This window comes from Calonectris borealis, chromosome 1, assembly GCF_964195595.1.
Source record: "Calonectris borealis chromosome 1, bCalBor7.hap1.2, whole genome shotgun sequence".
In the NCBI taxonomy this organism is placed as follows: domain Eukaryota; kingdom Metazoa; phylum Chordata; class Aves; order Procellariiformes; family Procellariidae; genus Calonectris; species Calonectris borealis.
In genome coordinates, this window is record NC_134312.1 from 146,698,643 (window position 1) to 146,842,821 (window position 144,179).

The following is a 144,179-nucleotide window of genomic DNA, read 5'->3' on the forward strand; positions in this document are numbered from 1 at the left end:
TCGGGCTCAATGAACCAGAATTTTTTCCGTTCAGTTCTACTCACAGATGAGTTCCCCAAAGGCGGGAAAGTCACCCTTTCACTCTCCTGCTGTTGAGGTTTTTTCTTCCTTTTCTTTTCAAATTTTGTTGTTAACAGCCCATTTACACCATTTTGTAGTAAGCCTGGCCATTCTGAGTCAGCGCTAGGCAGGAGACAATCAATCGGCGCTGGCCTAGACCTGCAGCAGACTGAAAGTGGCACTTGCCTTCCCAGAAAGAGAGCGAGTCTGCAACCACCTCTTTTCTCTGCGTACCTGGCACCCGAGCTGAACGGGAGTCTGCCTTGCATAGTCACAAAATCCAAAGGCGAATCTGACCGTAGTGACTAGCCAGCAAACAAACCATGTGGTAATATTGGTTTGCACAACTTTCTCTTCAAGCAGTCCTGCCTAATGACCAAATAGCAGAAGAGCCCCAATTTTCCTTTGTTAATTCTCCAGTGAAGGCATAGCTCCCCTCAGACAACTGCTTGTAAAAACTCATTCAAGGAGCTCTAATTAGCCTTTTTGGGAGAAGTTTTTAAGAAACTTAGATATAGAAAAATGTAAGCATGATGGGTCATTAAATATCTCTTAATTTGAAGAGACACCCAGTTTGGCATTCAGGAACTATATCCTGAGACAGTATTTTCTTTTAGAGAGATGTGAAACAGGTTTTGACTCCATGTGTACAGGAAATCCTACAGCAGCTTCTATAAGAGCAGAATCATTGCCAAGTGCTTGGTGTTAAAAATTACCAGATTAAAAAAATCTCACAGAATTGCTTTAAGAATCACTTTTTTTTTCAAAACATAAACTTATGTCTTTTTATATTCTCCTATTTATTTTCTGCTTCTGGGATTCCCAGAACTTTCAAGCTTTTTCCAACCACGGTTTCTTGCCTTAGCAAGCAAAGATTGTTGCAAGATCCCGTTATACAAGGATATGCAGTTTTAAGAACAGCAACAAATATTGTGAGACTCATCATAAAATAGCAAGAGTCGGCAGCACCGCAGTAAAGATACTAACTTTTGTGTCCTCCCAAACTACAGTTTCTATAAATAGCATCTGTCTGCTTTTACTCCTTCTGCAGTTAATTACATCAATTTTCCTGCATTTCCTCTTCTGCAGTGTCCCTGTGAATTGGTATGTTAGCTGATGGTCTGACGCAATGCTTATGGGTGTTCCCCAGTAAAGACCTTAGACATTAAGCCGCTGTAAAAAAAAAAGTATTGCTGCAAGTGGGGCGGTTAAGTGGGTAAGGAGCTGTCTCTGCTTTCCCACTGCAGAAAGGGGCAACTTGCAGGTGTGCCAGGCACAGCTGAGTGGCCATAGGATCATGACATGGCTGGGGTTTCTCCTGCACGCATGTCCTGTTGCGCATGCCCCGTCTGGTTCAACCTTGTCTTTCACAGTGGAGAACTGGTTGTTCAGTACTCTGGACTTGCTTGGGCAAGACATTAAGGGGTAAATTCACCTCACCCAGCTTTGGATACCTACCAGGGAGACACCTTCCTCTGCGCTAGTCACTTCCGACTTCTACAGTCAGTGGAAGGTGGTAAGTGCTTTTGAGCATGGGCTTCACCTGACCTGTTTACCTACTGACACACTTTAGGATGTTCTTGGTGCCCTAGAAGTGCTGGTCTCTCTCCACCAACTGTGATGACGCTTCTTCAGTTATTTGAGATCATTAAAGGAAAGTTCCAGATTTGAAAGCTCTAAATGCTGATCAATATGGTTAGTCCTTACAACTCAAATATTACTGGTCATTAAGTATCTGCAGAGTGGTATCTTCCACAAATATCATGCCTAGAAGCTAACTACAGCTACTTGAATGCTTTATTTCTTTACTTTCCAGCCTCTGCTATACCTTGACTAGTTTCTTATCTAGTTTATTATACAGTAGTACAGATTTCCAAATCCTTTGTCACCAGTCCCTGCAGCTCCACAGGCGCCAGCTGGCTCATTTGCCAGGAACGTGCATGCAGACAGGGTCATAAAGCAGACATGCTTGTTCAGGTGGTGGAGGAAAGGACATGGCACCCCTCTGCTTTACAGGCAGGCCTCTTTCCACACCAGACTATGATCAAAGGTACGTATTCCACAGTACTGTAGCCTCCTCTCCACTCCAGCGGTCCTTGTGCCAGACACAGCCTGTTTGTGAATCACACAGGAGGCTGAAGACCTGGGTTGGGCACATGGTGCGGTGGAGCAGGAGATCCTGCAACACGTAGCTGCAGGATGCGAGATGCAGGTGCCCTCAGGACACGGTAGATGGGAAAAACATTCAGTTTCACTGAAATGTGAGGGACTTGCTAGGTCCCGGTAACATTGCTCTCACTTCCGAAGGGCAGAAGCTGTTCTTCAATAATGTCTTACCATTGCATGGAAAAGGCCTCGCAGGGCTGCTCAGGCTCTGCACAAGATCCACTTCCCTTAATGCTGCAACACTGACCATCCCTCTTCGTCTTTCACATGGCTTCCGCTGACCTTGGGACCCAAATTTCCCCTCTCTGGCTGTTGAGAAACTAAGGAATGGGATTTGGAGGCTGCTTGTTGCACATATGCATATATGCCTCTCTGCGTGCATGCGCGTTTCTGTGCATATCTATGCATCTCCTGCAGGATGGAAGGAAATGGGGAATGATGCCATTTTGGCTGTTGTCTCTCCTCATGCAATTCTGGCATTTTTAGCAGGCTGTTCACACTGAAAGCCTCTTGCCTTCTTTCTGCTAGTTCAAAACATGTATGCCTGTCCCCTTTACGGAGAACCAGATGGGATATGTCTCATCTGCAAAGGGCAGAACAGATTTTGTCTGATGTGTGGGACCATGTCTTTACAGCTATTTTTATAGCTCTCAAAGTCCTAGATTCTGACAGAGGGCTCTGGGTGGTTCCATAATATTAAGCATATTAATATTAAAATAGGTCTTTTGGAACAAAGGTGATTCTTTATAAGAATCCGGAGTAATTTGATAGATGTTTCTGGCAATATCCAACATGAGAAATCTTTATTTTAGGATTATATAAATATTACAAAAGTGGCCTAGTAAATTAGACAATGTGTTAAAACTAGATTTGCTTCACCTTCTGATGATAGGAAGAAGTTAATTGTTAAAACAGAATAATGATAACTCCAAGCATTCAAAAACCATGACAAGTCAAATCATGAGTTTTTATATCAGTAATATATTTGGGATCCTTTCCCCTTGCCTATGGGGTCTTCATCTTTAGGGTTCAGGTGGATGCCATTTTCAAACTGTTTCATGCAACCATCAGGCCAAAGGCATTTTTTGGTTGATGTTACAATTCTTACATACCCACAAAATCCCAAACCATAGAAAATACTTCAAATATAATCAGAGTTGATGACCCTGAGAAGAGGAAAAAAATGGATATCTCATCTCTAAGCAACCAGCCTGCTCACATAATAAGAATTCGATAATGATTTCAAGCTGTAGGGTGTGTGGCATCTAAAAGGCCAAGTTAATACAGTATCTTGGGCCAGACAATCCCATAGTTCCTTCTAGCCTTAAAAGCAGTGTCATACCTGAAGACTCAGCTTTTAATGGCCTAAACTATCAAAGATGAGCTCATTAGGCATATTATCAGCATAACTGATGCTTAGAACCTCTCTCTTTTTCAACTTTAGTCCTTGATCTGAAGAAAATCTGTACAGCTGAAAAAGAGTCAGGCATTGGGAAAGGCTCTCTCTGGGGAGAGCTTGAAATTCAAGAGATATTGGGCATTAGAGGCAAGATTCAGGTTAATAGCAGGAGAAATCAGAGAGCAGATACCCAGCAAAATGCAGAGAGGTTTGGCCAGTGAGATGGAGGACGGTCAGAAGCAGCTATGTGGCAGTGAAGAAAGAGCTCTGCACAGGAAGAGACATCTATGGATGGTAGGGGTTGCTCAATCAGAGCACAGAGTAATCCTCAGATGTTCGCCAGTTTCAGTGCTTTGCTCCAAGGACCCTGAAAAATAGCAAAGGACCCACATTTTAGTTTAGTAAATCTAGTCCTTGGCTCATGGCTCCTCAGGCTTTTCCAGTTAGCTCACATTTCTCAAGGGTGATACCTTGTAAGGACCACGCGCCATCTGGACTGATTGAAAGCCAAATTCCTTCTGTCCCCTTTCCTCCAGAAGACCCCATAAAAAGGAGATGTGGGTGTACCCCAATTAACAAAAACAACATACTTGTCATTTTGCAACCCAAAAACTGGGGCCAGACTTGTGCATGTGTATTTTGTACAGGTTGAAGGTTGAATTTGCAGCCTGCCTCTTATTTGCAACCTCACATACTTGGACCGTGTGGGCAGGGAGAGCTCAAATATGAGTTCAGATACAAACATTTACGTTTTCTCAAACCTTATGCACACAGTTTTACTTAGAAAAGGAAAGGAGAGACTAGATTCTTGGGAGTGTCTACATTGCCAGAGTCTTTGGCTAGCAAAGCCTGGCAAACACTGTATTTTAAAGGGGTTTTAAAATAAGACTAACTCTTGTTTTTATTTACCATGGATTACATGTCCTCAGGTTTTAATATAAATATCCAGGACTTTAGACTCCTCATGTGACTGAGAGGTTGTTATAGTCAATGGAAAAATCTTCACTGCCTAGTGATATTCTAGCTTGCCTATAACAATAACAAAAAAGCAGTTTACTAGCAACAAAGAGAGTCACAGTCAATGATATGAGAACAAGAGTTTTTAGCTCTTGACCAGTGGGGTGTTGCATATTTCTACTCCTTTTTTATAGAGAAGCTTTGCAAGGGTGGCCCTTGACTGGCGTACTCAAATACAAAGGCTTTAAAATGTTTCGAAATTAAGGGTTTAGCAAATAAACACAGGAGTCTTCAGAGGTTCCCACCCAATTGTTTGTTATCTTTCTGCTGCCGTGTCTATTTGTAAAACTCAGCTGTGTGAGATGGGGATTACATAAGAACTTTCAGCTTCTGTTTAGTATCTTTCAACTAAATTTCTTTCCTGTTGCTCCTTTATTTGTGGAAGAAAGCTTGTTAATGTGAACCCTGAGCGCTCCAAAACAGAATGCAAGTAAAACAGGTTTTAAAATATAGCCCACTGACTTATAGACCATTTCTGATAGTTGTGGGGTTCTAACTGACAATTTTGGGATATCTAGTGTCGAGGATTCAGCCGATATCACTAAGTCTAAGCACAATTCATCACAGGTTAGGTTCTCCAAACTTGCCAATACACAGATGTTTTCCCTAAATGAGTAGCTTAATGGATATGTCAGCATTTGTCTTTTCTTACCTTGACTGGAGCACTGTGATTGAAAGTTTAATGTTACTACATATCTAAGCTAGAGGGGTATCCAGAGAAAAGATGAAGCCTGAATGGTGCTTGAGCTCCCAGGGGCCGGGGTGAGCCAGAGCCCCACAGAACCGTGTGTCACAGAGGCCGGCAGGCAAGCGGCCAAAAGGTCCAGCTTTTTCGAGAATCCGCAGCTAGCAGCAAGGAGCCCTCGGGTGGGTGAAGCTTGGTTTCTGGGAACATCGCAGAGTGATGCTGTGAACTCCTTATCCCATTTCAGCATTTCTGAAGAACAGGAAAAGGATTTTTGTTCATTCCAGCTTACCTGTGAAGTTAACCCCACATGTAAGCAAGTTACGCTGATTCACCAAGGCAAAAAAGGCACACAAAAAATTAAAATTGGGAGGTTTTTTATTTTGTCTCCTTTTTCTGTATGGGATAAGTACTTTTTCTCTTATCGACAACGGAACAGGCTTAGGGAAGAAACCGAGACCAATTCTCCTTTTTCCCTTGCACAAAATAAAACCTTGTTGTTTCCATATTCCAAGAGCTGGGAAATCCAGGATATCCCTGCTAGGTTTGCAGTATCATCGGAATAGTTGACAGGAGGATTGGTAAAGGGTTTGTGGCTTCACATAGTACCACTATCAGGCCATGTGCTGAATTAGCACTCACCTTGTGCCTCAGGGCCTGAAAGGGGTTCAAAATTATCTACACACATTTAAAAGCAACTACAAACACATTGCAAATGGGGGAAGGGAGGATGAAGGTATAGCAGCGTGTTATAACTACAGGCTGTGAGATTCATAAGTAATGGCTTTCACTTCTTGGTTTTCAGGGATTTTGTCAGGGCAGCATCTGAACTGTGGGACCCAGGTACCCACCCCAGAAGATGCCCCAGTTCTGTCCTGACTTCATATCAAGACTAGTCGTGTATACTTCAGGCCTATTTTCCATGATAACAACAAACCCGCTGACAAGTATTAGGGGCTTGCTATTGTACTTGATATCAACCCACCTTGGGATATCACAGGATCAGGACCAAGGGTCATCCCACAAAATGCATCTGCCCTACAGTTTAGACGCAGCCTGGAGTGACCTGTGGCAGCCTTTTACACTGCCTGAGGAATCCCATATTCAAAGGATGTGCCGTTAAATCCCAATCTAAAGTGATGCTGCAAAGTCTCATGTCACGTCCAGTAGCAATAATCTTAATTATTCTCATATTATTTGTTCTTTAAACACCTGCATACATTTATTTGCTTGTGAACTTAGACTATGTCTTTCGATCTGGATTATTCTCTCTTTCGCATTTTAAGTCCATCTGTCATGCCCTCCATCTTTGCCCACAACAACATCTTTCTCCAGAAAAGTGTGGAGCGCAAACCTCAGCACAAGAGGTAGCAATTTCTTTCCCTCACTGGAAAGACCTACCAGGGAATAGAAAAATCCCCATAAAACCCAACACACGTTACAGCACACCGCCGCCTGGACGTGCGGGGCTGGCGGTGCCTAACGCTTTCCATCAGAAACCTTATTTTTGGTTGCCACCTTTGGGGTCGTCGCAAGTGCCGCGTCTGCCACCGACTGAACTGGCGGCCCAGACAGAAGCGGGGAGTCAGGAGACGTCGTGCTGCATCGCCCCTGCTAAGTGCAGAGACGGGAATAATCGTGGCACACGGTTTCAGTCAGAAAGTGGAGTATTTTGAAATGAGTCAGCTGATAAGAACTCCCGCCGGCCGCTGCTCAGGGACCTTGGATACAGGCCGGTGCAGGGCTGCGAACGCTTCAGCGGAAATTTTTTCTTTCTACACGCAAACCTCCTCCTCCTCCCCCACCACGTAACGGAAAGTCAAAAACAGCCCTTAAAATGTCACCCGCAGGTCTGTGACCTGGGGCGGGGGGCCGGTGCCCGGGGGTGCCGGCTGCCCTGCGGGGGAAGCGGGGCGGCGGCGCGGCCGTTGGGGCAGGCTGCGCGCGGAAGCGCCGCTCTCCGTCTCCCGCCCGCGGCCCCCGCCGCCCCCCCACCCCCCGCCCCGCCGGCCCTGCCCGCGGACCCGCGCCCCGCCAGCGGCCGCGCCATGGCGTACTGGACGGCGGCCGCCGCATCCCCCGCGCCCTGGGCCGTCCCGGGGCCCGGCCCGCCAAGCGGGACGGGGCGAGGCCCGCGGGAGGAGGGCTCGGCTCGTCGCCTGCCCACGTCCCCTCCCCGGTCGAGGAGGAGGAGGAGAAAGCGAGCGAGGTCCCGGCAGAGCGGTTAGGAGGGGGTTTGAGAGAGCCCTCCTCCCCCCCCGGAGGGGAAGAGGAAAGGAGAGCCGTGGCGGGCGGCGGAGGATGATAACTTAGGGCCGTGCCTGGCGGTGGGAGCTGCCCGCGCTGCCCGGGCAAGGGCGGCTGGGAGGGCGGCAGCGATGTCCCAGGGCACGGCAGGAGGAGAGGGAGCGCCCCAGGTGCTGCCGGAGGGGAAGGAGAGGCAGAGGAAGAGGAGGCGGAGGAAGAAGAAGGAGAGCAAGACGCGGCTGGTGCGCTCCAACTTGCTGTTACCTGAGGCCGAGGCGGACAAGTCCAAGAGGACAGTCCTGGCCAGCAACCGCCTCAAGACCACCAAGTACACGGCGCTCTCCTTCCTGCCCAAGAACCTCTTCGAGCAGTTCCACCGCCTGGCCAACGTCTACTTTGTGTTCATCGCACTCCTCAACTTCGTGCCGGCCGTCAACGCCTTCCAGCCGGAGCTGGCCCTGGCCCCCGTCCTCTTCATCTTGGCGGTCACTGCCATCAAGGACCTGTGGGAGGATTACAGCCGCTACCGCTCCGACAAGGAGATCAACCACATGGAGTGCCTGGTGTACAGCAGGTGAGGCGGGGTGGGCGCTGGGGACCGGGAGCGCCGTGGTGGCAACCGGCGGTGGAGCCCTGCCGGGCACGGGGGCTTGGGCGAGCGGCGGTGTGGGAGCAGGGCAGCGAGCAGGTCTGTTGCGGAGAGCTTTCGTTTCCACTCCAAGCGCGAAGAAACTCCCAGTTGCCCCTGGAGCTGGTGTCTCCCATCTCTTTACTCAGAACTGTGGGAGTTCCTTCAAGTGAAAGCAAATCCGCTCTGATCGGTGGGGTCCTGCAGTAAATCACTGATTTATGAGTAAGCAACATTTTTTATAGGTCTGCACATATGCTCTGGGCATGTTAGCATTTTATGCTTTAAAGGAGGGACGGTGCACGGCAAAGTGAATGTAAGCGTCGCAAGCGGTGTTTGATTTGCAAGCCTTTATGCGAACACTTCCCAGTGTGAGCGGTCAGTTACACCAGTGTATAGTTTCAGGCATTAATTTGGTTTTAGCAGTATGAGACCTCACTCGACTAATCTGCTATTAAATCTTCACTGAGCGAAGGAAGGATGGAGGCCTGAGGCTTCTGCATTTGAGTTAGGTCTGTGAGGTTTCATGACATGCGAATTAGCGAGCCTGAGCTATGTTTGCCTTTCTAAAGAATGAGGCAGTCTTTCCATTGAACATTTACTTTTAAGCAAATGCTTTTTATTTATTGTCTCAAGTGTCATCATTCCCTGTGACTTCACTATTTCCCAAAGCTCATGGATGGAGCGTTAGGTCATTTATCTCCTTCAGATTTTTTTTTTTTTAAAAATGATCTGGGCTATACATTTAGACCACAGCCTTGGTATCCGTAAATCAAACTGAAATGACTTTTGCAGCAACATTTATGTGCTCAGAATCCAGCTTTACAGAATTTTTGTTTTGCTCTTCTGTCAGTGCCAGATAATCTCATAGCTAAGGCTAAGGTTTTCTGGGGACTGAGAGAAGAACATATTTTCCAAGAGAGCAGGTTTTAGTTCTCTTTCCGATGCTTCTAAGTCTAACAGAAACGAAACACGTGCCAAGAAGCTTACGCTCTGATTCCACAGGCTGTCTGGGAGGGGTCCTCTGGGCTGACGTAAGCACCGAGGCAGAGAGCAACTCTCCTATTGCAAGAAAGGCATGTGGAAAAAAAAAAACGCTAAAAAGAACTCAGAATAGGCTGCATTTTCAACATGAGCAGACTCAGCTTGTTATTTCACAAACTCATATCGCACAAGAAATCTCACCCTGGGATATTCCCCCACCAGTAGATATGCATGTATGGGAACACAAGTAAAATGGCCTTATTTCTGTAAACTAAACAGAAAATAACCTAGACAAATCACACATGTAGGCATTGCTAACCTAAGGCTGTGCCTAGTGCCTTGCTTGCCTGTAGTTGTCCTTAACTCTAAACACTTCTGATGTTGAGGGAGATGGGTGGCAGGAGGGCTAGTAAGGGACTATTCTTGCAGTTAAATAAAATAGTGCTAATAAGGATGGTTAATCTAGCCTTCACCAAATAAAATTAGTTTAGAAATAAGCTCTCATGTCTCTTACGTTGAAAAGAAAGAAGTACCTGTTGCAGAAGCTGTTCAAAATATTAACGAATACTGGTACTGGAATAGTAATTCTGGAATATTTCTCCCCCCTGCAATTTTCCATATCCCTCTCTGCTACTGAAAAAGTAGACATGACTATGAGAAAAGGTGTACCTTTGGTGTTAATATCGCTCGTGCTCTTTTGGGAGTCCCAGCAAAGTGCACTGCCCTTTGTACTGCTTATGCTGTGCCAGAGTAAAAGTCAGAATTGTTCCTTTTACTGCAGAGTTTGGATTACTGTTGAGTGACACTTACACAGATTAATTTGGGAGTAGTTTGCCTTTGGATTTGAATCAAAGGCGCATGTCGACCTAATCCCTCTGGGGCAGCGAACATGGAAGTTTAGGAACTCCATCACCTATTCAGGCACAGCTTTCTGGCTGGGAGCAGAGCTGAACGATGCATCCTTACAGCTCTCTGCAGAAGCCTGGTCCTTGGTAGCAGCTCACCTATTTCCACCTTCCAGCAGTCCCTAGGAAAAGCTCCCCTCCCCCAGTTAAAAAAGAAAAACAAAACAGGAGGTTAAAATAATTTGCTTATATGTTTTTAATCTGCCCAATTTTCTTCCTTTTTAGCCTTTTTTAAACTTTACCAAGTCACCTTTTTGAACATCCCCCAGCCCCATTGAGGCAGATAGGACTACAAACTTACTATTTTTGGAGATTAAAAACTAAGATTCTCACTAACTCTAGTGACAGGGAACCAAGACTGAGATTTGTATCAAGGTCATGAAAGTTGCTGGGCGTGAGTTCAGAAAAGCTGTTTTCTCAGAAAGGTGTCATGCTAGGAGGAACACAAGCGATTGGACATGAATTTTATTTAGTTTCCTGAGACTCTTTGTTTCTGGAAAAATGTTGAAGTATAAATGTCACATAAGGAAGTAATAAATGACAGCTTTTCTCCCCACATCTGTTTTATGCTTATCACTTTATCAGTTTTACCACCTTTTGACCAAACCAGACTCTCTCTCTCTCTCCCCCCCCCCCCCGGCTCTGCCACTTCCTTGTGGTGTCGTGGAGGCAGACTTTGATGCAAATGCTGTCCTCGATAGAGACGCTTCTGTACATAGCGCAGGTTAATGAACATAGCTGCAGTCATGTGCTCCCCTAGGGTTGCCAGAGGGCAGCAACTCTTCTCTTGCTGGTCACTACTTCGTAGCTCTGGAAGAGGCCTTCTGCGAGACAGGATGTATCCGAGTACCAGGGCGGTCCTCTGCACCGTGATGGGCTCCCTTTCCTGCCAGCCTCCCACACAGCTGCAAGAGAGCGACCTCAAACATGGACTACAACGTTCAAACACAGACTACAGCAAATGACAGCGAATTACAACAATCAGCAACTTGAGACAGGGACTTTTGCTTCACAGTAGCAGAGGAAAGCCCTTTATCTCATGTTATATGTTTAGTGACCAAGTAAAGATTCAAGTCGGATCTTGTGTGTCCTGTCATATATCCTCCATGTGCTGCTTTCCTGGCTGCTGACGTACCCATCCCCTGTTCGATACGAGCAGCAATGATGCAACATCTACAGGACAGAGAGAAAGCAGGGCTAGGCAGAGCCTACTGCTACTCAGGCCAACTCCTCAGGAGGAGGTTCAACAGCATGCGGTGTCTACTGCGAGGTCCTCTGGAACAGCCTACATAGGCAGATCATGTCAGTAATCTGATGTGGGGGAAAATACTGTTCTCCTGCTATGCAGGTTGCTTGACAACTGGTGCGCAGACTAGGCCTTTTTCCTCCTGCCTGCCCAGTGGTGTGGACTCAGATGACCCATTCTCATACAGCCACTGCTGAATCAATGACTCAGTGGCTCATAGTTGGCAACACTTACCAGACGATAGAACAGCAAAGGATGATGCAACTTAAAGTAAAAAGCTGAAGGGAGGTGCAGCTTGTTTTTGCAGAAAGAAGACAGCTTTCGTTTAGAAATTCTGGATGTTTTGGAGAGTCCCTCAAAAGATACTGCTTTCTAGAGTCAGATGGTGGAAAGGGAAAAGACCTGATTCTTTGAATAAATTGAAAGAAGCTGTTGAGTTTGAATTGGCAGCATATGTCGAGGAATGAAACACGCTGGAGAATTGCAGACTTGTGTTGCTCTGTAATGGAGTTTGCAGGTCCGCCTGTAAGAGCAGTCCCTGTAAGAGGGAAGGTTTCTTAGCAAAGAGAAGTTGATAGGGCCTCTCTCTGGCGGCCTTTAAGGGTACCTTTCCTGTTTGGCAATACAGAGTAACTTAGGCACTTACTGTAGGAAGACAGTTTCACAAGTCACCTGGAATTTAGATTCGGTGAAGGTGCTTAAGTTAGGAATGTTGGATCATAGCCAAAACTCTTTCTTAGTCGGTTTAAATGGAGGAAAGTTACAAAGGCATTAGAGCCCAGCCTGCAGAAAATTGTTTGTGTGTATAACCTTTGCAAACCTGTGATCATCTTAGTCTCCTCTCTTTGTCCCTCTTCCTCATTTCTATTACCCAGAGATGGAGGCTGAAGACTGGAGATTACAAATTCGCAATCTTAACAGTGAAATCTTGTTTTGCTAGTTACTTTTCTGCATTATTATCTTGGACTTGGAGGATGGAAGGGTGATTTTTTCCTTGCAGTTACTGTCCTCCAGCTCTGGCTGGAGTTGTGGATCACACATGTAAATGCTTCCTCCAAATAATTCCAGGATGCACACATTGCTGCTGCTGTTAAATATTTGATAGAACTAAATTTGTCACTGGAGCAGAAGTGTTAAAACTCTTCTAAGCAGGGGCTTTGTTTTCGGTGTGCCGTTACAAAGTATGGTATACATTTACATGCTATGTAAATAGAAGATGAATAGTGATAACTACAATCACAACAAATAATGGCACTCGTCCAGCAGGGAATTACATTTTGTTACTGACTCAGTGCTGTGTTGGTGAAATAATCTCTGCTAACAATTTTTCTAGGAGCCTTATGTTCAAAACCAAAGGGCTTTGCTTTTTAAATCTACTCTCTAACTCTTGCTGTGTCCATTGAAGAATATTGCTAAAGAGTATAATGGTCTCTGCATACTGATCAGAGAGTGATAACTGCTTCTTCTGTCAACCTGTGACTTAGAAAATCCATGACAAATTGGAATTTACGACCGGAATTTGTCTCCCCTGAGGTGTGGAAAATGTTTAATGGGGCACTCGGGCAGCTATCAAAGCAGGCTGTTTTACATTAAATGTTAATTTCTTTCTGCAAAACTCGAGAGGAGGAGAGAAGAGAGTTTGATGTGGGCAATGTGTTCCATACGATTTCCAAAATATGCTCCTTTCTTCCTCCCCTCTGTCAACCCGCTCATGAAAGCAATTCCAGTCCTGGAGAAAAAAGATACAACAGTTACCAAATCCTCACAAGGGCACAGCAGATCCCACTCATGGCCTCTAAAATAGCCACATGATGACTTGCCCCGCAACCACTTCACTTCTTAGGTGCCTTATTTTGCTGGCAACACCACTCTCTGGGGAGTTGGGTTGTGATTATCTCCCACTACTACCCGAATAGACCAGAGTAGCTCCTTGTCCCAAAACATGCTGGCAGGGTAAGACATTTCTCACCAGAAGGAATAAGCTTGTCTTATCCCTTCCAGAACACAAATGTCACTAGATGTGATTCAAAAGGAAACTACCTGGGATTACTCAGTTTCCTTTGGTGCACAGAAAGCTGAAAGCAGACAGTAGCAGTCTGAATCTGTTAGCGAGGTCAGTTTTCCTTCCTTGAGTTTCAGAGAGGTGCGGCTCTGTTCATGTTACTGTGTCTTTGTCCTTCACTTCAGTTTGGGCCAGGCTGACAGTGAGTAAACTCACTGGGAGATGTAGTAGAAGCTCTTCTGTTGGACTGATAGGGAGCAATTTCATTCAGTAATAGAGTTTATCCTAGTAGCAAGGGATGTCTGTGCTAATCTTCTGAGACGTAGCCAGCTGCAATGCACAGGAGAACCCATCTGTCTGTCCAAATATATGTATGCAGTTTATTTGCTATTCAGTGTAGGGCAAATTTTCTAAGGGCCTGAGCTTCACTACTGGAAAAGAAAAATGCTTGCCTCTTATTACTAAGCTCTTTCATTTGTATAGGATGTCATGAGAGCAGTTGTAGGCTGTTTCACATGCCTCTGGCTTACTGCCAAAGACGATACCGTTAATCTCCACTGAAAGACCCAGTGACGTCCCCAAATTAATTTTTGCAGATACATGCTGCGCTCTGAAGAGACACTAGCTTATGCTAAGCAGACCACAGCCCAGAAGTATAGGTGGCCACCTTGTGCGCAGATCTACTTGCTCTCATGTGTCGGTATTATCTTGAGACCATGATTATTGCTTGAGGTGGCCAAAAGATGAATAACAGATCTACTTGATTCTGTCAAACTACATTTCCAAAGAAACTATACAAAAGGAAAGAATAGTATGTATTGTTCAGCTCTTCCTGATACTGTGATTCCAGATTCCGCCTTCCTCATGTCATCTAGTCAGCAGAATTGAAAACCAGAATTGAAAACCCTGACAACCATGCTATAGATCAATGTTTTATGGAACTGCTCATTAGCTAGCATGGCATAACTTAGCCAGGGCATTCCTCCTGCTAGCAGACCAGTCCTCCAGAAGTACTTACTAAAGTAGTGCTCTCAAGTTCTGCCTGGGAGGCCTTAATTTTATTATGGGAGTGTTGGAGGACTTCAGGGAATGAAGAAGACTTAAACGGCTTCTTGTGGTTTTCTCTCCTTCTTCTGAATAATGTTGGCTGGTAAGGAAGATGAAAATAGAGAAAGAAGGAGGGTCCCTGCCACTGGGCAGGACTTACTCAGATGCCTCATACAGGCTTGCGCAACCCTTAGAGGGGCTGCCTACCTTGACGCAGCAGCAGGAGAAGTCCGAGTGCCAAATCTCCCCTTGCCAGGTAATCCAGCATGCTGCTCATTTGCAGGGTAGTTGCTCTGCCCAAGAGCAGTCTAAGAAGTGCCTCTCCTCTCCCCCTGCAACATTAGGCCTTTTGGGTATGTAACAGTAAGGGCAATGCAGCTGGCAAGCCAAATGCATGGCTTCAGGGCTATGCCCAATTTGCAGGATTTATGCTGCAGGCTTGGTTTTAGCAACCACATATACCGAGAGCAATTAAGTTCATGAAAAGCAGAACAATTTGTTTCACTTCACATAGTTGGGGAGGCGAACCAGTTTCCATGGCTTACCTTCAGCCTCAGTGTTTTCACTTGGTAGTTGGCACTAACGCAACTATGTTAGTGGCCAGTCATGTTTGTACCCGGAAGAGATCCACCGCAGAAACACGATCCGAACCCTGCTGCTACCCTGCAGCAATACACTCTGCTTGACCTTGTCTCACCAGGATGTGGAAGCAAGACAGTGGGAGTCTCCGTGCACTGGGCCAGGGAGAGTGCATTTCAGTGAATGGCATAATCATAAAGTGAGGAGCTGACTCGATGCTAAAAGCCAGGACACTGAACTCTTACTGATAACTTTGCGTAGGTATGGGCAGTAGCTTCCTCTGATGTATGTCAAGCACATGCAAAATGCAGCCACAACGCAAATGCTGTGGAAGGCGCTAGCTTATAGCTTTTCCTAGATAGGTGCTTGTGGTGGTGTGGAGGGGAGAGGAGGTGGAAAGGGCATGACAGTGACATCCTATCCGAGGAGCTTGAGCGGCCCTAGTATTGAGCTCAACTGAGGAAATGTACATACACCGATATATCTTCGATTCTGAAAGATTTGATAAAGCAAGCCTCAGATTTAGTTTGAGGAAGATGACCTGCATGTTTCTGAATGAGTTGGTTTAATCTTTGCTGCGTGTCCAGGAAGAGGGAATGTGAGGGCTTCAAACTAAGAGCTTACAGTGCCTGCAAGATGTGAGCTGAGAGGAACAACTGTCTCTCTTCTACTATTTCTAGGATATAGCTACACAGCCTGTCCATAGAAAGCTGCTAGCCACCCAGCTAATAGGGTGTTCTGTCCTGTGGACTGCTGAGGATATCTAACCCTTATGAGCTGGCAACCAACCACCTAGTTCTTTGTTCCAACAGGAGCGATGTTTTATTCTGTTTTGAGGCTGTTGCAGGTGAAGATCTCTGCCATGGTCAGCCTACATCCTTAAGGCCATGTTGGTCAAAGGACAGTCTTGAACTGTCAAGGCACGTGTTTCCAGGGGCAAGGCATGCATTTTAGGGGTCAGAAACATCTGCCATCTCCTCTGCTATTTTATTACAATTTTACTGTTGTCTGATCACAATTTCTCTAGAGTGACAAATAGGCCAGTCTCTCCAGTGCAGCGGCCAAAATTTGCATCATGCCCAGTCATTTCATAAACCCAGACTCTGCTGGAGATTTGTTATAATAGGCATGGAGGTCACTTGTTTTGTTTTTATGTTCTGGTTGCCTGGAAATACTGACCTACTTCAAGGAAGAGTTTAAATGTTTGACTGACAACTGCACTCCAGTTCTTACATATCTGTGCTGCTATTATATTAACACTGAGGGTGTGAACACTATTGCAGAATATTTGGTATTTCTGTAGTTTCAATGGAGGTTTTAGTTTTGACCTTTTGAAGAGAAAGTCCATTATGAAGTGACAGCTTCGTAACCATAGCTCTTTTATCTTTGTATGTTATCTTTGCTTGCTAGGCTTTTTCTAGGTTGCACAGCCATATACCTATATGCTTGCCCCTTGTCTGCTTACCTTCCTGCCTTCCAATAACAACTTGAATATGCCTATGGCTATGTTTTGGCTATGTTAGCTGATTTTTTTTGTTCACTAGCAAGTTGTTGGGCAAGCTGTTGTGAAATCTCCCAAAATACTGAGGTCGACACACGAAGTGAGCATGTTCAGGATCTCTTAAAATTCAGACATGGAGTAAGATGCCTCAGAAGAGATGCCAGTGGACAAACTTTAGCAGGCAGATTCAGCAGCCACACCCTTAAAGATGCAAGAAGTTCATTAAGTGCATTAGAAAGATGTAATCTATTTTGGGCAAAAGTAGATTATAAGAAATCAAATCTAATCCACTGAAGTCTGATCTTGCAGTTGTAGCGCATTGCTTTTGTGTGAGCCCACACTTACATTTGGGGGTTCAGATGCGTTCTATATTTTCTTTTTCTCCCTTTTTAGAATTCCGATGTTCTCATTGTCAGCTTCCCCTTGCTATACTTCCCTCTGCCGTACACCTGCAAAGCTGTGAAGCAAAAGCTTGATCTTTTACAGTTTACCAGAATAAAGACATATATTGTTTTTATCTGCACACTTGAAAGCATTTTGATCTTCCTTCCTTCACTATCATATGTTCATATTTTATCAGAGATGCTTGGATAGCGGTGCTTGTCTCCTGATAGACAGGCTGATTTGCATCTTAACTCTTCTGCATATGCCATTAGTTGTCTTTTCTATAAACAGTAGTGAGCTACTGATTGTAGCTGGCTGGCAGGAAACCCTCTCAAGTGCTAATTAGGTTCTCTCTGACCTGACAAGGGTATTTCCTGAAGGAGTTTGTCAAGTTCTTTCTGGGAGATGAGGTGAGATTTATTTCATGTTGCTTTTAGCTAAGAAGTATGTGTCCAGTCTGACCAAGTCATCTACACTTGTGCAACAATCAGTGGAGAGCATTGAACAGTTCGGGGGGGAGGGGGAAATCCTTGCAGTTTATTTGAGACATTTACCTTAGGTTAGTTTGAATCAGGAGATCCTTACCTCTCTCCAGTGATGGTACAGGTGAAGCTGAACGAGACGACTTGCTTATACAGCTAAGTTCAGGTAAGATGAATCCTGTTAGTAAACTCAGAGTGGATAGATTTTAATTCCTGTTAATGCTCTGTACAATTTTTGGACTGTAGAAGAGTAGCCTGTCCTGCTCAATATATTTAATGATTTATTTAAGAACTATGCTTTGAGAATCACAGGTGCAAGTATGTTCACCTGTCAGGTGAAAGGGACAACCCAGTAACCACTGTTTCATCTCCTGCCACATTCTGCCTTCAGCATTAATCATTAACATATTGTTCATACTTGTGAAATATATTTATATCATTTATCTCAGTGCTGAGAAACAATGTAAGAGATGATTTGTTATCAATAAATAATTTTCCTCTTTGAATAACTGATTACATTTGCATTTCTGTGGAGTTTTTCTGGCTGCCCACATGATGTGAGGAATCTTGGTATTTGGGGATGTTATTTGCTCTTTAACCTCAGATGCAGCTTTTGAGGAGGAGTGTTGAAACATACAGTAGGAGGTTCCTAATTCTGCTTTCTTCTGTTTGACTGGATGTACCTAAATATTAGGTCAACTAAAACCACTTTGCAAGCTGTGTCTCTTAAAATGCAGAGGGCAGTTGTGTGCTTGACATAATCACAAGAGTGAAAGTGGGGCTTCACTGTCAGGTGTCTCACAAATATCACATACGGCTATTGGGCTTATGTTTTATGTACAGTGGGATCAAATGTTAAAACCTGCAAGGGATATTGCTAGGTGATCAGGGATTGAATCAGAGGGATCAATGGTGAAATTATTCTGCTAGTTTTGAGTATCACTGATTTACCCTTGGTTGCCAATTTCTATGCTGGAATTTTAGTGCCTGTCCGATGGGAGCATAGGCACATGCAGACATACCACGTAGCCATCTAGAGGTGCAGCACCATAAGATGTTATGCCACTGTTTGCTATCTTGAAAGTCCTAGGTTCTGTTCATCTGATTGCAGCATTTGACACTCTGCTCTTCCCGATTGTTCAGGCTTAAATGTACTGTCTCCTATCGGGTTTTTCTTCCATGTCTCTCATTTATTTTCAGTGCAGTTCCCTGTGTCTGTCTGCTTTTTGTGACGGGATCATGGTTGTGTGTGGGAGCTCCTGTTTCTGTCAAATCCTGTGGGAGCTTTCCAAAATGCAAGTTCAACAGAAAAGCTGTACCACAGCTGAGCCAACTATCAGTCTGCTGGTGCTGATGTTTAATCTACCGCACCCATTTTCCAGGAGTCCAATTCAAAGTCCGTAACAGCCCTTGTCATGGACTGAACAGTCCATGATATACCCTCAATTTGAGGAGTACCACAGTGGACTCTATTTTTTAAGTCCTACCATGTTATATAAATAAACTTGACTTATTAGCAGTGAAATAGCTTTTCTTCCTGGAGTGGGACATCTGCCAGCTCATGCCAGAAAAATGTGTGTAAGACCTGTAAGATCCATCAGCATAGGATCCCCAGCCTGACAGCGTGTCACTATACGTAGACCTAACAAAGCTAGCACTGAAGTGTAGTCTAGGATGAAAAGTCAGCAACCAGTGGATTTTGTGTATTTGCCAAGTGTTTGGTTGTTGTGTTTTTTATTTTGGTTTTTTTGTTTGTTTGTTTTTTCTTTGAGTTAATAAGCCAGGTAGAAATTATCATTTATTACCCCAGTTTCAAAACTGGTAAAGAATCATTACCAATCTCACTAAAGATAAAACTCATGAGAAAACTTAAGTCCAAAACATTTATTCCTTTTTCAGACGGAAGTACTGAAGAAGAATATAGCATGATAAAGACAGAAATAGTGTCTTTTAAGCACATACAGTGTCTTTACCTTTTAAAGCCTTTGTTCAGCATTTTAGTGTAAGATTTCTCTAAAATTCCCCATGGTTATTCTAAATTCAATCCTCCTTGGAATGCAGGGAGCAGAAGAGAAGGAGGAGAGTTCCTGAGTTTATTTTCAATGGCATGTGGTTTGGCTTGGAGGATTTTTATATTGCTAATTTGGTCCTTGCATATTAATTCATGTTCTTCCTCTTGTGCTCCTAAATTGGAAACTTTCCATTTTACATCTGGCAATGTTGTCCTCAGTTGTTTAACCTTTATGCTTTATCACTAGAAATAGCTGTTTTGTGCAGTGAATCCAGCCTCTTAGTCATAATAACATTCCCTTCAGCTGTCCTATCTGGCAAGTTCTAGAAAGGTTTTGGGGTTTGTTTTTTTGTTTTGTTTTTTAACCACGATCCACATTTACAGAAAGCATGCCTGAGTTGGTGGTGCTGCACCCTACCAAAAAGTTTTAAGTGAGAAAAATACGATACGTGTTCTTTACTTTTACCACTGGAAGAAAGTTTAGAAACACAACCACATCTACAGAAGTGGTTAAGACCAATGGTGCATTGCCCCAGCTAGTGGAGCAGTATTCAAACTACATGCAGGCCCAATTGCTGATCATTTGGGAGCAGAGTTCTTACTTTTCCAGTTACTGAATATACATCCAGATGTCCCAACACTTCTGTGGGATGTCTCCTCATCCATGTCTAACTCTTTTCTGACCTGCTTTTGTAGCTCATTAGTTCCGGTTACATTCCACAGCGGTTCGTTCCACAGAGGTCATACACAATTGGAAAATACTGTCTGCAAAGGAAGGGTCCCCAGTCAGTGTTCCCAGTAACTTTTATTACTGTGCTACACACCTGTACATATTTAGTGGGAGCGCTAAGGTGGTACGCAGTACACAGTGGGAAACTTTAGAAAGCTTAGTCTATTCATCTTTTTGCCCAAGTATAACTCAAATAAGAAGCAAAGCCCAGAAAAAGAGATTTTTTTTTTTAAGTGTGACTTCCTACGCAGTTGGTTACATGAATGCCAGTCCTTAAAACTCTCAGCTCTAAAAAGTCTGTTTATACGGCACACATTCAGCATGCAGCAGGGCTGTCCCAACTGGTATATCGAAACATCTTCAGAGCACCATGCAGAGGTGCTTGCTGCTCTGGAAGCAATATGGACCATTACTGCTGTGCTGTCTCTTAGCAGGGCTTGTCGGCTCAAACACGGCCAAATTCACATGGCTAACAGTTTTCTGTTTGTGGATGGGGCACAGCTGGTGGGAGGTTGGGACACTGCACCCTGCTCTAATTTATTGTTCCTAGACTCAAATAAGCCAGTAAGGATGTTCAGTAAATGCAGATACACTTAATTTTGGGGGGTTATTTCAGTTTAACTGTGACCATTACTGGCAGTTAATGCAGCGGTGTTCCCTGAGCAATTTTGGATAAGGAAGTAAATTGTAAAAAATAGAACCCTGTCAAAACACCTTTGTTTTTTTAAAAGATATGTATATAATAGGTGTGATTTACCACATCAGCACAGATCAAATTACCAGAAGACTCATGATTCAGTGTTGAAAAGCAAATTAAACAAGCTGGATTTAGTCTTAAGATATTCAAGTGAAGCAGATGTAAACAAGTGCTACTGCAAGTTGTTATCCTTCTACCGTATTTCTGCCATCTGAAGCCATTTTACTGAGAACTTAAATGAAGCGAAAAAGCTGCTTTTTGATTCTTAGGAGGGGAGCACAACATTCTTAGGAGTTTTCCAAAGCTTCAAAAAAATAACCTATCAGTCCCACAGCAGCGTAGGCGGTTCGTGTTCCAGAGTAATGTTTACCCTGCTTGAAGTCAGCAGAACTCTCTTTGTGGCATGAGTTTTCCCCAGGCTTTCTAAAGTAAGACCCTTTTTGCAAATCAGACCTCCTGTTGGTCAATCTGACGCCCTCTTTATGATGTACGGGATCACCTCCCATGGCAAACTTCACTGGCTTTCATACTTGATGTCTGTCTGCATCTGTCCCTGTCGTACGGGCAGCCCCTGGTGATTTGTGTAAGGAACTCAAAGGCACATTTAGGCCATCCAGCAAGGAGGTCTGTGTGGGCACTGCGGCAGGCTGGTGTGTCGATTCGGGCAGAGCCCAACGCAGCATTATTCAGATTAGTGTCTCCACGCTCCTCGGCAAGGCTTGTTAGCTAGTCTGCGTGAGGCACATAATGCTTCGTTATAGTCGTACTGCTTTGAGAGGAAAGCTGCCTGTACAGCAGTTGGTTCAAATGTCTCCAACTTGAGTTTCAAGATTATTTTGCACCTCAGAGGACTCTCTGAGCCTGGTTTACATACACGTTCTAATCAAGAAGAAATATTGAGGTTAAAATGTTAACAGCTGTAGATCACACCATCAAATGTTCAGTCCTTGGACTGGGCAAGTATTAAAAAGGTGATTGGGAGCTTAATAAGTCTTAAAACGTATATGAGTGGAGCCATAGCTGTTTCTCTGTAAGGAAGCGGAGGGCATTTTGCAAACATCAGTCGGTTTGCTTTACAACAGCAAGGGTGTACAAGGAGAAAATGGCCAGAGTGACAGTTTTGCTGTCTTGTCAAGAGAAGGTGTGACTTCACACTTAGCAAGTTAGCATTTTGTATGCTGGGACAGCTGTCTGTTTTGCATAGCTGTGCTGTACATCAAGAAGCCTCTGAATAATAGGCAGTGAACAGCCACCGAATGGGTAGCCGTTACAAAAGCAGAGGTAGGTCTTTTTCCGCAGGCCTCCAGAGAATCCAGCAACTGATGGCCAAAATAACCATAGTGTTTGCATGGTACTGAAAGCAGGCAATGCACAATAGCCACGAACGTGGAAATCCACTCTTTTCACCATGACCTGGGATTATGCTTTGGCCAGCTCAAACTTTTGGTCCTGATTTTATGTTTCCAGGGGAGGTGTTTTACTTCTGAAGTTGTGCGTTGAACTCTCCTGGCACAGAGAGGGCTGACGGTTGACAAAGAGATCAGGCTGCAAGGGTGGTACAGGTGGTTCTTAATTCAGCCTGCTAGGGGAGGGAAGAACAGAGACAGACTTCATAGGTCAGTAGCACTGGCTCTGTCTCCTGTTTCAAGTTATTAAAATAACACTTCAGTGGTTTTTTAAAAGGCGTTTTCCTAAATGCTCTCTAATGCCCATAATAATTTGAGATGCTGGGAAGTAAATATTTTTCTTCTACCAGTGTGTTTTGTTTTTTTTTCCCACTTGGCAAGCACTGGTATTTGGGGGTTTTGTGTTTTGTTTTGGTTATTCTTCTATAATATTTAGGATGAAGTAGAATTTAGCCTTGCTACCAACACCTTGCAGATATACACACAAAATACTTGAACTTGCCAAAACAAGTTATTTTTTGCATCAGCATTCTTGAGTTTATTTTCTGCTTGCGTGTTTTCAGAAAAAGAGTGCTTCTTACCAGCTGCTGTGGACAAAATATTGTGTCTGCAAGATCAACGAACTGATGGCTTTTTAGTTAGCAGTGTAGAGGTCAGCTATGGGAGAGACAATTGGAGAAAAATAGGCAAAATTTGATTATCAGAAGGCCGCTTAAGATGAGACCAATGTTAAGATAAATTTAAAAATAGGGCAAAAGGCGAATGTGGTTCTGACCTCTAATGCCAGAAAAATGAACTGTGAGTGCTTATAACTGGGCCTTGAAATGAGCTCTGGGAGGAGACTGGGGCTCTGTGATAGTTTTGATTTACATCCAGTCCTTGATTTCTTTTTTTGATGGACAGTTTTCTATATCATGACAGACTAATTTTGCTTCACAAGCACATGAACTCTCCCTCCAGCAAGATGGGAACACCACCTGTAAGAGAAAATCAGCAGCCCCAAGGCAAGCTATATCCTCCCCAAGTCAGGGCTTTAAGGACGTGGGTGAATGAAGATGTGCTTACCCTATCCTGCCTGTTCATCCAGAGCGCTGTTAAATACCCCATCTATGCTAGAGTTGTGTTCCCTCCTCCCCCCTTTTTTCTTTTTTTCTTTGGTCTAGTGTCTTGTTGAAATGCTGAAAGGCCTTCAAGCATTTTGGGAAAGCCGACGGCGTTGAATCTTAAACACACTTATGGAGAGTCAGCAGATCCCCACTGGGGTCTTCAGTGGGGTTTTGAGCAAGTTACATAACCCTTTCTGTGCGTCAAAGTCACAGTCCACAAAATGGGAACAGCATGATTTATCTCACAGGGTTCTTGAGGTTTGAACTGGGACTTTTAAAAGAGATCTTTGTTGTGATTTGCTTCCCTTTAAAAGTGAATGGGAGTTCAATGTCTCGATTTTCTCATTTCAGGGATTTTCAAAGCAGCTATCTTATGTGGAAAAGCTTGATTTTTTATTTTTTTCCTTGGATTTTTGGGTTATTAGTGACCTGATTTCAAAATCTCTTTAAATGGAGCAACAAGTAAGTTATGGAAAAACTACAGTCCCAGTCATAAAGAAGTCTCTATCTACCATCCGTAAGGACCTGATTAGTCCCCACACTAGTGTGGTAAATGGATTATAATTACTCTACTTCTCCCACAATTCTCAGAGAAACTCTGAAATAAAGATTTTAAAGGGGCATTGTCAAGCACCCCAGAAAAAAGGTGGGCATTTAGTTAAGACAAAGCAAAATGTCTGGAGGTGCCATGTGCGGAAATAACCACTTTCAGAAATGCCTCTTTACTGAAAAAATGTTACTGCACAATAACAGTTGCCAGCTGGTAGTGGTGGAAGAATTTAGAAGGAAAGGAACAAAGCAGAATAAAAATGTATGTACAATAACAAATTATGGGCAGAAAGACAGAATATTCCAAGTTCTCTATCCTGTTCCTTAGCTACAAATAATCCTGTGAAATATGTGTTCCAAAGGTCAAATAAAAAAAAAGACTTAAAAGCAAAAAAGGGTAATACTGAAACTGTCTCTAGAGGTTTATTCTGAAAATATTTCAGAAGGTGAGAAACTTTTCTCGTTCAACAGTCTCGAGACTGTAGGTAATGAGGAGTTCTGAAAACACCTAGACATTAGGATCACTTATGTCATCAGACTAAAACGGGGGTGTGTGTTTTTGGAAAACTTGTTTGGAGGAAGTGCTGATAAGCGAGGGAAACATTAAGCCCAATTCTGTGTTCACTGACCTTCCCTAGGACTGGACTATACAATGGTTTTAAACTCAGAGATTTAGATTGCACATTAAGAAGCAGTTTTTTTGTGATGAGGGTGGTGAGACACTGGAACAAGTTGCCCAGAGAAGTTGTGGATGCCCCATCATTGGAAGTGTTCAAGGTCAGGTTGGACGGGGCTTTGAGCAACCTGATCTAGTGAAAAATGTCCCTGCCCATGGCAGGGGGATTAGACTAGGTGATCTTTAAAGAACCCTTCTAGCCTAAACCATTCGGTGATTCTATGCAGCAGAATAAAGGACTTCCACATGAATACTTGATCAGAGGGAAAGCTGGGATTCCCAGAAAGGGTGAGAGTAAGGCATTAATACCCTCTGTATCCACCAGCCAAGCTTTTCAGTAGCATTGACATCTCTACAGAATGGTATCCTCCACAAAAATGGGGAAATGTCTGAAAATGTCACATACTTCTAAGAGTCTGCCCATTGCCCATGCTGTTTTCTGTACCTCTATAATATTTAGGCCATTTTGAGCAATACAAATGATCTGCTTTATGTAGAAGGGAGAGAGAGATTGCTAAACAGCTGATAGAGATGTATTGTTTTGTGAAGAAATACAGAAATGGAAAATTTACATACAGCGTGATTTTCTCTAGATTCCTTTGGTCGTAGTGGCACATCTTTTTGCCTCTTTCCAAGCCTTCAGTTTTCTCCTGTTTTGTTCTTCACGTGGTGGGGCGGGGGGCGGGGCGGAGGGGGAAGGAGGGCAAGTTTATAGATAAGATGGGAAAAGAAGGAGCAGTTTTATGTTTCAGAACAGAATATGCATGTTATTCACTGACCCAGAAAAATGAGCCACATGTACAATATTTAAACTTCAAAAATGAAGGACATCTTTCCTAACAGGCCTGTAGAAGAGCTTTGGACTATAGCAATTCACGCATAGGAGTGAATGCTGGGACTCAGCAGTGTTGGAGTCTGTTCCCTTCCCCAGCTCTGACAGTCTGCCTGTGTACTCTTGGACATTTTCTCCTGAAATGCACCCAGCAGTAGTTTTCCACCTGCATCTACAAATCCCAGGAGATGCGGGAGGCATTACGCGTAGGTTCTGTGGAAGGTAAAAACAAGCTTATTGTCAGTAGGCTTAAAATGCTGGATTTGTACTTCACTAGAAAAATGCTTGCATGTAAAAAATAAGGCAAACCTCAAAAACTTCTGCTGTCACTTATGCAAAGTAAAATGGTAAATTTTCTGATGTCTAGTGTTTGGCACTGAAGCCTGCTTCAAACTGCAAAGACTATGAGACAGTCTGCTTATTTGAACCTATCCAGTTCAGCTATTTTGATCCATCCCAGCTGAGTTGTTGCCCCAGCACCTTTTTGCGCAATTTTGGGACATTACAAATATAACAAGTGAACAAAATCTAATTTAGTGCACTCTTCTAAAAAAAAAAAAGTACTCAATCATTCTGTTATCACACTTACTGCTGTCACCAGTGATTGTTTATTTCCAGACCGTGCGATGATGAACAAAAGAGGTTTTTGATGTTTCTTCAGGGTGAGAAGCTGTAAGTTTATTTTATAAATGCAACCTGAGCAGACTTGTAGGAAGGGCTGAAGTGCATGTTTTCTTTAAGGAGGGCTCTCAAATAGAGAGATCCTTACTCAACAGGTAAGGATGATAAGTAAAGCCTCTTTCCTCCAAAGAGTACTTAATTGCTTTCTCTTGGGGGAAAAAAAAAGACACCAAACAAACAAACAGAAAATGGAAGCGTTCCAACTATCTGTAAAAGTTTTGTTTTCACACTGTATTTCAATCTCATTACAGCTTTTGAGGAGTAACAGTGATAGGCAGCCATTCCTCAGATGGGAAGTGATTACGGTGTGAACTGCTGTAGAAAAGCTGTATTTCCAGTAATAACACGGCAGGTGTTTTGAAACAAAGCTGCTCTAACCTTTCCGATTGTAGAGGCATCCCAGTAATTCTAAGAATCACAATCTACAAATGCCTAATTTCACTATTGCATTCCTAATTAAGAGGGAAAAAAAGGTGTGAGGAAACTGTATTTTGAAAGACATTCTTCTACAAATTAGCAGTATCCTATTTCTGATCTATCACTAGAAATAAGGTCATTCACATGTAGTTTAGGACCTCCATGCCTGGGCATGGTGTTGCTAGCGTTGATGGGCACTCCAGGTACAAAAACTTACGCTTTCATCAAAGCCAAAAAAAATTTAAAGGCATTGCACCGTGGAAAATAGATTACAGTTAGTGATACCAAGATAATTGTCTGATAATTATGTGGTTTTCATGGCACCGGACGCAACTTCTTTAAAAGATTTCTCCATCAAGTTGCTGTTCGATGCACAAAATCTTAAAGATTTCATCTGAATGCAAACCCACCACATCCCTTTTGAAATCGGCCTGATGCTACAATGAAAAATTCGCACATCATTTTCCATCTGAACTTTGTTTAGACTTAGTTCTTAGCCAGTGAATCTTGTTCTTTCCTTGCCTGATCACCTCTCTCAGAAAGCCTTGCCCCAAGTAGCTGTTACCAAATTTTCATCAGGTCACTTCTCATCGTTCTCTTTCTTAATTAATTAAATTGACCCATGATATAGAAACCCAGTATTATCCGTGTCATTCACGGTATACCGCAAGCTCAAGATTAGGTTAGATTTTCCTCCTACATAGTTGTACATTGTCTATACAGTTTACCAAGCCAATTTCTTCATTTAAATGTTAATTCATTCTTGACAACTCAGAAGAATCTAGGGTCTTCTACATGGACTAAATAGCAGAAGTCCCATTATTTCTAATGGATGCAAAATTAGTTTCCTCTTTTTGCATGGTAAAAATGTAAGAATCAGAAGTAACATGGACAGTTAGAGTAAATAAAATTAATCTATTTGGCTTATTTTCAGACCATAGATTATGTGTTGCTTTATTACTTTAGCACAGTACTGTGTTTTTCACTACTCGCTAAGGACTATATTTTGCCTTTAGTTTTCATGCAAAACAGCTCTTAATATAGTGGGAAATTTGCAGTGTTAAACATTGTGCAAGGTATTCTGAGCACAGTGAAGAATCAAAACCCATTCCCACCCATTCTAGCATAGGAGCGTAGGGGTTAATTCAGAGCCTTTTGCTTGTTAGAAATCTGAACGCACCAGAGACCTGTTCCAAAGCACACAGAAATCACTGCAAAAAACCTCAGTGACTTCAATGAGTTTGGGATAAAGCACTGGGACTTTCCTGAAAGGAAAAAAAATGGCAAATATTTCTAATTGTAAGTAATTTTAAAGCAGACTGCTTTGTTCTCCAAAATCACTTTTAGGGAGCTGCTAGAGACCAAAAACATGTATAATTTGATTAGTTTGATGTCTAGGATATTTTTTTTTCCTGCTTACTCTTTTTAGCTGATGGAAAAAAAAAAGGTATTTTCTTACAAGCTTACCCCAGATTGATCACAGATAAATTAAAGAGCTTTGATGTGGCCAGCAAAGCATACTTACTGATCTAATAACAAATACAAGTGTTCTTGGAAAAAAACTCTCGGGCGTATACTGAAATTTCGTGTTTGTTTTTCTCCCCTTTTTTGAATAATAAAAAAAAGAAACCCTTTTTTTTTTTTTAGGAACGTTTCCTCAAGCTGATTGTTCTGCTTCAGCTAAGCACACACTCTGTGGCAGAAAGGATAAACAAGTACAGCTTTGTACTTGGTCCAGCACAAGAGACCCTACATTCAAAACTCTCATCGTAAAAACTGCTGAGAACTTAACCTGAGTTACATTGCTGTTGCTTGGCTTTTGTTACGTGTGAGACTTACTGATACCAGGCCTATTTGCTCTTACAGTTGCCAACATTAGAGATCAGAAAATTCTCGTTTGCCTAAAATTCAAGGGTAAAAGATCAAATTTCCATTCCTCTGGTTGTTGTTAGCCTTTCTACTTTGGAGAGGGAGGCTGTGAATTACAGCAATGCCTGATGATAAGCTCCTATGTGCTCTTTTAGCTGACCGTATGTTGTGCGTTTTCAAATATCGCTGGTGCTCAGCATTTTGAAAATAAGGACACTTGCTGAGGCACTGGAAAGACATAGGTGTCAATGCCTTACTGAGCTGAGCGGGGACAGAAAGTTGCCTGCCAGTAGAAGCACAGGGCTGCATAGGGTTCGCTATAATGTCAGGGTCTTCATTTTCAGAAACTATGTTACTGCATGGCTGAGGTGGAACTGGCTCATGATGCCCCTGTCCCTGCTACCTGGCGAATAGCCTCCTTCGTGAGTGCATCACACTCTGCCTTAAAGTGCCTGCGCTGCTTGTCCACACTACTGCTATGAGTCACATTCTTTCCAGCCTTAGTTTTTCATGGACAGTTTTATACCTAGTTGGTCTTGTCCAAGGATTTCCCTCGTGGTTAAATAGCCATTCTGCTCCTCTCATGTTTGCTCTCATGGAAGCAATCAAGCCACTCTCCGGGCTTTGTTTTGTACGCTGAGAAAACCAAGCAGAGGTAAGTGACAAGGAATTTTTCTTCGATTTACCTTTAGATCATTTTAAAAGCTCAAAATGAAATCAAAAGCTTTTTGGTGGACACAGTATGATCTTTTTTTCCCACAATTTGATCACTGAAAACCTTGAAACTGTTCTTCATTCTGGATGAAACACTTCTAAATTTTAAAATCATTAGGGAACAACAGTTTGAAACAAAAATTGGTTTACACCAGAAAAACATCAAACTTCTGAAAATGGCAATCTGTCTGCCATCAAGCATCTTTAAGGTTCACCATTTGCTGTGGAATAGCCCTCTCTTTAATTTTTCCTCCTAAGTTAATCCCTGTTGCCCTTCTCTAATAGTTTGACACCTGTTCTCTGGGCTCTGTCCTGAGCCCAGGTGACAATGCTATATACAGCAGGGCCTTGTGACCTGGAAATAATGCTTTTCTCCCTGTCTTTGACACACCAGCCTTTTGGAGCCCTGGGCTTTGGAAGGATAAGGCCTCTCTAATATTCAGTTTCTAATAAATCTTCAGTTGTTTTTGAAAATGCAAACTCCTGCCTTCCAGTGGTTAAGTTCCATTTGGAGATTCTTGTTTTTAGTTTGTTCCAGTGGTTATTTTTGTTGGGGAAATAACTTACCTTAAAATGTGTGCTGTGCCTAGCTGCTGAGTTAACAGAGGCTGGTTCTATTGAAAACTAGAGGCCCAAGGGGTTTTTTTGTTCTTTTGGTGTTTCTTTTTTTTAATCCCCTGAAGCTATCTAGTAGATTTATGTCATGGCTGACTCCAGAACTCCTAATGAAAACCAGAACAGAACAAAGTTGTTGGGAGACACATAAACCTAATATTAGTTTGGAAGGAGTAAATATTTATCCAGGGAGAAGGAGATGACTTATTTAAAGACTGACCTAATTTAATATTTAGGAAAACCACCTTTCGGTATCCACCCTGCAGCCAAGAATTGTCCTTCTTTTTCCTAGGGAATATTATAGTTTAAGAAGTGAACCACACAACCCAGAATATACTGGCAGGGGCAGTCTCCCAGAATGGAACTACTCATTAAACTCATTTATCCTCCTTACAGACCATTCTGAAGGTATTGCAGTGCATTAGGGACAAAGCTGGATCGCTGAAAGGTCATGGCTCTAAGAGACAGTAGCTGTAGTGGGAGGCACTCCAGTGAGGTTTGGGTCTGTACTAGCAGTTTCACAGGACGCTCGTCCATGACAGACATCTTCACTCAGCAGTTCTGTTTAATACCTCATTTTTAAGCTACATGCCAAGTAACCCCCCCAGAAAAATAAGTCTTGGAGAGTGTGAAGGGGTCAGGGAAGTTGTTTTTGTTTTCCTCATTTCATACTCAATTAAGGTAAAATACTGGATGAGGCAGGGGATCAGCAACATGGTAGAGTTTCTTATTTGAGGTTGATTGATTTTTAAAATTTTTTTTTAATCTTGTGCAGACTAGTAACAGTAAGGAACATTTCGTATTTGCTGATAGTGATAGAAGTGTCAGATAGTTTGTGGTCCTAGCTTAGTGGGCAGCGGACAGGCCACCGCAATTATTGGCAACTGTGATGCTTTCTCAGCTGAGAGGGCTTGAACAGGCTTGGAGAAAGAACAGCTTTTCTCCAGCAGAAACATCCTCTCCGACATAGAGCAGGGAACAGCAGTGTGGTTACACATCGTGTTCTAGTTGCAGCTGAGTCGTGCAGATGTGGTTACCCCCAGGACCCTCTTCCACCCTCTCAGTGGCTCAGCTTAACTGCTTTTAAGGTCACTTCCTAGCTCAGTTCAGTCAAAATGATCCAGATGAGCTCCAGCACTTCTAATAGTGGGATTCTTTTTTTTTTTTTTAAACTGACCTGACTTAGGAAGCAGCCACACTAGCAGTTGTGCCAGCAATTGGAGTGATCAGTCACCTCGTACAGGAAGGCAGTGGTGAGCAGTCTGCAGTGAGCTGCAGAGGGTAACCATTCAACTTGGCCCAGCAGTACTCAGAACAGGTGAAGCCATTGCAGTATCTTCCTAGAGCAGCACAGGGAAAACATGAAATACCACTGCCTCTGCTGTGCTAGTGCTCGGGATGAGCCATGGGGCTACCCAGCCTTTCCTCAAGTGTGAATAAAATACAAGTTTCTATCAACGTGTGGATGTTGTGCTGCTTGGGCACAACAGTAGTCCTGGTCTAATAGACCAGGACTAATAGTGTGTTTGCTGCCCACCATGTAAAACACCTGATGGACTTTCATTTTTTTCCTCTGTCTGTGCCCCTTTATACCACCCTAAATATGCTTTCCCTCTTTTACGTAACAGCTCTCAGTATTTGTAAGGTTATCACATCTCTGCAGATGATTTGAATGCACTGTACAGCATACTTAGTTATTTTTTTATTTCCTCATAAAGACCTTTCCATGTTTGTGTTCTCTGAACTCTACCCAGATTCTCATCCCTTTCATTCCACTGTCGAGGTCCCTGGCAATATTTCAAATTGCAGGGCGGTAAGAGGAGTAGAAATCCCTGCTAGATGATGGGATCATCTCTGTGTTTAGCTACAAATTGTGCTGACCTTGAACTGTTGTGTTTCAAGATAGCATTGCCATCCACACCCTCATCTAGCGTGACCGGGACTCATGTGCTTCAGTGTGTTCTCACGTCCTAATCTCTGTGTCATCTAGACCTGTGACTTGACCAGAGGATATCACAGCCCTCTTCCACCCATGCTCTACAAACCCATGCTTATGTGTTTTATTTAGTAGCTCACTTCATTTCTTCTTCATACACGTAATTTCCAGAGGGTGTCCAGGAGAGGAGTTCCTCAGTGCTGCTTACAGTGATAAGAAGTCTTATACTTAACCTGAGTATTTTGCATCTTTCCACAAGCACTGAATTAGGAATCTCTCTTTGAAATGAGCAGCTGTCTTAAAAACTGACTGAATACAGCCTAGTGCTAATAAAACTATCAGTTTAATGTAAGATGGCTATGCCTGTGTAATAAAGCAGATAGGAGATAACTTACCTCAGTAGGTCCTGTACTCGATGTATTTGATGTGTCTAGTTTACCATAGTGCGTACTACTGCCTACAGATCATCAGCTTTGATGGTGACTAAAACTGGAGTTAATCAAGCACTCCTCTGTGACTCTCTCTCGCTACTCCATATGCTGTCGTTTATTATTAACCTATGTCAACAGGCCTTCCAGTAATTTATAAGCCATATTACACTGCTCTTTACACCTGATAACTATTAAAAGTAACATTTCCAGAAAGCTTTTGTGAAATACTATATTGATGACTAGCACTTACAGTCAGACTTTTACGTACTTTCTTTTCTTCTTGTACTTTTAAGCTTTTGGAAATGCAATCACATTTAGAATTACGTCCTTGTAGGTGTTTTTCTGCAGCTGCTTATTGCCAGAGAGGCCAGCCAAAAAGCTGCAGTTGTCATCAGTGGGAATTTTGACACGTAACTCTTTGAGAGGTCTGTGATTCTTTTGTCATTGTTATTCATTCTGGCACTTAATGTATTTCTTCACATATTATACTGTCACCATAAAAATATGATTGCAAGTTTTGAAACTCATAGTACCTAATTTTTTTTTAAAGTTAAAAAAAAAAAGAGGATTTTGAGTATATCTGTATAATCCCATTACACTGGTGACAAAATCCAGACTCATGTCTCTCATCATCATGTCACTTCAATTAAGAAGCCACCATAATAATCCACATCTTTCCATAAATTCCAGAGTTTCTCATAGACTGCAACAGAATTTTTTTTTTACTTAAAAATTGGCTAAATAGTGTCAAATAATAATCAGTACAATACAATCAGTACAATCTCATTTACAGAGAGTTATTCCTCCATACATAGACATATACTGTGACCTTTGTAAGTGATCTACATTAGGCATAGAGCTGAATGAGGCACATTAGCAGTTAAAATAGTCACGGTCCCCAGACAGTTAATATCTTTTCTCATTTTTCCACTAAGCTATTTTAGAAAAATATAAAAAATATAAAAGCATATGAAGAAAGGAGTGCATGTCTTTGTATAAAAAGGAGCTATAGGTTTTTACTATAAAGGAATCGGAGAATTCACCTCCATAGATTGTAGACATTATTATTGGACTTTAACTGTGGCTAATTTCTTAGATTTGCTCAAAGTAATTGATTAACCTCAGAGAAACACCTTTTTGTATTTTCTGATCTATATGCAATAGATTATGTTAGACCAGGAATAATAGATTTAGTGATACTTAAAGATGGTATTCCATCTTCTATTGAAATATGGACATTCTGTCCATCCTGAGGCCTTCAGACAAGTTTCCATTGAAAGCAAAACGACAGCAACATCATGAAAATGTCACAGCTTTTTTGAGATAGGGAGGCCTGACACTTGGGGAGAATATGCAAACCAACTACCTACTTCTGCAGATTTCTGAAAATTGAGATTACATGATTTTAAAATATTTTATTTCAGTGTTTTATGATCTGGCAACTTTGATTGTTTTCTGCTATTTCATACTTTTTTCCTTTTAGAAAGCAAGGAGCTATCTTTGTTCATTTTCTCTGGATTTCAAATGATGATAGTGTTGACCTCATGCCAAACACAACTTGCCTTGGTTTAGGCTGGCCGGTCAGTTCTACCCAGCAGTCTGTCACTAGTTTGACACTTAGCATTTGTGTAAATTTGTAGCTGGTAGATGCTGGAATTTGGCTAAGGCGCTCTCAGTTTCAGTGCCTTGCTGGACAGATTCACAGTCTGTGGTAAACCTAGGATTGCCTGACTCCCACACCCATATTTAAAACCTTTCATTTTGAAGCTGTACTGTGCATGCTAGCTCAAATAAATAATCACTTGATAGAAGCACGTTTTGAAATCTAATCTGGGCTTCCATGGCTTGAAATGTCTTGTAATGTTTTGCTGGGGAAATGCTGAGTCCAGCCTGAGCCCCGAGCACCTGAGTCCAGCTAAATACTGGATAACTTTAGTGATAGCTGTCAGCAGATAGAGCTCTGCTGAGCTCAGCGTTGAAGTTTAAGGTCGTTAAACTGACTGCAGAATACTCAGTCCACTGCAAGATTAAATCATTTGAGGCTTTCTGACTCAAAGATAACTATCAGTATGTGCATGTGAAAAGATTAAATATTTTCACTGAAAATTGGGATCCTGCTGGATTCCTGCTTTCTCATCTGCTGCCGTGCTTCACTTACCTCTCTGTTAAGGAGACGCAAAGACTACTGTATCTGAAGTTGACCAGCTAGAATGATATAGTCTGCTCTTTAGTTTTCAATTGCTGGATTTCTTTGCATAAAATTCACTCTAAGAAGAAATAGGAAGAGTCTATTGATAAGCCATACTAATCAAAAAATCCCAATCTATAGATTATATCATTTTACCTTTATCCTTCAGGAGGACTTTTCAGTCTCACCATCTTCAGATTCCAGATTGATTAAAAAAAAAAAAAGGTTCAAATGAATTCTAAATCAAAGCAGTTGATTACAGTTTCTGTAATGTTTCCCAAATGAACTGATGTAGAAGCAAAGTGTGACTGATAACAAAGTGTAATAATATGTATTGTACATATCGTACATGCAAAAATATTACTGATTCCTTTAGTTTTATATGTCATTAAATGTGCAGAACTCAAGATGCTTTACCAAGTGAACTAAGGCTGGCTGTGAAAGCCACAAATAAGGAAATTTGTTTTCCCTCCCTAGGTTTCTTGGGAGAAACTGAACAAGTCTCGCTGCTCAGAGGTGGATCTTTGCAACACTGACAATAAAATACAACATTTTGCTGTAGCCTCTCTCTGAAAACTAGTATGCCCCACGTACGAAACTGAACGTGAATAGTCCATAGAGATTTTCTTTAATGTCTCTTGTCTGCTTTGCTAAAAGTCACTCCAAGAGTGCAGCCCTCAACATATACTCAGCATGTGAATTTATTTCGCAGTCTACATCTCCAAAGACCGTTCTGGTCCACAAACTAGTAGGATCTCAAAACTAATGTGGCAGATCCAGAAGACAGAGATGCACAGTACTGCCCTGTTTTGCAGTCTTAGCAATAAAGCTTAGGAGTCCTCAGCAAAAGTAGAGTCACAAAAGCAGCAACCTTTTATTACCAGCCAGCCTTAGTTTCTCCCCATTTTCAAATTGCTGACTGAATTTTTCCAAAACCAGAACTGCTCGCTTGCTTGAGTTAATTTCCCTTAACAGCCCTTGCTCTGTGTTTTCAAATGGCCATTAGTTCCCTTTCTCTGCTTTTAATCTTCTTTACAGGCTTTCCTCCATGTATACCTCACACTTTCCTCTTCTGTATGTATGTATCTCATGTACTTTTTCTCATCTATCTGTCCCCATCCAGCAGACTCTTCCGCTGTCTGTCTTTTCATGGCTGTCTGAGACATATGTGTAAAATGAGGGTTCTCCTAGAAGGGTGTAAACCCAGCCTGGAAGGGATCTGCTTACTGATATAAAGATGGTAAGAAAGGAGAGAAATTTTTCATATTCCTTGTCAAAAATGAATTTATAGACTGGCAAATGCCTAGGGTTAGAAGCCCTCCTTTAGTCTGAATTGAAAATTAGTTGCATCGTAACTAAGCGGGTTTGATTCCCCAGGTACCTTTCCCAAATGTAGCTCCATTGCACAAAGTACCAAATGGAGTTTCTTGCGGGAGTCTCATTTGGTGCTGCCTTAGACTAAGGCAGATGAACCGCCTGTTACAAACAGCGCCCTGGTCTTCTCCAGTGGGTTGCCAGCTGCGATGGAGTAGCATATGGGCGATAGCGTAGACTGTAGAAAGCTGTTTGCTAGAGAATGCCACCATTTCGCATGGTTCATTGGACAGTCTCCAGAGACTAAATATTAATGACATTAATATGTCATAGTAAATTGTATGTTAGAAATTAATATGTATGTGACAGACACTTCTACCCTTGCAGAACACAGTGGTTTCCATGTATTTTTAGAATTTCTCAGGTTGGATTTTTTGAAGGCATGCTCTGCAGTCACAGGAAGAATTTGGTGCTGCCTACAGCATTGCCTCTCAGATTAATATCATGTCACTGTTTCTGCTTTGTCCTGTTGTTTGAAAAGATGAAGGAAAACGATGCTCTGTACGTAGAGTTCTCAAACAAGGTTTTGGGCCAATAACAATTTTTTTTCTCATTTTAAACAAAAAACGACTGAAGATGCCTTCCTGTCCTCCATAAAACATTGTGCTTATTTTTATGCAGAATAAATGAATATAAGTCTAAAAATGTTTGTTTGGATTACCCTAAAAAAGAAAATTTACAATATCTAGTTTAACCCTGAAGAATTTATACATCTTTCTCACACCACTCTCTTGCTCTAATACCATAGCTCAACTAGTAGAGTAGATCAGGGGTTTCTGAAGGTGCTGGGGGTGTATGGCTTTTGTATCTATAGACAGAGCAAGCTGTAGGCAGCATGCTGATGGAGTGACCTGCTGTATGTTGGAAGGCGTCTGGACTGAATTTCTGTCCTGGTGACACGAGTAACTCTTGACATATGTTTACAGAAGAAATAGATTGTTTTGAGGATAGTCAGGAAAGCATTTTCAGAATTTGTACTATGCGTTTACAAAGCAGCTTGGTCTAAATTAGTGCCTGCAGATAAAAGATTATTTTCCTTTGATGAGTAAGACCCACGTCACAGGGAGATTGCAACCATGACTTTCAGTTTTAGGAGTTTTACAAGCTGGGGTGTCTTCCTTACAAAGAATTCTCCTTAGTTAACCTCAGTTATGGAACTAAATGCAATCCATTTAATGTCTGGAGAAGCGTTTTATCCATAAGAGAAGTCATAAAAAAAGATATCAATCATGAGGTGCCAACAAGAAAGATCACCATCTAGGTGTAGCAAAAGCTAGGTGAGGAGGAAGAAGATGCTTTGAAGAGGATTTAGCTTTCAACTGGATGTAGCAAAGAGGAGCCATTGGGTTCAAAGTCATTAATTGCTGAGGATAGAGAAAGAAAGTGATTGTAGCAAAACCAGCGTAGAAAAAGGATGGAGGCAAGACTGGAAATTAGTGTCTTGGTGAACAAGGGAGAGAGAAAAGTCTGCAAAGGAAGTTTAAGAATTGGACTTTGAATATGTTAAAATTCAGCTAATTTGAAGACCTGCGTGCTCTCTAAAAAGCTGTGATTCAAATTTTTTCTTTTTGAATTTCTTACAGATTTGGGGGAGAAGGGTTCAGGGTAAAAAATTCTTTTGTTATGTCTGCGACTTTTATCTGCAGGACTAGATTGGTTTAATTTGGAATAGCACATTGAGAGATCAGACTGAAGTTCAGTTTTAAAACTGATGTTCCTACCTCTCTAAGCTAGCTTCTGCCTAGAGGTTGTGACACAAATGTTTTGGTCTCAGTGTATGGCAGGGTGCTGAGTGCTGCCTTTTCTGCCCACGACCAGGGTGGCCTGCCACCTGCTGAGGTGTTCAGATCTCACAAGCTCTTTTAAGGCTGTTTGTTCCCCCTCTATGATTCAAACCCTCTCAATAAATAGTCTCTTTGTAATTGCTTGCTCTGAGCTCAGTTTCTGGGCGTTTCAAAAGTGGAGTTATTTGCAGCCAGTCACTTTCTTCTTTCGGCTGTAGTAAAGACCTTGAAATTTATTTTTTTCTAGGGTATTGAATTTCAATGTTTTATCATTTTCCGCCCAAGGAAGGTATGAATGTGAACTACAAAGAAGTTTTTTTTCTGGAGTTTGGCCAGAAAGAGTGCTTTTCCGCGTGAGTTTAGACATATATTTAGGTACCTTGCTGAATTTGAGCCAAGATTTGTAGCGTGGTTTTGGAGTTCAGTGAAAATAAGTGAAGATCATGCATGAACATTTTTTCCTAATTGTGAGAATAATATTTGCAAATAATTTATTTAGTAATTACCAAGAAGGATTGAGCTTGATGAGGTAACCCTTTTCTTTTCTGGTAAAAAGAACCAAAGCACAATATCCATTCCTATTAGTTGGCCCGCTTAGATTTTAAATTCTTGAAAATGAATTAAAAAAGAGTTTCCATGAAACAGTGTTCACAAATTACACTATTTCTTTGTAATAGGGCAATAGCAAAGAAGAGTTTATATTTGTAAGTGTGCATGTTTTTGTTTAAATATGTACAAATATGTACACATCTGACAGCCAACAAGCTCTTGAAAATATTCAGGTTATAACTGCCTCAGTAATTTTTTAAAAGTGTGGATAATTATTATGGAAATTATTATGGAAAGGTATACTTTGTTGTGAAAACATATTGTCTAGTAAACTGATGGAAACAGGCTATCAAAATTTATATTGATGGTGTGTCATTCTTTATAAATTGCCCTTTTTATTGATGATAGGTCAGTAGTTGTGGACAAGTGGCAGAGATTACTTTCTTCCCTGCAGAGCTCTTTAATTACAAGGTCTTTGAATAACTATGTTAACAGGTTGAGATGTACTGTCTGCGTTAGCTGACTGTACCTCATAATTCTATTGGGCTGACTGTAATTCATAGTCATTTTGATTGTGAATCAGTGGGACAGCAAAAGAGTGCATTTATCTCTGTGAAAACAAAAGTATTATTCTAACTTAGTATTTCATATTCAACTACACTCATTGACTGGCTCCAGTAAGTTTGGAATATTAATGAGATGAAGACCAACATCTTTAATTCAGAGTAAGCAACAGATAGTGTGAAAACAGGGGCTCTCAGTATAGACAAATTGACATTGAAAACATTAAATGAGTTCCTATCCTTATTTTTTTATATGTAGGTACCAAGAGTAGTCAAGTTGTTGAATCTGAGCTACTCAAATGTTACTAAAGGCATCTTACATTTCCTTTAAATAGCAGAATTTTGCATTTTGTGGTTCTCACTTCTTCAATATGGATCTGTATTATTTACTCTCACCAAGAATTTTGAATATAAAATTTGCATCCGTAGACATACTTGTTTTTACTCAAACCTTCAAAGATTCATATCGCTGCATATGATTTGCATGGAGTTTGGTCTTCTAATTCTTCTCTGATGGAAGTGAGGAACATTTTTATGTTCTGTGAATTTCTGTAAAACAGCCTTATATAAGGCTGAATTCAAACTGCATCAGGACCTAGAGCATAGCAAATTGAGGCTTAAGCACACCCTGGTTTCAATCTAATGCAGGATCCAATCCAGTCTGTGTACTCAGTCATGAATATTGGGAAGTGCTCCCAGGTCCCAGTTTAGATGTAGCCTTATCAATCTTGATTAAGAAAGCATTCTTGGGAAACACCTTGTTATTATTTTGTACTAGAATTGTAGAGGTTTTCAGATTTTTATTTCTTTTTGAGAACAGTATGGTAATTTAAACATCTCTTGGTACTAAGATACAGCCTGAGGCTGTTTGCTTTTCCTAGCATTAGTATTCTTCTCTTGTGTTCTGTTGATCCAGAAACGTAAAGACAGGCTACACAACCTGTGACAGCAGCTAAATATAGAGAAATTGGCTACATACAGCCTAAGATAAGTCCCTATGTTTAAAACTTCAACTGTGCTTTTCAGATCATCCCGAAGTACAAGTTAAGGCCTATTCTCCTGCCAGCTACATGGAAGAATTAGGATTCTTCTGAGTTGTAATGCTTTTTACGGCTCCTTCACTCTTGGCGATGTACTGATACTGGAGATAGATGTTTATACTTCAGATCAGGGGCTCCCCAGGGATTTATGCTGATACTACTCCTCACAAAGTGACTTTGTAGATCTAAATTAAAAATGTCAGGCAGTTCTTCCACTCTGGCTACCAGTACAAGCACTAGTGAGAGCACTGCAAGCAACCTCCAGCTCTTCCGTGTTTGGTTCAGTTACTATGATAGAGATGTCTCTTCTGAGAAGTCTCATAGCTCTTGTGTTTAAGAAACTGCATGGAGAAATAGCAACAAAGAAGAGATAATAATAGTAAATACTAAAAAAAGGCTTTAAATAAAAAGGTCTTTATGTTCATATTTCAGGTTCTTAGCTGACCTTTCTGTTCCTCCAGATTAGGAAGAAACTTCTGAGAACCCAGTTACCCCAAAATTGCTGACCTCCTTTCTGCTGACCCATAGCCATTAGGAAGACGTAAGTGATGGAGCAGGAGCAGTGGCTCACAAGTGAAGCATTATCTCACCCCAATGGAAATTTGTATCGGGGCGTAGGGCAGCCAGTCATACCAGTCACAGGGCTCTAAAAGCAGTGTATAGCATCTGATGAACAAAAGTTTGCCAGATGCTACTGTGATACACATTTTGGCCAACTTTTGAATATTCTGGGGCCTCTTTTATTCACAGGTTAGCATTCAAGGTAAGGTCAGTGTTTATGCACAAATCCTGCCAAACCTTTCTTCCATCACCATCACAGAAGCACACAGATGTGTCCAGTTTGCTTTGCCTGCTAGTTAGTAGGCATCCACAACTGCCAAGTAAAACTGCCACTTTGCCATACCTGCCTGGGGGTGTTTTGTGCAGGCATCTGACTGAATAGATATAGAGATAGACCACAGTTTTATCCAGGATAGCACCTTAAATCTCCCTTTGTTCTTCTCAATGTCAACAGAGGTATGCCTCAGTGTGCCTGAGTTTGAGGTTTCCCTGTTTCTGCAATCTCCATTGAGTGCATGTCCTCAGACAGAGAGGAAAGTAATTCCTTAGTAACTCTAGAGTTAAATAAAATTCATAAAAATTGACAAATTAGTACAACGAAACATGCTTCCAATATCCTTGCAAATCAGTAACCCAGATATTACACAGTTTCGCACCTTAGTTTCAGAGTAGAAAGAACTGTTAACATGTTCTGCAAAGATATAGTAGCATCCAATTTTGTTTTCTTCTGCAAGATTCTTCTAATAATATTACAGCTAAAAGGTTTTTTCTACTTTTTTAAAAAATCATTGCCAGTTCTTTAAGCTGTTTACTTTTGTGTGGCACTGGAAGTAGCAGTCTTGTGTTTGGGCTAAAGCTAATTTCTGGAATTGCAGCGAGAAGAAATTTAGAGGCAACAGCATGCAAAGCCTCATCTCAGTTGTTCCAAATGCAAGCATTGCACCCTGAGACCCACTGAGATCTCAGCTGGTATATGGATGGGTAAATATTTTTCCTGTCCTCAACCTGAACTTTAGATTGTCCAGGTGAGAACAGATGAGAACATCCAGATGAGATGGATGTCATGGATGGATGTTACCCAGACAAGAACAGAAATGGAAGGAAAATGTAAAACTTTGTAATTTTCAGGACAAACTGGAGAAGATCGAACACTTATACTTCAGTCTGAGATGTTGATTTTGCCTGTTAAATGTAGAAGTGATGAATTATTATTTTCACTAATTGTCTTGTTAACATAAAATAGCTGAACTATGTTAACTTCTAGAGTGCTTTTGTACAGTGATTAGATAACTTGTGAGCTTTAGAGCTTTAAAGGAGATGTGTTTGTATGACACAGTTTGGTGGAGAAAAATAGTTTCCCAAACTGAATATTAGTAAACAACTCTATCGGGGCTGTGCATGTAATTAGCAGGCAATACCTCTCCTGATAAAAATTCTTTCAACTGTTACATGCTTAGCTAAAAGAACTGGAACGATTTTTCAAATAAAAACTATTGTATTTAGGAAGCACCTCTCTTTAGCATTTCTTTACAAATGGCTTTTTGTATATACATAGTGAATATATGAATGCATTTTTATGGCCTGGGTCAGGCAGTCCTGAGATCAAATCAGGCAGGCATGTAGAACCAGAAGAATGAGAGGAAAAACATTTCCACTGAGGTGTCTGAATCTGTTAGCGACTGGGATTTCCCACATTAACTCTGCAGAGCCATGCTAAATTTACCTTTTAAGATGTACTATTAAGATATGAAGAGCTCCCTTGAAATGATCACCTAATGATTACACTGACTTAAATGCAGTGGGAGAGCACCAAATAGAGGATTTAGTCCACCAAATTTATGCATCTAGCTTGCACCTGAATTTTAGGCACCCAGACAGTTTTCCTAAGTGTCTTCATGCCATTAATTATCGGCTTAGAGGACAAGGAACCTGGAAGGTTTCTACACAGAGCTCATGTCTTACCAAAATTTGGCACCTAAGATCTCCCTTGGAAGAGTACCTGCTTTTTCTTTAATTGTTTAGGAAGCAGGCACAGATACAGGGGATTTGTGTCGTTAGGTGTCTATAATTTGAGTGGGTTCCCTTTAGGCAGGGGATTGTTTCTCCTTACATGTTTGCACAATACCAAGCTCAGCTGAATCTTTTTGCAGTGGCTTGGGACATCACTGTAATGTAAATATTCAATCTTAATATCTGGATGGTCCTGAAATTCAGGATGAGAACCTTACCTGGCTGTGGGCCCACTGCTTAGGTAGCCACCTCCTTTGCATCTGTGTTTTTTTTGCTCTAGGCACCAGTAAGCAATCTTGTCAAGTGGAAGGATTGTTTGGTGATGGTCAGAAAGAAGACATCTGAAGACGAGCGCTTGTTGCATTACTTTGTTCAGAAGAGAAGTTCTTATATATCAAACTATCAAAAGGTTTGTGGCTTTAGTATGGAGGTGCCTGACTCGTGGGGACTGGATGCAAATTACATCCAGGCCGTTCTTCCACTTCTTCCACCTCCTTATGTGATATCCATTTAGGAAGCCTCAATACTAACCATTACCTATCCATCCTGCTAAGTATAAGCAATTGATAGTCTTCTCTCCCAATATATGTGTTTACTGGAAGAGTGATAGGAGTTTATTAGCATTTTTGGCAGTAAACATAGGAGCATCAAGAATCATACCACTTAAAATTAATACTAGATGTCTGTCTGAAACAGTCTTAGAGTTTTAAAATCAAGTTCTGGAAGACAGCTTTTTCTTTCTTCGGTTTGTGTAAAGTTTCATTACATGTTCTGTTTTATGTTTCATGTTGTTATCGCAACAACAAGTTTCTTGGCTGAAAAATCATTTATTCCGGGTAGTAAATGTTTCATTGTAGTGAACAATAATGAGGTTTCTTTCAACATGAGGTAAAATGGAGATAACACTGCCAAGAGAAGTTAAATTATTACTTCCGCATTATAAACCTGAATCACTGAGGTTTCCTGGGTACATTTTTTTTCATAGCAAGTTTGACTTGTGACAGAAAACAGTTTTCAGAAAGTGTGAATTTAATAAAAGGCACATTTATGCCTCGTGATTGCACACACATTTGATTCTAGCAACTGTAACATACATTTGCACTTGCTAATCCAAAAAAAAAAAAGAATATTTGAAGTCCATGAAAACAAGAAAACTTCTAAGTGTCCTGAAAATAATGTGAAGATCAAGGGGTTTATTTAGAAACTTCGGTCATGGAGAGACTTTGTTCTCTTCAACATTTCTCAAGAACACACTCTGTTAATATCTGTTTTGTCTGATTAATATCAGATTCAGAGCCTCTTCATGATTTGTTTTCGTAGAAACAGATGTTATCGTTTGTGGTGGAATGGAGACATATTCTGGGCATTATGTAACCTGCTTTGGCATTAACTTATGCTACATGTTTTTCCTTCATTCTGCCACAACATTGTAATTGTACCCAAATGGTTCTCAGCGCGTTTCCACAGATACTTAGCATGTTCAGACTTTGTGTAATATATGCCTTGGTCTCATAGATAGCTGGTGTTTTTAAACTCTGAGATCTGCTACACCTGTAGTTTTCAAATGGTAATTGGCACTGATTATAACACAGCAGTTCTATGCACAGAGCTGTCCACCAGCTCTGCTTTTGTAGCCTGTGATGAGTTATGCAAAATCTCTGCTTGCCACCTAAGTGTTAACAGAGTGCTATGGGCTCAGTTAGTGTGAACCCTCTCAACAGGAGTGTTGGGAGGAGAGGTGGAGGGTTGAAGCCAAGGGCTCCAGGCCAGGCAAGGGAAAGAACAGACAATTTGGGAAAACTGTATGAGCACGAAGGACCTGTTGAGAAACAGGTAGATGCTGGAGCCTCCCTAAGGATAGTTTGGCCTGATGTGGCACTTCTGTGCTTGCATTGCAATTTAAGGTTCTCCTTCTGGAGTTGCTGCTCTGCTTGGACCCTGCCAATTAGCCACAAGGTTTTTTTTGTTACCTTGATGCTAACCAGGAGACTTGTCATGGCACTTGTAGCCAACTGATTTGAACATGTTTTAGATAACTGGGGGGAGAGATGTGCCTGATACGTTCTTTAGCGCTACCTCACTCTATTTATGCCTCCTGAGATGGAAGGGAAGGACTTGGCTGACATCAAGAAGAGCTCCAAAGTATGCCCTGTACACCACAACTCTTTGACTTGTCTTTTGTCATTGGCTTTTCCTCTTCCACGGACTTAATTTCTCACTGTGTTTCTTTTAAAGCCTACTGGTTCAATGACCAACCTCAGCTGGCAGGGAAGGCAAAGGAGTCTGATTTCTTTTGAAGTGAAGACAATTGTTACTTCAAAAGCAGGTCAGCGGATGGGCTTGGACTGGGAAACAACATTTCATTTGAATGTTTTGAGAGGCTTAAAAAGCTCTGGGTTGCAGTCGCAACTTGTGTAGGAAGTGGTATGCTGTGTAAGCCAGACTGAGCACCCCAAAAGTTACAAGAGAACATCCTCTGTCTTTTGCTAAAGGTCTTTTACAAGCCCTGCTGAGATGAATATAGAAGCCTATGTAGGGATTAAGCTAAGGCAGTGTTACACAGAAGGACAGGTGCCCCAATCACTCACTGGAATTGGTGGAGAAAATCTGTGTCAGCCATACCCACTCACTAACTGTAATTTTTGTCAGTGGAGAAGTATAGGAAACAAGAAATGATTGCCTAGTAGTCCCATCTTCTCAATTTGACATATAAAATTTCTGGTGTGCAGGCCTTGCACAAGTGGAACAGATTACACCTTCATAGCCTTCACATTTCCTACCAAGTATTGCTTGGGATATTTTCCCCAGACTTAAAAAAAAAAGAGAAAGAGAAGAGGGAAGATTCCTCTTAAATTTTATGTATGTGTAGTTTTGTTATCTCCCTTTAAGCATGGCCATTTTGAATAATTCCTTGTTATACCAAAACAGTTAAAAGCTATTCATAAGAAGGAAACAATTACTTTTGTAATGTTTAAGTAGAGAGTTTGAAATCTTCAGCCTTTTGCAGATAAAAACTGATGCCTACATGGCCAGAAAAGCAAAATTATGGGCATGATCTTTATCAGCTCATGCTGCAAAGGAGACCACAAGAGGGAAAAGCATGGTTAATAGGAAAAGAAAATGTAATTTCTGAGTTTCTGTGTTTCTGAATTTAAAATTGAAATTTAAAGAAAAAAATCATCAATATTTTTTGGTTTGTTTGGTTTTTGCTGTTAATCAAAGCCAATCTCAAATTTGGCACAAATCTGCAGGCTATTCTGCTTCAAAACAGAGCATAGGCCAAATATATACAGTAGGTAGACCAATACAAATTTTTAATAGCAGTTAAAGTCATTTTCTCTATGTTCATACACTTGAAAGGATGTTGCAGACTTTCCCTTGTATGTTCAAAAGCGGGTATGCTGGGATAATTGCATTTCATTGTTGTGAAAGAACATCAACCTCTAGAGGAGTTTGGCTCCTGCTAGGGCCATATTTGCTGTTGACTAACAGTGTTGATGTCAATGCAGCTGCGCCGGCCAACTTTTTAACCATCCATCTTTAGATTTCAGTCAACGTCTACCTGTAAAGATATGCTCAGAAAAGTGAAAGCACTGGCAAGTTCTGCTTCCAGTTGTGGCAGAGAGGAGCATGAAGATCTACGTGACTATGGGTTTAAACCACAACTGACAGATACATTCTTTGCATGCAAATGTGTTGATAAAGATTAGGTTCTGTGCAGGAGGCTGAACGTTTTTAATATGTGAGCCCAAAACAACACGTTACAGTAGCTGGGCATAGCTATCTGAAATTAATAGTTCATCGTGGTGATTTAACTGGAGAGTACCAACAATATCTATTCTTTTTGCAGAATGGCAGTAGTTCGTGACAGCATATTGGTTTGGAAGACTTTTATCTAACTCTCCAGGTTTGAAAGATAAGAATTAGTATCTCTGACCTCTTCCTGTGGTTCATCATAGTTTGCAACTTTGGCTTCCTGTAGCATCAACCTTAAGTTTGTCATAGGTACTGAAATGTATCTTCAGGCTTGTGATAAGCAAGGGCAGGTAGAACTAGAGTTCTGGGGTGTTAGCTTCTGGCCTAAATATCCATGGCAGGGAGGGGGCTGGACCACTAACTGAGATGCTGCCTCTCAGTCCTGTGTTCCTGCCGGAATTCTTTGAGCCCTTTGACAAAATATTCCAGGAGGTCGTATGATGTTTACTTAAATTTGCCAAAAGCTTTTGTTGAAGAGTCCCTTGCAAGCAGTGCCTGAAGCCCTGTGCTGAGACTGCAGAGGACTGTCATTGACCACACAGTAGCGATGGAGTCAGGACAAAGCAAGAATAAATGACAGGGTCCCAGAGAAATAGACCAAGGGATCTGTGTTTGAAACATTAATTTATCAGCTGGGTAATTACAAAAGGAAAGATAGCGAAATCTGCAGATTGTTTTAGGATGTTAAAGACCAGAGACAGGAAGACCTTTCAGAAACACCTACCAGGTAAATGGACAGACAGGACCCTGCCAGGAAAAATCGTGCTGACTGTTGGAGGAGTAAAGAGTACCCACATTGCTGCATTTTGTTGATGTTCTGTAGGAGTGCATAGGGTGTGGTCTCCATTACCTAAATGCCTGAGGGTGCAAGGAGGTGGTCCCTGGGATCTGGTATTCATTCTAGTCCTGTGTGTCGAACTGTTGGTATCCTCCAAGCCTGGCCATTACCGTGAAGAGCTCAGCTGAAGCGTCTGCTTAAATGTTATGTTTGCTCTGAAGTTGAAAAGTGTGCTGAATCGTTTGAAAACACCACCAAACATGTAATGATGCACATATGCCCACCCATGGATATACTGTGTTTAATTCAGGTTTTCTATCACAGCACGCCAATGCAATGTACATCGTTAGAGACCTGGAAGGGGCCCCTTCTGAAGAGCGACTGGAAGAATAATGTCTGAGGATACACTGAGGCAAAACTGCTGAAATCCCTGACCTTCAAATAAAATTTAAGTCAACATTCTTGTATGCCACACCTTAGAGACACAAAGGGAAGCTTAAATTTTAAAGACAGCCTTTCTCTTATAAGAAGTGTGGCATTCCTAACTCTCCATATCATATAACTTCTGCAATTTACTGGCACAATATACCAGCAAGAATAAACATTTAGTAGGTGATGTGAAACTTGGATGACAAAATCCTGTCTCTGGGGAAGTCAATGGCAAATTATAACTGTATCAATGGGGTCACCTGGCGTGTTTGTACTGGGTAGATGTATGACAGTTGTCTTGAGGTGAGCTAGCCTGCGTGTTCAGAAGAGTAGGCTGAGCATTTTAAAGGAATGCTCCTCAAGGACCGTTGTATTTATAGGTGTCACCGGAGCCTTCTCTTCTCCAGGCTGAACAACTTCATTTATCCCAACAGAGCCATTTGGCCTTGTGTTGGTCGATATCCACCCTTCCTGCCACAGAGTGTATAGTTGTGGCAGTTGCTAACTGTGTGGGAGATGAGGAAATGCTAAAATAGCAATGCTTTTCAAACAACAAAAGTAAAATAAAAAATGCTTATAGCATAGTACAGGACTATGTGCTATTTTTAGCCTGATCATACTTCTATACTGCTACTCATTGTACATGCATTTGAACATCACCCAGTTTCACCATTAAATTAAAAAGGATGAAGAGCAACAGCCACATGTGAAGGGATTTGGAGTTACAGCTTGCATGGCTAACAAACCCTTCAGATGTGTGGTGCAGTGATTTGTACTATGTTATGGCACGCTGAGTTTCAAAGCAATTCATACTCATTAGCAGGAAAAGTTAAATGTTGGTTTCGGCCTGAGTGTGAAGGGAATGGGTAACATCAGCAGCTAGTATGTAAATTACTTTCCCTTGTTAGACTATCATGTTTTACATTTGGCTCTTATTAATCCTTTTCAGGCTTTATCGAAATAGAAATCACAGCCATAATTTTCATTCCTCCCTTTATAAACTGGATGTTAGGAAAGGACAAAGAAGAAATTCTGGGAGGTAAAACCTGATCTGATACATCCTGACACATTATTGTTCAGGATTTAGGCTAAATACATGAATAAAAGCCAATTAAGTTACTAATTCCTGTAACACCAGTGAAAGCATGACAAGGATGAATTAGGCATGGCATGACTATCAGTAACTGCAAAGTAACAACGTTGGCAGGACTTGCATGTTTCCACTTGGTTACAAATCTATTCACGTTACTACTGAAAGAGATGTATTTTAAAATTATATACTTTAAATAACATAAAATAGCCTCCACCACCCCCCACCCCACCCAGAATCCTATTCTGCCAGTTAAAGTGCTGTCACAGGAGGCTGTCTCTGGTGACAGTGACGGTGCCAGCGCTGACAGCTATCTCGGTGCTCACACGGCAAAAGGCCTTCTGACAGCTTAGAAAAGTGTCGGAATAGCAGCTTCCCATTTTCAGGAGTTATTTTACCAAGTTAATATTGTGGCTGTTTTGAAATTAATTTCTTTCAAAAACACAACAGAAGAAAGCAATTTACACAAATGCCAAGAAAGCATGTGAGTATGTGCATGTCATGAAACTAAAACCTTGAATTTTAGCTAGAATTAATTAAGCAATCCCCTGTTCCTTTTTCCTCTTGCTGTCAAGAAAAAGTGAAAAAATAAAAAAATAGCAAACTAGCATGACCTTTAAAACTGGAGAGGTTTAGTGGCTGTATCTAAATGAAAAACATACACATCAGTGTTTCAGATGGGTCGGTCTTTGAATTGACAAAGAAATTACACTCCAAAATAAAAGGTTCAGAGTACCTAAGCAGAAATTAGCTATGTAGCAGACAGCACTATGGCTAGAATGGAGATACTGGAGAAATATTTGAAAGAAATGAGTGTCCTTTCCCAGTTGAGCAGTTGGGACTGCGTTTTTCCACATGACATGTCCTTGTAATTCTAGGTTTAGTGATGAATAGTGGAAATTCCTCTGCGTTACAGATTTTTGGCTCCTTCGTCCAAGTATCACGTGCAGCACTATACCAAGTTTGTCCCTGTTGGAAAGAGGGAACAAGGGGAAGCTAGCTGAGGTTGCATCAGAGGGGATGCGTGATGGAGGACATTCAGGAGCCGTGCCAAGCAGGTGTCCTGTGCCCAAGCCTTTTCTCAGTTCCCCCCTCGCCCTGAAAGTCTGCGACTCCTTTTCACCTGGTACAAACAGCGGCCCCCTCCCCTTCATAGGGTCAGACAGATGGCTCGGACCATGGAGGGAGGGAGAGTGTATGAAGCTCCTGCTTACCCTGCTTAGCCAGGTCTAACATCCACATTATCCTCTGGGCCTTACAAGAATGTCTTGGGAACTTAGACCTGGTTCTGAGTCGGGAAGTGGCCTACTGGCAGTCTGCATCGCCTTTTCCTGGTGTAAACCTGAGAGTACCTGAGGACCTTCCAAAGGCACTGTACTCCTGTTACAAATCAAACCATATCTTGTCGTAGACACCCCAGTCTGTGCATTTTTTTTTATACATGTCCTGTAAATGTCTTTTTATTTCCAGAAATGAGAAGAAATATATAAGCAGATACTGGAAAGAAGTGAAAGTTGGAGACTTTGTGCAGCTTCGCTGTAATGAAATTATACCTGCTGACATATTGCTGCTCTCCTCAAGTGATCCCGATGGACTGTGCCATATAGAAACAGCTAACCTGGATGGTGAAACTAACTTAAAACAAAGACAGGTGGTGAGGAGGTTCTTAGAGCTGGTAAGTCACCATTCCTAACTCTCATTTAAGATAAGAATTTGTTTCAGGTAAGTAAACTGTTCACTAATCCACTCCACACCAGCTAAATCTGCTTGTTCTAGTAGTGCTAATTAATTACTGTTATGGTTGTCATTAAAATACTAGCACTTGCCAACAGCTGACCTCATCATAGTATCAGAAGTTTTACCATAATTTTTCCCTGAATTTGAATAGGAATTATTTGGGGCAATTGTGTGCGGTTGGAAAATGTTGGGGGTTTTTAATGGCTTCTATTGTAGCTTGATTTTTGAAAACACATTTTAACTGCCCAGTGAGAAGATATTTAAATATAAACAACTACTTTTCCTGCCTGCAAACCAGATCAGTTTCAATTAGGAATTTTGCCTGAAACTCTGTGTTGCAGAATATCCCTCCAGAACTTGGAGCATTAAAGCTTGTAAGATTTAAAGGGACAGCATGCATGCATTCTGGAGGTGTCTGTGCTGAAAAACTGTTTTACTGTTCTCTCACTGTGCTTATCTTTCCCCAACAGCACTATTTTGAAACAAAATCCAGATCAGTTACTGTCAGCAGAATTAGAGGAAATTACCTGAAGTTTTACTTGCTTTAATAATCTTATTGAAATAGTATTTATATGTATGCCCTCCTCTCCCATCCCTCTTGCCAGCTAACCCCAGTTTCCTGTATTTTGTAAGGAAAAAAAAATGTTATTTTCTAGAAATCAGCTACATCTTTTTTCCTAGTAGCTCTTCTCATTTGAGAGATTTTGCAAACAATGGGAGCTGCTGTCCTTACCACTGTCATCAAAGGTAACTACAAAAGCCTATAGTTGTACTGAGGTAGATCAGCATTAATGAAGTTGCAATCCAACCGATAGGATAAAAATCAATGTGCCTTCCAAATAATTCTTTATGGTAGATAGAGCCTTTCTCTGAATAGCTTGTAAAAACGTGAGGTATAGACTTGTTTAATCATCAGTGATTTCCACATAGAATTTAGACATGACATGGCAGCTACCACCACAGCAAGAAGCTTAATCAGATACAGGCCAAATGTTTCAAGAGCTCTGATTGTTTCAAAGAAGCTAATTGAATTGCTTCTCAAGTGTCCCATCCTGTTCCCACTGAGAGGAAATTTCTCCCAGTGGGTAGAGCTCCAGGGAGGTACTCAGATGATGTGTTCCAGTTCTCTGCCAGCATAGACTTCCTACGTGACCTCAGGCACGTTATGTAGGACAAAAACTATAGATTGCATATAGGCTACTGAATACAGGGATGCTTTCGTGTTTGTGGGTACAGTTATAAGCTAAGGGCACATCCCAGCTCTATCTCAAAGGAAGACCCAGGAAGGCACCAGTTCCTCCACTCATCCACAGCAGATGGTTGGATTTCTGTGATCCAAGACCATCTGACACACAGCAGGAGGTGTTGGTAAACACAGTGAAAGGAATTGATGTGTCCAAGTACAGATCATCACGAGGCTGGCTTTCAAGAGCCTTGCTGCCCAGAGGAGTCCCTTATACTACATCAGGATCCCCGGCTTTCTGGCGGCAGAGTCACAGTTCAGCACTAGGAGTGTGATTCCTGGAAGATGGCGGGCTAAGACGGGACGTGCTGACCCTACAGACTCCTCTGCTCCCGGGAACTGTGACGCCTAGATGTGTGTGTGCCTGAGCCATCAGTTGTGGAGTCAGTCTTCTGTCTTTAACCAGCGAACACATGCATGCATTAATACAGCAGGAAAACCGGGAGGGAGTACCCCTGCAATCTCGTGTTTGGCATACTTGCTGAGGTTTAAATTGCTGATCCAAACCAGGCAGCTAAAGACTTCAAGTCTGGGTTTTGTACAGTTTGGCAAGACCTGTAACCGTTAGACCATTGTGTGGAAGTGAGTGGCAGTGCCATTTCCTCCTCAAATAGGTCATCAGAGACTGAATTGAGCCCTGTTAGGGAAGAAGGCTGAGGAAACAGTGCCTACCTAGGGAAGCAAAGCTAGGTTTATACGCCAAGCAGCTCAGCACATCAGGGTATATGTGGCATGGCTTGCTCAGCATACCCTGCTAAAATCAGTTATCATATAGATACTTACAGTCAGCTTTGTAGACACCTAATGCACTTTGCATTTCCAGCCCATCCTCCTTCCGTATCTTAGTTCTCTGTATTATAAGATGATTATGGAACTTTTCTATCTCAGAAGTATGCTTGAAAATATGTGGATAAATAATTTTTAAAAATAAATTTTAGATCACAAGATGCCTAGCTACAATAGCAGTGAGGTCCATAATAAATTGTCACGGGTTAAACTGGGGTCAATGACAGAAAGCTCATTCATTCCAATGAAAACAGGACTGGGCCCCAAGAAGTCAAGTACTGAAAGAGAGCTTGTAAGAAAACCACATGTGACTACCTCCCCTCTCTTAAAATAGCTGAGAAAGCAGGAAATATCCAAGCCCGGGTTCCTGCATCAACTAAGTTGTAGGCAAAGTACACACCTGCAAGTACCAAGTCCTCAGCAGCTGCAGCATCACAGAGCCTCTCTGTAACAGCATCCTGTAAGTTATCCAGCAGAATACTTGCCATCCTCATTGAAGTCCTGGCCAAAACCTGTCTGAGCACACTGTTAATTCATGCAGCAGCATTAGCTTCCTCACCCCATGGGCTAGTAGGGATAGGCCCTTACTGGTTCTTGAAGGTGTTGCCCTGTTGAGAGACACTCAGCAGTGGGATAGAGGGAGCTGCTTGGGAAATGTTGGATGAATAGTAGGCCCACAGCCAAGTAGCATGGAATAGCAAGGTGATGCCTGTTTTTTTGGAGTGAAGGTCAGTTCCTATCTGGGTATGTCTTAAGTTGCCACAACTGGAGAGAGCTTATTGGGAGATCTCATAAAATACTTTGGAAGACCAAAATTTTCTCGCACCAAATGCTGACCATCCTTTTACCAAACCTCAGGGAAGTTCATTCCCAAAGCTCTTACAGGACCTACATCCCAACCTGTTCATGCATTGGACAAAAATGCTTTTACATTTTTATATTACAATTATACTCAGCAGAACAGCTCTCAGTTATGTTTATAGCTGTTTGGTTCTGTGTCATTCTGCAGCCCTGTTGTTCAAGCAGGAAAACAAACAAACAGATTATGTAGTCCTGACCCTCTCTTTCCCACACTGCTAAACTCTTTCCCCCACCCCCACTTACGGAATGACACGCCTGGTCATGTGGCTTATCATAGGACAAGAAACACAGATTTTTTGGAAGATTCTTCTTAAAATATCAGCTGCGCATTGCTGTCTTTGAATAACGTCTCTGTAGCAGTATCTCAAGCATTTAAAAGAAGCTGTGTTACAAAGCTTGGCCTTTCTGTGTTTCTTATATGAACTAACTGATAGCTTCCAAGCACGTGTCTGTGAAGCAGGTCGATGAAGGGTAGCTATTTCTATACCCGTCACTCTGCTGGGCATGAGAAAGGAGTGGGGGTGGGGGTAGGAATAGTTGCTTTAAGCCACTTTTATACTTTCCTTATTCTGTCCCTGCCCTGTGCCCATGCCTGCAATTTACAGTCCCACAGGTCTGTGCTGAGCTGCTTGCCATAGAGCGCCTGGTTGCCAGTTCGGAGTAGCTGAAGTGGGGTGTGTGCTGGGCAGTCCTCTTGCAAATGCAGCACTCTCTCCAAATGCCCTCTCCAGAGGCCAGCAGGCCCAGTGCTGTTACGTTGGGTACAGCTGTCCTCTGGAAGGGCAGCCGTTCTGCCAGCATGGTCTGAAGGATCTTTGTGTGTCTCTCTTCAGCATTAACAGCATATAAGGTTCATAGTCTCAGAGAGTAAAAGCTCTTACAGTTTCCCGCTTCCAAACCTTTGTTCAGAAAAGTATCATTCTGATCTCCTTTTAGCCTGACTCTTGAAACAGCAATAAGCAATTACAGAAGCTGTTCTGTATCCTTGTCTCCAGTGCTTTGCAGGCATTATTTTACTCTAAACATATGCTCATATGATCCAAGTTCAGCATTTGTGGGCTTGGATTGGACCTCTCTGCTAGTGAATTCCAAGAAACTGTTTTCCTTTATAGTGCAAGTGACCAGAAATATTGCTTATTTTAGTGCTGCTTTGATTTGTCTACGTAATTTATAGTAGACTGGGAACATGCTGCTTTTTAGCTTTGCGCGTTTGTTAACGAATGTGACCTATCTGACACAAACCTGTACTTTCTGTACTCGATTCTACACCCTATCGATACACAAGCCGAGAAGAGTCACTGGTACATTCCTCTGTGGCTTGTATGTCTGAAGATTCCAGTTTGAATGTATGCCTTGTTGTTGTTCACTCAACATAGTCAGTCAAGAAAAAAGACAATCATTTGGTGAGTAGGTTAAAAAAGAAAAAAGGAAACGGGAGATTTTTCAAAGGCTTTGACATTTTTTCCTCCAAGACTTTAAATTCTGTGATCTCGTTATCCAGCTGCTACAGCGACAGGATGTGCTAGAAATGTTTAAAATAGTCAGAAATGTACTTCTGCATGCTCTGTCTTTAAAGTCAAAAGGATAGTGGACTGTCTTCACACTGAAACACGGATCAGATCCATGTGTGTAGCGTGACACGCTGGCGAGTGCAGCTAGAAGAAAGCACTGTGCTAAATCCCACTGTGAGTGATCTAACGATGTTAGCAGTGACCAGTAAGCATCTCTTGGAAAAAACAAGTGTTTCTTGGTATTCCACCAGTTTCCTTCTAATTTCTAACCCACTCTCGCTGCTGCCTAGTCACAGCAGCCATTTCTAGTGCACTGGCTCTAATAGGAGACACAGTAGGCAGGAGGAATCAATGTGTTTTCTGTGCTACTCTGCAGGCTGCTGTGCCACCACACCCTCCGCAGTTGCTTATGGAATGTTTTCCATCCATCTGAGATGTCGCGTCAGCCGCTCTTCAGAGCGGATAAGCAGATAGAGCTTGGGCTGCGAGAGCTTAAAACTCCCTTTCAGATTTCATAAACTTGATTTAGGATATTTTGATAGTATGAATCTAGACTCATGAAAAACATTTACATTTTCTTGCTGCCTTGTAGTTTGAAACAAACAAAATACTCCACTGTTTTTACTCAGTGTGCCTTTTAACAAAATCCACAAAGACTCACTGTGGATTCTGGAGCAGCTTATGGTTTATTAACCACTGGCCATGTCCTGGATGTTTATGTGGAAAGCTTCAGTTCAGCTGAAAGCTAAGCTAAATCTAGCAGCTGCCATTCCCTGTGAGAAGGTGCGTGTATGCGTCTGAGAGCTGGTGGGGGTAGGGGATGGATTTTTTTCCCCTCTCATTTTCTCCTAAGAGTAGACCTTTGTACAAAACAAGCTTATACTAGCATGATTAAACAGGTTTAGATAAGTCTTGCAAATGACTTTGTGGCTGGTTATTTACTTTGTCTAAAAAGCACATCTGAATTTGGTGTCTGCCTGTTTGGGAGGGTTCATTTGCATGCAGACTAGCACCAAAATAACTCATCAGTCTGATTTCCTCACAAGTCAGTATGTGAACCCTTCTGGAATATGTATAAACTCAGAGCCTATGCTTACTGCAGGCACATTTGCTCATCTGTCCCAGCCTGGAAACTGGGCTGAATTGACAGATCCAGCTTTCATTCCAGCCCTACCTGTTTTTGCATACTGCTGGAAGCATACTGAGTACAGCTGGACTTAGAGGAACAGTGCCACAGCTCCCTGTTCCAAGCACAAAGCCATTTATACCATCTCTTTCTTTCCCTGGGAGTCCTAGGCAGAAACTGGTCCAGAAGAGAAAACAAGGTTGTTCTCCAGAAGGGCTGTACTGTAAACCTGACTGTTGGTGCCTGCAGGCTGCTCTATGTATGAGGTACTTTGGGAAGGGCAACTCACACTAATTGCATGAAAACAACTTACAGGGCAGCCTTGGTATCTCAGTGTAGAGGTTCCTTTTGCATTCAGTTTTACTCCCTCAAAAAAATTAAAAAAAAAAGGAGGAAAGAAAGCAATTTTCAAATTTTGGTTTAGCCTAAACCAAGCTAAGATTTCTTGTACAGCCATCTGCATTGGTTAAATGCCCAGTTTGAGAGAACAGCTGAAGTTAAACCAGCACAACTCCCAGACAGACTAGTTTTCAATTCATCTGCTGAAAGAAGGTCTCAAAGAGTCTGAGTCTTTTACAGCAGCACAAGAATGGGCATAGCTATACTCTCCCTGTCACTCCTTGTCCCTCTAATACCCTCAGGCTATCATCCACCTGAAATCAGTGGGAATAGTACACTGTTATAATCAAGTTGATGTGAACTTATCAGCATACTCAGTGTTGTTTAGACTGTAAGTACTTTAACAGCGTGTCAGGCCACAAGAACAGTGAATGCCTCTGTCATCTTTTGGGGGTTATCCCTTGTGCCTTTCTTTTTTTGCAGTATTTTCAGAAGTTTCACAAGGCTAGGAAAAGTGGCTCGAAAATTCCAGATACACACATGTTAAAACAGCAGATTAGTGCTCCATCCCACACATGTTGCCAAAATTAGATTTCCCTGAGGGAAAAGAGAATTAAAAAAAATAACCAAACAAGCAAAAGAAAACAATGTTTTTCCCTATGCACTACCAGAATATTAAATGAAACACTATTTTTTCAGTTTTACATTTTAGCTGGAGGTTTTAGTGACACAAGTTTGTAAGAAGACTTGTGTTTGTCAGGGCAAAATGTGAGTGTGTCACACCCTCTGAAGACCTTTGTTTGATGTCATGCCTTGAACGTTCAGTAGATTTATTTGATGAGGGTTAAAAAGTTCTACACCTATACTATTGTATCTTTTTTTGGATAGTACCATGTTCAGAGATGACTTGTGTGGAAACTGTGGACATGTCTAGTTAAAGAGGAAGCAACTACTGTCTCTCTAACAGAGAAACAAACATATAGCAGCTGCGGGCAGAACGGCCTGGTGCACTGACCCAAGTCAGAGCTTTGGCAAACTCTTGTGCGAGCTGAAAGTCCTAAAGGAACACTGAGAGTAATTTTTCATTTTACCGTGGCATTTAGTCAGCAGTCTCACACTGGGAGGTATGGGGAAATAAAAAACTCAAGAATGATGGTTCACTTCCTCCTTGGTCAGCTTTGAGCAAGGTTATCGTCTCTTTCTAGTTTCCATCGTGCAGGTGTCCAGGCTGCAAGTTTGACTGTCAAGAGAGATTCATTAGAGGGACAAGTAATTTGAATAACTGTAAGAGAAAATTTTGGTATATCTTAATCTAAGCATTGGGGGGAGGGAGGGGGAGAAGAGTCCAGTTCTGAAGAGTACTGAGTACTTGACTTTTACCATTGGCATTGGCTGTTTCTTTTTGTGTTTAAATGTAGGTTAAAGGGGCTAAATTGATGAATCTAAGTTTGAATGTCTTGTCTGTGAAGGATCTCCCATCCCTAAGGTAATCCTTCCAGCACCGGTGGAACACTGGTAAAGCCATGTAAGGAAATGTATCATGCCAGTGCTTGTGCTGCATCTGACAGCTAGAGATGCAGGAGATTTCATTCTCTTATTGATAGTCCAGCATCTCCCTGTTCTGCTGTTTCTCTGAAAAAGCATTAGAAAACGAGAGAGCATTTCAGGTCCGTAGAGAGAATAAAATGCTATACTGCTTTCCCATTTTAGAGAAGTAAACATTTACATTTAAAGCAAGTTAAGAAGAGATTTTCCAATTTTTTTTTTTTTTACTTTTCTGATCTCCTAGCCTAATTCAGTTTTACTGAACAGAAGTTTATTTCTGGAGCTGTTTATTCCTTAGCCATACATTGGTCTGTCAGCTGGGAACAGGAAATACCTGGAATATCTGTTCTCAGAAATGAGATTTTGTAATATAACACTGAGAACTCCTGATTTTAGGGACAGGATTTTTGAGCTGGAAACACGTCATACTACACTTGTCTCTGATACCGCAACCCAGTTGGCAGTACCATAGTTAGGAAAGGATGGAAGGACCTTCTTTTCCAGAGCAGATGGGTTCACAGTATTAAGCCACGTGTAACCCCAGCAATGATGTTATGGTCTCACTTTCCTTTGGAAGCACTGGGGTGGAGGAGGAGTCTGCTTTTCTACCAGAAAAGGCAGAGGAACAGAATGAGGAACTCCTGTATTTATCTCAGTATCCAGGATATGAACCCTTATCCCACTTCTCTTTTCTCCACCTTCTACCCTCCAAGTCTTTTACACATTTTCGTACTGATAAGGTCACGGAGGCCAGTAGAAATTTGCATTAAAATGTTACTTACATGGGAAGTGGCTGGCCATATGTCTCAAAACTGTTATTTCAATAAACTCATGAAAATTTCTATTCATTGATTAAACTCAGGTTCATACTTTCAGGCTCTGCTATGACTCTGTGATGGTCAGACACTTTACATATGCGTATGTGCTTGTGAGAGAGAAAGCCATGATTGTCCTGTAGGTACGTGACTGGAGAAGATACTGTTCACACAGAATTATAATGCTTATACTTCCATTTGGTTTTGAGTTGAAAACATCAGTAGTGTCTGGAGATTTATAGACAGCAGTGCTGATACACTAATTCAGCTTTCTTAATGACACAGTAATGAACTGTTTTACATCAAATCAGGGATCACTTGCCTTTTGGCTTCTAAGAGGAAGAGAATTTGATGCTTAACATACGACATGGTTAGAAAGCGCGTGTAAGTTGTCATGAGCATTTACCAGCCTCTACTTAACTTTTCCAAGCTTGTTTGCTTATTATATTTTTGGCTTGACTTAATTAAATACCATATTCAAAAACATGTCCCAGATGGCTAAGTATACTCATATACCTGTATAGCAATGTGGCCTGTATGGCTAAGATCACAGGGATCTGACCTACAGGCTGCTGCAGTGTAACAGGAAGGGGTAAAAACAGCTTTGTCCTACTGTTAACTACATTTAAGTGTGTCACGTCAGCTATTGAGCAACAAAAAGCAAATGGAATATCTTCTGCCGCTCCACAAGAAGCTGTTTCAGCAATCTTTGATTCAGGTTGCAGAATAGATAACTGATAATGACCTGAAAGAAAAATTACACAAACTATTTTATTCAATGATGTTCCCCCTTATGGTCTTATTCCTGACATTTATTCTCATTGGTTGCACTTCCACATCTCACATTTATGGAATGCTTGTAATAATGAGTATTTGCGTAAGAATCACAGAATCACAGAGTGCTTTGGATTGGAAGGGACCTTTAAAGATCACCCAGTCCAACCCTCCTGCCATGAGCACGGACATCTTTCACTAGATCAGGTTGCTCAGAGCCCCGTCCAACCTGGCCTTGAACACTTCAATAACGGGGCATCCACAGCTTCTCTAGGCAACCTGTTCCAGTATCTCACCACCCTCACAGTGAAAAATTAATCCTTATATCCAATCTAAATCTACTCTCTTTCAGTTTAAAACTGTTGCCCCTTGTCCTGTCACTGCAGGCCTTGGTAAAAAGTGTCTCCCCATCTTTCTTATAAGTCCCCTTATATATTGAAAGGCCTCCCCAGTGGTCTCCCCGGAGCCTTCTCTTCTCCAGGCTGAACCCCAACTCTCTCAACCTTTCTTCACAGGGGAGGTGTTCCAGCCCTTGGATCATTTTCGTGGCCCTCCTCTGGACCCACTTTAACAAGTCCATGTCTTTCTTGTACCAGGGACCCCAGAGCTGGACGCAGTACTCCAGGTGGGGTCTCACCAGAGCGGAGTAGAGGGGGACAATTACCTCCCCCGACCTGCTGGCCACGCTTCTTGTTACGCAGCCCAGGATATGATTGGCTTTCTGAGCTACAAGCACACATTGCCGGCACATACCCATTTTTTCATCCATCCTTCTCTGCAGGGCTGCTCGCAATCCCTTCATCCCCCAGTCCGTATTGATATTGGAGATTGCAGCAACCCAGGTGCAGCACCTTGCACTTGGCCTTATTGAACTTAATGAAGTTCACATGGGTCCACTCCTCAAGCACGTCAAAGTTCCTCTGGATGGCATCCGTTCCCTCAACCATATCAACTGCACCACTCAGCGTGGTGTCATCTGCAAACTTGCCAAGGGTGCACTCGATCCCATTGTCTACGTCATTGGTGAAGATATTAACTAGTATTGGTCCCAGTACGGACCCCTGAGGGACATCACTCGTTACTGGTTTCCACTTGGACATCGAGCCATTGACTGTCACTCTTTGGGCACGGCCAGCCAATTCCTTATCCATCTAACTGTCCATCCATCAAACCTGTGTCTCTCCTGTTTAGTGGCAAGAATGTTGTGGAGAAACATATCAAAGGCCTTGCAGAAGTCCAGATAGATGACGTCTGCCCAGAGGAGAGGCTAACTGGAGAGGGAGGACTGCACAAGAGTAATAGACTCTGCTGTTCTGCTGTGTTCTGATTCAATAGGTCACAGTCATGTATGTTTTAACTCCACACTTAACGGAACAAAGCATACGGATTACTGAAGACAACACCAGGCAGGAACTTTGTAACCATTGTGCATGCCTGAAGCATGAGGCTGGCTAGAGTGCTGAACAGGGAAGCAAACCTCAATCCCTACCTCAGCGATACATGTTTGTCCCCCTCAGCTCATTTCCCAGCTCTGCTGTCCAGTTTTGGAACTGGCAAGGCCATCGTGAATTTCTTTTCATAAGATCTATGCAATCAGCTGGTGTCTGAAAAAAATCACCTTTGAATCCCTCGAGTTTTTGAAAAGGTGTTTTTCACTTTACTGCTGGAGTCTTTAGCATGTTCATTGAAAAGGAACTTGTTTAGTAAAATAGATAGTAGATGACAACAGACAGACCAGAGAGCGAAGCTCTTACTCAAAGTGTTTCTGCAGCCATCCCAACTTCCCCCATGTACCATGCACGTCAACCACAGCCCTGCTGCCCTCAGATTGACTGTTACTCTTCACAGCTACCCCTCCACCCCTCACCACCTCGGCAGGGCTATGAGGGAAGTACGGAAACAACTGAGATTAAGCAGAGGAGGTGCACTCTGAATGCTGTGTTTGCCTTAGGAGCATTAGTAAGGCAGGCGTGTGATGATGGATGTTGATACAAGATACAATTCCAAGCGAAGAAGGCGTGCCAGTGTCCAGCTCGGGGAGTTTTGACTTGGTTATATAGCCTTCTCACACTGGAGACGTTCGTGGAAATGCTGACAAACCTGTGATAGTGCTGACATGAATGCTGCCCTGTAGTACTTGGTATAAAAGGTCTCTTTTTCAGTAGGACTGCTTCTTTCCCTCTATGCTCTCCTGCAGCTGGCAGGGACTGGAGTCTCTCAGTTCCTTGCGTGGTTGCTGTGTGTTACAGGTTTCCCTCACAACTTAGGAACATTTCTTAAACATAATGCCTTGCAAGGTAAAGCTTCTTTTATCCAGATTCTCTGTCTTCAGGGTGAGATGGGCGCATTAGGCTTTGGTGTGTTTAACTGCATCCTGACACTACAGCTGCTACTGCTAGGTTTTACTGTTCATAAGGAAAACCCTTCGTTACCAGCCACTCTCTCTCCTGTCAGGACTCTGGTGTTCTGGTTTTTATTTGTGAAATGATGTAAAAGAGGTGCTTGGCATTTCCCTCTTCTTGTTGAAGGGTCTTAGTCCTTCCCATTCCTATTTCTTCTGGCAGAACTTCATCCCACAAGAAGTCAGACTGGCCAGCAGCCCGGACTAGAGCAGGAGGAGGCCAAGGTATATTCGGAAGCTGAGCTGAGATGTTGTGCTTCTAAATTAAAAGGACCATGCAGTGCTTATGCCACTAATCAAGTGAAATTTTCTTCCAGCAGTTACAAAATGCAGCAGAAAGACTGCTAGAAATCTCTCCAGAAAGGGGAAAGCACTGGAGAATGGGGAGGGTTGCATTCTACCAAGTCTGTGAGCATAAAGCAAAAAGCCTCTGGAGGAGCAGTGTGGATTGTATGCAGAGTTTTGCGAGCCCTTGAGAGGCTTGGTCTGTGGTTTAGTTGAAGCACTGAGCTAATGCTGAGGTCGGGTCTTATGGACTATGAACCCATTCATTTATTTTAGTGGCTGGCTTTTGGAACAGGCAGATACCATTTCTTAATTGTCCAGGTCTGGGTCCATATTTCAGCCTTGACATACTCTGTTGCCTTACCACTCTCCAGTGCTACTATAGTCCGTGAATGGATTCATTCACACCGCTATAATTTTCAGTGGTTGCTAAGGATGGCCATCATCCCAATGGATGTTAGAACTTGCATGTGTGTATTTTCAGCATTGTTGACATTTTTTTTGGTAGTTTTGTCACGTGATTGACAGCTGGCTGTCACAGAATTATTGAGGTCTTCCTAGGCCTTGCAAGCACCATGTTTCTTTTCCTGCAGGCTAGATATTGCACTGTTCCCTCATATTATTTTCTACAAAGGGAAAAACTTTTACTTAGGTCAGCCAGAGGAAGATCAGCCCCCTAACATGTATTTGGCTTGCTCAGCTGTTCCAGTGTTTCTGGAATATTCTGGAATACTGAACATCTCTGTTCCGTTTAAACAAACAGTACTGAAAAAAATCCAATTATAGTAGTAGTTGTCAGTGTGGAAAACAAAGCTATTAAATTCTGATGTACGGCGGGATCTGTTTAGTTCCTAAATAGCGTAGATCAAACTGTTTCTTCCTTTTTTTGTGTATTAGCGGCATGGATAAATTCTGCCAGAGAGACTAATGCAGGTTAGACATTAAAACATTTCACTCTTTTAGTATATAAACAGTCTGCATGCTTTGGATACATAAAATCAATATGTAATTCCAATTGCACATTAATAAAAGGTCAGATTAATTTTATATGGTAAATGCAGGGTACTGCTATATAAAGCAATAATAGGATGGACCGATGCATTAGGAGGATGCGTTCTTATTGCACTTAAAAGCTTTTAAACTGGAAAGCTATTTTTCTGGCTGAGGCAGATTTTTGTCTGTTAAATATTTCCTTTGAGTTGTCCCCATGACTCCATTTCTCCCTTTTTGTTTCCTCCAGACATACATGCCAAAACAAATCCCAGAGCCCTCATCTAGCAATTGTACTGCAGGGAGAAGTCTGGATAAGATCCCCAGCATAGCCAGTAAACACAATGTGATAAGCGGGTGACTGTCACTGTCACCCAAAGGCATCCTGGTGTACTCATGCTGTCGTATTGGAAGGAAGGACTGAACATTAAACTCTGGTTTCTGCAACAGTAAAGCAGGGCAGATGAATAAAGGAAAAAATTTTAATAACTATGCATTATTAACATCACTAGCAGGCCATTAAATCACCCATACAACACACATTTAATGAAGGGGAATATGTTGTTTGAACGCTGTGTAATTGTCAAACTAACTCATTTGGCAGAGCAGCATGTTTTGCTTCTTGAGCTATGACAGTTTTGTGAGGTTGCCAGCAGAGTCGAAAAGGTTGGCATTTCACTGTAGAGATTCAGAATGATCTCACAGCTGAAGCTCCGAAGTCATGTTGGAGAGAGCTAAATTCAGTCTCTCTTTTTTGTGACAGATCTCTATAGTTCCTTCATCCGTCTACCTGTCGGTTTCCCATTCTGCAAAAGAAGCATTGTAACATTTTCTTCCCCTCAACACTTTGCCTTTTTAGGATGTAAGTTTTTCAGAGGGGGAGACATTAATATCACCTGAGAGATAAGGGGCAGTGATTTATTTTAAGGAAAATTTTAAAGAAAATACCTCTCCATTATGTTTTCCTGTCCTGTGTACATTTGTGCTTTCCCCAGAAACACAGCCCAATTATTGCAGACCTAATTTATTGTTTTAAATGGAACTCTTTATCAGGTTTAATAGGTAAAGCATAGTTAAAGCCTAGTCACACAACCCTTTACATCTGCAATTTAACTTTAATTTGAAATTCAGCTTTGAAGGAGTCAATATTTAACAGATTTTTGCAATCTGACTAAGTCTGCTTACGTAAGGAAGATTAGTCTTTCCGTTGCTGCATTTAGAGTAGGAATTAATTTCCCTAAGTTTTAAGAAATTGGAAGAAATAGGATTTATGGATAGGGTGTTAAACATTTCCCTAGCAAGAAGACTCCTGAAGAAATGAAATATATTTTGTGGAATCCCTGAGTATGTAAAATACCTAATGTAAGTATCACTGTGTGTCTTTTTCAAGCTTCAACCTTTCAGAAACACGAGTTCCTAAAAAGTCAGCACTTTTTCAGAGGAAGACAGTGAACTAAAGATGTTTTGGCAAAATCAAAATGTGAAGTCAGGTGTTTGAGGAAAGTCAGTTTCTTATTATTGAATTCAATCCCTTCTTTTTTTTCTCCTTTTTTTTTCTTTTTTTCATTTTGATGTGACAAAATATGGCACAAGAGTTAAGCAAGAAGTGGTCTTCACTCCTCCAAAGTATCTTGTGCATCATTTCATACTGCAGAAACCTTTCAGACTTGTTTTTAAAATTATGTTGATAAGAAAGAATTCTTAGCACTACAGTGACGTGAATAACATTTAGTCACTGAAGGCTTCTGAAAGCAGGGTATGAACAACCACAACATGAGGATATACGTGAATGTTTCTATGCATTTGTGGTTGTCAAAATGATGTATTTTTTTATTTCTGTATTTCTGAAACTCTCAAACCGTATGGGATGAAATGATGGAAACCTCTGTTTCACGTCTTTCAAGATCTTGTTATAACTTACCCACAGAAAAAGAATTGTGTTGTGCCATGGTGGTCACAGCAGCAGGTTCCTGGTGTTCGGCTAGGCCACGCAGCACTGGAAAAGGCACGCCACCAGTTTTACCTTCTCATCCCCTGTGTGCAGGCCTGTGGTCATTCAGTTTTTCAGACAGCATTTACCAACCATCCAGCCATCCCCTACGTTCTCCAGAGCAATGGCAACCAGACACATTTTGTGTTTTTACTCTTTGAAGTAACTTGCATCCTATTGCCAGTGTGCAGGCAGTACAGCTTGGGAGCCTGTTGCAGAGTGACACTGCTGTGATACCATGATGGTGATGTGAAATTCAAACCCAACAGGAAGAACAGCATCCATCTGAAAGAGAACCAAATTGGAGTCCGTATGAATGATGCTTGTATCTGTGCTTACTATTTCAAAAAAGCAGGGGCAATACCTAACATTTGGAAAAGATTGAAGATGCTCGTTTTTTAGAGCCTGCAAGTGCTAAGGTAGTGTGAATAACATGGGCAGAGAGGTTTACACTAGTCCCATTTGCTCAAAACAAAGGGAAACAAGGGTTCAGTTCCCTTTTCAGCTTCATGGAAGCCAAATTTGCATTTCTTGACCCCCAAATGTCATCCATCACACTGTTGCTCTTTCACTGTTTCAGAGAATTTGAGATTGATTGACCTGGAGGGAAGAGAGCACAAGTGGGAATATGATTGTGTGCAGCCATAAAGTGTTAATGCAGGAGTAAAAACTTTTGAGTTCTGGTTGCTGTTTCTTTTTTTCTGTTAAAGTAGCTGGATGTGCTTGACTTTGCTTAGACTTTGACATATGTGGTGCTCATATTGGCTTTTTTCAAAGTCGGCACTCACTGAAACTAGTATAATTATTTCTGGCCCTTCGTTTAGATTTCTCATTTCTCCAAATGACCTTCCTATATCTTTTCAAGCGCAGTTTTTCTGTAACATCTTGACAATGGCCAGTCTGTGCTCCGAATTAAGCCCTGCCTAGTAGTAAGAACTCTGCCTTAAGCGTAAGCAAGATATTTTGCCTTACTCATGTTTTATAGGGACTCATCCTTAGAATTAGTGATGGCAATTAAAATTTACATTGTAGCAAAGGGAGAATAGGTGGTTTAACAGAAAAATCTGACTGACATGATGGCCTTTGCCATCCAACAGTTTTGTGAAATACTCTAGGGAACTTATTTGCAATCAGTGAATCTCTCTCATGTTTGTATCAACCAGAAGGTCAGTTTTTCAGATCAGCAGTGCACAAGGCACACGTTTGGGAGACATGCAGAGATATAATAAATATGACACCATTACATACCTTGCTGTGCACTGGGAGACCATGAGAACACCAAATAAGTCAAGTTTTTAGGGAAATTAGGCACTGGAAAGCCTCAATTCAGATTCTAGGCACGGAGCTTTTCATGCCTCTTGAGTCTGGGACAGCTTTAATGCCCAGCAGTTCTGTAACTGGGAAGTAAGACGCTGAAAATCAGGTACATCAGATAGCTGCTGCACAAAGGTCTGGGGAAGTGGTTTTTTGACCATATTTTGATCTTGTTTTCTGTCTCTTAACAGTGATGCAGAAATTCACTGTAAGAGAAAAATTAAAGGTAGTGGTGAAGAATTTAATTTTTTCATGGACTTTTACCCAGAAAACAGCACAAATCATTGTTTGTGTGCTATAAGAGCAACACTTTTGGCTTTGACTTCTGTCTAGCTGCAGCTTCTCTTAGCTGTTAATACATGAGAACATCATCGCAGTTTATGTTTCATTTGCTGCTGAAGTGTGGGTATCAGCACAGAAAGGAACAAAACTTTGATCACTCTGAAATCTTATGTTAACTTTGTGCTTCTTTTATAACCACTGAAAGCAGTCACACACAGGCAGTGTTTAACATATTTATTCATTCATTTACCAAAAGGCATTTTCACATCAAAACAGTGTCATCAGCTGTAATGTACAGTGTATATCTACACTTCCATTTCACAGGGAAGACATGGAGCTATTTGGTTTATTAATAAAACAAAGAGCTTTTGCCATAAATCAGAATTCAGCAGCTTTGTTCCCTTACGTAAACTACTATTCTAATTGGATTTTCTCCCCTCCCAGATATTATCTGGTTAAAGACCATAATCACATATTTCAAGTTAATTGTAACAGAACACAAATACACAGACGGTTAGATTTAACGATAAAGGACTTCTAGTTCCAAAACTGAGTCATAAATGAAAAGAATCCAACAAACAGAGGAGGGAGAAAGACTAAGTTGCATGGTAGTGATGGGGAAGTCGGGTAGGTTTAGTCCTCTCTGATCTTGACAAGATCTTTCTTTTTTTGTGAAGACTTTAGCTCTAGATTTTAAGTAGATTTTTTCTTCTTATTTGTAAAGTCCCTGGCTTTGCTGGCAGGCTTCCTTAGCAGAAAGGGAATTCAGTCTCCAAACTTGCAATTGCTCTAGAAGTTACTGTGTCTGTACAGCACTGAAACCATGTTCTCTCTGCTGAGTTCAGCAGCCACAGAAAACCTGCATTTGATTACGCTGGATTTCGTTATTAGGTGTCTCTAGGATTCCCTCAGGAGCATTGATCAAAGATGTTAAGATTTCTTTCTTTTCTTTTTTTAAGACCACTGAATGAAAATTTGTGCTAAATTAGCTGTATTATATATAGTATGTTATAATAAAAAGACAAGAAATGTTTCCCTTTCCAGTCTCTTCCCTCCAATTTACAAATGCAATTTAAGCTACAGTGGTGACTCTTCTTTAACACAATACTTAGGCAGACAGACAGTATATTATTGAAACACCTTGTGCAATGTTTGTTGATTATTTTTCCTGTACTTTTTTTTTCCTGCCAAGGAACATACCGGGGCAAGGAAGGAAAAGATTATGTTCTGGGGCAGCAGAGCAGGTGTTATGTAGACAACACAGGCTTTCCCAGGACAACAAGCTTTGGTGTGACTTGGGAGAACTTCACTTTCTCCAACAAGCTCAAGTAAAGACAGCTGCCAGGTAGCACTGGCTGCTAGTATAGCGTCTCTGTAACGTGAACCTCTGACTGCTGGAGGCGAGGACACAGGCAGAGTGTACAGTTTAGGAGCTGTGGTAACAGATTTCAGATGTCAAGGCCTGAAAGCTTCATGATGTCTGTTCTACCCAGTGATTCCTTCTTTGTGACTGCTGGTGTCTGTGCCTGTCTGAAGTGAGCAGCTGAGGAATGAGGGTCAAAGGGGGTGAATGTGTGGCTTTACGGTATCTGCCCCATTCTACAGCCTAATGATGTCTTCGGTGCCTCTGTAGAACTAGGTACTTTTGAGCATTCCCAGCATCAAATTTCAGTCAGCTGGAGAAATTTAAGGCTGACCAGGAGAAATATCTAATGAGCTTAAATACCTACAGTATCTGGTGCTGAAACAATCTGAATTTCTTGCTAAGGCTCAGGTTCCTGACTGCCAACTTTGACATAATTTAGAGAGTCTCATTCTTAACAATAGCAATCTTCTGCTTTGCTCAGAGCTGTCCTTTGTTTTTACACCTTTTTTTTTCCTCTTGTTTACAAGCTGAATTCTGCATATAAAAGTGATTCTGTCCTCCAGTGGGCTGCCGCTGTCTCTAAGTGACAGCCCATCTTCACGGTTCTCTATATCATCTCTTGTTTCTTGAAAATACAGGAAAGGTTTCCAAAAGTGTCAAGCATGGGTCGTTTGAATTGTCTCCTATAAGTCTGTCTTTCTTCCAGGAGTAACTGGTAGAAAAATGAAGGAGGGCATTGATGGTGATGCTGACACATCCTCTAGTTTCTTTTATCTCTTATTTAAAATCTAGTTTCTTTCACCTCTTCTGAATAGAGTCAATATCAAAAAAACAGAGACACCTGTGTGTTTCAGAGAAGCTGGCGATAAGACTGTGTCTGTCCTTTGGTTACTGATTCTCAGTCAGCTATTCCCATAGCGTGTTCTGAAAAGTAGTGGTTGGGGTCTACAGCTGCTCAGCAAAACCATTATAAAACATAACATTTGCAGTGTTATCACTGTTGCAAGCTTAATAATATGATAATTTACAATTGGTTCTTGCATTCAAATGGTGTGCAAAGAAGTTTTCTAAAGGTAGTCCTCATTGATGGAGACAAACAGCCTTTTCGGCGGTACCAGGACCAGGTATCTGATTTCACTGCGTAGTTTGTTTGGTCTGGCAAAGAAGGGAGAACCTTGATTTTTATTTAACAAAATCAAGTAATTATGCTGTGGTAGGATGTTTTTCCTCAGACACAACAAGATGCTAACTACAGGTAAACATATATAGTCAGCAAAAATACCAGCTTCAGACTAATGAGCTAGAGAATCAAGAAGGTTTTTAAGTGTTAATTAGGAAAAAGTTATTCTGCTATATGGGTGTAATTTACTGTAGAAGATTAATTTATCTGTGTTGGCATAAAGCAATTAAGAAGTCTTGCTAATATTGCAAAAGCTCATATTAGCTTTTTCGTAATTGGCAGTGTATTGACTTATGTTGTTCTAAATTTTCAGTAGCTTCACTGAACATGAAGTGTAGTGATACTATTGAATATTTTGAGCCTTCCCAGATAAATTTCATTTTTCTACTCCAGACCAAATTCATTTGACTTCTGGGCTTGGCATCTTCTATCCAATGCTTTTACAAACTCACATTCTTCCACTTGCAGAACAAAAAAGTCATCCTTGTAAGGGAGGTTTTGGAAGGCATCTAAGGAATTTTGGTGCCCAGGACCCTTTGATTTTCAGTGCCAGTTGGTCAGTGTCATTCATTTGATTGCCTTTGAAAAAAACTGGACTTTAATATATTATGAAAGCTAGAAAAGAAAGCGATTTTGACTATAATTTGCAAGTCTTTGCCCTAAGTAATTAACATTTTTATTATTCCAGGACTCAGAATTTGACCCCTTGAAGTTCACCAGTGTCATTGAATGCGAGAAGCCAAACAATGACTTAAGTAGGTTTCGAGGTTACATGTGAGTATTTCATATAATATCCTTCAGTATACATTCCCTTTCTCTAATATGGAATAAAATAAATGCTGGTTTGGTTGGGGCTGTGTTCTGTAAGTTGCATCATCATCACACCTAAATAGGACTGCATATTTAAGGCTCTTTTAAAGGATCCTCACTTCAGGGTGAGATGGGAGCCTCACGTTTCCATTCCTTGGGATGGATTTTGTTGTTAGCTTTCATCAGTTTACACTCCGGAAATGAATGCACGAAGCAGTGCAGTTACAGACACTCTTCTCCCTTTCCTTCCCTCCATGGATCAAAAAAGCCCATCTGGAAATGGGAGGAAATAGAAAACTGGTCCAAGAGAGCCAACAAACAAACACAATCTGTTGTACACTGCTTTTATGAAGATGGGTCTGTTTGATGTTTCTTTTAATATAAGTGTCATTGAGGAAAATCGGAAGGCGAAACTGATATTACTCCAGCTATGGCAGTATTCCTTTCCTCTCATTCAAAATAAAATAATTGGCTCACACGATGTGCTTGTACATTACCACGCAGAATCACCTATGGACACTTGACTTCATTCTAAACAAACAGAACTGCATTAACAGAGTGCTCATCTCTGGCCAATCAGTCCTGCTCAGAAACAAAAGTTTTAGTGTGCGCAAAGTACTTTTCTTCTAACATAGCCAGGACTGTAGAGTGTAGGCATACCAACAGGGGTGACTTAGGAGATGCACTCTTGCACAACTTATTCTTCTACAGTCTGTAACCACGTAGAGAGTGACAGCCCAGGATATTTAATTTTTGTCTAAATTTTAATGAAAAGAGTTAAACAGACACTAATTCTGTTTAGAATACAATGATTTATTACCCATATTGATTAGGAGTTGTAAGCAGTAATGAATTGCGTAAATGGCACAAGGTAAATTATTGGAGGTTGGGGAGTTTTTTATAGTGACGCTATTACCACCTCAGTTACTACTCTCAGATGTCACAGATTGTGTAGCATGTACTGTCAACTGCTGTAAATCAGGATAGCTTTTTTGAAACTACATGAAGTTGTAGTGTGGGAAAATGTGTTCCTTTATTTAGCAGCACAAAGCCCTACAGTTCATTTAAAGATAAAAGTTTAGTATTAGACATTACTGCATGGGGGTGTATAACTGTATACATTAATAGAGAGCCTGATCTACTGCAGAAATGGCATTTCCAGATATGGAAATGGAAGGTTTGGCAGCTTTTCTAGCACACTTCATGTGTGTGAATCTTAGTCCCCAAAATATTGAGCAGAGGTTGAATACTGTAGAAGATATGCATAAATTTGTCTTTCATTATACATTTATTTATGTACTCCATGTGGAAAATGTAGCATGTAAGTTACAGAACCATTTGGATTATGTAGCAGAAAACACGGTAGTACCTTTTGGAAGACTGTTGTTCAATATTGATTCTATTTAATCTTCTTTATATCTTAATGTTTCACAAATGATGTAAATATATTTTGACACAGCAAAAAGCCAAGACATCAGTTTTGAATCTGGCAGAAAGCATCAGGTGATTTCCAGATCTCATCAGTTATGCTGCAAGAGGTTTACAACTAAAGGACCATGGGGCGTTTGAAGTAAAGAGCAGGGACCAACCCCTCAATAAATAAACTCTCAGTCTCCTAATTTATCACGGGAGAAGGCTTTTTTTCTCCCTCTTTTTAAATTTCCTTCATTAGTATCATGAAATCATGGGTCTATTTCAAATCATACATTAGCAAGATGAATATTAATTTGCACATCTGAATTGAAACATGGCATTGCCATGTCAAACTCAGATCTTAACTCTTGTTCAAAATCTTACCAATAGTCACTGCTTGAAAGAAAGGTTCAGATAGCTCCCAGCTGATAATAGCTCAACTGAAAAGAAATGTTACTGAGATATTTAAATAGGGATGCTATGAAATAGTAGACTTTCAAGAGATCCATGTGGAAAAGCTGTGCTGAGACATTACTGTCAAAGTTTGCTTGAAGTTTTGACCACTTAGTAGGTTTCCAGTTTTGACCAAGACTATTTTTTTCTGTTTGAAATATGAAGAGCTCCTTTGGTTCTAATGTCTGTGCTGACAAATCTTGCAGGGAATAGAAGTATTTGTGTGTCTGTGTGTGTGTGTTGTAAACATGTAAAAATTCTATTCCCCACAGTTATTCTGAAATGTGATCACTATAGGTAACCAATGTAGCACAGAAGGGCCAGGGTAAAAGGAGACATGATAAAAAAAAATCAGAAAAATATCACAAAATGCATTGAGACAGGCCTGGCCCTATGCTATAGCTGCAAAAGTTTAGCGTGCACATTACTACATATGACTTCCTCAGTTATATGGGCACAACTTGCATTGAACACAGTCTGGGTGTGCAGACAGACAGGCAGACTAGCGGTTCTACTCAGGTGCTTGCTTTAATACTGCTTTGCAGTTTCTGCACACTCAGATATCCCAAGCATATTTCCTCATTTTAATTTCCCCTATAAGAAGTCTTCTGTGTAAAAAGAATAGAATAAAACCTAACATGCCTTCTGCCTGTACGGGTCTACCCAGATTATGTACAGTATGCATGCCAAACATTAAAAAATCCCCTGCCAGGTTCCAAAAATAAGAAAATTGGCTTTAAAGTCTTGTTTCTAGCTTTTTGTGTGTATATGGGCAAGGGAAAAGGAGTAGTAGTATTTGGCATTGTGGCTTTTCAGCTTTTCTCTGAAAGCAAAAATTTCATTATTAGACAAGAACAGGAAACTTTATCTGATCATACCAAAATAAATATAGCAAGGAATTATAATAATAATAATATCAACACATGTGTGTATTTCTATTTCAAAGCTTGTCATAAGATAAAAAAACCAAATTAATATAAAATCATGTTACAATTTTTTTAAGAAAAAAAATGTATAAATCTATACAGTGATGTCTCTTTAATGTGCTATAGTGACACCACCTCTCCTGAGAAAAAAAAAACCTAGACTAAGTTTCATCGGAATTGAGAGTCAGGAAGATTCTGACTGATGATGTGCACTGAGACTACGTTTAAGATTGTTGAATATTTTCTTTGGGAGTGTCAAGCCTTGGAAAGTAATGCCAGCTCTACTATTTGCTTTGTAAGACACTTGAGAAACCAGAGAGTGAAAGAAAATACTCTCTTTTGAATGCAGTTTTGATATGTCACCTTGTTATTTAATGCTGGTAAACACATAACGCGGAAAAATATAATAGAAGGCTGAAGTGAGCTACCGTTGGACTTATTTTTGCATTGCTGTATTAAACTTATTTCTACACAAACACTTTCAGAGCGCTGTAGCGAAGTAGTAGCTAACTGCATCTGGTCTGCCCATTTCTCCTAATTCGTGGTGCATGTGTATTTTAGATGTTTAGATACTGCATATTTGCGGTGTCATCCGTGTGAGAAATTGCAGAGAAAAAGAGTGCTGCACCTGCACTCGCCAGTGTGTTTCCTCGCGGGCTAGCCTTCACGTTCCAGGCGTCTGAGCGGCTTCAGCCGGCCGCTGTTTTAAATACGGACAGAGAAAAGTTTCCTTCTTTGCCTCCAAAGTTATACTGGCCTGAATCCAGAAAGGGGAAAAACAGACTGTTCAGCCTCTGTAACAAGCTTACGGTTTGTAACTCCGGAGGGCTAGAAATGGGATCTAAGCCATCTCTCCACCAGGACATAAAGTTACGGCCTTGGCAGGTTTGTTATCAAAGCGAGCAGTTGTATCTAATTCTAGTTTTCATTATTTTTTAATCCAGACCTTTATGTCTGTAATTTTTTCTTCCTTTTATCATCAGTGCCCAATTGCCTTATATGTATGTTCTGTTAGCGAGTCACTGCGAGTGTGTGCAGACAAGACGGAAACAATGAGTTTCCTCCAGCCCCTGCCAGCTTCTTTCTCCCAGATTTTTATTTCATCTATGTTTTCCAAAGGTTTGGTGAGCAACAGGTGAGTTGATTGATTTCATTTGGACATGAAAAAGTAAAAAGTAGTACCAAACGCAGGGTAAGATGAGTTGTGGTGGGAAGGTTCAGTCTGTGGGTGAGGGCAGTAGATTGGGGTCTTGGCACCTACAGGTTAACTTCAGGTGTTGCACCATTGCTATGGAGCAGGTTCAGACATTGTATAAGCTAAGATAGTAAGAACAAATATATAATTGTGTAGAACACGTACACAAGTAATTGTATATAAAGATTGCCATGTACAATATACCTGTCACAGTCCACTGTTACTGTCAAGTTTAAAGAATTGATGAAGGCTATAAAATCATAAGCCAGAGCAATTACTTCTTAAGTAGATTTATCTTTAAAAAGTCCCATTTATTAACAGGAATCAACTATCGTTTGGAGACTTTATTGGAAATTCAGACTAACATCCTCATGATTTACGAGAAAGGCTAATGTAGAATTCAGTCTTAAAAAGCAGATGAGTGGCAGAATCCTGGTAGTAGTGTAATTTCTACAGTATGGAATCATTAAGAAATTATTTCCCATAGTTTAAGCCCAGCCAAATTTGGGTAATTTTCCAGCTGGCAATCAGTGCTTACACCTTCTGGCACACTGCAAGAAGGCTGTTGGATAGCCCCCAGTTTTTGAAGCTCCTTTGGCAAAAGGGGAGGCAGTGGGTTAAGGAGATTTGCTGAAGAGGACAGAAGCAAAACCTCTGTTCTTGTATCTGAGGCCGGCAGGGAGGATAGGCTGAGCAGGGGAAGTTCTCTCCTGATGAAAAAAACACCTTCATTTTTGTATCAGAATTGCACACTTGATGTTATCTACTTCTTTCCTTCCCCATTTGTTTCTGGTCTCTAGTCAGATGTTACCACTGCTGCAGCTACCTCAGCTGACAAATCCACCACTTTTTCTCCATTCCTACAGTGAAAAGCTAAGCATACCTCTTGAAACACCAATGTTTTTAATTTATATTTTTGAGCTGGGAGTGTGTATAATATATTATACTGAACTAAAAAGGACTGTGTATGTGTGTGTGTATATATATACACATATGTATGAATATATATATATTATTTATGGGTATATTCTACTCACTAAGAGCATTGACTAGGGGCTACATAGCATAACCAGCATAACAGCATAATCTGCAAGTATCCTAGTAGGCTGGAGAAGAGTACAAAGGATTTACCAATGTGAACCTTTTCTTCTTGCAGACTCAGGATATTTGATATAGTTCTTCAGGCCTGAGATCCTAGAAGCGTGTGCTAAAGTTAGAATTTTGGTCCTCATTTAGAAAAAGAAAATTCTAACAGTCAGAGAAAAGCATGAAGATATAACCCAGGTGTGAAGGCTTAGAAAAATAGGAAGCAAATAAAAAGAACTCCACTTTTTTATAAAAGGCACAATTTTAAGCCAGTTTGCAGGTTTCGGGGAACACAGGGTTTTAAATGCTGAAATCCACGTAGCCATAAAATTCGACATTGCAACAGCAGAATGTTAATTTTAGTATAGCACATGTGCTTTTCCAGGATTTCTCTTGAACTGCCAACTTTTACTAGTTTTTTATTGCAGTCTGTTTTTTAGACTTTGGATGTGTGATGGTTTTGATGCTCTGAAAGTGAAGGCAGAACATTGAAACATTTTAGAGTTTGCTTTAATCTTCTCTGAGGCATTGGGATACTGCAGTTGATTAAATTAAATTTTATTCATTTAGAAAAGGTTTGAAATTATTATTTGGTTTGTCTTTTTTACCTAAACATTGTAATGCTATTTTTAATTGTTATTATTATTGTTTAGCATTTCCCTGGTGACTGCTAATTCTCATAAGGCTGTTTTCTGTATTTCTCTGTCAGCTGAAATTTGAGTCAGTCCATACACAGCAGACAAGAAGTTGTAGTGGAAACATTACTTTGTTCCATTTTTCTCGTGTGTTTTGGTGCTAGTCAACAGGAATCATCAGGGCGCAGGCCGTTTCGTCTTTCTTAGAGAGTCAGCGAGACACTTCTGAAAGGAATTTCTCTTGTTCTCACTGATGAACAGATGGAATTTTTTTCCTTTCTTTTTCACTGACCTGATGCATATTATCCCTGGCACATCTTCCTTAGTATCGCTGCTTCTGAAGCACAGTCCTTTCCCAATTTCACCATATTTCTTTCTAGGATTTCTTTGATAAGAACATGTGAATAGTGGGTACACAGCTGCTCTTAGGTGGACTGGATTAACTGTGATTGCACAGTCAATTTGCACGTGCACAGAAAGTCCAATGCATTTTCAAAGCATTAGATAGGCTGCACACATGCTGTAGATTTGGCCTGCATATCTCTAGTGAGCATTTGTCCAGTACGTTTGTATATCCAACAGCAACTGGTACTGCTCCAGCTGGGCTGGTGCATGTCTGGGATTCTTGGATAGGTTTTCACAGTTTTCAAAGTCTGCCAGAGAATCCTCCCAGGAGGAAGATCGAAGGAAATATTTCGCCATCAGGTTGACAAAACTTCTTAAACTTTGATCATGTTTCCTAGGCTTGTTATGTTACAGAGTAGTATGATTTAGCAAGCTTAATGTTTTGACATGCTGTGCTTTGTTCTGTTTTTGAATTTTCTGCAGTGTACACAAAAGTGGAAAAAAGGATGGACTGTTCAAAGAAAATCTTTTGTTACGTGGATGTACCATTAGAAATACAGAAGAGGTTGCAGGAATAGTAATCTATGCAGGTAAAAGCTGTTTTTCTGTGTGATGAGGCATACCGCCTTTTTATAGCTTCCTTAAAATAGTAACAAAAATCCATATGACATCATTTGATGCAATTGCTTCTGCAGGGCATGAGACCAAAGCTTTGTTAAATAATAACGGACCCCGTTACAAACGCAGTAAGCTTGAAAGACAGATGAATGCCGATGTCCTTTGGTGTGTCCTTATACTTCTAATCATGTGTCTGTTTTCTGCCATCGGTAAGTGCTGTTTAAAAGTAGAAACTTAAGTATCAGACTCTCTTGGGATTCATGCATTTAGCTTTATCAAAAACATATGTATCTGCCAAAACATGAAATCCATACAGCTGCCTCCATACTGTCTAATTTTTGTTGTTTTCTTCTTTGAAATCAAGATGTCTTGATACATAAGCTCATCTAAATAGCTTCTTAGTATCAATCAGATATGTGCTATTAGTACCAGAGATCTGAAGGCTTAGATTCTATTACACTTGATAGCATCCAAAAATGTCAAGTCCAGAAGAAGCCACTTCATATGTAGTCCCCTCAAAATTACAGGCGGTATAGTGTAACATGCCATTAATCAGTCAACAAAGTAATTTATGAGCAGCAAATAAACATAATTAGCACAGTACTATTCCCCAGTACTATTTAGTAAATCAAGGGCACAGTGTACAACATTGACACACTGTCCCTAAGACTGCAGCTTTAACATAGAAGAAATAAATAAAAGTCTAAATCTGCATAAATCCAAGTAGAAAACTCTCTAGACTTCATGGAGTGTTTAAGGAAATGCTGAGGTTCAGGTTAATACTCTTCAGGCCGTTTTTCTATTCACTTGGGAGAAAGAATTGAGTTTTACGTTTGGCACCCAAAATGATTCTGTATATATGCCATATGAATTCCATATCCTTAATGTTTGTGTGTTCTCTGATGTTTGTGTGTGAGTCATACGGCATAAACACCAGAATGTTTCCTAACAACCATGGTGTAGTTTATTAACAATCTTATGCCATTTTAATACATCTCTGTGTGCCTTTTTCCAGGTATTGGTAAGTGCTGCTTAAAGATGAGTTTTTTCCGGCTGTGAATCAGCCAGCATATTTATTTCCACTGACACTCTTTTGTAGTGTCTCAGTGTTGGGGAGCCCACTCCTCAGGGCTGAAGTGCCATGGTAGGCGTCCCCTCTGCCACTGCATCGAGGTGTTGCCCCCAGAGCAGCGGCAGCGGGGTGTGCGCTACAGGGGCTTCAGTTCAGCTGAAACTCCTGAGATGAATGAATGCGAACGGCAGGAGGTGGCACGCCGTAGGTGACACATATGCCTTCCCTTCTGTCACTTCTGCTACAAGGCTAGAAACCGCCAGCAGAGGGCCAGAGCAAACTGCTGGAGGTGATGACAACCAAAAACAGCTGGAAAGAAATTTGCTTGAGCCCTTGGAAACCAGAGGTGCCTTCAAGACATGCAAAGCTGTGTTCTGTAAGAGTCAGGCAATTTTTGTACCTTCTGTCAAGAGAGTACCTTCTGTCAGAGGTACGACACTTAACTAATTCTTTTGAAAATCTGAGTCAGGATATTTATAAAACAAGTGTTGATGTAGGTCATTCTCAGTGTGGGGCTTCCAATTTTTGCTCTCAAGAATAAAAATACAGACATCAATAAAGACATCAGTATGGTGATATGCTCATATTGGTAGTACAGGGACAAAATAATTTGCTCGCTTGGGTTAAGTATTGTTTTTATTTTTTAAGAGTTCAATGCTGGTTTTATGTATCAAGATGTAAAGGACCTTGTTAGATGTGGCTTACAAAAGATTACTTTTAAAGTAGGCCTTTGTCCTTTTTTTCTGATTTCTGACATATAGTGAAGATAGTTTGAATGCTTCTTATCATGGGGGAAATTCTTCTTTGGTTTTAACCTTAAAAACATCACCCATACCATTTTAGGTCTTTTAGGACTCCAAACCCTAGTGCTCTACTTAAAAAGGCAACTTTCTGTCTCTTTAACAAGAATGTAATTTTCCCAAGATAATAATAACAACCTTATCTTTATGTAGTTATCGGCATAATCAATTAAAAAAAGATTTTGAACAAGGCTTAGAATTTCTTCTGTTCTTAGTTGTCAGCTTACATGCTCTTGACTCTGCTGATACTGTTACTAGTTCTGTAGATGTGGTGGGTAAGATTCGCACAGTAAGATTAAAGTCTCTTCTGACTTTATCCAGCTGAAACTAGTTTAATGATAGCTGGCTAGTGATATATACCTGTGTAGTCAATGGAGTTCTTTAATTTTAACACAATATCACTGAAATTAATTGCTTTCTGAAGAAGTCTTTTTTTCTCTGCTGATTACAGAAAGAGCCTAAACTACTAATTTAGACTAGCCAGCTCACTTTTATTTGGATAAAGTTATGTGAAATGACTCTTGCATCCTGTCCTTAAGGCCAGACAAACCCCTTCCTCAAACCCCAAATCCCAAGGCAGAAAAAGCATGGGTTTGGGGCCTTTTTCAGAAGTCATGCAGAACAGTTGAAAACAAATATCACTTTCCCATGTAACTCAACTCCAAGAACAAATTCATACCATTAACTTCTTGGAGTTAATTTGCATTTTTCTCTCTTTCAACTCTTCTGCAGGTCATGGCCTATGGGTATGGCAATACGATGAGAAGAAGAAACCAATTTTTGATGTTCCAGGGCCTGATGGCAAATATTTGTCTCCTGTTTTAGCTTCAGTGTATTTATTTCTGACAGTGATCATAGTCTTCCAGGTAATCAAGTTGTACATGCTGTCACCTGTAGTCATAGTTTGCTGTAATAAAGCTATAAATGTGCAGTATTTGTAGTACCCCTTCTACCACTAAGGCATGTAAGAAGCTAATCAAGCACTAAAAAGAGGTACATTTAGTCACTTTAAAATTCAATATTAACTGTAGAGAATGTGATAATGTATAACCAGAAAGCTAAATTAAATAAAAGAAGTGGTCTACCCAGTAAAGATGATAACTTCTCTGAAAAATAAACAAACTGATGCACACAGTAAGCTGTCAGAGCTCCGTTGCCATTGGAGAAGAAAAAGGTATTTTATTTTATTTTAAACAAGTAGGAAGAGAGAGGATGCAATGGGCCCTGCTGGGAGAAAACAAGCTTTGTGCTTCATATCCATTCACTGTGGAACAACACCTCAAAGACTGTGGGTGCCACTTTGGGTACAGTGTCCTGGTATGAACGTAACTTGTATACTTTTTTAACTGCTTTCCAAAGATACGGCTCTTAACAACTCCATATCTTAGCTGGATAACAAACTCTGTTAAAAGATTTTGGTCATGAAGAAAAATTTATTTAATGGTGAAGGTGGCAGTAAGTTCAGAGACTCATGTCACTGGGACATGTGGAAGTATGCCCAGTGGGACATTAAAGGAGGTTGCGTTACTGGAGGCAGCAACTCCTTTATAAAAAGGAATGAAAAAGGATGAGTTAGATTACTTTTTACTCTAAGGTATTGGGTTATGGTATTGGTTAAAAAAATTCACCACAGAATTCTTTAAACACCAACTTTTAACTGTAGTTTTTGTTTAAATAACCACATTTGCCACTTATATACGTGCTATAATTTATCCCTCATATCTAATTCAGCAAGCTAAATAATGTATGCAGTCAGGAATTTCTGTCCTGAAAAACATCTGCAGGGAAAAACTCAGGTACAAATTAGGTATTTCATTGAGTTTTGACAATCCTCAAGAAACAGTAGAAAATCTTTTCTGGAGAAACTTCTTCTCATACATCTTTCTTCAGCAACTATAAAATGTGTTCTTCATTTAAATAATCTTCAGTGCAAAAGCCAAGGCCAAAAAGATTGTTCCTGTGGAGAGATTTACACTTCTCATTTTGTTTCTCATACTCCTGCAAAGTGAATTTGTAAACAGTCTTATTATTTATGCAGAATAAATTTATCCCATTTTTTCACATTCACAGGATTCTGACTGTATTGTCTGTTTGGGTTTTGGTTTTTTTTCTTTTTCTTTTCCAGCTAGTTTCAAGCTCACCTTATTAGCCCAAAAAAGATTTGCTTCTGTCCCAGCTTTGATAATCACCCTTCTAGACATAATAATGCATTTCAGCTCTGCAATTCACCGTGGGTTTTCCTCTTCTAACACAGTAAATAAACTCTTTTCAAACATGCTAATAACTTTACAGTACATGCTTAAAGTATCTAGCCTCTTTATGTTCTAGTCTAGTACCAAGTTAACTAGATTTTACTGATTCATTGTATCCTTGCTTCTGTTTTCTCCTAATTCTCTTTCTTTTTGTGTATTCTAGGTTATGATTCCAATTTCTTTGTATGTATCCATTGAAATAGTTAAAATCTGCCAAGTATACTTTATTCATCAAGATAAAGATTTATATGATGAAGAAACAGACTCTCAGCTGCAGTGCCGAGCTTTAAATATCACAGAAGACTTAGGTCAGGTGCAGTTTATCTTTTCAGACAAGACTGGGACACTTACTGAAAACAAGATGGTTTTCCGAAGATGTACTGTTTCTGGAATAGAGTATTCCCATGATGATAACGGTGAGCTCATGATCTTGTTTTCTATCTAACAGTTGTACTTTGGGCAACCTGGAGTAGATATAAAAGTTACTGTAATCTTAAATCAAAAAGAAAAACAAAAGACATTGCATGTACCCACTCAGCAAAGTCCATAATAACTGTTTTCAGATTAGTATAATTTGAGGTCAGTGTTCAGCTAGCAATGACAATCATCTTATCAGTGTATTCTGTAATGTCATCTACAGTATGTTGTCAAGACAGTTAAAGCTTCTGGCTTTAGCTCCTGATCTAGTAAAGCACTTGGGCACATGGCAAATTTAAGCAAATTGAATAGTGCCACTGGTATCACAATTGTGTTGTGTGTTTGAAGTATACTATGTAAAATACCAGTTTTAAGCATACAGCCAGATTAGTGTCTGATTGAATACCTGGAATGAGATTATCCTTTTGTGCTGAGAAATAAATGTAAACAAAGCTGCTGGTTTTCATATTAACAAGAAACATAATCTGATCTAACAGCGTATTTTATGTTATCTTTGTCAGATTCTTTTCAGTTCTCCTCTGTGGCAGGTGTCTGCATTAAGGTACCTTCACTGCAGTTGAGAGAATGTCCCCATGTATCAGGTTCTTGAAAAAGTCACTCTTTTTTGTCAGGGATTGTGAGGGTTGTCATCCCTGTGTCATTTCATCAACTCTCTTAAAATTATGAAGTGATTCTGTGTTTTGTGATTTGTTTGTAATTTGTGTTATTTTCCTCTAACACTTTGTTGTTATCATTTTTGACATAACAGATCTTAACTCTTCAAATCATACTCAGTATGCAGGAAAATACTGATAACTACAGTATTGCATTCCTATTTGCAAAAAATAAGTTTCTTAATGTACGTAACATATAAAGATCACTGATTAGAAAGTTTTCTCAAAGACAATTACAGAAGTTCAGCTTACAAATAAGATACAGAATAAGAGAAATAATCAAAATAGACTGGAAAATCTAAAACATGCTTTAGAGAGTTCCTAAGATTCCAAATTGGAAAAAGGTATTTTGAAGTTTTGGATTGTGCAAGGATTGTTCTGTTTTCTCCTACTTTAAAGTAGTACTGAGGCCTTACATTTAAGGCACTCTTCTTCAACTGTTTGGATAGTGTTATTATCCCAGTGTTACAGAAAGAAGAACTTAAACAGGGAGCAGCTGTGACTTCCTACCTCTGTTCTGTAGGTAAGAAAGAGAGAAAAATTAGAATTAAGAGTGTGCTTCTGGACTCCTAATTGTCCTTGTGACACTCGGAATGTTCATTCTTTTTTTATTCTTCCTTGCCATTGATTGTTTGCTTATTTATATTAATTTCACAGTGTACTCTGTTCCTTGCAGGAATGATGATGGTACTGCCAACTAAAACAGTGCAGAAAGGGTATTTTTATGAGCTTGATATCATCAGCTGATATGTAGGCTGAACTCAGGCTCTTGAATTTGAGTACTGAGTTTCAGATCTTTTTTCTTCAAATGTAATGTATTTAACAGAAGTCTAAGTTTGTGCATGCTTTCCTCCTATGATTTCAGATTACAGTATAAATGTTAATGAAAGCAGAGTGAATTTCACTACATACAGAAGTGTCAAATAAATATATAAAATAAACGGATTCTATTTTTGGTCATTCTTTTCATGGACAGCTATGTTTGGGCTTTCTTGTAACTCCAGTCAGTATAAAATTTCTGACAAATATAATTTTTAAATTGACACAGAATTTATATACAATATTTTATACACAGTAATTTTTTCTTTTTTTTTGTCCTCTGTCATTCTATGTATAAATGATGATAATTTCTATTGATTTTGTTCCCTATAATCAGGATTAATAACACAATAAAACTATTCTTCATTCAAGTCTTTTGTTAGCTCTATTCTCCAGTCTGATTTTCTAACCATCTCTTATCTTTTCTGCTGCTGGAACCTTCCTGTTTAGACATGGTAAAATGTCTATCACAGCTCTTTCTCGTTTTAGGGAGTGCACAAACAACTTTTCATTGCTGTGTGCTTGCTTGCAAATGATTTGTCAGCCACTTTTCTATGTCTTATACCAGAGTATCTGAATTCCCCTCTGAGGTTTTGGGGCATATATTATAACTGATGCCATCCAGCTCTGCACCTCAGGTTTTACTGAAGATTCATGAATCAGAAAATTCTAAAATCTTTCACTTGGCAAGTGATCTAAGGCTGCCATATATGCAAGAAAACCAAGTAAAATGCATCTGCCTTTTCTTATCCATTTCAAAGATGATCTGTGTCTTTCTTTGCTTATCTGAGTAATTTTTCAGGCATAGTGGTTTGTTACTTAGAATCAAACACTGAGTAGCACTTCAGATGAAGAAATTATTTAAAATTGTTGTACACTGGTCAAGATTCAAAAGCTGAAAGAAGTCATTTTCTACTGTAAAAGCAGCTAGCTCAGGATGGAAATATACTTGTTGTCAGCTCTTTGGCCTAAGTTTGTTATTTTACTGTGGCTGGGTAGCAGTGCCTGTTATTCCAGTTGCTTGACCCTTCTCATGATGAGATCCTGTTTTCAGTCATAGATAGTTTTACAGAACTTTAACTGTTTGGTTCAAGTTTTCCGTGCCAGATGTTTGCCTCAGGCATGAATTCTGGGGGAGAAATTTCAGTCAGAACAGCTCCATTCAGCCATATCCAAGAACTAGGCTAAGCTGTAACACACTTTTTTCCCATGCTAAGAAGTGCTGGCAAATTTTCCTCTGAAGTCATCGAGAGACCCTATATTCTGGGGCTCAGCCACGCACACACACAGAGGGGGAAAGTTATGCCTATGGTGGCAGACTGATGTCTGAAATTTCCTCACTTTAGAACTTCAATTTTCTTTTGAGGTATTTTTTCTGCATAATCTAGGACTGGCACATATCTGTTAATTACTCAATTAACAGATTGTGCATAGCCGTCACAAATTTTCTCTGTGCTGCATTATAAGCTTTTCTCCCTAAAATTTGTTCAGTTATGAGCAGTTATCCCATTCTTTTCTGTTCTACAGGGATTGTTATAATGCATTTGTCATCATCATATCTGAGTTCCTTCCACTAGTGCATTAAGCAATGTGTGTGACTTTCCTTACGTGTAGCTTGTTCTTTCCCCTTCTTCCTCTCTCTATGCATGTAGTGCACAATTTGTTTGGGTTTGGGGGCTACTTAAAAGGCATCTGCTACGCTGTGTTAGCTTTGGCATATTTGAGGCAGCATGTCTTTTTCTTGAGTGGTGGGAGTGTCCTTATTTTCTGTGGAAATTTGTTCCACAAAGCCATGTAAACTCCCTGTGTGAAAGGTGAGCTTTATGATTACGAGGCAGAGTTCTGTTTTGCATCAGACGTGGACATGTTAATCACGTTTTTCCTCACAGAGGCTTATGTGGTCCTTGTGCAGGGTTGAAGCAATTAAATGCTTCTAAAACAGAAACTGAAACCCTGAATAAGACTTAATACTTTTTTTAGGTAGTATAGAGAGCAAGAGGCAGTTTTAATTTGCTGGAGAAAACATTTTCCTGTAGAATTCTGTATTAGCTCTGAGTTTCTTATGAGGCTGATGGCGCTACGCCCAGGAGTATTGCATTGTTTTAGTCTAGACAAGAGGTGACAAAAACATGAATAATAGAGACCAATAAATTGCTCCAACGTGGGGCAGAATCTCTTAGCCAACTGGAGGTAGTACAAAGTATTACTCATGGGTGAGCTTAGCACCGAAGAGGAGTCCAGGAACGCTTGTGGAGGCTGTGAGGGAAGGTGTGAGTGTACGGAGCAACAGTTCCATGATGCAAGCTCTATCAAATATTCATCATTGTTGAGGTCACCTATAATATTTGGTGATGGATTATGCACTGATAGGGATCAAACTATAGGAATTCGCACTGCCAGTTTGGGCCCTATGGAGACTATATTGATAGGGATGGGATTCTTGTTACCTGATTTTAGATATTTGCATGGGAGATAGTCATCTAGTGACTTTACAGTTAATGGAGAAAATTAAGCATTTGTAGGATCTAATTCATCAGACCTGTTTTAGATATCTACGTTTGTTGTCTAATATATGCCTGTTTCTCTGTGGTTTAGAATTATAAATATAGGTGAAGAGAATTCCTACCTCACAGGTCTGTGTGACCTGTGGTTTTAAATCTGTTCTGTCGTCTCCTTCAAAGGTTCTTCTTGATTCGCAGATTGTTAATTCAGGAGCAGTGTATGTCATGTACCACTCCAAGTGGAAGAATGATTGTCCCATTCATAAATGTCCTGGGCATTTATAGAATACCCATTGGCACTATACTCTGGTTAAATCCCAGAAATGGATGGAGTTGTATCTATCTGTTACTTCTTAAAGCTAACATCTTGCTATGTGTCGCTTCCACAGTAAGATGATACTGCAAAGGAGTGCTACGCACCATAAAAAAAAACCTTCTGATCAGTACTTCCTCCTAGACCAAAAGAATGTTAGCAAAAAAGGGGACTGTTTCCCTATATGTAAAGTTACGTTGCCATACCATAGCTCTTCCCTTCAGGCTAGTAGCCAGCTTCTAACAATTCTTGGAACTGGCCATGTCCCAAGTCTGTCTGCTAATCCCAGAGATAGTAGATGCCCAAAAGCTGACTGTGCTTCTGAAAGTCGTTATATGATTTAGCTACAACCAGATGCTCTTGGCCTGACATTTGTCCTAGTTGTTTTCCAAATGCTGAATTAATCGCACTCTTCCCTATGGGGTGTGATCTCTGTTTTTCTAGTTTTAGCCACCCATTGTATGGAACTTTTGATAGAATACGAGTTAAATCTCCATGAATGCAACCACACAAATCTGAAAAATCTGAATTTTTCATTCTTTGCATTCCTCTCCTTCCTTCCAATGACTGTGAAAAAAACTCTAGACAACATAAGAATAAGAGAAGTTTATGGGGGTGAAGGCAGATGATGAAAACCTCAGTGATTTTCTCTTGCCTAATCACTAAATCTGAGAAAGAAGGAATTTCTTTCTACTCTATTTTTTCTTGCTGAAGATTAGCTAGCAACTCCTTTTCATAGGGAAGTGCATTATATTAAAAAAATGTTTTTCTTAGTTTGGGGGGCTGTTTTGTAGTGGAATTTTCTTACTCTTTTTGTATGTAGTCAAAAGAACATAGACTGGACATTCCAGCCATGTTGGAGAATTGGATTTATTAAAAAAAAAAAAAAAAAAAAAACATAAAAATCAATAAAACCTTTACCATAAATGCGGCTCTTGCTTGCAAAGGGACTTCTCATCTGCCACCTTTACAATTTGACAATCTTCAGAAATCAAGATTGTCCATTTAGGCCTTCCCCAGAAAGATCAAACCTTTAGCAGGACTGGGTGCTTCAGGCACTCTGTGTAGCTTGTTTGTAGTTTCTCTTTACATTTGTTATTGCTTTTTGAAAAATTTTAATTGGTAACTGAGGAGACAACCAGTGCCAGCAGATGTAGAACTAAGTACATTGGGAATGCGCCATTTTAAATTCTATAGAAGACAAAATAACTCATATTTAGAGACAGGTAATGCTTTTTTCTAAGCATATACCTACACCCACAATTACTCTGGAAAATCTCCAGAAAAGTAGGAATGATCTTCGTTTCTAAGTAGAGTAAAGACTTCTTAATGAAGGACTTAAAGTTATGAATTTTAACTCCCTGCCAGGAGGGGAGAGGAAGGCAAATCTTGGTGTTTTCTAATCTCAAGACTTGTCCTTATCAGGAAGTTCTTGCAAAGTAAATTGAGTTAGATTATGTTAGCACACTTGTACAAATTTATAGCATGCTAGCTGCTCGACTGACTCTTTATGTAGACACTAGGGTGCACTTCAAAGTGAAATAAGCTTGCACTTGTAAAATAATGGTGTGGTGGTGTGAGTAGATACTGCACATCTAGAGTTCATGATAGTTCAGTAACAGTCTTATTCAAATGGTTTGGGGCGAAACGGAATAATCCCGTGACGAAATTAGGGCCCACACACTGACAGCTGTATTATTCTGCTTAGGGGGTATGCAGTTTTCTTCTGCTTGAAGGGAAGTCCTTTAGGGTTTCCCGATCCCACTTTTCTAGTTAGTGGAACACCTGGCTGTGTGGCAACAGTGTCTCTGTCAGCCTGCAAAATGGATGCCTCATCATAGAACACAGATAGCATGAAAGGTAAAACAAAAACAAAAAATAATGAAATAAAAGGGTTTTTAAAAAAAAAGAATGTCTCTTCAAATACTTAGCAGCTACTACAGGATTTTTATTTATAGCTTACTGTTGTCTTCCGAAAGATGGAAGAGAGTTCATGGAATAAGTATTATTTATTGTTTCTTCTTTGTGCCATAAATATAAAATGAAGTAGAGGATAGTGAAATTTGACTTTCATGAATTTCATTGCTGTGTTTCTCAAAGTTGTTTGTGTCTTTGCCCTGAATAAAAAACTCTCTATCAGACAAAAGATCAAGGCCATCAATTTTCAGTGCTGAAAATAAAAAGCATCCCACAACAACGTCTTTCAGGTTATAATGTTCACAGGAAAAGGTTCTGAATCGGAGTGGGCTGAGTGGGTGGAGAGAACAGGTTGTTCCCAAAGAAGCACGCTTTGCACAGCTGAAGCATTGTGAACCTTAGCCATAACATAACGATTGAACTGGGTTTCATTACTTCTTCAAACTTCTTAATTCTTGCTGCATGATATGTAAGACTGCACTTGAGAAAATGTTGAAAGGTGCTAAGTCCTGTTTTTTTGTTATCAAGCTTACCTTGGTATAAAACTGAAATAACACCATTTGTATCAAAAGAATTACATTTGACGTGGTTAGATGAGATTCTAGTCCTGTATCTACTTTCCCTTTTTCTCTTTTTTCTCAGTGGCAGGAACAATTAAATGAATGTGCTACAATGAAAACCTGTATAGAAAGCAAGAGGTAGCTAATATTATGTAGACTAGAAAGGACTGCGCTATTGATATAATACCAATAAATAAGCCGAGTGCTGCATTAGGAAACAGCTTTTGCTATGTTGAATAAACAAAAATTTTTTAGATGTAACGCAAGAAAGAAGAAAGAGCAATGAAGAATACAGAGGTATGGAACGCAAGCATAACTTGCATGAAATGCATTCTGTGCTTAACCATAGAGTTTTTATACATGGAATAAAATGATAATCAGTTCAGGGTCTTTGGAGTCATGTATTTCAAGATGTATTTTCAGAGCAGAAGCTTAAATTAGGTATGATTATTAAAGAAAACGTATGTCCTTTTTTTTAAAACTCTGCTCAAAAGGGAGTTGGACCAACTGGGTAGCACATTTTGCAAAGCTGTAAAGAATAATTGTAGCCAGTCCTTTCCCTGTCAAGCAATATTACCTGTTAGGAGAAGAAGTACAGCGTCCTGTCAGTCTACCATTCAAATGCCCAGCATCCACAGTGAGAAAGATTATCCCTATGGCAAATCCAAGCTTTTCTTATGCTTTTCCTGAGAGAGGTTGAATGTCCACATGTCACACCAACTCTCCTGAGACTGTTTGCTGCTAAGAGCCTTAGTGAAGATGAGGCACAAAAATGTGCTTCTTATGATTGATTTAAGTCTTAAACGTTCGTAAAGTGCAGAAAACCTTACTGGTGTGTCATCTTGAGCAATGATTTTGCAACCTAGTTGCAGCGTGCAACTAGGAGCCTGCAAAAGATAATTCAGGCAGAGCTTGCACTGTCAGGCTGGGCACTGCCCTCCACAGGCCTCATCGCAGGATGTGCATTCCATCATACCTCCCCAGATGTGCACTCCATCGTACTTCCCCAGTGCAGAGAAGGACAGAAGTCCTTCAGTGTGCCACTCCATTCTGGTACTTGAGGCGTCCTCTTAAAGTGACACACTACAATGTCCACATGGCTCCTTCCTTTCTCGCATGCCTGGGTTTCCTTTGGAAGGAAATTGGGGTGGGGGGAACAGCGAGCAGCCTGGCTCACACCTTGATTGAGGGCCTGGATCAGTGCTTATGACGTGCTGCAAGCCCTCAGTGTAGACTCCTTCTGATACAGGCAAACCTGTGATCAGTTGAATTAAATTCACAGTATAGGGATCTGCACTTCTACTGGGAAAATGCATAGAGGCTTACAGAGCAGAAGAAAGTGGGAATTAGTGGGCGAGAGTGATGGGACAGGTTAGAACTGCGCTGCCCCAAAGCACATGCAACAAGTTGTAGGAAGCAGCCTGTACAGGTGAAGTGGACTTTATTTCCTTGCAACTCATTACCATGCAACAGAAGGGCCAGGGAGACCAGTGACCTCCCTAATTTTTTGAGCTGTCTTCTAGGTTCTGTCATATGAATCAAAGGACAAGATAGGTGCTGAACGGAGAAGGAGAGGGTGCTGAACTCTTCTCTTTGCAGCTGTGGGGCTCAATGAGCAGCTGCCCTCACAGCCCTGAATGCTGTTGCTCAACCTCTTTCCCACTACATGACACAGAGGAGCATGAATCACACCAAATAATGCGAATGAAGGAAGCTCCTCAGTCATCCACAGTTAGTCTACATCAGCCTCAGGGCCTAGGCTGCAGGGCTGTATTCGAGCTATGGGGCAGAAGTGATCTGCAGTGTGCGCTGCAGTCTCTTCTCCATGTCTCCAAATGCACTATGACCCTTTCTACCTCCATGGCCTAAATTTTCTTCCAGCAGGAGCCAGAGTGCAGCACAGGATGTTGCATACCTGGGCATGCAGTTAGAGCAACGACCAAGTCTGTATTCACAGCCAGGACTGGGAAGCTCTCCCAGCTCCCACATTTCAGACAGAACCTATACATGTTCCAAATGGAGTTGAAAAAACCTCTGATGTACGATACTGTACTGATAGAGCTATCACCATGTACTGTGTGTGGTCTGATTTCAACTCCTCTGACTGCTTTCTGACAGCTAAAACATGTTTGAAAATTGCAGCGGATGGCAAGGATGGGTTTTTCTTTGATCGTAAAGCTAGCTACGTTAAAAGTGATCCCATGCCAAATTCACTATATGTAATGCAAGATTTTTCTCAGGAAGTATTTTGGAAGAAAAATCTTCATGGTTTTTTTTTATTGTTGTTGTTAAATACCTGAATAATCAACTTACATGCTAGTGATGTATCATTTGACATTAGGAAAATTTGTTGCACCAGAGAACCGAAACAAAGCTAAGCCACAAGTATGTAACTTGTACTGTATATCCGGATAGTGTGGATTATTTTGAGAGTATAATGAAAAGCCTTTCAATGAATACCTAATGAAGGAATAAATAGATACCTGTTAAAGTGACATGTGCCTGCCTAATGAAAAGCCCAGATTATTAATTGCCCATGGTCTTTAGGAATGGAAGAATATGTTTTATATCAATTAGAGCTAAACGGAGCCTGTCATTAGAGGGGCTGGATCCCTTGGCTGTTTCACACCTCTTCTTTCTGTTTCCTTTTTAACTTCTGTATATCGAACTGCCAGGATTGGTTTCTAACATTAATTGTTGTAGTTGGGTTCTTGACTGGGGAAGCATTCGTCTAAAACGTATCATTTGGAAAAACTCTTTCATTCTGTGTACACTAGGTATTGCTCACTGCAACAAATTGTGATAGAAAGAAGTGTTGCAGCAGGTGAGGGTACCCTGGTTTTGATACTGCGTGCTGCATTGTCGTGCTTATCGTGCTGTTCAGAGAGGAAGGAATGGACTCCAGGGTGCTTTTAGCACTAGCTGGGAGTCAAGAATCTGGGTTCATGTCTCCACTCTGCAGCAGACGGCCCTGACCTTAAGCGAGGCTTTTACGCTGTCTGTACCTCATCTCTGTATATAAAATAAGGGCAGTAGTGCTCTGTAGGTGTGGTGTTGTGAGGATACTTCAGATGTCAGTTTACTGGTACTGGGTAGATGCGACGTTTTTGCTGGAAAGTACTTTCTGTGAAATTTCTGTATTCTGTTGGAAAGGACAAGAACATTTTCTGGATTGTTTATTTCCTTCTCAGACTGCAAGACCAAATTATTCGTTTGATTTTATCAGGCTGAGCTGTGGAGTAGTCTTTGTGAACGCAGTGAGTTACCACAGAGTCTGTCTTTCAGAGAGAGCGCGATGATGAGGGAGGCAGTGTATTGGATTACATTTCTAATTATGTTATCTGCATCCTCCGTTAGATACTACCATTCAATTAAGACTAGACTTTGTTATCCCTTGATAATGGAATCATTCATTCTTACCGTGAAAGCACGGTATAGTATGAAAACCAGATCACTTGAACAAAGTCACTGTGTCCCTCTCCCTCTTTCTCAGCCACATTTACCATACACAACATTTGTCCCCCTGTATTTTTACTGATAGCCAAACGCTTAGCGATGTACCAAGAACCTGATTCTGAGGAAGATGAGGCAGCCCCAAAAGGAGGAACTCTATCCCAGCGTGATAGTATCTGCAGCCATCAGAGCATCAAAGTAATCCATAGAAGCCAGAGCACCAAAACCCACCGGCGCACGGGTAGCAGAGCTGAAGCAAAAAGAGCAAGCATACTCTCGAAGCACACTGCGTTCAGTAGCCCAATGGTAAGTCCAACGAGAACTAAATGCACAGTATCCTGTATCTCTTCATAGAACGATGTCCTGAAAAGGGAAAGGTAAAGAAATCTGTAAGACATTGTGTACCTCTTCTAGACTTCATCTTGGCATTTTTTCTTCTGTAGTCACAGCTGTTGGTACAAAAACAATCAAGTGTTGGCATAGATCTTATCTAAATACCTTCTCTGTGGGAACAAGCTAAAGGTAAAGACAATCTGAAACCTTTGTTTTAGTTATACCTTGATTTTGAAAAGCAAATGTATGCCTTCCCTTTATCTACAGAAGCTGAGAGTAGCATAAGGTTTGAGGTCAAGGATTATAATTGCTCTGCATATGCCTTTTCTTTCCTCTTTTGTCAGAGGATTTTAAAACTAACAAGTGCAGGGCTGGACACTGTGTATTCCAATTCTTAGACACTGTTGACATATACCATAGCATAATTTTTAGTGTGATTCAAGGTTATCAGTGGATTGCATGTGTTGTATTTTTAAAAATAAAAAACTTTCCATTTCAAAATATTGGTGAATTTATGTCCTTACAGCTTTGCTTTGTTTAATTTATATTATACTACTGTAATTCTGTGGAAGTTTTACATGAGCTGAATAGTAATAAGAGAGCAGAGAAGCCAAGTCTTGTCTATCTAGGGATTTTGCATTGTTGCACTGTTGACACAAATTCACCCTTAAAACAAATTACAAATATAGACACAGGAAGATGCTGTTTGCAGTAGTGGAACTTCTTGATATCAGTCAAGAGTAAGCTCTTTTGGTACAATTCCAAGCTGCAGTTTTTACACATGGGGTTCTGTGATTGCTCAGATTTATCAGCTGCTGAGAATCAGCAGATAAAATTCTACGGAAGAAAGAGTCTTAGATCGGTTTATCTTTTAGTCTTTTGTATCCTTGCACCCTCCTATCCTAAGAAATACTGGAGTTGCTGATGAAATAGAGTGGAAAGTGCTCTGTGTTTCACTGTAAAAAAACACATGAATTACCTTCAAATGTGTGGATGGTTGTTGTTCTCTATCAAACAATCCAAGATGGTTTCATTTTATTGTGTTGATGTAAGGCCGAGCTTTGAATGTCATTGCTGTCTAATTTTTCCACTCTTTTGGTCTCTGTAGTGTACCACCCTTTAGTAATAGATAATAAATGTCTTGAATTAGGCAGGAGAGAGGGGGGAATATTAGTATGTAACTCTTCTCGTATCCACTGCCCCCAAAGTAGATGAATATTGCCGCTATAATTATCTGTAGTGAAGAAGTTGATAACACAGTTACTCACATTTCCATTTCTATTGGTAGACTCATTGTTAACTGTTTATTGCCTAGAACGGGTGTCATACAGTCCTCTCCACCTCCACTCTGTGGTGTAAGGCCACCGTAAAACTCTTGATACTGACACTGCTTTGGATGCTTTGATTGCTTGTTGCTGCTTTGGAAATTTGCAGAATCACAGATATTAATCACTGCTATTTATTACTAGGAGAAGGACATCACACCTGACCCGAGCTTGTTAGAAAAGGTGAATGAATGTGCAAAGCATCTGGAGGTCATGAGGAGCCACGAACAGCCATTATCCCATCTAAGTCCAGAACTATGTGACATTTTTGACTTCTTCATAGCTTTGACTATATGTAATACAGTCGTGGTTACTGCACCAAATCAGCCCCGACAGAAGGTGGGTTAAAGAAACAGCAAAAGAGAGTTTAAGCCTCTTTTGCATTGATACTAATTTATCTTGTAAATTGGGGAAACAGAAACCTCCTGCTGTAGTGAGAAACAACTAGAACTAGTTGTGAGACAACTCTTAGAACCGCTATGTGATTGAGCGGGTTTGGTTAAGCATTAGTTGAATGGAGTATGTCAGCTATTTCATTTACCGTCAAGGTAAGATATGCTTTCATCGACAATTTCGAGATACTTCTGAAATTTTCCTGATTTCTTGTAATATAACTTAATCATTTAATAAATGTAAGTGTGTGTGGAAATTAATTTGTAAATGTACAACACTTCCCAGAAAAGAATATAAGCTGTCTGTGAATATTTTGTACATATGGATTAAATAAGAAAAGGCTGAAACATTTTTAAAAAGTTTAAAAAAAAATACTTGAAAAACATCACTTAAAACTTTCAAGTTATGTAAAAGATGCATCTTAAGCTCATTATGAGAAATAATGATCATTATTGCTTAAATTGGCCTAAACCAGTGTCATTAATGAATGAGAATTTCAAAAATGCAATCCCAAGATGATCTGTAAGATAAAATATAATGGAATGTAGTACTAAAGCTAGCCAGCAGCTGGAATTTCCATTCTGGAGAGAATTCTGAGAGTTGTTTCTGTTCCAGGTTGGAATAAAAAGTGAACTAGTCTGCAAATTGACATGTTTTTGTGCCAGGGAAACATTTGGAGAATGCTCAGTTCTGCTGTTTCAGGAATGCTACACTGTTATACAATAATTTAATATATATTACTGTGAATATGCTATTACTATTAATAACACTGTATCTGTAAAAAAGATTTACGTAAACAGAGATGAGTGATAAAACTGAAGCAAAATGCTTTGATGCTGAAAGAGAAGACAGCAGAAATTATTTATTTCAACATGTTCCTATTGAGAATGTTGTCAACACTGGCATATTTTCATAAAACTTTTCTGTTTTCAACAGAAAACTCTTGCATTAACTTTTTTTTTACTACCTTCACTGAATATGCACAAAGAATACCAATTTTTCCTACTAACAATAGGTTTTAGTATGCACTACTGGTGTGGTGCAACATTGACAGGCTATCCATTAGTCATATCTGAGGAGGTGAAAGAAGAAAAAATGTTTTTAATACAAACATACGTGCTTTCACACAGAGGCACAATTCTGAAGTTCTAGTAAGTTTTTTGCTGTTGAGTCAGTTTTGTCCATTAACTTTCCTTTCTCAAAATACAAATGCCATTACTTTTTGTTCTCAAAGAAATTGTCCTCTTTAGTTGGAGCGCTTAGACTGAATATCAATGTTAGAATTCTTGTAGAGCTTTTCTTCGGTTTTTGTTCATTGGTTTGTTTTTTACTTCTCAAGGTTAGAGATCGATTTGAACTAAAATCTCCAGTAAAAACCATAGAAGACTTCATACGAAGATTCACTCCAAGTCGCTTGACCTCTGGATCTAACAGCAGCAGTTCATCTAGTCTAGCTACAAGCAAATCAATGCACAGATTTGGTTTAAGTGTGCTTTCATCTACATCTACGGATAGCACTTTATTAAAACTGGAAGAGAAGCTGGCATACTCTGCGCAGATGAATAACAATGGCTACAGCTCCCAGCAAGGCCGGACAGCTGTGGGGAGCGGACCTGAGGAAGGAGAACTCCGTTATGAAGCAGAGAGTCCAGATGAAGCTGCTCTCGTCTATGCAGCAAGGGCATATAACTGTTCTCTGGTTGGAAGGCTGTCTGACCAGGTATCAGTGGAGCTACCTCACCTGGGAACATTAAGCTTTGAGGTATTACATACATTGGGCTTTGATTCCGTCAGGAAGAGGATGTCAGTAGTGGTCAGACATCCTCTCACAGATGAAATAAATGTTTACACTAAAGGTGCAGATTCAGTTATTATGGATCTTCTTCTACCCTGCTCTTCAGGTACACCTCTTACTTACCTTTGTGGGAGTGGGGGTGGGAGGGAGGCGGTTCTGGTTAACTGCTGAAAAACTCATCACATCCTACTGCCTTTTCTAGCAAGTAGACCTGCCTGTTTTTGTTGTGAATATAGGAAATGGTAGAATGGCAGCCGTCTCTCTTCTTTTGTAATACTTTGTTATGATAGCAAATTTTCTGTAACAAATTACTGGTTCCTCACCTTACACGAATGAGTTAAATTAATTTCTGTACAAGATCTTCTACTAGCAAACTTTATTTTGAAGGAATTTCTTGAAACTCTGCCAAAGCCATTTATATTTCTTCAGGAAAACCTGCCTGGCAGTGCAGTATTTTATGTGAAAACCAAGCACTTCCTATTGCAGCTCCTCTCTCTGTTTCATTTGTGAATCTTTACATCCTTTTGCTCCAATATGTTTGCATAAATCAACACATTTATGTTGGTTTGACTATGACGCCAAAGGGCACTGTGAATCAATCAGCCACCAAAACAGAAAGGTTGTGGCAAAGAAGGAGAGATGCTGTTCAGACGAGAAATCTTGGCTTCAAATGTGTAGTTGACTAGTAGAGAACAGGCATGTAGCTGTGAACATGGAGTACTTCCCTAAAGCGTGGAGTACTTCTCCAGGACCCAGATGTCGCGTGAAACAGGGACAGCTTTAAATAGCTGCTAATTGTAATCAGTTGGATTCAAGAAGAACCCTGGAAGCTTTCAGAAGTTAGAGGAGACACAAGGGTTTCAGTTTGCATGAATCAGTTTGCATCTAATTTACTGTATTTTCAACACTGAATTTAATCCAGTGTTTAAAGGTTACCCCAGAATGAATGGACAGAGCCCGAAAGTGCTAGAGGTACTTCCCATGTTTCACTAATGCATTGACTTTGTGGTTACTTTGACATGAGTTGGAATAAACAATTGTGAAAGGCTTATACTGTGTAATTTTAGTTTAATGAAATACAGAAAAATGTTGGCATTAGTCTTCTGTTTACAGCCATATAAATCAAAGCTGAGCCAAAAAAATTAAGAACAACTTGTCCTTAACTAACAACAAAGTATTCATGAATAATTTTCTAGAAAAGATCTGATATCACAGGAGGTACGTAGAGCATCTGTGGAAACTTGTTTCCCTCCAAAGTACTAACAGAGAATTTGTAGTACTGAGAATTTCTAATAACATTGCTAGAAAATAATGTTTGGAAATGAGTTCTCAGAATGAGAACTGAGCATTAAAAAGAAAAGAAAAGATTATTTTATGCCAAGTCTTAAATATTTTGTCACCATATGACAGACTATGTTTGAAGCTGCTGCGTCCATTCACAGGAGGTTCAATGGATCAAGGAATTTTCAGACAAATTTCAGGCAGATCCAGGACCCACTTAGGTAAAAACAACAAGGCCAGTTAGAAAACCAAACAACAGTGACATTACCAAAGGTGGTATATGTCAGAGAAGGGGAAGCAGAGTTCCTGAAGATCGGTGTTAGCAGTGAGCAGATTCTGTAGCTGAGCAAATACAGCAATTCCACCATCTTTACAGGCAAGCAAATTGAAGGTGGCTTTGAAATTGTGCCCTTTTTTTTTTTTTTATTTTTTTTAGCCCAAATTGAACTATGAGTTTTAGTATATTTTGCTTTTGCAAGCAGTGTAAAGTGCAGCCACTAGAACCTCATAAGCAGTTTCCCTTGTTTTCTAGCCCCCTAAGCCTCTGCCAGCTTCAGTAATTCTGTACTTTTCAGCGGATCTGTCTGAAAAACGTTTGACGTTTCTCTTGAGCAGCTTCACTCCTGGAACTGAATTCGCAGTCGCTGCCTGCAGTATCCTAATGTCAGTGGATATGTTGTCAATTCCTGAGGGAACGGCATCTTTTTCCTCTTGCAGGGAGGTGTTCCCCAGGTAGAGCCTCAGAAGATTTATGCTGTGGCTATTATCTATATTGCGGGATCTGTCGGTGGTTTCATCCTGTTCTCTGGTAATGGTGGAACGTGAGTGTGAGAAGAGAAGTAATGCTACGAGAATTCAGACATTTATCATTTCAAGGAATTGAGCAATAAGTGAATCGACATGACAGCTAATCCCACTCTTTGCTGTCTTAGTGCCTCAGGGACATGTAAATTGTACACCAGTCAAGCATGCATCTTAGACTGAAGGACCAAGGCAACACTGTGTCCGTAATCTCCTGACTCAAACATCACGTGGCATGACTGGGTCCTATCAGACACAAAGGTCCCTGTTTGGGAGGAAGAGTATTTTAAAATATGACATGAGGAACAGCCCAAAATCAGAAGCAAAAGTAGTATGTTGTAACTTTAGTTGTGTCTTACAGGAAATCAGAAATCGCCATAAGTTAACTTAAAAAGTTTCTGAATTGACTCCATTTGCTCTGCCTGTATATCTAGTTGAGACGGTGAAACCTGACATTTTCTGATAGCATACAGATATTTCCAAAAGCCTTGAAATGATTCCCAGGAGTATATTGTTTTTACTTTATCTCAACAGTCACCATGTTCATGAATAAGAAAGTTACTGTTTGAGTCAATACCCAACTCGCACATAAGTCATTGAGAAAACAATGACTGGGCTGGCTTTCTGCAGCTTGCGATTATGGAAGGAAATGAAGCAAGCAGAACGCCACTAACTCTCAATCATTCTTCTGGAGAAGACTTATTTGCTGGTTTTCACTGACATGGTGCATGTGGTCACATTGCTCAGCATAGACACTGCATCCCAGCTAAAAAGAATCTCCATACCTGGGTTTTGTCTGCAAGAGATTCCTTTCCCCCTTCTAACTTCTGAGCACAAGATGAATCTCAGGGTAGGACTGATGAGGCACATGAAGAGCTAGAAGGAGGTTTAGCTGTCATTGGTGTGCTGGTGGAGGAGGGAAATGCAGTCTTCCACGCTGGAATTGAGAATTCGCACAGAAATTAGGAAGAATGCTTGCCTGCTTTAATCTTCTAAAGTAAAAAAAGCTGACTCACTAATACAAGAAGCCTCCAAGAAGGTTTGCTGCAGTACTTCTCCCAGAAAAAAAAATTCTTATATTACACAGCCAAGTCACATATGCCAAAAAGATTATCATGCACAAATAGAAAAGAAGCTAAATGAAACTGTGTTAGGCTGCCAGTTTAGTATATGCGTATTTCCATTTTATGTTGAGCTGAATCTAGTTGTGAGCTGTTTTAGTAGCTTCTGAAGGAACCTGGTGGGGTGTGTGTCGGAGCCACAAGGTATGGTGTAAGAAAGGGCTTTCAAATTGCAAACAGTATTTGTAGGGATATTCTTCCGGAATAATATATCTGTATTGTCCCTTTGAGAAAGTCAGTAGTGATGGCATAGGTAGCATTAATAGATAGATGGACAAGCCCACCATAATATTCCTACCAGTATTCACCACACGACCTTAATCAGAGGTGGAACTGAAATGAAGGTATGCGTGAAATACCTTTAAAGTCTTTAAAGGTGAGAAAATAGTTATGCAGTGAGTAAAATGTGCTGATACATGGTTGAGATAACAGGAACAAAAACCAGAATATTGGGATTCCAAGCTCCCAGCTCCTTCCTTCCTACAACATCAATACCCGTATGTGTTTGTGCTGGAGCCTCTGAACGCCCAGTTAGACACTGTGCTGCTGTATAAATATGAAAGTGCTGAATGCTATGTAAGTTTATAGACAGATAGATGTGTATATATGTGGTCACACATACCAAGATCAAACTGGGTATGAATGCACACTGGAAAAATGGGCACTGAAAAGTATAAACAATAAGATATTTGTGTCATCCAATTTAGATACCTGTATTAAGTGCTTAATATAAGGGTATAGTGCCAGTAGGTTCTCAGTATGGTCAGTTGAGAGAGGTGAGCACATCCAGGGGTGAACTGAGATCAGATGTAGTAGTCTCTTCAGGTGCTCAGACTTCTGGTGATGAGTGGCATTCACCTGACTCTGTGACTGGTTACCATGCAAGTACCAGTAACACAAATATCGCATTAAGGAACAGCTCCAATTACAAAATTATAATCCTGAAATAATTCTACGCCCCCGAAAAACATGCAGACTTCAGAAAAAAAATTATATGACGTCAGGGAATAGGAAAACCTGCCATAAGGTACCAGTCATTCTCACTCAATGGTTCCAATCTAAAACTTACCAGCTTGTACATTTACTTTAGTACTAACCCTGCAATTCAAATTATTTAAGATAGATTGCTACTACAGTACATTGTACGTGAACTTGTCTTGATCCTAGATGATAAAAAAGATGCATATCACCTGTTTTTAACTTTTGAAGACATCATTTCAGGTAATGAGATGGAACAAAATGTGTTACCATCATATTCATTACTCTTTTTTGATCACAGTGTGAGCACATTGAATCCACCTAAAGAGAGAGAAAAGGAACAGATGCTCAGTCCTGATTTTGAATTCTTACACATGGCTTTAAGTGAAGAGTAAAGCTAAGTGGAAGTTGTGCTGCTGCATTCAAGGTAGAAGCTAGCTGTGAGCTCTACACAAGTGTAAATTCTCTTCTAAATGAAATCACAGTCATACCCAGAACTTCTTGCATTGTCTCAGTCTGATAGGTAGTATCAGTACAGCAGTAACAGAAGTACCTTCATACACTTAGATATACAAAACAAGAGCACTGTTTCTGGTTCTTTTGAGATATTAACCTTGGTGGAAACCATAAGTGCTATTTTTAAGTAGGTGTCATTTTTCTGCGATGTGGAGATGCATTTGCTAGTAGTGTATTTGAAATCATACTTCTCTTTCTGACATTATTGTTTGCTGTGAAGATTATCATGATTTCTTAAAGTATTCAGGCCAAACAAATACTTAAGGGGTAAGAAAAAGAAGGTCTTTCTAACACACATTCACAATGACTTTTGAAGAGAGAAGACAGAAAAGGTAGAACAAAAAGACAAGATTTTTTTTTTCTAAATGGAATGTTTTACTTGCGTTTCCCAGGAGACATCAGCTCTTTAAAAGTATCAGTTATAAAGTGCTGGTACAGTGAGTACTGTAGACAAGTTTTTATTCTCTGAGGCCATTCAGCTGCTGTTATTTTTCAATCACTAATTTCTTTTTATATTCTTATCTAGATGACCCTCGGGGCAAACATCAAAAAAAAATCCAAAGCAAAACCCAGAATTACCTTAACCTGTATGCTGTAGATGGGCTGCGGACCCTCTGTATTGCAAAAAGAGTAAGTAAATGCAGACTCAGTTTGCTTTTAAGGAGAGTCTTGAAAAAGATTACTGAAGGCATTTATTAATTTATTGTTCTTTATTCATAACTTCTTTTTCATTTATTCTGTAAAGTATGAATGCCTCTGCATCACGTTGACTGTGCCCTCACATACTCTTTTTAATAGGTTCTCAGCAAGGAAGAGTATGCCTGTTGGTTAAAAAGTCATTTAGAAGCAGAATCCTCTATTGAAAATCGTGAAGAACTTCTGTTTCAGTCAGCACTGCGGATAGAGAAGAATCTGCATCTGCTAGGTAATGAAATGAGACCTGGACATGAAATTAAAATGTGCTAAAAATTCTGAAAGCTTGGCTATGGAATCTGTTCTTTCCCTTAAATGGTTTCTGACAGTACAGAAATTGGCTTCTTTTGGACTTTGTCATGGCTGTCATGTGCAGCAACACAAAAGAATGGGATATAGTTAACATAACAGACATACCCTGTTTTCCTTGCTCCTGCCATCATTTTATCACTAGTGAAATGAGTGGAGTAATACCAGGGATGAATTTGACACAATATCATAAATGGGAACTGCTGCTCTAAACAGGAAGAGGACTTGGCCCAAACTGTCTACAGAATTTCATTAGCTTAGTGCCACTTCAGCATGTCAGAGACTTCCATGACTCTCTGGGGCACCAGAGACACTCATAAAGCAAAGCTCATAAACTGCATTTGTGAAAGGCATCAACTCTCATATACATCAGGTTCAACTCATGCACTCAGGGCCTGTGTATTCTGTGGAAGAGGATTGCAGTACTTCATAATGATGCGGTTAAAATCAGTGTATGTAAAATGTATTCCAAGAACTAAGTCATACTCTTCCTCTGCTGAGTTGAGATGTTGAAAGCACTGAGATTCTAAAATTTATATATATTCACTATTACTCTAAGCATCCAACTGGTTTCTCTGGCAAAGAAACCGGGACAGCCATAACACTGTTGGAGATAACAACCTTCGCTAATTGCCAGCATGCCTCTCTCTGGGAGACGAGATCCACCTCACCCAACTTCTGATGTATCTACTACAGATCTCCAAGGCTCCCCGTGTAACCAATGGAGAGACAAAAAAAGAAAGTGCAATTCATTTGCTCTGTCTTAGATACCCACTTTAGGATTAGGTGAATCACGCCCTTGAAGTGTCTGTTTCTCTCCTCTGAGTTAAAGGGCAGCATGAGGTGACTAATTCGCACCCCATTAATCAGGAAGATCCCACCATGGTTGTGCCTGTTGGCTCTGGCTGCACTCGGGGGGGGGGGGGGGGGGGGGTGTTAAAGTGAACTGCCAGACAAATAAGTGAACTCTAGCCAGAAGTAAAATACCCATTCAGTCATTCCCCAAGAACCTCATGCTGTGGTTTGTATCTTGCAATGATCAGTTATGATTAGATTGTGGGAATAAAAAAGTGAGTCTGGAAAAGGAATATCTTTTCCTTTGTACACTGTTTGGATAATAATAGCTTTCCCGACATTGCCTTAAGAATGTGTTTCCACTTACATGACTGGTGCTCAGACTTCAGGTGGACTTCTATTGCTAAAATGTTTTTTTCAAGGAACAACCGTAGGAGTAACAAATAGTTGAGAAAAGTTTACTTCGCTTTTCCTGTTGTTCCAGGTAACTTGCATGTCTGTCACCTCCTCATTCTCTAGTGGTGAAGGCTTATATTTCCTCACATTGAAGCCTCTCTGAAACTCAGTGGAGCACTGATGTATCAGTGGTGACACTGAACTTGGTCCTGAAAAAACTGTGGCTTTTGCTACAGTATTTGAAAGTCTTGTCTCTGTCAATTGATTTAGGAAAGCATAGGAAAGAAACTCAGTCTCTTATAAACAGGTAGAAAGATACATTGAAAGCGTGAAAAAGACACATTTTACTTTCACATCATGGCCAAGAGATTTATGATTTATTCTCTGCTATAGCTCATTTGGCAACCAGTGTCTTTCTGCAAGAGCAAAGAGCAGCAGCAAGTCAGGAAGAGGTTTATGTCTGCAGCCTAATGTGCTGTTGCCAAGCTGCAGTCCTGCTGTCATTCCCCTTCAAAAAGGAGAAATCTCTAGTGACCCAGCCTCTTCTAATTGAGGAAAGACAGTTAAGACCGTTAAGAACTGAAATGATCTCCTAGAAGCAACAGTGTCTTCTCTAGCAACATTCAGAAGAAATGGTGAAGATACAGAGCAGAGAGACAATAAGCAAAGATACATAAGATACATCAGCCTTGTGAACCTCTGAGACTAGAAGTGGCATCAGATTGCTTTTGAAGTTTTGAATTCTGGATTTGTTGTTGACTGTTGATGCAGACGATTACCCCAGCTACTTTCTGCTGCTCTCTCTCGACACCCCAAAAAAGCTGCCCAAATCTTGCAACCATTGGTAGTTTAGCTATTTCGCAATAAAAGTGCTGGGTTTTTTGAAAAATCCAAACTTACAATTTGAGGTGAACCCTAAGTGTTCATTTAATGTGCAATATTTTGCTTGTTCCATCTGCTTAGGTGCAACTGGCATTGAAGACCGTTTACAGGATGGTGTTCCAGAAACCATTGCAAACTTGCGCAAAGCTGGGTTGCAGATTTGGGTTCTTACTGGAGACAAGCAAGAAACAGCTGTTAATATTGCATATGCCTGCAAGCTACTAGATCATGATGAAGAAATCATCACTTTGAATGCCGAATCACCAGTAAGGAGATCCAATACAAAAGTTTACTTGTGAACTAGCTTTGCTTTATTTTAAACCTGTACAATTAAAAGTTTGATGGCTTTTTTTTCCTTTCTCTCTCGTTTTTTTTCCTTCTTTTCCTGCTTCATCCGTAATTTTCAGGTAGGACATGTCTTTGAATGCTTTTCAGTGAATCATGCTTCTAAGTCATAGTGTAACATATCATAAACTTACTAAAGGCATGTAACTGTGTGTAGTGGGCTCCACCACGAATGAAAATATGCCATAGCAGCATAAATGCCATTCTTCAGTATGTATTCTCAAAACATACCTTGTTTTGCTTATTGGCATTAATGGGTCTCCAAAAGCAACCTGTTACTAAACGTGTGTTGAGGAAGAAAACAATTGATTACCTATTGAGAATTTGTGCTTTATTTTACACCGGTATTTAGATAACTCAGTCATTTGTGTTTTCTCAGCTGTCTTTTTCTTTGGAGATAGAAGCAATACTTAAATTTCAATGCTAACACTGAGAGTCAGAAAACCACATCTACAGTAATGCCTTGCTTCCTAACAGACCTTTTCTAATTCTTCTGAATTACTGATCTTTCCTGTGCTCAACTTGTTGCAAGCAGACAGTCACAAAGAGTTTACTGATACGGTCTAACATACAAGGAACCAGAGTGATAGTGCTATAGCCTGTTAATGGGGTGATAAAATTGGACTTCAGATCAGCAGAGGAGAGGTAGGCCAGCAGTATCCAGCTCCAATTTCTTTCGAAAAGGAAGAAAAGATAACAGCATTTTCCATTCTTGAGTGTATCAACTGAACTGGTAAATTGATTTTCCATGATCTTTGTTTTTTGTCATACTTTGCTGTAAGACCAATAGCATTTCATTTTAAATGTTCATGTATTCTCAATAACATCTTTTAGTTGAGTATGGCTAGGAGAGAGAATTCAGCTTAAATAACCTTTAATTGGCCTTTAAGAATATATAACTATTTGATCTGAGTTGTAGGCGTGTACATGGTGTTCATCACCATACTTAACTTGGTACTGATACTGATGATATCATTTCCCATCACTGTTATACTGAGAAGGAGCTAAAAGAAATTAGTTTAGCATACAATACTGCATGTTAAAGAGGAATTAAATTTTAAGCCTTTCGAGCCCTCATTGCTGTCATGTCTTCTGCAAGAATTAAGTGTGTTTAGAGAGAATAGAAAAAAAGATTTATTAGAAATTAAAACTTTAACAGTGCAGCAAACATAACACATTCCCCATATTCCTTATGCCTAAATATACAGCAAACACAAACGTTTGAATACATGTTCTTTTCTCTCAAGCGTATTTATTTTGAATTTTTTTTCAGGAGACATGTGCTGTCTTGCTGGAACAGTGTCTGCAATGCGTAGAGTCTAAATTTTCAGACAACACAATAGACGAAGCTACTGGAAACATGACTGTTGGGTTCACCCCTCTCTATCCACCCTCTTCCCCTGTGCTTTCCAGCTTGGGCCTAGTGATTGATGGAAGGACTCTAGCTTATGCTCTGGAACCTACACTAGAAGATAAATTTCTTGCACTAGCCAAGCGATGCCGTTCGGTACTGTGTTGTCGCTCTACCCCGCTCCAAAAGAGCATGGTAGTGAAACTAGTCAGAGACAAACTCAAAGCAATGACCTTGGCAATAGGTAAATATCTCAGTTTAAACTAGCCTGCCTTGATGTATACTATGCCTTTAGAATTTTGATTTTTTCACTTACAATAGGACCCTTCCAGCTGCCTCACAACCTTCCAGTTTTGTCTGAAAATGTGTTGGACAACTGTAACATATTTACTCTAACATATTTATTCAAAACCAAGATAGAACTCTGGAGTAGTATTTGGGATTTCTTCCTACAGAAGTTAGGTAATCGGGACCCAGGTATGCTATGAGGGTTTGGCATGTCCGAACACAGCTGTGGAGAATTGGGTTAGTTGATGCTGCGCCGAACACCATTTTGCAATCACTGTATTACACAGAACAACATTGTGCTCAGTGTTGTTTCATCCAGTCATGTTTAAACTGAAAGTTCTGCGTTTTTCATCACAAGTCAGCCATACAGCATAGGATATGAGTTGGCCTTGTCAGTACAGAGAATGGATTTACGACTGGCATTGTGCCAGCATTTACACGTCTTTCCCAGCTAATCGCTCAGTTGGCGAAGGGGAGATTTTGTCAGTCATCCTGTTTTAAATCTGGCACCATCTTCCATGTTTGCATGATTTTTACATAAGAAAAGTCAACCAGCTCTTCTTTCCCTATCTCAAGTTTAGGCTTGTGTTGCATTAGAAGATAAGATTGCAGTATATATTGTCACAAACACACTAGCTTTCATCTACCTGTCTTGGTTAATCATAGCAGCAACACATGTGGGTTGGATCTACCCGTGAGAAACCCTAAGCCCATATAATCATTGCCAGACTCCTGTGACATCCACATCACCAAATGTGTGCTGATTATAATAATCCTCATGCTCACTGTATTATATCTAGCTCAAATATGACTTCTTCATACTGAATTTGTATCTTTGGCTGACTGACTGTGGACATAATCATTTGCATATGTTGTCAAAAACACTAGTGGAGACTAGACAGCTTGTTTTTTCATTCTTTCTGAGCATCTTGAGCCTGTGAGTTGAACTCAAGCTCCTGCTCTAGCTTAAAAGCATAGCTAGTTTTCCACTAGCACACTGGCTGTAAATTTAAGAGGTTAAGAAGTAGATAAATGTCCCATTCTGGTATCCTTTCTATGGCACCTATCGCTTGTGGTGTCATGATTGGAAGCAGAACAACGGATAGTGACTGTGCAACCATTGCAGTTAAATCTACCTATGATGGGTGTATTAAAGATCTCGGACTGGTCAACCCAAGTCAAGAATTCTTCTACTTCTTAACTTTATTGTATTTTTTACTGTGTAGACATTCTCATTGGCTTTAGGCCTCCTTGCACATTTCATTCTTAGTCATACCTGATTACAGGCAGACAGTTAATTGGGAAGCAGAAGTATTGGGAAGCTCATTCTCAGCCTTCCAGTGTTTTAGTATTTGTGCAGTTCAGGCCAGATACTTGAATTTTAGGTTTTACTAAAAAGAGAGGGATTTGTTTTAGTTTTACTTTTCCATGATTAAAAAAGTCTACAAAGATCAGAATGTCTTGGCAGCTTTGCCAAGCTTTGAACCTTATATTCCAAAGATGGATCCTTTCCTACCCCACATCTCCCTTACTATACTCACCCAACACTCAGTACACATCTCCCTTACTATACTCAGCCAACACTCAGTAACAACTAGTTTTCCTTTGCTTTGTTGCTGCTAACTGTTCCTGGTCTACTAGTGACAACAAAACTGTATCTTGTCATCTTTAGGTGATGGTGCTAACGATGTCAGCATGATCCAAGTGGCAGATGTTGGCGTGGGGATCTCTGGTCAGGAAGGCATGCAGGTAATGTTGCTCGTTCACTGAAAAGCACTCCCATGAAAGGGTGAAATAGGCACTTCCCATATGTCAACTTGACCGAGCTGCCTTTGAATAGCCAGCACAAATAAAGGAGAAGCGGCAAGTTGTGCTCAGGAGTGCCAGTTGTGCGTTGTAAGGATGCTTTCAGCTTGAGTTTGAGCTTGTGTTTGTTCTCGGATCTGTGGTGAGTTTAAACATGCTACCTTCTCAGAAAATTCAAATTATCAGATCCCTCTAAGCAATATGTTTTAAGAAATCATTTATTAAATACTGGTTTAAAGGAGGAAAAAAGCTCAGCTATGCATTATTTAGGAAATAAAGGTTCACCTTATTCTGGCTTTTATTCTCCTCTCTCCAGTATTGCTTGGGTATACTTCTCCTTTGGAGTAGCTGCACAAGCCCATCCAGCTGATGCAGCTTATTTGCATGGTGTGGTGGTGACCCTTAGCCCAGCCACCCACACATCTTGCTCACTCAGCCTATTCAGACAGCAGAACAGTGAAGAAAGAGAAAATTGCAGCCCTTTGCAGAACCACTGCTCCCTACACACTATTCCAAGTCTTGGTTTTCTCCCCATTTCCTGCCACAGCGAACAGCAAGATAAGGGGACTTGCCCTGTAGTCTTTTGGATGTGTTCAGCCTGTGATTACTGTATTCACCACTGTATAAGAGGCACTTCTCCCATCCCCAGAAGAGAGGATGTATATGTATAGGATGTACGACCTACTGTATTACCTATTACCTCTTCCTCCTCTACTGCTAGTGCAGTTCAGTTGCAGTGTTAGCACCAGACGTGGCAGTAAGACACAGAGAATGAGGAAGGTACCTCATATCCACAACCTACCTTGTATTTGGGCTGGGTGCAGACTGATTGCATGAGAAAACAGAGTAGCTGAGTATATGTCAAAGAGCTCTTCAGAGAAGATGGGAAGTGTTTCCATCCTGAGGACCTGAGCAGATGAGCATGCTCCTTAACTTAGTTACCGGTGGGTGGTTCTCTGACCCACATTGTGGTTTTTGCAACACTGGCTGGATGTTTTGCCTGAAAGGGAAAAAAGGCCTCTTTAACGCAGTGCGCAAGTTGACTATAGAATTTTATTCCATGGGATTTCATGAATGCCGTAATTTATTTGGGTCAACACACAAATTTATGAAACAAAAATTTAACTGAGCTATGAACTTGGATGTCAACTTTGTGCATTTTCTGACATGCAGATCACCAGAAGCTAGGACAGTGCTCTGGAGAAAAGTCAGTAGATGTTTTTCTTATTTATTCATGTACTCTTCTGAAGGCATCCTCTCTTGGCCGATGTTGGAGGCTGGATACTAGGGAAGATGGGCTTCAACCTGACCCAGCAGAGCTATTACACTTGTTCTTCTTGTAATTATCCAGTGAGTTTAGTCAAAGTGATCTTCAGGGCAAATGGGTGTCCATCAGCACTCTTCAAACAGACAAATTTCAGGCCTGCAATCCATTAAAAATGCTTCTCCAAACATGTTAGCAGCTGTAAATTAGACTGGAAAGAAGCTACCACAAAAATATTCCGATATTCATTGTGCAGATGGCATCCCAGCCATAGACCCTATGAGTCTGACTTTGATGGCCGGAGAGGGCAGGAGAAAAGGAATTCTTGGATTAAGCTGATACCAAGTGTATTTGTTGTTCCACAGCCTTCACCAAGCTCCGAGAGGTTTGCATAATTTCTGCAGTATCACTCTGCAGGCAGTCCAGGCTCCAGAGAGCCCAGAGGAGATTGGTTTTGTGGGGTACCCTCCAAGCCTATCAATTCAAAAAAGTCTGCCCCAAACTCCTTGGGTCTTATCATCTCTTAGGAACTTACCGGCTCCTATCATCTATGTATTAATTCAGATCACTTTTTTCCCTAATGAAGACATACAGTGCTCGTAGCATTTTTTTTACTCCTCTCCCTATTATGCCACTGTCAGTTGAGCTCATACACTTACAATAACCAGTCCTCAAACGCCCCTGGCTTTTGCAGTGTATTCAAATCTGAAAGCTATATGCTCGTTAACCCGTTAAACTACCTGTTTTTTTCTAAATCAAAGTTCAACGGAGTGGAAAATGTTTATAGATCCCTTCCTTTACTGCAAGGTCCTAAGGAACCATGCAGGCCTCTTTACTATAAACAACTGTCAGAATCTTACACATGCAGGTACTCGGAAGGTGTTGAGCATTTAGATGTCTAAAACAACAATACTCTCTGATTTATTTTATTTCCACATTCTGTGGAAGCATGTGGAGCATGAATCACTTTTTCCTGTGAAAAAGCTGGAAGAAAAAGTAAAAATGTGAAAATCAAGGGGATATTTTGAGATGAAATAAACATGCAAATGTAATTGGACAACACTATCTGCCTCACTATGTTCCTCACTGTAATCAAAATGGAATAAAAAAGAAATAAACCCCGACACTTCTCACAATGTGTTGTGAATACTATGTTAGAAGCACAAATGAAAAGAAGCTAACGGTTTTGTTTTAACATTGGAATAGGCTGAGATGAGGTGGAGGACAAGGAAGCAGACATAGCACAGCTCTGTCCTCCTCAAACTGCAAGATAGCTGTATGTCTGCAAAACAAATCAGACTGCTCTGCGCAGGGAGGTTATAACAAGTGTATCTCAGTACCTGAGAAATCCCAGGATGTGTCAACATATTAAAAAATGTCCCAGTGCTTATATAGATCTACTGCTTAAATTACAATGCATTATTACACCTTCTCTTGCATACTGTTTTAGAGCTTATTTTAACAGCTTCTACAAGCACTTGGAAAAACTGAGCCCTTTTGATGATTTACCAAGAAAGAGCATTAGGAAAAATTAAAAGGAAAGATGTCTCTCATGTAAAAATACAGCCAAAATATACCCTGCAGAGTGTCAGGAAGACATTGCTCCTCTGGAGGTTTTCATCTTTCCTCATGTTTTTGCTGAACTGTGAGAAGAAAGGTGATACCAAAATAGAAAATGAAATGTAAAATAATATTAAATGAAATCTTAGTGTGATCCTAGGGATAAGGAAAATCGTGAAACAACTGTGATAACACCATCATTTACAAGAAGGTCTCATGTAGATGTACAGTACCCTGAATTTTAGTCAGAAGTAGGGAGAAGCTGGGTGATTCGTTTTGTCAATGTGATTTGGCAGTCTGCACAGTCCCAGAGGAGTCTCATCTATGAGATGAGTCTCATCTATGAGATGAGACATCTGTGATTTTTTCATAGACAGTTTTAGAAAACATGCAATTTTAAAAATCCTTCAAAATACTGAGATCTCAGGATAGCCAAGTAAACTTTATAAGCCGGGATTGCAAATGTAATTAAAATCAGTATTTTTACTGTTGTCTTTTAAAGTCCGGTAATTATGATGCAACCACTTAATTGTGCTTTTCTTATTTCATTCTCTGGAAATTCATTTTGCCCTGTAAGTATCCTGTAGTTTTTACAGAGAAAGATGTTACAGCCACCAAGATGTTCACACATGGGCCCTGAGCCTTCATGCTCATGCAACTGCAATTGCCAGCCATTCTCCCACCTCTCGCTTTTTGCTGCTGCCTGTCACCATCTGGAACGTAGACTGTAAACTCCTTTGGCCGAGGACCGGGTCACCTTGCATGTTCTGCCAAGCTGCCGGGTTTGCTCACGGGTATTCCAAATCAATGCAGCAATAGCTGTATTTCGGATGCGCTGTAATGGATTTCATTCTTCGTCAGTACAATTTGCATTGACTGTATGAGTTGAGGAGATGACTAGATTCACTGTTGGTGTTGAAAGTGACACTTTAAAATAATGGTTCCTACTTTTCTTCCATTAAAGGCGGTGATGGCAAGCGACTTTGCAATCCCAAGGTTCCGGCATTTGGAGAAGCTCTTGCTTGTTCATGGCCACTGGTGTTATTCCCGACTCGCCAACATGGTGCTGTATTTCTTCTACAAAAATGCGGTAAATATTTGACTTCGCAGCTTTATGCCACCATATGTTTCCAGGGTTTATTTTGTGCTAAGTGAGCATTAGGTCAGCCCTCAAATGGTTTATAAATAAGCTGCAAAGAAATTTGCAGAGTTGAAAGACAGCTGGCTGCCATTTGCAGAAATACAGGACTCGCTCCATAACAGCTACAGTGTGCTGCTGAATGTGCAAATTAGGTAACAGAAATAACAAGCACTGCTTAAGAAAAGTTTCTTTATAAAGCAGTTTTGCAGAATTTAGCTGGCTAGACACAAGAGTCTTTCATGCCAAAGCCATCCAGCTTTGGTCCAAAGTAGCAGTTGAGTGTGTTTTCTCTTCCTGACCCTATCTCATCGTTGCTTATGAATCACTGTACATATTCCCTAGTGACTTGAGATAATTTGACTCCTCTCTGTGTCTCAGATGGAGAGATTGGGAAGGTTTTTTCTTGATTTATCTTACTCCCAACTAACCAAAAGAGTTCATTAGAAAGGAAACACACCGTGGTAAAGAACAGACTATGGGTCTGCGTTTCCTCCCTGGTGTATGAAACGAGAGTTAGTCCAGTACTGGGCACGGAGCCAGTAGCAGCTCGACTCCTTGGCCCTAACAAAGGCCCTTTGCATTGATCTTGGAGTGCAAAGATGATTGATGGAAACTGTCTTAACAAGACAACCAAGAATTCCATCAGCTGGGTGGGAGTCAGTGGCAGGCACACAGATCTGCTCACTTGCAACACCTACAAATCACCTTGGGAGCAAGGGATATGAAGAAGCAGGAAAAAGAGGAGAGCCAGAGCTCTCAGATCTCTGTTTGCTCCAGAAGACAATGTGTGAACTGTAAGCGGGAGACTGGATTTTATCCTCAATATCAGAAAAGAAGTAGCTCTCAATTTTGTAAAAGTTGCTTTCCAAATTTAATCTAATCCTCAATTTTTTAATCAGTGGCAACTTTTTAATGCAAATTCCTCTTGGCCTGACTAATCCCCTCAATCTGAAGGTAGGTATTTTATCAGGAGAAGACCATCATTTGCTCAAATTTTTGAATGTCATAGGAATACCTAAGGGAGCTAAAGAATTAATGAAGTGTCTGTGTTAACGCAAGCGCGTTAAAATACCTTTTGTGGTCTGATCAGAAACTGCATGCAAGCACCCTTCCAGACACAAAAGAAAGAAGGGACTTGGACGGCGTGAGCTGCTGCTTGAGTCTGAAATAGCAAGCAGATTTAAATAACGCTGCACTGAGTGGAGAGCCACCTGTTGAAGCACAACAGTGAAATATGTGCTGGTGTTCAAATGCCTGAGTTTTAAGGAGTGAGCCTGAATGATGCTGAACGTCTGTACTCCCACCCCCAGTGTTGTATGTTTCCAAGATACCCTTTGGCTTGACAGTATCGAATCTGAACTTCCAAGAAGTGTATGCAGAGCCATCTTACATTAAAATAAAAAAAAAAGTAGTAATACACATAAGACATTCCAGCAATCAGCAGCCAGAGATGTTGTTTATACATCCACATCTTTGTTCAGCTCTTGTAAAATCTTCCATTTCCTTTGGTACAACTCCCCTTGATTACGAGTATTATTTTTCATGCCATTTTTAGTAAGACATTTTCAGAAGCTGCTGCCTCAAGGCTAGAATATAACTGAAGAAATCTCTTTGTGTTGGCTCTGCTTTGGCAGCCTTGAAAGCTTTCTGAGCAATACCTTTTGCTACTGACTCTAAAACTGTAGAGGGATATCCAGCATATAGACATGAATATGTCTGACACACTGCCTGCCCTTAAGGAAAGAATATTCAAAAATGAAAGATGTGAGCACCTGATCCTTTTGCAGGGAGACTATTCTGGATGATTCTCTGCAGAGAGTCAAGATAGCTACACTGCAAATGTTCTGCAAGTTTTCTGTTTCCTCAAGTGTTTTTTTCCCCATTTGCTCGTATTATGAAATTTTCCATTCTCCACTAGAACCTATCTAACTCAAAGTTTAAACTCTAAATTGCTGCAAAAGCCATTTGGAAACTCAGATGACTTATCCAAGAAGATGTTTGGCTTGCTGGAGATAATAAAAATACAAGTAAAATATAAACTAAAACATAGCATGACTGAAAATATCTGAGCTTGATGAAAAGGGATTTCACGTAAATAAAATTCTACCTGCACAAGTATGCACTGCTTCTTCCCCTTTTTACATTATCTCTGCAAGACAGCACTGGACATTTTTTGATACATACTTGATTCACTGAGAAATTCTGTCTGGGGCCACATTCATAAAACAGTCTCATCCGGGGGAAAAAAAGGAAACTTTTTTATTTAAAATCTAATTCAATTTTTATGCAAATTTGTTTTGACTTTTTCAGGGGGCCAATGCATAGAAGCAAGAGGGAACATTATATTTGAAATTAAATTAAACACTTGTTTAATCCAAAATAAAATTTCAGGGGAAAAAAATCTGATTTAAGCTTGGTTACTGAAATGTCATTTATTTGTACAGCTTTCTTTGATGGCACTGCTAAGACCCATACTAGAGGTAATAGGAAAATTTTCAGCTGACTGTATTTTCATCAAACTACCCCTTTTTGTCAGAGCCAAACTGTTTCCAAGACAGGTTAATTTTAGCAAGGCTCTAGAGAGGAAAATTTCTTAGGTCCAGGATTAGCTGGATTTTGTTTCTTTCAAATGAGTGAGAGAAAAGTATCTGAATTCACATATTTATTGCAATTCCATTTTGAGAAAAGACTCAGGAAGTTTCATTGGGTTTTGGGTGTGGAAAGGAAATAAATTTCAAAATCTGTTCAATTTTGAAATGAAATTGCCATCTCCCAGCCAACTATATTGAAGAGAGTAAGCTCTGGTAACTCAGTCTTGTTTTGGCCAGAAGAAGATATTTTTCCTGAAATGTATTTACAGAAACATTTCTAAAGGTGATCCTTAAAAAACTTTTAATAGGTTAGTTTATAGTGTGAGCTCACAAACAGTGAGACATATGTTGCTGCTGATATACAAGCCACTTAAACGTAGTATGCAAACATTGCCTGAACATATATATACAAGATATGTATATATATACACATATATATACATTTACGTACAGCAGGACGGACCCTCTTATTCTGTTGCAATTCCCCTTCACAAGATAGACTTACTCTATAGCAGTTTTCACTGACTAAGCAGACCATAGCTTTTTTTTTCCTCCTATGTTTAAATTTCAACCACATTTTGGCATACAGATAGAACAGATCTATGTTTTCATCTTTATATCTAAAAGTGATGAAGGGTTAACATACTGCATCTGGTTGAAAGCTTTTGACTACAGAATACAAAAAGAAGAGGAAGTGAAAGGAGAGGTCATGTCATTTCCCTTCTTCATGGTTAAAATGGGGAAAACCCTCGAGGGACAGTTGCCAAAGTTTTTCTGGTTGCCTTCCGTTTAGTGTTAATCACTTTACAAAGAATAATAAAAATTGCAGTTTTAGGGGGACCAAGCCTGGGAATTTATTTCCTTCCCTAGGAGGCTGCCCTTCTTTTTCTGGGCTTCAAATCGCCTCTGGATTCTCCATGCTGCAGAGATTGTAGAAGAAACAAGTTATGTGGTTTGTCCCTTTTTGAGTGATTCCAACCCAACTACATGAACAACCCCACTGCAGTTGTGTATGCAACTGATTTCTTTATACAGCTGAAGAATAAGGGACACTGAGGAATCTTTACAGCACTACTAATTTGCTGAATTTCAAAGCACAGAGATAGAATACTTAAGACAACTTTGCTAGACTGTTTCACCTCACCTAGCTGCTGCTAGTCTCATGTTGGTCTTGCAAAAAAGCTCTGCATTTACCTATTGTAGACCAGAAACAAACATCTGGGACAAAACATCTCAAGCCAGCAGAGGATATTATGATAGAAGTGCTTATTCTTACAGTAGTAATGTAAGTGCTATCAGATCAGTACTCATATACCTAGAGGTCAGTGATGGTTGGGAGAGCTTTTTACGGTTAGTTAAATTGCACCTCAGAGTTTCCCTTGAACTGAAAGTTAGTTTTGTGTGAAGTCATCCGTGACACCTGAGATCTGAGGTTCCAGCAGCACAAAGACTTGCAGGTGTGCCAAATATTTGTAGCTTAGCTAAGTGGTCCAGGCATCAGGAACAGCGAATTAAAGACTAGGTATTCTAGAAGGATTGCTCACGTGTTTAGCATTTGTAGATAAGTCCTTGCAGAACTGGAATCAGAATGCTTTGAGAACACAATGGAATGATGATCCTGCTTATCTTGTCATATTTACAGCATTTCTCATTCTGTTTCAGATGTTTGTGGCCCTTCTCTTCTGGTACCAGTTCTACTGTGGGTTCTCTGGCTCATCCATGGTTGATCAGTGGTATCTCATCTTCTTTAATTTACTCTTCTCTTCCCTTCCACAACTGATTACTGGCGTGCTGGATAAGGACGTGCCAGCCGAAGTATTAATTGCTGTACCTCAGCTTTATAAAAGCGGCCAGAATATGGAGGTAAAAACTTCTTGCTTTTTGTAATTTTTTTTTCCTAGATGTCTTTAGTTTCAGCTGAAAACCAACCCTACTCCCAGAAGGTGGATGACTGATAAAAACAGTCACTATTATTATTTTGTGATATTTCTCATCTCAGTCAAAGTATCTAAATGCCAAAAGTACATTTAAAACAAACAACAAAAAAAACCCAGCAATATTTTGAAACATGTAACAGGAGAGAAGCTGGATGCTTTAAGTCAGCCTAAGCTGAACACCTCCCTCATGGTCCAGGCTCACAAATAACCACAAAAGTAAAGCAGATTATACCTTGTAGACTAGTGCGGACTTTCACAGAATAACCTCACAGTACTTAATCAAAACTTCAGGCCCCAGCCCTTTACAAACAGTCAGAAGAGAAAGATGTCTTTAGGAGTAAGCACAGAGGTCGATAGCCTTAGACTCTGAGGGAAGTAGTCACCAGCAGATGACAGATTCAGCTGAAATGTCTGTTGAAAACACCTTGTCCCCATCTGCTTGAATTGTATAATGAAGCACAAGTATAATGGAGCACAAGTCTTATAAGGAGCGGCTGAGGGAACTGGGGTTGTTTAGTCTGGAGAAGAGGAGGCTGAGGGGAGACCTCATCGCGCTCTACAACTACCTGAAAGGAGGTTGTAGTGAGGTGGGGGTCGGTCTCTTCTCCCAAGTAACAAGTGATAGGACGAGACGAAATGGCCTCAAGTTGTGCCAAGGGAGGTTTAGATTGGACATTAGGAGAAATTTCTTTACTGAAAGAGTGGTCAGGCCTTGGAACAGGCTGCCCAGGGAAGTGGTTGAGTCACCATCCCTGGAGGTATTTAAAAGACGTGTAGATGTGGCACTTCGGGACATGGTATAGTGGGCATGGTGGTGTTGGGTTGGTGGTTGGACTCGATGATCTTAGAGGTCTTTTCCAACCTTAATAATTCTATGATTCTATGATTTTATGATTCTATGAAAATAGAAGGAATTGCAGGAGGGATTTGAGCCAAACCATTTCTGGTAATTACAGCTACAGTGTACTGTGGCAAAATCTTTCTGCTTGGCAAAACTGTCCATATTGAGACATTGCTTCCAAGGCAAAAGCCTTTCTTAAAAAGATCTGACATTGTGCCCTCTGAGAGGAGACAGCGAGTGTCTTTTGCCTTTAACTGTATACCTGCATTTGGTACCCTACACATCCATTGCTAGACACTGTCCTGGAAAGATGAATGGAGAATTTTAGCATAACTTGTTTCTAGTGCTTTAGTCCAAATTCTCTCTTTTTCACCCAGCTGTTGTTTTCCATTTTCTACATTTCTTCTGTTCCAGTGCATTGCACTTTAAAGATTTGTAACATTAATACCTTCCTTTCTTGCACATTTTTAAGGTGTTTGAAATCTGGTAATGGCTTAAGCTTGTTGGGAAGTTGTGTCTGCCTGTCTTCAGCTGGCAAAATGAGGAGAGAAGTCTCCCAGGTTCACAGTACAAATATTTCTCATAGTCAAGTCCGGGGAACGTTCTAAGTTTGTTTGAAACCTAGTGAGCATTTTCTCTGAATATTATTTACCAAAAAGGCATTTTTAAAACCTCCCAAAAATCCTGCTTTAGGTAGGATCTCTCTCAAAAAGATATCACCGATTCAAAGCCTATAGTATTATAGAATAATTTAGGTTGGAAGAGACCTCTGGAGGCCAACTGATCCAGACCCCTGCTCAAAACAGCTTCAAAGTTAGATAAGGTTGCTCAGGTCTTTATCTAGTCCAGTTTCGAATGTCTCCAAGAATGGAAATTCCGCAGTCCTTCTGAGCAACCTGTTCCAATGCTTAACCGCATGTTATTTCAGTAGGCCAAAGAACGCCAGAATTGTTTCTAAGCATCTCACAATTCTCATTTTTAGGCTGCAGTTATATTCTCTGTAGAGGTAAAGAGCCCTGGTGAGCCCAGTGGTTGCAGATGTAGCCTATATCCCAAAATTAAATAAATAAATATTTTGTCATTTACGAACTATTTTTCCTTATATCCAGGTCTTTTATATGACCGTCCATACCCCTGCAATTGTATATTTCTTTAAACCACAATTTAATTTAATATTGTTTCTTAGCAAGCAATTTTGTGTCCAGACACACAGATATATGTGTATGTGTGTATATATATATATGTTTATTTATGTATTTATAACATAGCATACATTGCTGCATTGCTTGCTAAAGATCATTGTTATGGATCTTCTTTTCTAACAGCATTTTCTCTTTTCTCTCTTGTGAATAAATACTCTGTGCTTGTACGTACATGATGCAGAGTGCATTTACTCACGTGCTTACACCTCAGAGAGCTCCTCCTGAAATCAGGAGTGCATAACTGTAGTGCATAAAGTTGGGCACCTTCATAAAGAATGAATGTCAGATTCAAATTACACCCTCTGCCAGGGGAAAAAAAAAGCAGAAGAGTGTCCTCCCAGAACAGAGCGACTTGCAGGCTGACTCTTCGTACTTCATCCCCGAGGGTATCTAACTGATTGGCAAAGTTGTGAAGCTATTTGCACAAGTACTTAAAAGTGCCCGTTGCAATATCCCCCTCAAAATACCTATCCCAGCAAACAGCATTTTCATTAGGCTCTGATTTTCTTAACTTTTTTTGTGCCACAGGAGTACCAACCACACATGTTTTGGATGAACATGATTGATGCTATGTATCAAAGCCTGGTTTGCTTTTTCATCCCCTATTTCGTAAGTGTTTGGCGTAAGCCATTCTATTTCAAGCATTTTGAGGAGAACTGGCAACACAGCTTGGGCTAAATTCTGTCTCCTTCTTTACAGACTTACTATGATTCGGAGGTGGATATCTTCTCCTGGGGAACTCCCATCACCACTATAGCTCTTTTCACCATCATACTACATTTGGCTATAGAAACCAAAACTTGGGTAAGGTACCCACAGCCTACATAGAAACTCGCTGGCATATACGTAGTTCTTTTCTTAGTGCCATTCTTCAAAAACAGAAGATGATCGTTTCATCCCCTCAGCACATTCTGTTTTTAGCAAGCATTTTAAGCAAACATGAAGAAGGTTTTAAACTGTGATCTGCAAACAGCGTTGTAGTGTTGTATCTATAATAAGAATTTTTGAATATACAAGGCTCTAAACTCTTGGCTGTGCATGGATTTGGCTCCAGAAATTAAGAACTATTCATTCAGAATCACAGCAAATTTCTCAGAATATAAAGAATCATTATTCTTTTGTTGTTTTTTTGTCCTAGACTTTTCTCCACTGGTCATCTTGCATCTTCAGTATCCTTTTATTTTTCTTTGTGGCTCTGGTTTACAATGCTTCCTGCCCAGTATGCCATCCTCCATCCAATCCCTACTGGACTATGGAAAGGCTGATGGGAGACCCTATGTTCTATTTCACTTGCATTATATCACCAGTCGTTGCATTGCTGCCCAGGTATTGTATCTTCTCTCATATCTTTTCTCATATATGAAAGCACTTTATGCATATGGTTGGGAGGGCAAGAAATATTTCTTTTCCCACTCCCTCTCTTTCTTTTTGCCTTACCAGCCAAGTCAATTTTTTTCAGCAGCTGGTTATATGAAGTCAGGTTGTCTAAACCTTTTCTGTGCTCCTGACCACAGGAACAGACCACAGCTCCTGGCCATAGACCACAGGAGTGGGATAACTGTAGACTGTTGGTCGAACCTCCTAGCCATGCAGAGATTTGCTACCCTGTGAGGTTTTCCATGATGCTCTCAGATTCAACCCATCCTTCCATAACATGCACAGTACAGAAATTCTGATTGTATGTTGTGGACTTATTTGCCTATTAATGGATGTAGGAGGCCTGCCCTGCAGACTGATCCCCATTGCCATTGATTCCTCATCAGGAAAGGTGAAAGACCGTGTGTAAATACAAGGTGGATCACTGGCTAAAGGTGCAGATTTATTACACTGCTTGTTATTAATCAAAATGTTAGCACAGCATTCAGAGCTTTTCATCTGCAAGCTTTCTTGTGTCAAACATAAGAAAAGCACATAAAACTCTCTTATTTTTCTGTGTTGTACTTTTGTCTTGGATATTTTTGCTTAATAATATCTTGGGTACTTTCTTCTTTCAGTTCTTTTCACGTGCACGTTCTCCCCTTGCAGATTTCTGTACAGAACCCTTCAGGGAACGCTATTCCCAACCCAGCTTCAGCTTGGACGCCAATTGAGTAAACTATCCCCAGAGATTCGCACCCAGCTTCTGACCAAGTTGAATGTAAAGGAAACAATACGTCAGACACAACCCTTTGCAGACAGCTTCTCACCAAGCCTTGGCTCAAATGCCAGTGATTGTTACAAGGCTTATAACCAAAGCACACCTTTGCCAACGTCTCCTCAAACAAGCGAGTCACTTTTCCAAGAGCACACAAAGGCAGAACATACGGCAGATCAGACTGTGGCTGCCTCTCCCCAGCGTGCGGTGTTGTACAGGGAAAACAAACTCCCCTCATCAGCAAGTAGTCTGGAAAGGTCCATGGGATTTCATGGAGGTAGGCACGGCACTTCAGAGATGGAGTCGTTGCCTGTGGGAGCAACATTCCCATGGAGCTCAGCAGTCGACCAAGCAGACTTCAGTTTGTTGAAGTGGATCACGTCAACTCCGCTGTTCAGTCGCATTGGGACTGTTTTACAGGTGTCCTCAAGCAGTTTACAAAATGAAACACAGGACAGTATGTGTGTGCTTGGCTCTTCTTTGCATGTGGACTTCAAAGGCTTAAAAGAACAGAGCTCAAATAACTTGCAGGACAAAATGAAAGGGACACCAGCTGATCATTGTAAAAGTGACAATTCCGAGACCACCTTTTTATGACATGGGCCTTAAATATATTTATATATTTTCTATTTGCACACATTTATAGTGAGATTACTCTATTTGTTTCCAAAGATGAAACAGAAAATCAAAGGTACAGAATGATTATTTAAGAATGTTTAAATACAGTATATTGAAATAAGAGCTTTAAATATAAAAAGAAACACTTGAAAGTTCCATTTATATTGTTTTATTTTTTCATCTCATTTTGTAAGGAAATGCCGTCTTTTTATTTTTCAGATGCTTCTCTTTTATTCTGACACATACTGTAAAAGCAAAGGACCTATCTACCATATTCAAAAGGATTAGATTCAGCAACAATTATTGATATCATTAAAGGCCATTCAGTAATCAAGGAGGAAAAACTGCGATAATAAATAGGCATTGTATTCCATCCATCATCTGCTTGCCAGGGTGTTTTGTCACTGGAGCAAACCATTAGGCAAAACTGTCGAATTATTATACACCTCTCTCTGTAAATGTTAACGGTATTTTACCACCGCATTAATAATACTGGTATTTTATAAGTGACACCATATTTTGATATTGCAGCCATAGCATTTTATGTGTCATGATAAAACATTAAATAAATGACCATCCATATTGCAAAGTGGCTTCCCAGTCTGGCATTAATAGTAATTCAGCCCTTCACTTGGAGTAGCGAGCATTTGGCCGGTCACGGCCTTATATCAGGCTGTTCAACTTCTGAAGAAAAGCTGCTGCTTGTTTGTGAGGAGAGGTTTGGTGGCAAAGAGCTGGGGCACTGTGTCCGCTGTAGAGTTTGACCTGGGAGGGTCCGTGATCTTCTGTGTTGGAGCGTTAGGCTGGTTTTGCAGAAGAGGTCAGTCCTGCTTGCTAGCGGAGGTGGAGTTTTGTTAGGCACCGTCAGTGTTGTTTCAGCCAGGTTAAATCAAGTCCTTGGTGATCAGGAAAGGGCATGACCAGCTGCCAGGGTGCAGTGCTGTGCAGAGGAACTTGAGCCTGGTCTAAGACAGGTTAGTTCCAGTCCCACAAGTAGGGAGCTGCACTGCTTTCTGAGGTTGTGCCGGAACCAACCTTGCGTGGCTGTACATCACAAACTGCCACTGGTACCTGGGCGTGCGGCTGCGCTGTGCCGGCCTGACGGATCCCGGGGGGGTTTAGCCTTGGAGGGCTGCTTGGTTCTTTCATACCTAGTCACCATGACCATGTATGAACTAGCTGCTGCGCTGCTTCGTTTCCTCGTCGCAGGTTTTCAGATGGCCTTTGCCTTGCTTGCCATCAGTTGTGTAAAGCCAGAACCTGTTCGTGCCACGCTCAGTGCCAGGCGACCTGGCTCCCGCATGGGTTGCCTCAACCCGTTAAGCCACAGTGCCTACCATGTGTCACTCGGGATCTTTTTTTTCAAAGATTTATACACTGGCCTCTTCCCCAAAGGCAGAATTGGTAATATGAAACTGTAAAATGCGTTACCCTCATGAAACATGACACATCCACATGTAGCTAAACTACATTTTGGGATTAGAATTGACTAGGGACAGGGCAAAGATGCTAAGGGACTCACAGGATTTTCAGTCTCCTGTGAACAGCTTTAAGCATACAGTTGGTTACAAAAAAATGTACCTGAAGCACAACTTCTTCTTTTTAGCCTCTAGTTAATGGGGGACATGGGTTTATGTATACATTTCCTCCTTAACAGAGGAAAGCACACCTATTGACTTCTTGTTACTGGCTGAAAATGTTACAACATTTCTCTGCTTTACATTATTACGATAGAAATGGGGCAGTGAGAGGGCAGTGGTTTCTGTGAAGGTAGGTGGGCGTCTGCACTGCCGGTGCCAGCACGAGCCGGGAGCCGCCGGGTGCGTGTCCTGAGACAGCCCTCGAAAGCAGGGCTGAGTCCCACTCCCTCGGAGCACTTGTTTCTCTTCGCTCTCTGGAAAGGGAGCCTGCGGGACTCAGCTGAGGTGGAGAAACCTCCTTTGCCAGCGTCTCTAGTTGGGTGAGATAGTTCCAAGTTTAGACACCTCCACTGGCTGTACCAGCCTCCTCGGTCTTGATAGTAACTCTGTTAGGATGACTTTGCAGGTGATTTTTTGCAAGGTTAGCTGGCTGTATTTAACACAAACTGTGCAGAGATTGCCATTGTAAATAACTCACCTGTGTGGAGCTGCAGTGTCTTTTAATGTCAGACAGGGAATCAAATGACACTTTGAAATGTGTAAAAATTGCCATGTGGTTAGAAACGTTCCTCTGCTCGCAAAGCAGGGTCTCACAGAAGGACACAGTGTCAGATACCAGGTAGGCAGAGTTCAGAGGTTTGCAAGACGTTAAATTCAGTCTAAGAACGTCATGGGGTCGTAGCAGGAGCTCGCCATGGATGTCACATGCGTGTGCCTCCCTCAGTTACTGCAGCAGCCCCAGCAGGCGGGTGAGGCTCTCCGAGCTTATTGACTCCTCCGCATCTTTCCACAGCACGTTTGGTACTTCAAGGGACTTGCCTGGTGCTGGCAGCAGAAAGGGTAGAACATCACTGGGCTTTGGCTCAGAGCTGTATTTGATTATATTCTCATCAAAGAAAAACCCCTAAATTCCTCGTTAGACGTGCCTTTGTGATACAAGATTTGGTTTAGTTGTTGTGCTTTCAGTGTTTCAAAGACTATTTTTGTAGGTAAGGGATAAAAGGGTTCCTTTGGGACTGAGAGATGCTCATGCGCTGCCAGGTAGTTGTGTTAAATTGCCACTGTGAGTGTGAGAGTAGCACATCTGTGTCATTTATTCAGGGAGACTGTAGCTCTAGATCCTCAGCAGCTACAACCACCGTAGCCCCTTCAATTTCTGCAAGCTGACTTGCCCCAGCTGGGAATCAGGCCTCAACAACTGCTGTATTTTGTTGCAAAAAAAATTCCTTAGAGATACATTTTGAAACGCATAAAGTGTAAATGTTCCCTTCATACTAAAAGATAAAATATCTTCTTATGGCGGCAGTCCTGCAAAATGTATGAGTTTAATCTTAAATAAACCAGATAATCCCACTGACCTTAGGGTGCAGTGACCTCAGCAGGATTGCTTGCGTGCTTACAGATAGATAGGAAGATGCGCCACACCGAGGCCTCCACGTGCCAAAACTACACAGAGAGATACCTAGAGGCACAGAACCAGGTCAGTAGGATGTCAGTAAGCAAGAGGTCTCCATTTTCTTTTGGGAAATAAATTGTAAAATAATATAAATAAAATGTAATTTAAACTACAGTTTGCTGAAAAAAAAACCAAACAGATTTCACATTTGGAAAAAAAAATATTAAGCAAACTAATTCTTTTCATTTTAAATCAGAAGTTCTCTCTTCAGCTGCCAGAGACAAACACATCAAAGCATTTTACTTGCTGGGCTTTAAGGCTTGTCAACAGTTTGAAGCTGCTATTAATATTTGAAACATTTTAACTAAACAAATACAATGACTTTTTGAAGCTGTATACATTGATTTTAATAAAATAGAAATAAACTTCTAAAGTTATTCCTGTCGGTGCAGTTGAGCAGTTGTCATATCAGACAAAACAAAGCTTTAAATTCACGAGGCCAGTGCTCAAAAAGCATGCAACTGTTTATTAAAAGATTCCACGAGGCAATTAAAACAATGCCCGGTTTCAGTCTATTATTACCAACAACAGCTCCCTGTACGCTCTTTCAAATACTTGTGCTGAACTCTGCAAGCACTTCCAGATCTGCTCGACATTGCTGGCTGAAGCCGTCTGGCTGAGATTAATGACTGAGAAGAAGAGAATTGTGAATAAAGCATCACAGCGTTCCGTATTTCTTACTCTTATTTATGTGAACTAACTTCCCAGTGATTTATCCATTTTATAAATTTCTCTTGGATGTGTAAAGTTCTTTGAGAAACAACCAGAACTCTTCTATCAATCAGGTTAGCACTCTAATCTCAGAAATGATATCTCCCACATATGCCAGTGCACTGGAACTGAGCATACAAATGTCAAAACAGGAACGAAACAACACTCTGGTATTTTTTCCAAGATTTTCCAGCTATACATCACTGCTCTGCGTGCCCAGACAGCCATGCACCTGTTTGCCATCCTCCTGCGTCGGCTGTGGAACCACAGCCCTACCCCCTGATGGCCACTAAATGATCTTTTGTGCTTTTCATAAACTGGAAAGCTGATGACAGTGCTGACTTCTCACTGGGGCCAAATGCAGAGGCACCCTGTCTTCATTTAAAAGTGCGTCGTGGATGGGGAGAGCTCACCCTTTAGCTAGTAAAATTTCCTCAGACCCTTTCAAATTATTCAACTGGAGACTTGCTCTTGCTTCCATGATACGACTTTCTACCCTGCAATGAACCTTGACTTGTCATTTATCCATACCCGATTCTGCTTAGGGCCCCAGTCTCTGCTTGCTCCCAGTACGTCTCCTGCAGGCTCTACCCACTTAATTAAGGAGCGCCACTCCATTACCTCTTGGCCCAGCCTTTCTAGTGTCATGCTCACATTTGGCTCCACTCCAGGCCTATACATCCCAAATCTTGTAGGCTGATCACCCGATCCACATACAGCAGGTATGGAGGATTTGGGGAGGTTTATCCATTACAGGTGCTACTCAAACGGTTTTGCACAAATACTGGTTGCAGTACGTGGAGATGTTAAGCTTAAAATAAACTCCATCAGAACTGTATGTGGTTGAACCATCTGGGAGCGACAATTCCTGCCCTAATCATAAAATCTGCATCAAAACCTGAACTAAAAAAAAAAAAAAGCCTCAAGTTTTTGCAGCAGCTAGTTCTTGATTCAAACTGCTCAGCACCTCGGGCATTATTCAGTCCAGCATTAAATTCAGCAGTGGGCTTTTGTAACCCCAGTTCAGAAAAATGGCAGTTCAGAAAAATGATGCTGATACAACAGGCTGTGCGCTGTGATGGAGCGGCAGCAGATACGTGTCAAAGACACTGCAGAAGCCACCAGAGAGAGGGTGATGCAGATGTAGCGAAGCCGGGAAGGAAAAGCACTCCTAGATGCTATTCGGAAGTCCCAAGGTAGGTAGGGAGAGGAGGGGACCTTCAGAGGTTTCCAACTGCGTTGGTTTTGCAAAGTGGTTCTGCACATCTCCCTCTCCGCCCGCTGGCAGGCTTATTCGTACCGAACTTAAACTTCACTAGAGCTACACCATGAGTGAATTTGGCTCGTTGTCTGCATCTGCGCACAGATCACAGGGTCAGACACCCAGCTGATGTCAAGCCACGCAGCTGTACTGACTGACATGGGGGTAGGGTGGTGTTTGCTTTGCAAACAGGAACGTGCCGGCTGTGCCCTGGTCAGGAGCGCTCCCTAGCCGGTACCTGTGACCAGGGCAGGTCCCAGCACCGGTCCCAGGGATACTCCCTGTGTCGAAAACCAGGGCAGGAGCCAGAACAAGGCGGATCTCTGGGTCCCCAAGTGCACGCAGAACACGAGCAGCCCTCCACTGCTCACTAGACTGAGACCGCACATTTGTTTGCAGTGTCCAGGACAACTTTAGGTGGTTAGTGACCTGGAAGAGAAGCAGCAGTGGTGGGGAAATCCTTCCTGCTCCATCAGGAATCTCCTGTGCCATCGCATAAATGCCTCTGGTTTTTCTCCCATACTTTCCAATAGTCATCTTGGCTATCAGAAAGTCTCTGGGATGACTGCGCTTCCTGCTGTCAAAGGTGCTGTGGGAAGTCCTCTGCTGCCCAAATCCCAAGATCCAGAATTAGAAGCCACTGTTGAAAATGGTAACTGTGCCACGAGAATTGTGTTTTATTTACATGGGAAAAGAGCAGTTAAAAGAAAGGACTAACTTTTAAGGAAGGTTTTTCCATATAGCTGCATGAGGAATCATCTCTGTTTTGAGCAGCAGCTTCCACATGGTTTTAAGCATGGCTGTTTGCTCTGTGCAATCGTGCTTCCCTTGATACATGAAGTGCAGCACTACATAAATCCTTCCAAGAGGAGGTTTAGCACATCCTAGGCAGGGCGGGCAAAGACAGCCAGGTCCTGCAGCCAGCTCTGCTGCTGGAAGGACTTTAGCTAGGTCAGCTCTCAAAGTCCTGTTTCTTCAGCTTGTCTTGTATAATGCCTGCCTGCGACGTAGCCTCCTGAGAGGTGTGACTAAACAAGAACCTTGCTAAAAGTAGATTAAAGACTTCAACATTTAGCGTGGTCATTGGTGTTGCTGCAGCACCTATAGCACATGCACGGAAATAGTCTCTTTGTGAAGACAAAATGCTTGAAAGAGCCTTTTGAGAGACCGGAAAAGGTGTCAATGAAGAGCTGGCACCGGGTGAATAAAAGCTGCTCAGAGCGGGTGGAGTGCCTGGTTCCCTCTGCAGGGAGATGTCCCGGGGCTTTAACTCTTGTTTATGATCCGGGCAGTTGCACCACGCCAGGGCAGGCTGCGGGTTTCCAGGCGCAGCCTTGACTCAGAACTGGAGCAAGGGGCCTCTCACTGCCGCCCCGCAGCCCTTTGGGTGCTAAAACCCGACACTGCTCTGCTGTAGCTAAGCGGTAGTTCCTGAAATTCCCAGTGGTATATTGCTTGTGCTTGTTCATCGCGTTTTCCGAAAGCTGTAGGTCTTAAAGTCTCCAGTTTATTCCCAGATGGCCCGTTTCACGTGCATGAAGGCACCGAACCATCCCTGTGGCCAGGCTCGTGTGGACGCAGTTCCCGCCTTTCTGCCCTTCCCCGCTTTCCTCCCCAAAACGTGGAGGCCACAAAGAGCCACTTGGACCTTTAGAAACCCAAACCACGGCAGAGGTACTGCTCACCATTTACGTGCCTGGAAACGAAAGAGAAGTGTGGCCTCCAGGGTCCTTTTGTTAATGAAAACAGCAGAGACGCCGCTGGTTGAAGTAGTGTCTTGGCGGGTACGTCCTTCGCACCCTGCGCAGCTGCCCGCTGAAGGGGCTTCCGTGACAGCTGACGCTGCTCTTGTCCTGTTCTTTACATGCAAATGCTCCACCACTGGGAGCGAGAAGGGGGATATTGAGCTTTTCACCGTAAAAACCTGAAAATGCAAAGCTCTTTTTTTTTTAATCAAATTCCTGATGAAAATGTGGGGGTTGTATTTACTAAAATCCCGTATTTCCGACAAACTGTTTCAATCAGCCATGTGTACTGTTAGAGCTGCGTGAACCAATTTTATCCCGAGTGAGCTGTGGGTGTTTGCAGTTTGTAAAATCCCTGTCATTTTGCAGACACAATTAGCTTCGTAGCTCATTTGTTTTTCTAAACCCCCAAGAACTCCATAAAACAGTTATAGCTGAAAGAGATTCTATCTTCAGCTCCACGTAAGATGATGAAAATAGAAAGTTTAGGTTGGCGTCATCTGGAAACCGAGGGCAAACGATGACACCGCGGGAGGCATTGCAGGCAAAGGCTCCTCTCCCCAGGTGCCTATGGAAATGATCATGATCGATGAGGGTACCGAGAGCTGCAGTTCATCTGAAGTTGTCTGAATTTGAAGCTTAAAAGTGAATTAATTCATTTCTATCTGATTGTACTGGTGGTATGCGCAACTGTCAAATCCAGGCAGCAGCATTTTCTGCCCACTGAGTGTTGCTTTAAGCGGCAGCCCGAGGCCCGTGGCGCAAGGAAGCCGGGCTCTTGGATTATTCGGTGCTAAAGAGAGGAAGAGAGACGCCGGCTTTTCTAAAGCAATACCCTGTGTGGGTTTATTGCATTCATTTGGCTGCTGTTGTAGCCCACCAGTGATCCCCTTGCTGGATGGCTCGTGCTCACCCAAAGTCATAGAATCATAGAATCATAGAATCATTAAGGTTGGAAAAGACCTCTAAGATCATCGATCCAACCATCAACCCAACACCACCATGCCCACTACACCATGTCCCTAAGCACCTCATCTACACGTCTTTTAAATACCTCCAGGGATGGTGACTCCACCACTTCCCTGGGCAGCCTGTTCCAAGGCCTGACCACTCTTTCAGTAAAGAAATTTCTCCTAATGTCCAGTCTAAACCTCCCTTGGCGCAACTTGAGGCCATTTCCTCTCGTCCTATCGCTTGTTACTTGGCAGAAGAGACCAACACCCACCTCGCTACAACCTCCTTTCAGGTAGTTGTAGCGCGCGATGAGGTCTCCCCTCAGCCTCCTCTTCTCCAGACTAAACAACCCCAGGTCCCTCAGATGCTCCTCATAAGGCTTGTGCTCCAGGCCCTTCACCAGCTTCGTTGCCCTCCTCTGGACGCACTCCAGCACCTCCATGTCCTTCTTGTAGTGAGGGGCCCAAAACTGAACACAGTATTCGAGGTGCGGCCTCACCAGTGCCGAGTACAGGGGCACGATCACCTCCCTGCTCCTGCTGGCCACACTATTTCTGATACAGGCCAGGATGCCATTGGCCTTCTTGGCCACCTGAGCACACTGCCGGCTCATGTTCAGCCGGCTGTCAACCAGCACCCCCAGGTCCTTTTCCTCTGGGCAGCTTTCCAGCCACTCTTCCCCAAGCCTGTAGCGTTGCATGGGGTTGTTGTGACCCAAGTGCAGGACCCGGCACTTGGCCTTGTTGAACCTCATACAGTTGGCCTCAGCCCATCGATCCAGCCTGTCCAGGTCCCTCTGCAGAGCCTTCCTACCCTCCAGCAGATCAACACTCCCGCCCAACTTGGTGTCATCTGCAAACTTACTGAGGGAGCACTCGATCCCCTCGTCCAGATCGTAGATAAAGATATTGAATGGGACCGGCCCCAGCACTGAGCCCTGGGGAACACCGCTCGTGACCGGCCGCCAACTGGATTTAACTCCGTTCACCACAACTCTCTGGGCTCGGCCGTCCAGCCAGTTTTTTACCCAGCAAAGAGTGCACCTGTCTAGGCCGTGAGCCGCCAGCTTCTCTAGGAGAATGCTGTGGGAGACAGTGTCAAAGGCTTTACTGAAGTCCAGGTAGACCACATCCACAGCCTTTCCCTCATCCACTAGGCGGGTCACCTGGTCATAGAAGGAGATCAGGTGGGTCAAGCAGCGTTTCCTATCACGAGGTTTTGGGACACATCGAATACTGAAAGGTTTTCAGTGGACACCTCTGCCCCACAGAAAAGGGGTGACTGGGAGGTCTCAGCGCTCTCCCAGCCTCCGGCAAATCTGCACCTTCCCCATCGCACGGGGCACCTCCATCCCCCTCCAGGGGCAGCCGTGCAAGCGGAGGAAACGCATTTCCGTATGCATTCCCACACAAGCACCCGCGGACCCTCCTCTGCCCCCCAGCTCCCTGGTCCCCACTCAGTCTGATAGAACCATTCACTGGGATCTTGCTCCAGCTAATTTTATTTCTCTGCATAGCACTACCAGTTTCCTCACACGTACGGCAGCCAGGGTTCATTCGTTGTCCCAGAGGTCCATTATAAAAATAAAATACAAGGTATCATATTTTTGTAAGCGGGAGGGCGGCTGACAAGGCACAGCGCTGGGACACCAGTCCTCCGAAGGCTGTGTGCGCCAGGAGGTGCTTTACCACATAAATAATTTTACCGGCATAAGCGCACCACCAGTATTTTCCATCCCCTGGCACCACAAGAGAAATCCTGCTTACAAAAAAATTAAAATTCAGCCTGTCCCCTTCCCTCTTCCACCGCTGCTCTCTGAGTCCAGGGTTTCTCCTGCCCGGCAGCTCTGCTCTCTTTGGCTCACCATCCTCTGCCACGCAGCAAGGACGGGTCCGCAGCCGGCACCTCCAGCGCAGCCCAGAGGTCTCTGCCTCCGGCGGGGCAAGGCCAGGGGCAGCTCAGCTCTGCTCTCGGGAGCCATCGGAGCCCACCGGATGGTTTTTGAAGAGGAGAAAACTTTCATTTTCCAAAGCAAGCAGAAGGAAGCACACAGACTTCTTCAGGTTTAAATAATAACCTCTTGAACACTTCTTGGAGGTAATTTAGTGTTGTCTGAAAAGAGAAGCAATTTACATTTTCTGTTGTTTGTTGGGAGCAGGAAAAAAACCCAGGGAGAAATATAAGTGGCTATATTACCACAGTGTGGACTTTTTTTTTTTAATCAACTACTTGAAGTCCAACAAAGTCCTCAGATCCCTCTATTGCCCCAGCTTAAAGAAGCCTGTCACATTTTAACTCTGCAAGCCTTTATCTGTCTATTGCCCCATGACTGACTCCAGAGAAACAGCTGAGGGGGTGCAGGAAATGGGATACAACAGAAGAAAATAAGGAAAAAAAAAAGAAAATTACTTTAAATGCCTTTCACCAGCCTCCATCCCACCGGTAGCATTGGGATGCTGGATGTCAGCACTGGAGCTGCCTTCCTTTTCATAACGGCTTGGCCGTGCACCGGCACCTTTAAGTCTTCATATACACGCTTCGGTATTTTGTACTGCAGCGGCCGCAGGGTGCCCGGGCTGTGGAGCAATCGCTATGGCATGAGCAGGGCCAGGACCGCAGCCAATGCTTGAAATTGCCTCCACTCGCCAGCACTGGCCTTTGTTTTCAGCCACTTGTTATCAAGGCTGGCTACGAACAGAAAGTGCTTCTGCACAGGGGAAAAAAGTTAACTAAAAGCAAAAATATGTAATTTGTTTAGAATAGAAGAGAAATAGAATAGAATAGAATAGAATAGAATAGAATAGAATAGAATAGAATAGAATAGAATAGAATAGACTATTTCAGTTGGAAGGGACCTACAACAATCATCTAGTCCAACTGCCTGACGCCTTCAGGGCTGACCAAGCTAAAGCATGTTGTTAAGAGCATTGTCCAAATGCCTCTTCAACACTGACAGGCGTGGGGCATCGACCACCTCTCTAGGAAGCCTGTTCCAGTGTTTGACCACCCTCTCAGTAAGGAAATGCTTCCTAATGTCCAGTCCAAACCTCCCCTGATGCAGCTTTGAGCCATTCCCATGTGTCCTGTCTCTGGGTCCCAGGCAGAAGAGATCAGCACCTCCTTCTCCACGTCCCCTCCTCAGGAAGCTGCAGAGAGCAGTGAGGTCGCCCCTCGGCCTCCTCCTCTCCAAACTAGACAAGCCCAAAGTCCTTAGCCGCTCCTCACAGGACATGCCTTCCAGCCCTTTCACCAGCTTTGTTGCCCTCCTCTGGACGCATTCGAGGACCTTCACATCCTTCTTAAATTGTGGGGCCCAGAACTGCACCCAGTGCTCGAGGTGAGGCCGCAGCAGCGCTGAATACAGGGGGATAATCACCTCTCTTCACCGGCTGGTTATGCTGTGTTTGATGCACCCCAGGACGGGGTTTGCTCTCCTGGCTGCCAGGGCACACTGTCTGAAAACAACAAGGAGATTTTAAACCTGTAACAAGGTGCCTTGAGATGAAAGCTCGGCTTCAACAGTGTCCAGGTGGGAGAACCACATTTTGCTCCTTGCAAAACTGAAAAAGAAAGTATGAATGAAAATCTGGAATATTTTCAATGATATTTACTTCAGATTTATGTGAAGCTTGTCCTTAAGAAACCCATTTGAGACAGGTTTATGAAGACATTTTAAAAGGTCAGGATATTTTTAAACCACCGTTAATCTGGAAAAACGCCCCTATCATATTGAAAATTGTTTTTCATGCCTCCCAAAAAAGCGCACACACTACTAGCTAACCCTATACCTAATTACTACTTTTTGCCCCCAGCTCTGAAGGGAGTGGGTTTATGGGAAAGCTGTCCCCACCCCAAAGGCACCGAGGGTCCCCGGGGTCCCCGCAGGGCGCACGAGTGCACCGGGGGCCGGGTGGCGCCTGGACAAGGCGGGTGCTCGAGTGTGTCAGGCTCTGACAAACCTCCAAAACAAACCATCGAACAAGGCAAACTGGTCCGCTCCCTCCCTCCTGTGATTAACAGTTTCCCATGCCAGGCTGGTCTTTTCTAGAGCTTTCCCCAGGCAGTGCAGGGTAAGCAGTCGGGCTTTAGAGCCAGTAAAGAAACAACGCATAAGCCAGCAGGGAAAGAATAATAGTGGGGGGAATTAGTTTTGTTTCTAGTGTTAAAAAATAAAAAGGTGCCTCTGTGTGTGTTGGTGTGTGCATGCCCACTGTGAGGTTTAAATAAAATTGATCAGAAGTTAAGGTATTCCGTACTTCAGAGGTGCTCACCCTGGGAGCTCCAGGACGGGAGCAGATGGGTGAAACCACGGACTCAAGGACCAAGCAGTCGCCATGACAGGTGACAGCCACAAAACCACAGCCTGGGGCCAGGTTAATTAACTAATAAAAAATGAACCACCCAGTCTAACACAGAGCTGCAAGCCTGGCAGGAAAAGCAGCCTGCCTAATGAAGTGGTTTTACATGAGCAGAGTGAGGAAACGTGGCAACTGCGTCACACGCTTGCCCGTGCCGCGGCGTGGTGTGCAGCCGGAGGAGGGGGTGTCGTGGGGTCCCCCCGGGCCCATCCCCGAAGCCCCGACGGGCTGTAGATGTTGCTGCATGGGTGGTGGGAGCGGCAGCTTGCTCTCCCTGCCATAGTGCTGCTTAGTTTTAGTAAGGCGTTTTCTTTCTTTTCCTCTCCTTGATAACACGTGTGGTTCCATAAATGTTGGCATTCAGCATCCCTCTCTCCGGTCCTTTGCAACCAAGATGGAGACGCCTTTATAGGCTGGCTGGGGAACAAGCCACCTCCCTGGCCTAAATTACCTCAATGACCTATATTCAATCAAAGGGCATAAACTGACTAAACCACACTGCTTACGTGTAGGTGCCATCTCTATACGAGCCAGGGAAGGCTGGTCAGGAAGGCAGTGTCTTTCCCCTCGACCAGCACAGCTGGAAAGAGTAAATGAGCTCTCCTTCGGTGACAGGGCAGTGGGATGCACAGGGACGTGGCGGGATGCAGCGGGATGCTGCAGGATGCTGCGGGATGCCACGGGATGCAGCAGGACCTGGCGGGGCACAAGATGTGCTTGCGCCACAGACGCTGCCGTGGGCTCGCCGGGCTGCTGGCAGGGACGGGAGGTCACCCCTGCGGAGGCAGCTGCCAGCTTCCCTGTACAAATTCCCGGTGCGCAGATAAAAGCCCAGCGTACGTGCAGAGGAGCTGGGCATGCCTGTGTTTGAGAGCCTGCTCAATGCACAGCCATCAGGTTTATTCCCTCACAGGAAAACCCGAGGGATTTGCAGGCAGGCCTCCGAAATGAATGCGAAAATGTCTGAGGCGTATTTCTCATCTGACTCAGAAGGGCAGAGCAACTTGACATCTCATTTTGGCACCAGGCGTAGCTGTGTCTTGTATTCGCAGGCCGGAGCAAATTGCCTCAAGGGCCATGTAAGAATTACAGACTGAGTTGATCATCTACCAGACTACCAGGACTGAGGCTCCCTGCTTGGTTCGGCCACTGGCCCAGGAGGAAAATCGACTGATGACTCCCATACAAACCGTGAAATGAAACCCAGCGGGCACAGAGCGGCTCTCCCAGCTCTCGTGCCACCTCCCACCTCACCGCCAAGAAGCCCCAACCACCTCTGCAGCCAGAAGTTCCCCCCCGGGAAGCACCCGCTGCTGGCCCCTTCTTGTTTCTTCCACACGTGCTCGCTCCAAGAAGGTGACAAGCTTGGTACCAAAGCAGATCCTGAACCCGCTGCTCTCCGTCATCTTGGGATTTGGCACAAATAACAAAAGGAAGGCTGGACTAGACACACAGACTGAGACTACCCTAAAACTGAAGTTTTTACACTCAGCATCCACCCTCTGTATCTGTGGAGACACTCACCTCACCTCTTTTTCACCCTGTTTCCACAGCTATCCATCTCTCTCCACCAACCTGAGAAGGGACGTTTCTCAAACGACGCAGCTAAGGCTAAAGCCAGCTGGGAAAAGCTCAACCCTTCATTTTCCTGTTACTCCACAGGCTGTCTTCACTTGGGGGCACTCCACAGTTTTCTTCCACAAATCATAAAAAGTCATCTGACTTCTGTTATTAAACTACCAGCACTTTAATTTGCTTCTCCTCGAGTGCGTTGGTTAATTCGGGAACGCAGCCTGTTTGTCTAGGAACAAGCCAGGTTTCTTTTTTATATATTCATCTACTCAGTAAAAGACCATCAAGTTTTTAAAGCGTTTGTTTCCCTAAAAAATATCAAAAAGCACTTAAGGCAAAATCGAGTACTTTCTCTTTCCCATAATTTGATTGCTGTCAGCTGTATTGATTTAGGAAGGCACTAGCTGATTTCCATGCATTTTTTTTATTATTATTATTTTCTAGCTGAGGTAATTCTAGAGTTACCAGCCGTAAAACACCTGGGATGTAGATCAAGAATCCAGAACATGGCTGTGCATGACTGCAAGGCAGCCTATCCCGAATATTCCTTTTAAGCCTCCCTTCTTTTTCCCTTTTTTATTTTGTTTTGGGTCTGTTCTCAGACTCTGTTATTGAAGGAAAATCTCTGCCTGACGAGTGAGTCCTTCCTCATGCTCTCAAAAACTTAGGGCCCTGTTTTATTCTCTCCTCTCACAGTAGGAAGCTGTAGCCCAAGCTTTGCTCCACGGGGAAATTCCCGTCCCTCTGGGCAGCACTTTGCATCTCCAGGGAAGTCTTTACTAAAATTTGGGATCTTTTTTGCATTCCCTCACCAGAGCTACCATTACTCTTACGCATCTCACATCCTCCTGGGCACCGTCACTGTTTGGGGATGCCCTGGCAGCATGATGAAGGCCAGCATTGCCTGGTGCCGAGTAGATTAAAGAGGTATTTTGCTATCGGTAATTTTGACAAGAAGGATTTTTCAGACTATCATCACTTGTGGCAGGTGGATCATCCGAGTGACAACCAATAAAGGATTTAGGAGGCTCGAGCTGAAGCGCTGCCATGCCTGATGTCTGGGATTGTCCTATTTCCTTCAGCTACAGCCAGAGGAGGGTCCTTTGTGCCAAGAAAAATCCTTTAATTATCCCACGCGCTTACTGGAAGCTCTGAAAAAGCTGCCTCGGGTATTTTGATCACAACTACGTCATGCAGCTGGGGAAATCTGTAGGAAACACTGCTTTTTGCGACCTTTTTTTTTTTTTACAGTATGCTGGTGACACAATACAGCCAGGAATTCCCCTTGCCTGGGAGGGTGGGATGCCGAGATGGGCTGGGAAGTGCTCCCATCCCATGGGGAGCCAGATGCGGCTCCAGGGCTGTGGGAGGGAGGCGAAGTCCCTTGTCTTTGCCCCCTGCAAAGCCACCGCAGGCTGTAAGAGCAGAGAGGTGGCACAGCCTTGGAGAAACCTCACCAAAAAATCTCCTTCCTGGGAAAGGGGCAGGGTCTGTGCCCACCCCGGGCAGCTGCAGGGTGAGGGGTTGCCGGGACTCCCACGTCTAGACTGAGAAGTCTCGTTCCTCCCCTTCTCCTGAACCTGTAGTGCCTCAAAAAAACATCTACACCAGCTGAGTATCACATTGTATGGCTTTTTTTCCACGCGAGTAGCAGCCCGAGACGCGGCGGGGCTTTGGGGAGTCTGGAATGGGCAGGGGATACACCAGGTTGTCCTGGTGCAAAAGCACGGCCCATGTTAGGAAACCTGGGAGGGTGTCTGCTTTGCGCCCAAGGGAAAGTCCTGCGGTGACCAGCAGTGTCCAAGGTCCTGGACCCATGTCTGCTTGCACCACCACAAACTTGCCACAAGGGCCTGGGGGTCAGCAGAAGTTTGGGATCTTGTTTTTCTGTGCTTTTTCAAGTTGGAGAACTTCAAGTTGGCTTCACCCAGGTTAGTCCTGCGCTGGAGGGTTGGGTCACTCCTTGGCAAAGGGCCGGCTGCTGCGGAGACCGATGATGGCATGGGAAATTTTTTCTGTATAATACTTGTCCAGAAACTGCATCCAGCCTTTTCCCTCTTCACCTTCCTTCACCCCCGCACCCTCCCAAACCCCAACCCTGGGAAAATACCTCCACAGACAGGGCTTTAATGTATTTTCTTTCCTGAATCACAGAATCGTAGAATAGTTTGGGCTGGATGGGATCTTTAAAGGTCATCTAGTCCAACCCCCCTGTTGTGGGCAGGGACATCTTCAACTAGATCAGGTTGCTCAGAGCCCCATCCAGCCTGACCTTGAATGTTTCCAGGGATGGGGCATCTACCACCTCTCTGGGCAACCTGTGCCAGTGTTTCACCACCCTCATCGTAAAGCATTTCTTCCTTATATCTAGTCTGAATCTACCTTCTTTTCGTTTAAAATCATTACCCCTTGTCCTGTTGCTACAGTTGGTCCCCATCTTTCTTATAAGTCCCCTTTAAGTACTGAAAGGCCACAATAAGATCTCCCCGGAGCCTTCTCTTCTCCAGGCTGAACAACCCCAGCTCTCTCAGCCTTTATTTAATGTATTTTCTTTTTGCATCCAGACTTAATTCATCTTTGTCTAGCTATAAAGATTACTGGAGGGATTAAGTGCATCTAGAGACAGCGATCAGCTACATCCTTGGTATCAATATGGACTGTGAGAAATTTTACACTCTGCCTTTGGAAAAAGTCTAGTGGAAGGCACAGGGAAGAGAAAGAGGAAAATTAACCCTGTCTACTGCTTACAGTATTTCTGAAGCTTTCCAAGGGATTTGGCTTCCCTGCAGCGTCCACCCAGCTGCCTGCGCTGCAGCCTATGCCCACCACCCTCCAGCGAGAACAGGGACCTCGCTGCCCCAGGCAGGGCTGCCTCGGCACCGGGAATCGGTCAGGGTCCCATCAGAGCCGTTCTGGGAATCACTGTCTTTTTACTGGTGAAGGGTGGGAAAATGGAGCTGCCCTTCCTGGCAGCAAGGATTTTTTAAACCCCAAAACACCGCCCCGGCAATGTTTCACAGCCATGTCTGAACGCAGGGGCTGAGGGTGCTGCCCAGAGTGCTGTGGGAATGAGACCATCTCTGTTCAGCCCGTGGGAGAAGTGCAGGATGAGGCCCTACACCAGGCAGAAAGCCTGCAGCTGGACCAAGAAAGGAAGCCGCGCTTTCTGCAGGCCAGCACCTCACCCCCCAAATGACCTTCTCTTTCTGCCCTGGATTTCTTTTCACTAAGCAGTACAGAAAGGGGTTATTGAGCCATCTATTCTGCAGGTACGTTAGGAATAGAAACAATCCTGCACTGAAAAGTTTGGGCTAAAAAAAGCAGATTTTTCCCAAGTTTCAGAACTTTCTGGTTGAGGTTTTGGACTGAGCCTATCACTTAAGTGTGAGGAGACCCAGCTTTAACCAGATTGCTGCTATTAGTGGTACCAGTTAGCAATACCCCTGTAAGGTTGTTGCCATGCCCTGAAATGGCTGAAGTGCTTGTGAAACGCCAAAAAGCTTGACCCCTTTGTTGTTTGTGTTAAGTGGCAGCAGAGATTCCCCTTCCCAGTGTGGAGCCAGGCAGAGCTGAGCTCCTCACCTCCACGTTTCATCCCTGCACGTCCCAAGTGTGTCCCCCCCCTTTGCCATCTCTACCACAGTGGCAATACTGTGTCCCTTGCTTTCGCATATCAACCGTCCTCAAAAAGCTGCTAAGGAGAGGACACTGGAAAACCTCTGCATTTCCTTTTTTCCTTTTTTTTTTTTCCTTTTGCATTAAATGGTACACAAGCAAGAAAACAGATTAAATAACATGCCTTTCAGGGCATACGTTTCATAATACTACAGAGAGTATAAGCTTTTAAAGCAATTCTCTCCACTAAAATTAAAACAAACTGCTCTGAATAGCATTTGCTAGGCTCAGCAGGAGGAGGGGGATGATGATTTCTATGCTACTCCTCTACAGCTTGTTAGCAGGCCTTACAAAACATATGCACTTCCCTTAAAAACGCAGTTCGAAAGTTATTATCCACCCTTCAGATTATTTGACCGCGTGTGCACTTGCATCACTGTGACAAGGAAATTCTGCAACCGATTGCACACAAGTGTATAGAAAAACAATAAATCAGGGTCCTTCAGGGAGTTGTCCCATCTCCCAGCACCTGGCCCTTGGCCCAAGGTACAGATGGGGAGGCTGGTCCAGAAGCTGCACTTTTGTGGTACATACAGTTATTTATCAATGGGGCTTGTTTTCATCCCTGCAGGGGCAATGATATAAAAAGCCACATCAAAGCTGAGATGAGATAAGAAACTGCAGAGGGTCTGGAGTGTTAGGGATGCAGATGGGACATTAACAGTTGGAAATGGCATGGGGTTTTTCAATATCCACATGTTCCTAGTAGATTTTTGCAAACCATGCACATCTGTCAGAAGAACCCTCCCCCCCCAAAAAAAGAAAACTTGAAAGTTTACAGTGTTAAAGCACTGTTAAACACTTCCTTCCATTTTTTTCTTTCTGAAAAGTTGATATCGTGGTAGCACAAATTCAAGTGCAAGTATCCCAAGGAGGGAAAAAAATCATAATTAATAAATTTTTTTTCAAAAACAACCTGCTTTTAGGACTCAATAACATCTTGACTTTATAATCCTGTGTCTTGAGACTTAGCAGGACCTGAAGAAAATGCTACGCCTGACTTCCATTGCCTGGGCCAGCAAACACCAAAGAAAAGCTGAAGGACTTTCAGAGGTAGCCCAGTACCCTCAGCATCAGCATTTCTCTAACCTCTCTCTCAGTTAAAGAGCAAACAAAGCCCAATGTGAAATCCTAGACAGAGTAATTTTCATTCCAGCCCTTTTCCAGCAGAGACCCTGTGTGATTTCAAAGAGCAATATTGATCTAGATATATTTTGATAACAAAAGTATGTATTATGTTTGCCCAGCTAAAGCACTTTTGAAACCCGGCTGCTTTAAATTGTGTTTTGACTGCGTGGAGAGACCCACGTTTTCTGCATTTAACTACTGTATTTTCACCCAGGGGGCATTTTGTTCTATAGCAATCCTTTAACACTGTTAGTAACATTTAACTCAGCATGGAGCATAATCATAACAGCCATCTATTTATTTGATGGAGCTGGTAAACTGGAAGAAACACGTACACAAAAGAAAGGAGAAGAAAGGGGCTGAGCCCTGAGATGTACAGGGGCTACCAGCTGCGGTCTGAAATCACAGACTTTTGCTGGTAAAAGGTACAAAGCAGGATACAGGATTTCAGTAACGAACTCTTTCAGGGACAAAAATATGACTAAGAGATTTTTTTGTTGTTGTTCTTTGAGGTTACAAGTCCTGCAAAGCCGGAGAGATGGTTGCCTTTAGCAAAGAGCGGCAGAAAGCTTTTTGTAAAAGCCTAGCAGGAATTCCTTTTGGTACCTATTCAGTTTGTACATGTAATTCAGAGGCTTTTTACACAGTTTAACTAGAGAAACTTGCTCTTGCAAATTAAAAATAATTAAAACTGGACCTGAATATCATGTGATGCTCTGGGGACCAGCCAGACCTCCCCAGCCTGCCCTGTTTGCAGACCAAGCTCTGTTAGATAGATTTTAATTCACTGCAGTTTTCGTTGTGCCATGATCTATAAGGCGGACAAGAGGAGACATGAGAAAGCAGCCCGCTGTTGAGGGGCAAGCGCAGGTGGTCAGGACATAGGTCCTCAGCCCTGGGAGTTTCCTGAAGGGCTGCAATATCCAGCCTCCAGTGTTCTGCTGGCTGGACCTCCTGGCTGAGCAACCAAAAGCAGAACTAAGGCACTAGCTCAATAAGCCCAGGGTTTCTTATTACAACTGCACCTATCCCAGTCCCATACAGAATTCTTCATCCTTTGTAGCAAGGTCTACATGATGAGTGTTACTCCCCACAGTGAGATCAGAGGTTTTCCTGGAGAGGGTTTCCTCGTTAGGGAAACAAGATGGTCACAGGCTTCGCTCTGAGGCTGGAGGATGTCCCTTGGGCTGGCTGTGAGATGCTTTCAGGCTCTGCCCCAGAGGGCTATCAAGAGTCCTTGAAGGGCTCTCAAGGAAAATGCTGCACCCCCAGGAGACCACCACAGCAGCGGTTTGGCTCCCACCTGCTCTTGGATGTGCGAATTGCTCCACGCAACTATTTCCAACAGAGGTGTCTTTGGCTGTAGTCAGGCGGTATAGATATTGGAAAGAGGCAGACACTTCTTCCTTCATTATAGAGGAAATCCCCACCAGTCTTGTAGAAGGATAAAGTGAGGCTTTGAGGAAAACTCTGTATTTTCTAAAGATTTTTCCCTTCATTTGAGAAGTTGATAACACGAGGCCCAATAGCCCAGAGCAATTTGGCTGCACTTGGGAATTGCAGAGGTCAGCGTGTCTATACTGGAGCATCTGAACTCTTGTGTATATCACACACCTGCGATAGGCTTGGAAAAAAGACAGTCAGAAATGCCCATTTTTTTTTGAGGTAGCTGCACGTGCCCCAGTCTAATGGCTGCCATACTTTACCCCGGTCCTGCTTGGTTGTAGTTAATACCAGCAAGTACACAGCTCTCTGGCCAGAAGCCACAATGTGGGCTTTGACCCCGCAGCTTACCCTCTTGGGAAGTGCTTCATTGCCGTGTAAAACACAACAGCGAGAGTGTTACTCCTGCGGCAAATGCGCTGTGGCGCCGCGCTCGCTGTCACCGCACAAGTGACACGAGCAGTTCCTCCCTCTTGCAGGGTGTGCGCTTCACTGCAACACCCTCAGAGCGAGGACCTTCACCTGCAGCGTTGGGTATTTTGGTGGCTTTTTTGCATTCATGCTGTAGAACCTTTCTGAGAGCAAAGGATGGATTTTTAGGTTCTTTCATTTTGCTTATTGTTTCCACCTTACTTTTTTCTTTTTCTTTTTTTCTTACCTATTAACACAAGGAGGAGAACAAACGATGAAAGGAGAACTGAAGTGCCCCCTCCTTCTCCACATGGCTAATTTAAAAATGTAATCAGCTTAGCAACTACTCTCCCAGGAGTATATGCAGGAGAGTGTCTAATTAACATCAGAATGCGATGGCTGCAGCCACCCTTGCCGTGTAGCAGGCGGCGGAGTTCATGCAGCCATGAGTGGTGGCAGCAGCTCTTCCCTCGCGGCTTTGCTCGGCCCCAGCCCAGGCAATGCAAGCAGACGGAGGCTGCGCAGAGGAGAGCCATGCACGGGGTCTGACGGCTCTGCAATTAGGGGCCTTCACTGTTCTCCCCCGCCGCCTGGCACATGAAAGCTTTGCTAGTGGAACTAATGGTTGCACAGGAGATGTGATGTACTTTTCCCATGGCCAACATAGTTAAGCCGGAGCAGCAGTATAGCAGTGTTGCTGCTGGACATCCCTCCATCCAACAGCAGCTTAGGGATTTTTTACACTGAACAAAAATAAAGTCCAGCAGGAGGACTTTTTCCTATCAGCACCACTACATCACCACGGGAGGAGCTCTCCTGCTTCACCCCTGCAGAGTTCATTAGCAAATTACACAGCTATCGATACGGCCTCTGTGGTCATTTACGCACAAGGGACATTTGTAGGCAGAGGCAGCCCCGGCGCAAGCGCCAGGGAGCAGCCGCCCCGGGCGAGCAGGTGAGCGGCAGCTTCCTTAGGGGATGATGGCTCCCACAGCTCTGTTACATGGCCCGTGGCTACAGACGTAAGGACTTGAGCTGCGACAACGACCTCCAGAGACACGTTTTTTAAGCTTCCTTGAACTCATTCTTGTTTTCTGCCTGCCGTAGCCTTTGCCAAGAGATGATACCCTGTCACTGTTGTTGATGTTGCTGCTGTCACCAGACCCAGGCTGTCCATCTGTCCATACTGTCATGCGAGCCCCTGCTTGCTGGCTCTAATATAGATTTTCAAAGTACTGAAGAGGGTTATTACTATATAATGCACTCAGCCTAATCATAGGAACATGGTAGAGCTGAAGAGGGGCTGACAGAGCTTCCCCAGGGGAAGGCCACCTACTTGGACCCGGCCTTACAAGCAAGGAGTGATATTTATTCACTCTGTTACAAGCCAAGAATAAGCTGTCTGGAGCAGATCCAGGATGACCTGCTTCACTACTAAAGAAAATGCATCAAATCAAACTGATGCTTGTGCCTCTGCTCTCTCCATTAGAGGGAATTAGTATTTCTCATGCAGCCTCCTCCTGGCATTTCATCTTCATACACAGGAGCTGGCTGGTGAGCTGATCCTGCTAGCTGGGCCAGAGGTTGCGTCCCCTGGCTTGTTTTACACTGGGGGAGTGCTCTGCTGCAAATGTGGGAAGCAGGGACCACTTCCTAATGGCAGAGCGAACTAGCCGAAGCAGGCAGATAGAAAGTCCACCGCAATGCCTACTCTTTGTCGTTCCTTGACTTTTCATAACCATCATTGCAACGCTTTCCCTCCCCAAACATCCCGTGTTGCATCCAGCTAGGCAGCCCCAGAGGTGAGTCCCACATATTGGAGGAAAACAGACGGTACACTTCGTAACTTGCACCTCTGATTTTACTACGGGTGAGAAAAGTGCTTTCATTGCCCTCCGTAGTCTGGCACCTGGCCTTCTTGCCTGTTGTTTTCACCAAATGCATTCATTCAGTCTGCTGGGTCTCACGCATACCAAAGCATAAAGACAGTTAAAGTGCGTTTCACAAAATATGCTTTCCCTACCGCTCGCAAAAAATGGGAAAGGGTTAGTGTTGTCCTGGCACATAATAAAAATATCAATTTTTTTCCCCAAAAAATGCAAGCCAAACTTGTTTTCTGGTCAACCCTCCTTTCTGAACATTAAAAGCCTTCCTCTTCCCAAAAGAAATTCAAGGCCACTAAACCCTAGTATATTTTAAGCTGGAAATAATGTTTCCCATAAGGACTGGAAAGCTAGTCACAAGGCATACACCTTCTGGGGTCCTTATAGACCTATGTACAACATACATTTTAGGTGCAGGTAGCTGGAAGGCTACACTGCGTAACATACCTTCGTGGACACGTCTGTGACAACGGGGATAGACTGGGCACGCAGTCTCCCTCTGAGCATTTCTAAGTTGCAGAAGGCTTGAGTCCACGTAAGATCCCACCGTTGCATTGCATGGGTGAAGCAGAGCCCTTGATGGGTGATTTAATCTCAAATCCAGGAATAAACATTGTCTTTTTGTCCCTTTCACATAAGTATATTTCTACTTTTCTGTGTGGATGGATAGATAGATATAGATAGATAGATAGATATAACCCAACAAAGTTGCCTTTTTTTATAGTAAGATACACTATTCTACACAGAGCATATATAAATGTATCCAAGGATGCCTGACTATACCAACCTCCAGAGAAACATATACGTATTCACACATAAACACATACACTCACACATTGGCTATGTGTAATATTATAGGAAGCTTCGTTTCAAACTTCCTCTGGTTGTTTCATAAGTGCCTCAGCAGAATTGCGTAAACAAGCACAATACAAGGATATAAAGGGTGGGGGAGTCATTTTTTACAACGCACGGTAGTACAAGTAGCTGATAACAGCAAAAAATAAGTGATTGCCTCAGAAACTGGAAATCTCTCTAGCTGAATGGTGCATTTTCTCCCTATTGACCTCAAGAGCATTCAGGAGTAAAAGGTGATTGTCCTACTTTGCTGTCTCATTCAAATCTGGTGCTGCAGCTGAATTTGAGCACCGAACGTGCGTTCAAGGACGCATTTTTCTCCCATTTCTGCTCTTGCTGCAGAGATTCAGAGAGTACCAAATATTTTTAAAAAGGATGCCAAAATTAAATTCCCAGAGGAAGGAAATCATTTTTCAAAGATTTGTCATCATTGACAATAATTTTGTCTAGTAATATTCAGGGAAAAAAATTCAGAAGCCTTTCAGCTGGTACCTTATTGCCATGAATGCTCAAATTAAGGAAGCTCGGAACTGAAGGGTACATTATCGATAGTAATCATGTTAATAGATATGATTGCTGAGGGATGTGGCTGATAGCCTTGCAAATACTGAGTATAATCCCCTCTTTTTTTTTGTGTATTGCTTGGCACGGCTATTACTCCCATTTTTCTGAACAGATTTCAGAGCAAAGTGATCTCTGTGATGTTGCCGTGGTGTAATAAGGCCAATGTAGCTTCAACAGATCAAGCTGCCTCTCCCACGGCACATCGTGCTATCCTGCACCTAATACCCCTTAGTAATGCCTGATCCACCACAAGAGAGCTGCCCGCCAGAAGATATCTGTTCTAAATGCTGCTTACAGCCCACGCTAAGCCTGATATAGGATTTGGGTCTGTCCTCCGACTTCACAACGTCACAACAACGTAGGTAACAAATGTGGAGGGGACGGGAAAGTGCCCCTTGGCCTGCGTGAATGGGCAAGGCAAACAGCAGCACTCAGATAACTAGGAACGAAAAGCAAGGTCAGCTTCACATTTTGGTGGACATGCAATGAACTGAGTCTGTTCTTTAGCCTCTAAAGGGGCTCTAGGTGACTGTGCAAGATCTGAACTTAACGAGATAAATCCCACACTTGGGAAGTCCGAAGCCTTTTCTGGATTGCCATCGCTTAGGCTTATGACTCCGGGGTTTTGTGCTGCAAGCGTAGTACTCTCTAGCACCCAGGGACAAACCTGTTCCCCGTGTTCTGCCCTAGGTGCTCCACTGCAGGCAGTATATCCCCCCAAATCTGTCTTGTTCAAATATTTTGTTTTATAGTGCATCGCAGTGCCATTTCCAAACAATCTGAGAGTTCTGCTATTGACAGGATCTTAGTCTAAAGAGTAATTTTAAGATTCAACTAAACATATCTTTTCACTTTCCCAAACAACATACACTTAAAAAAACAATCATTCCTCCCCAGCT

The 144,179-nt window shown here is 41.7% G+C and overlaps 1 protein-coding gene across 1 annotated transcript; it reads left to right on the forward strand.

The window, feature by feature from the left end:
* The first annotated feature begins 7,544 nt into the window (after positions 1 to 7,544).
* Positions 7,545 to 120,213, forward strand: ATP10A (ATPase phospholipid transporting 10A (putative)). The gene is made up of 21 exons (XM_075134938.1): positions 7,545 to 8,148; positions 49,595 to 49,799; positions 69,358 to 69,443; positions 76,016 to 76,122; positions 76,228 to 76,359; positions 78,755 to 78,888; positions 80,438 to 80,690; positions 91,017 to 91,234; positions 92,731 to 92,925; positions 94,319 to 94,880; positions 99,998 to 100,101; positions 100,270 to 100,396; positions 102,628 to 102,812; positions 104,165 to 104,486; positions 106,203 to 106,279; positions 110,125 to 110,250; positions 114,555 to 114,755; positions 117,401 to 117,481; positions 117,572 to 117,676; positions 118,011 to 118,198; positions 118,898 to 120,213. Exons 1-21 carry the CDS (start codon positions 7,706 to 7,708, stop codon positions 119,601 to 119,603), a joined length of 4,557 nt encoding a protein of 1,518 aa, XP_074991039.1. The 5' UTR covers positions 7,545 to 7,705; the 3' UTR covers positions 119,604 to 120,213.
* The last annotated feature ends 23,966 nt before the right edge of the window (positions 120,214 to 144,179 follow it).

What these genes read in the sequence shown, in the direction of transcription:
- ATP10A (XM_075134938.1), top strand. Translation starts at nt 7,706, where the DNA reads ATGTCCCAGGGCACGGCAGGAGGAGAGGGAGCGCCCCAGGTGCTGCCG. An exon ending in CCCTCTGTATTGCAAAAAGA is followed by an intron (nt 100,102 to 100,269) that starts GTAAGTAAATGC and finishes TCTTTTTAATAG; the next exon opens with GTTCTCAGCAAGGAAGAGTA. An exon ending in GAAGAATCTGCATCTGCTAG is followed by an intron (nt 100,397 to 102,627) that starts GTAATGAAATGA and finishes CCATCTGCTTAG; the next exon opens with GTGCAACTGGCATTGAAGAC.